This window comes from Coregonus lavaretus (assembly GCF_964263955.1).
Source record: "Coregonus lavaretus genome assembly, chromosome: 4".
Lineage (NCBI taxonomy): Eukaryota > Metazoa > Chordata > Actinopteri > Salmoniformes > Salmonidae > Coregonus > Coregonus lavaretus.
In genome coordinates this window covers 8759727-8871912 of record NC_139991.1, presented here as the reverse complement: position 1 = coordinate 8871912, position 112186 = coordinate 8759727, and the positions used below count along the sequence as shown (strand labels likewise).

Here is a 112186-nt window from a genome sequence, read left to right as displayed (position 1 = left end):
GGGACATAGGCTAGGAAGGACTATTCTGAATAAATAGGCCTAGTGTGACCCAGCTACAGTATGGCCCTTATTTAGGCAGGGGTATTTCAGGCCACATAGTGACTGTGCTGTTTTGTCCAGGCTGGCAGTGTCAGTACAGTACAGTTGAGACGCTGCAGTGGAGAGGGGAAATAGAACAGCATTCCTCCACTCTGGGGGGGTTCAGACTCTCCTGCTCCCATTTAAATCACAGCAAACAGGCTGGCTCCAAGCAGGTCAACACAAATATCCCCCCTCTCAGAACACAGCCAGCGGAAAATAGAGATGCAATAACCCCGAAAGAGCAGATTACACGATTTACAATGAGATGCCTCCCAGAGCCCGACCCACCACCACAAACACCAACAAAAGGATGTGGAGAGGGGAAGAGTGCGCGCGTGTGTGTGTGTGTGTGTGTGTGTGTGTGTGTGTGTGTGTGTGTGTGTGTGTGTGTGTGTGTGTGTGTGTGTGCGTATGTGCGTGCGTGCGTGCGTCAATAAGAACAGAGCGCGAACCCATGAGAGAGCTGGATGAAGATGGAATAAAATGTTGACATCATCACAACAGCATGAGCGGCTCCACAGAGCCCATTGTCCCGTCCAGAGATGGAGAGGGAAGAGATAGGGAGAGAGGAAGTGAAAGAAAGAAGGGAAGAAGACCTGGAGCGCTGAGGGCCCCATTGTGTGTGAGCTTAGATAACAGCCTGAGAGGGTGGGCATCGATCAAAGACTTTGGAGGGGGGGGGGGGGGATATGTAGATACGGCAGGGCCCATTAAGGCAGCTCTCAATCACATCAACACCAAGTAAAAGGGACACGTGAAACAAAGCAGCCAGGATTGATCAGCCAAAGTGATTGCTGCTTAAGACCGCCCATCCGCTTTACAGTGCTTCATTAGCCTGGAAATTAAGGTTAAGAATTCTCCAACGCTGCGGCCTTAGAATTCAATAGAGGTCTGAGAAATGGTTTAAGCCTGAGAGTTTGACACTGATAAAATCAGATAATGGGTTGTGGTTGAAGTCTTGACGGTTCGTGCCAAACCTCACTGCTCTAGGCGAGAGTTGGAAGAGTGTGGAATGTTTTGGAAGCCAAGCGCACAGCAGCACGCCATCAAGTAAACATTAACTCAAAACATGACCATGGAATCAATTAAGGGTTTTAGGCTTCTGCCATGCGTAGTGTCTGACCGACTGCTGCCGTATGCTATGGCCGGTCTGTGATTACCCTCAAACACCATTTATCACGCCACACAGTCCTAGAGGACTACATCACAGAGCTACTGACGCAGTGGAATGTTACTGCCCTTTCCAGATCATCCACCATTCAGAAAGACCCCAGCTCCCTCCACCGCTACATCAGAAGTGAGTTCACTGAAGGGAGAAAGGACGATCGGCCTTAACAATACAACTTCTTCACTGCAGAGCTTAAAAACTGCAATGACAATGTCCTTCTAATTCTATAACACTCACCGCTGACTTTAGTTGGGATGTGAGAAATGTACGGTCATTGTATACAAAGGTGAATTCATGAATGGTTCTCAAAAGATGTTTCCGCTCTTCACTCCACCAGGACTAGGCAAAGGGTGTGGGTGGACTGTCCTTGGCATTTGAAGTGTTACTGCAGAGATGGTTGAATGGGTAGAGGGGCTGTGGCATTGATGCTCTACTGCTCTCAGGCCTGGCTGGCATGGAACACGGCTGGAGGCTGACATTTGAAAGCAGTGCGACCCCAGAATGTCATGACCAGAGCGAGGTGAACCCAATTAGCTCAAAGACGACCCCTGACCCTTCAGTAGGAGGTCAGAGAGGACTCCGCTCTCGGAGAGAGACCTGACTGCCAAGCAGAGCAAACGCACATACAAATCAAGAACACACATACACTCTTGGAAAGACGCGCAAACTTACGAACGGATGGACTCAGACACACAAACACACTCTCTCACAAACATAAACCCATTCCACCACGGCTAAAAGCCTAGCCCCCTGGCTTATTTTAGCCCTGTGTATGCATTTGTGAACCAAACATAAGAGCCTTATTGTCATCCATCTAATGTGTCGTCCATGTTCCCACGGTAAACTTTAACTAGTCAGTGTGGGGGAAACAGGCAATTTACTTGAGTTGCACACCAAAGAAGTTTAGATAAGGAAGGAAAATGTGGAAAACAGCCGGCTCAGACGCCATTACCAATGTGAGAAGCAGCGAGCCACCGATAAAACAGAATGGGACTTCTGGCACTCCTCCTCTCAGCCCATTAATGGAATGGAACGCTAATCCATCAGCCTCATTGGGATGCAGAGCAACAGGCTCCGAAATAACTGCATGTTTGCTTGTTTGTTTGTTCTACTCGAGCCCTGCCAAGTTTACCTTGTGGGAATGCACTTATCACAAGGTGTGGCATCTTCACAGACTGTAGGCACAATTAGGTGTTACAAAAATGTCTGGAGACAAATTGGAGAGGCGGGCATAATGGGAACAAAGTGAAGTGAAAGGCTTTATGAGCTCTGAAAGGGAATACCTCTGGTGGTTAGAGCTGCTCCAATGGCTATAGAGCTGCTGATGTGGAATGAGTAAAGACGGGTATGGATCTGGAACAATGTGTTTGACTCAACACGTCTAAAGTGATTCACACACTCCATTTTTTACATTAATTTCCCAAGTGAAGCACAATTGAATCACTCGATGAGTACCGAGGTCAGCCAATGGCCATTATTTCTAGAAACCACCAAGATTTAAGATGATAAAAAATATATATATAAAAAATATATAAAAATAAATAAATAATTTTTTTTATAAAAAATTATATAAATGAATAAAACAAAAAAAATACTAACAAAAATTTAAAAAAGATATCAGATGTTATTAAAATAAACTTAAAATAACACTGAAATACATACTTACTTACTTACGTAAAAAAAAAACACACACATCTCCCAGAAATGATTTCCCACCTTATTTACATTCTGCGCTGGAATATAAACACCTCCTCCAGGTTTAGAGAATGCCTTGGGAGCCGCACCCTGTCTCAGCTGCTGCTCTGAGGGCCGGGGCTGAGGGAGGTGGTGGAGGGGGCAGCGAGAGAGAGCCAGGCCACGCTGCACTGGGCTGGCAGCTGGCGCTAACGGGCAGTTTCCCTTAATAATGGTCAGGCGGGCTGGGCCAAGCCACAGCAGATGGGTCTGTTCTGCCATTCAGAATAATACACCTCCTCCTCCTCCTCCTCCTCCTCCTCGTTGGTTCCTCTTTTCCATCATCATCATCTCTTTCCGGAGCCATCTCTCTCTCCCATCCTCCAATCTTCCACCATCCGCACGTCTTTCCTTCTTACGCTCTCCTTCCAGTCTGCTCAAGAGGGTTGTTAATGTGGGTCTGTCTTTGGTTCCGGATTAGAGCACTCCAAACTCCAGATTATACGCCTCTCAGATTAACACAAACAACCAAATCTAACCAGATTAAACGTATTCCATATTATACAAATAAATACCTACCTCCCTCCATTCACCATGGCCCAGACAGGCAAACTTTAATTTAGATGAGCATGTCAGTCAAAACACTACTGTATTACCGGAGATAACGCTAGCAATAAATAAAATAATGGTTTGGAAGCCATACACAGTGAGCGGATATGCATTCTGTTCTTCTTACAACTTTGACAGATCTTCTCCTTCACTCCAGCAGCACCTGGAGAGAGGCCAGGCAGCACCAAACTACTGCAGCCGCCCGCCTGCCAGATAAACTATGTGTTTATGAAACCTTGTATGGCCCTCTACAGCACACTCATTTATCCACATACCAGCCCATTCTGGACAAGATCCCAAACTCCTCTCTCTGCACTGTCTGACAGAGCTTATCACTCTCAGCACAGTAAACTGCCTGCCTGTATTGTTCTGAAAACTGTTTACAGTAATGGATTTAATAGCGCTGACAAGAACAACTGATTTAGATAAGACTCGGGTGATAAATGTTGGCATTTTAATGACAATAACGGCAGCAACGAAACAAAAACTGAACTCTGGCCAAAGCATTTAGAAACTGTTGTGGGTATGGTTAGGGTAAACCATAAGTGTTCCGATGTGTTGCGATTAGTGGTGGTCAATGGTTTGGCGATGAGGGTGGGAGCCCACTGGCAGCTACACCACACTTACGGTAAAGAAGGCACACACACACACAGGCACACACACAACCTGTATGCATGCCGTGTGGCCAAACCCGTGGGGTTTATTTCAGTTGAAGCGGAGGACAGGACATCCCGTTGCCCCCAGCAGCAGGAGCAGCAGCACCAGGGTAGTTTACGGAGTGGATCGGTGGGTAGAAAGTTTACAGTGTTGTAGCACAACTGCTGCAGGGGCTGTCAGTCTCTGGTGTTGATGAGGAGTGTCCTTGGAGGCATAACTTGGCGTGCTGCCGAGGTATTTCAGCTGACGGTGATGCATGGTGCTGGGAGAGAGCAGGGAGATAAGCACAGGGACAGCGTGCATATGCAATTACAGGGCCCTGCAAAAGCCTAGCCACAGTTTAACAGAAGCCTTATCTTCAGACTATCATAATCAATTACAGCCAGATCAATATGGCTGAGCATCTGACAGCTCAGCAGATGGTACTCCTCTACATCACCAGTGTTGTGCTTTGGAACACTGTGGCCAGTCAAGTGATAAGTTGCCTTTATGTATAGTTTCCCCTCGGCTCAACACACGTTTTAAATCACTGACACTGACCCAATACATCCTCCTCCAGTGTTGAAGTGCATAGTGTTTTCAGGGGCATTACAGGTAGGGGGTGAGTAAAGGACAGAGGTTAAAGTTGATTGGTCCATTGACAGAGGGCTCAAACAGCTGGCCTCGCACAAACACTGAACAAACAGTCCAAGACCATTAAGAACTGTGTGAGATTACTCGAAATTCTATAGAGGTGACAGTTGTAATGCAAGGGAAATATTTACCCATTTTGGATTGTAAATTAAAGTTTAAACAAGACCGTGTTTAGAATATTCCATGACCAAGCAACGCATCACAGATTAATGTGACCATCTGTACTTTAGGAGAGAAGGTCCAGTCTATTTCAAAGAGCTAAGTACTCTAATCAACACTTCCTTTCAGCAGGCTTCATGGTGAATAGGTCTGTAACAAAACTTGTGTTTAAATTTGCTGATGTTGTACATCAATATATTGATATACAGCCTGCATACCCTAATGGGGAATTGGTAGAAGACACACTAAATATTTCCATTTAATGTAAGGCCAGTATAGTGAGTTAAACACACCTGTGTATCCAACAAAAGTTGTCTCGACCAGATTTAACCAGTTGACTGTTGTATCGAGCATTAACAATTCCGTGCGAGTCTGAAATGTAATGGTATTGAGAATAATTGCTGGTCTATTGAGATGTTTTGGCACACTGAAGCACTGTCCTTGGAGGTTCATGCTACACCTTCAACAAATAATCCACTGGATAAATAGCCAGATGGAGTGAAAGAGATTGATTTTAAAGGTGAATCACAGAGGATGTAAGACCGTTTTATAAAGCCACACATCATCAATGGCCTCAATCAAAAACTTAATTAAATCTAAAAAACATTGTGTGCCTTTAAAAAAGGCACACAATGTCCTCTTTCCATCTTATTGACAGTTGAAATGGTTAGACGGAGGTCACAATTCAATGGAGCTTGCACAAAACGTGCTAAAGTCCCTGTTAACCACTTCAAATCACAGTGGAGAAAAGCTGGTGGAGTGTAGCGCAGTAGCCACAGGACAAACTAATCCTAGTGCTCACTAGGAGGGAATATCATTTAAGCTTTTAATTAAGTCACACTCCCCAGGACCCATTTAAGCAAGACAAACGTTATAGAAACGCCGGACCATCGTTTGCCTTGGGAACAGAGGCAGCGTGCCGCAGAGATTGGAAAGTTATTGCTGTTCAAAATTAACATGCAATTTCAGCCGTCGAGTCCTGAGGTGCAATGTTTAAATAATAGACTGCAAATGTACGTATGTGTGTGTACACTTGTGTGCATGTGTGAAGGGGTTGAGAGATGAAATAATTAAAGAAAAAAATGAAATTCCACCGCACTTTTTCAGCTTCAGAGCCAGACGGACAGAAAAGACAGACATATATGGCTCCATGCTGCTACTATGAATTCAATCTTTCCTCCAAGTAAATAACTAGGAAACATGGCTTGGTTTCCCTTCCTTTGTTTTTAAATGTGCTTGTTGATAAGAAAAAGAATAGAATCACTATTCCTACAGCTCCAAAATCAAATCATGACTTTCATGTCACAGCTTGACGGCGAACCATCTTTGCAACATCTGAAAAATAAACATTCAGTGCACTGGCTTTTCAAGCATGAAAACTAATTACACTCCTCTTGCAACTGGAGCCTGCACCTGAGGTTCTGTTATCTGAGGTTCTGTTATCTGATGTTCTGTTATCTGATGTTCTGTTATCTGATGTTCTGTTATCTGAGGTTCTGTTATTTGATGTTCTGTTATCTGATGTTCTGTTATCTGAGGTTCTGTTATCTGAGGTTCTGTTATCTGATGTTCTGTTATCTGAGGTTCTGTTATCTGATGTTCTGTTATCTGATGTTCTGTTATCTGATGTTCTGTTATCTGATGTTCTGTTATCTGATGTTCTGTTATCTGAGGTTCTGTTATCTGAGGTTCTGTTATCTGAGGTTCTGTTATCTGAGGTTCTGTTATCTGATGTTCTGTTATCTGAGGTTCTGTTATCTGAGGTTCTGTTATCTGATGTTCTGTTATCTGAGGTTCTGTTATCTGATGTTCTGTTATCTGATGTTCTGTTATCTGATGTTCTGTTATCTGAGGTTCTGTTATCTGAGGTTCTGTTATCTGAGGTTCTGTTATCTGATGTTCTGTTATCTGAGGTTCTGTTATCTGAGGTTCTGTTATCTGAGGTTCTGTTATCTGAGGTTCTGAACTTTATGAATTCCATGCAGTAGTGAGAAGCTCTAAGAAGAATACACACTAAAAAAGACTTTCTCCAAATAGGGAACATAAAATACCTTTCTCAAGATGGGAGTGTGTGTGTCTGTGTGTGGTGCATTCTAATAACATAATCAAACAGGACAGATGTTATGCTCCAACCAGCTTGTGAACCCAATGAGGATAAAGTGTTTCAGACAGGAGAAGAGACATGAAGATGGAGCATGGTGGCCAGAGGAAGGCTAATATTCACTCTAGGCAGTAGGAAAAGAGGTCACTTCTGCCGAGACGCCCCTTTAACTGGGACTGTGCAACAGCGGGTTAACATGCTGCGGTAAAGGACACCACTGCCCTCTGTGCACACGCACACCATTAACCCCACTCAATCCAAAACACTACCACCCAACTGATCAGACTCAATCAGTAAACAAACATTACCACCCACGCAAACACCTACACATGGGGCCAAAGGAGACATAACACCAACTAAACCAGCTCCATTGAGAAGTGCTGGACCACTATACACACACAACCAGCTCACCACGCCACACTACCACACCAGCACTAATCTCGGTTACCCAGATGTCAGATTATATCGTGAAAGTTTGTCATTTCCTGTTTTACTTCTGGGGGGGGAATACCGTTAACAATTGTGATTACCTTTGTGCAAAGGAAGGCAGCGAAGTCTCCTCCCTCGCAAACGGAAACTCTCTGCCAAAACCCTCCCTTCCACTAATTTCATCTGTGTTTATAATGGCCAAAAATCAAATAGTTGTTTTGATGAGTTTTTGACTTTGTGGCTGTGGAATCTAGTGGAAACCGTTTATCATCCGAACACAGGCTTGAAAATCAACGCACCAGTTTAAGCACCGCCTTCACCCAATCCTGATTCGTCCAAATAATCAACAATGAAAACCCTCTGTCCATGAGAATCTGTCCACGAGAGATTACACCAGCACCACCACCACTCCACCACCACCATTCCACACAACCACCACACACAAACACACCAGCACACCTGGCAGACAGATCCCAGCACACAGCTCCTTCAATGGGGATCAGCTCTACCCAGGCCAGCGGTGGTGACTGAAACAATGGGAAGGTAATATAATAAGAGCCTGTACGGAATGTTCATATGTGGACTAGACTTAGTCACTAACAACCCCTTCTGAGTTTCAGATGGAGATGGGAGGGGGGCAGGGTTCATTTCATGTGGCCTCACAGGCTCAGAATGGGTCTGCTAAACAGCTCTACTTTGCCCAGCGCAACCTGAGTGACTACAGTTTACAAAATGTATACGAAATTATCTCAATAGAATCTAAATCCTACACAGACTACCTACCCTCCGCTGGCCTACAGTACAAATATACCATAATCTTACCCTACAAAGACTACCACCCACCATTACACAAACACTCCCCACCACGCCATTGGCCTACTTTACGAGAGACTGGAGCTTCTGCAGTATCTGAAGGGGAGCAGACTTTTATCTTGCTCTTTCTGTCTGAGATTTGCACATGTTTTTCATTAAAATCAAAAAAGAGGAAAGGAATGCCTGAAGTAAGGACTTTCAAAGGGCCTTCGACATAACAAGCATGGTGCATAAAATCTAAAAGGAGTCGGTCCGAAGAGTCCTTTATATAAACACAGCCACACATCTAACGCAAAAAAACTCCCTCACTCAGTCGCAACCATATCAAGTCAAGTCACCCACCACTAGTAATGGGGGGAAAATCCATACAGTTACATATTGCAATATTATTTTGGACGATATTACATCGATACTTTAACTCGGTAGGTAGGTAGCATTAGCTAGCGCTGGTCGGCTGTACCGGCGCCAAAACTACAGTATTTTTAATCCTATAGCTTATTCTCCATCTTTTTAAATAGTGAGCCAACATGTTTTCAGCACTTTTATTTTCATGACTAATCAAAACAAATTTTCTCATGCTCTCTCATCTAAATTTTCTCATGCTCTCTCGTCTCTCTGCAGCAGACATATAGTGAGCAATATGTTTGGAACATCAAATCGCAATAACATCGAACCGCAATATATATTAATCAAGAAAATCACAATATATATCGTATCGGCACTTACAGTAAGTCCAAGAGGCTTCTAAACAGCTTCTACCCCCAAGCCATAAGACTCCTGAACATCTAATCAAATGGCTACCCAGACTATTTGCATTGCCCCCCCCACCCCTCTTTTACGCTGCTGCTACTCTCTGTTTATTATCTATGCATAGTCACTTTAATAACGCTACCTATATGTACAGTACATATTACCCCCAATTACCTCGACTAACCGGTGCCCCCGCACATTGACTCTGTACCAGTACCCCCTGTATATAGCCTCGCTATTGTTATTTTACTCCTGCTCTTTAATTATTTATTACTTTTATTTTGCATTATTTTATATTGTATTTTTTTGTGATTTCTTTTGGTATTCTTTCTTAAAACTGCATTGTTGATTAAGGGCTTGTAGTAAGCATTTCACTGTAAGGTCTACACCTGTTGTATTCGGCGCATGTGACAAATACAGTTTGATTTGAGTAAGTATCGTGATAATATTGTACCGTGAGGCAATTCCCAGACCTACCCACCACTCTGGCTGCCTTACAAATCTGTCTTTTGCAAGTCAGTCTAGCTCTGCAACACTTGCGCATTCTTGTGGACATTTAAGGTCACCCTCATTGCCATCATATCCACCCTGTGCAGAGATAATCTATTCAAATGTGTATGTTCTCATGCAGCCTGGTGGACAAGCTCGAACTTTGACAGGTCTGGCATTCTATTACATTAAACCTGAGCCAGTCACACATTACCCTGCTCAGAGAGAGTGGGAGAAAGAGAGATAGAGAGAGAGAGGTAGAGAGAGGACATCAGGCTCTGACACCAGGGAGCTGGCCCTATCAGTGGCAGGGCAGGCTGGATGATTGCTCAGGTCTCTGTGAGGGAGCGCTAAATCTAATCTGAGATGAGGCTGAGGCTCCTCTCCCTCTCTGCATTACCATGGAGCAGCCCGCCACGTCCCACAGCAACAGTGAAATTATAGCGCTGGTACAAATGGCATTGTGTGTGTAGACATGCATGAAGAGAGTACCGCCCGGGACTGCGCGCGCACACACACACAGCGTAACGCTATACATGCTTCTGGGTTCAACAGAATGAATGTGTGTTGATGAATAAACATGAGGGATAATATTAATGCAGGAGTGAGTCACAGCAATGCCAGCGGAACCAGAGTCTGTTTTAAAATACACTAACAGTGTCACAGTTTGATCACTTGTCATTTGTCATTGTGGCCTGGAGCATTCAACATAAAAAAACATTTTAAAAGGTTAAAGTTATTGCACACAAGAGGGCAATGTCCTGGGCTAGACATGCCACATTTATTTTTCTTTTTTTAGACTATTTTTTACTGAGTGAGTCTGATGCTTTGAAGAAAAGGCAACAATGCTGACAGTGGTACCGGCAAGTAAGGCCACTACAGTGAGTTCTGCACTGTGTGTGGATAGAAGGAGTGGAAGGGTTCTGGTCACTATGTCCATGGCGACTGTACTGTCCCTCTCAGACCAGAAGCCATTAAAGCCATCCTGATGAACTCGTTCATTATTCATAGATCCCATTCCTTCCCCGGCGGTGCACTTAATTTCCTCTCCTATCACACGACACAGAGCCGAGCGGGCCAACTCTCAGGTGGGTTCAGTCATCATGATAGGCCGGGGAGACCAGAGGCTAATGAGATCAACTCCTGGATCTATTTATAGCTCTCTGCTCTCCCTTCCCTCACCTCTCCACTCCACTACTAGGCACTTTGTAAGAGTAGAGCAGGAGGATATACAGAACAGGACCAGAACAGCAACATGGAAGCACCACTGGGCCCTCTGAGGGGGGAAGAGACTTAACAGCCTCTAACAGTTCTCTCTAAAGTAGTGGTCCCGTCACCATCCCCTCAGAGGGGTAGGTTACCTCTGTCACTGCTCCTACTCTGGGGAGCTAAAACTGGTCCCCCTGTCCTGGACCAGCTATAATAGACTTTCCAGAGCACTTTCCAGAAGTGTCACACCCACTCTGGGAATTAATAGCAGTTTAAAAGCAGCTTTGTCCTGAGTGAGAAACAGAGTTAGACCAGGCCAAGTCTCACAGGCTCTCTACCTCTCTCCTCCAGCGAGTCTCTAATGAGCTCAAACTACAGTTGTATGAAAAAGTTTGGGCACCCCTGACAATTTCCATGATTTCCATTTATAAATAATTGGGTGTTTGGATCAGCAATTTCATTTTGATCTATCAAATAACTGATGGACACAGTCATATTTCAGTAGTGAAATTAGGTTTATTGGATTAACAGAAAATGTGCAATATGCATCAAAACGAAATTAGACAGGTGCATAAATTTGGCCACACCAACAGAAAAATCACATCAATATTTAGTAGAGCCTCCTTTTGCTAAAATAACAGCCTCTAGACGCTTCCTATAGCCTCTAATGAGTGTCTGGATTCTGGATGAAGGTATTTTGGACCATTCCTCCTTACAAAACATCTCCACTTCAGTTAGGTTTGATGGTTGCCGAGCATGGACAGCCCGCTTCAAATCATCCCACAGATTCTCAATGATATTCAGGTCTGGGGACTGGGATGGCCATTCCAGAACATTGTATTTGTTCCTCTGCATAAATGCCCGGGTAGATTTTGAGCAGTGTTTTGGGTCGTTGTCTTGTTGAAATATCCAGCCCCGCCGTAACTTCAACTTTGTGACTGATTCTTCAACATTATTCCCAAGAATCTGCTGATATTGAGTGGAATCCATGCGACCCTCAGCTTTAACAAGATTCCCAGTACCGGCACTGGCCACACAGCCCCACAGCATGATGGAACCCCCACCAAATTTTACTGTGGGTAGCAAGTGTTTTTCTTGGAATGCTGTGTTCTTTTGCCGCCATGCATAATGCCCCTTGTTATGACCAAATAACTCAATCTTTTCATCAGTCCACAGCACCTTATTCCAAAATGAAGCTGGCTTGTCCAAATGTGCGTTTGCATACCTCAAGCGACTCTGTTTGTGGCGTGTGTGCAGAAAAGGCTTCTTCCGCATCACTCTCCTGTACAGCTTCTCCTTGTGCAAAGTGCGCTGAATTGTTGAACGATGCACAGTGACACCATCTGCAGCAAGATGATGTTGTAGGTCTTTGGAGGTGGTCTGTGGGCTGTTTTTGACCATTCTCACCATCCTTCGCCTTTGCCTCTCTGATATTTTACTTGGCCTGCCACTTCTGGCCTTAACAAGATCTGTGCCTGTGGTCTTCCATTTCCTCACTATGTTCCTCACAGTGGACACTGACAGCTTACATCTCTGCGATAGCTTTTTGTAGCCTTCCCCTAAACCATAATGTTGAACAATCTTTGTTTTCAGGTCATTTGAGAGTTGTTTTGAGGCCCCCATGTTGCCACTCTTCAGAGGAGAGTCAAAGAGAACAACAACTTGCAATTGGCCAACTTAAATACCTTTTCTCATGATTGGATGCACTTGTCTATGAAGTTCAAGGCTTAATGAGCTCACTAAACCAATTGTGTGTTCCAATTAAGCAGTGCTAAGTAGTTACAGGTATTCAAATCAACAGAATGACAAGGGTGCCCAAATTTTTGCATAGCCTATTTTTCACATCTGATTTAAATTCATACAACTTAATATTGCTACACTAAAAATCTTTGTCTGGACAATACCCCAGTACTCAGCTTTTATTAGAAAATGAATGGCATGCCACTGTGATCATTGTCTGTGAGGACAGAGTAAATTATTATGCAGCCTCAGGGGGGTGCCCAAACCTTTTCATACGACTGTAAGTGATGGATGCCAATGCAGACCCAGACTGAATGTGACCCTATATGTGTATAGTGTACATGCTGAGAGATGATATGATGGGTGGTGATGGGTGGTCCTCTGTAGCTCAGCTGGTAGAGCACGGCGCTTGTAACGCCAAGGTAGTGGGTTCGATCCCCGGGACCACCCATACACAAAAATGTATGCACGCATGACTGTAAGTCGCTTTGGATAAAAGCGTCTGCTAAATGGCATATTAATGATACACTGATGCTTCATTGAGCAACGCCGATTGTTAACGGGCCCAATGCATATACAGGTATGCAGTGTCTTACATAATCTGTCCTTTCCTCAGTCTCTCTCATCAGCACCCTTCCTTTTCTCCATCTCTCCACATCTTCATTAGTCTTTCTACAGTCTCAGTTACAGGTGGCCCTCTGACTGCAGGTGAACAGAGTCAACATGAAATGGAGCACCAACCAGCAACCCCCCGTCCACTCCAGTGCTGCCAAGGCACGCGGCTACGCCCACATTACAATGTGTGATCCTCCCTCGCCAAGAGCCTCTCACTTCATTGTGTTCCCTCTGCCTGCACTGTAAATAAAAACGGGCTGAAGGAAGAAAAGTTGGACAAAAGAAAGTCGCCCACACTGCCCCGTTACGCAACAGATGGGAGAAGGGCCTCTCCAAGACTGTTTGTTACTCCCGTTCCCATGGAGACAAATATGCAACGATAAAATCAGTTTAGGATTAAATCTTGAATGGTGTGGTCTCTGGTAAGCAGGGCAGGGTGGGGTAGAATAGTTGCTAGACTTAAAACATTATTATGATTGTTTATGTACAACAATATTGGATGTTTGGAGTGTCCAAATCAAAAGTAAAACATTTCTAAATCAGAACTTTCCTGCCACAGACAGTGAGGAAATTGAAAAGGCTTATTATTATTAACATCAGACCATCTGTTGTTCCTACAAGTTCCAGCCACCAGATGGATTGTAGGAGACTTATCTCTACAAGTACAAAACACGTAGTAGCTTACTCATCTGCCACACTGCATGTGATGTTTGTGTCTGGTCTTCAAAACAAGTTATGTCAAAACTAATCCAACTCAGCATTAAAGCCACTCATACGCAATCTCTGAGTGAGCCAAAACACACTCCAACAAACAGAGACGCTGATAGAAACACATTGCTCTATTTGGATGATTCACTGTATTACCCCTCCATCTACAGAGAGACAGGGACAGACACCATTACAGTAATAGTCCAGTGAGAGCTGATGGGCCTTGGGGTAATTTGATGACCACCTGGCGGAGACAGAAGCAGGAAATGATGATGGGCAACTTGTAATAGAGTGGAGGTGTAAGTGACAGGCTGTTTTCTCAAACCGGATGGCATTGTTGGCCCATCATTCGCCCGTCCCTCCCCAAAGTCAAAACTGTAATATATATATATCGAATGGGGTGGCATTAAATCACACGTCGTTGGCACAAAAAGTTCCAGGAAATAGTGTTTCTATGGACGAGCGAGGGTCATTTTCTGGAAGCACTTTCTGGAGATTATCTGTAGGAGGAAAATAAAAGCACATCTTGTAAGTACAGGATCATGTCCCTGGGTACCAGAGGGTGTGGTGGGAACTCCGTCTCTCAGCCCGGGCACAATAAGGGCTGGATCTGATAGACACTGCATGGGGAAGCTCTTAGTGGAACACCTGCCTGAAAGACAGTCACAGTAGGCATAACACAATCGCTCCCACAGTGTAAGATAACTAATATAACTAACATTTGCTCCTGTTCTGTCTCACGTTCATGCCACATTTGGAGGCCAAATGTCAAACAGGTCTGAGATTGGTTAATACCATTAGGCTCTTAACCCCTGACAGAGAGCAGAGAGGGCAGGAGGGCCAAGTGATGGGGAGGGGTTAGTTGGGAGTGTAGGCCTATAGACTGAGCTGCAGGAGAAACTAGACCAACCTGCCAGACTGCTCTACTCCTCTTATATATGGGCACTGGGCAACCACGACGCATAGCAGAGTGTCCATATCGGTTGATCATTAGTCTAACAATGCTGTACTGTGTAAACACAAGGGATGTTTTTAGAGCCATGCAATGGTTAGGAAGCTCCTCTAATGGGTTGCTTGCTGGTTCACAAGCCAGGTAGGAGGAGTGCAATAACTGTTCATCAAACTAAAATGAAAGAAGCATCATCCAACCGTTAGAGTGACGGGCGATAATGGTACAGGACTTGACCTTGCTATTGCTATTGCCGAGATAATCAACACATTTCTCATCTCGGGGTGAAAAAAACATTTGCATTTCCAGCCCATTTGGGTCAATTTTGTTTTGATTTCTACCCACAGAGTTTCCCTCTCGGCAGCCGGAATGAATAAATAAAATCATCCAACCAAATAATTCAGGCAACGGGAGCTGTGTGGGGAGGAGAGGAGAGGGACACAATATTATTCATACAGACAGCGGCGGCACAGCAGAGGACAATCCCAGTCTCATCATTTACACTGAGTGTCTATGAGGAGCCCAACGAACACTAATAACATGGGTTTATTTCAGATCGCTGTCACCGACTTTGGAATTGGGCCCAACGTCAAATAAACCAATCAGACACACTGTTTCCGGGACGGAAGGCAGACCTAGGCGCTAACCAGGACCTGAGCACACATAAATGAGATGCACAGCCCAGCTAAAGTGAGCAGGCACTGTACTGAATCACTGAAACAATACAGGAGTTGACCTCATGTTCCTTTTGTCTCTGTAAAATCACAGAGGTGTGGAGATTGGATAGGGCTGTGTGTGCATACTGTTAACTCAGTCAAGCCAAATGCTCTACTGTCTCTCAGTAGTACTGGAATCAGGTGTCTTCCCAGCAGTAGTCTAAATTTAAAACCTGCCTCTCTGGCAGTGGGGTATGGAGCCTGGAGCAGGGTGGCAGGGCAGTGCCTTCCCTAGCAGTGACAGGATGTGTTCAAGGTCCTCTGAGCACACAAAGACACCTGGCAGCCTCTCCTCTTCTCTTTCAGACAGCAGCCAAACACTGAGCCTCCTCACCGGACACACCTCATCAGCAGACAACGTCCAAGAACAGAAAACAAGAGACAGTCACAGTAGCAGACCATAGACAAATAAACTCCAGTACTCACTTGAAAAAGAGACGTCAATATCGATGTGAATTTCCTGGTTAAATAAAGGTTTATTTATTGACTTTTTTAAAACCTTCAAATGGCAGTGATTGTAGTGTGTTTTGTTCGGTGTTGGAAGTGTGTTCTGTGAGGTTGTGGTGTTCGGACTTGGAGTGTGCTGTACAGACATGTCAGGTCAGTCACCCCACAGGGGGGCACATTCCATTCTGTCCCCAAGCGTCCACCCCCACTCTGAGCCATGTGGCCAGCCAGCCGGTCACCATGACAACCACTTCAGGGTCACAGGTCGCTGTTGGCCCCCAGCCACCCTGCTGCTCAGCAGTGAGAGATGACAGGAGGGCCAACCAAAACTTAAGGGTTTGACACCACTCAGAGACTATTGTATTCAGTAATAGAATAAAGCAGGGCTTGCCCATTCAAAAGCTCCAACACCTACCTTAATTTACAAATGTGGCTAAAAAACAATAACGAATTAAGGGATGGTGTTGGAGCATTTGAATGTGCAGGCCCAGCACCCCCATTAAAAGACAGCATTGATTGCACATTTACACTGTTTTCTCAGTCAGCAGAGGAGTTCACACTCATCCTCCAACATCAAGCCAACATGAAAGACACTTCACCATCCTCCTCCGAGGCTGAGCTTGAACATGCAAACAGAAAAATACTGCTTATGTAACCGGTGTGAAATAATAATAATAATAATTTGGTGGGTTCTTATATTTGTCCTATTTCACACATGTACAAGGGTGCATTAATATGCATGTGTGATGGCTAGCTAAATGGCTAGTTAGTTAGCAGTGCGCACTAGTAGCGTTCCAAATCGGTGACGTCACTGAGACCTTTAAGTAGTTGTTTCCCTTGCTCTGCAAGAGCTGGTGCTTTTGTGGAGTGATAGGTGGGTGACTGTTGTCGATGTGGTCAGAGGGTCTCTGGTTAGGCCCAGGTTGGGGCAAGGAGAGGGACAGAACCAAGACTGTTACACTTACTGTACCCTGATGATTCATCAGCCTAACTTATTGCTCAACCTACAGACGAAGTTTGACTTCCAAAGAAGCAGTGGTTATAAAATAGGAAAACAAGCCAACCTGATGCCAAATATACAGATAATGAGAGGTTTCTCTGGCCTCAGCTGAGCCGCTCACAGTCAGGTTTTGCGGCCGAGAGGAGGAATTCTTGTCCCAGACAGTGTTATGGGCCTGCAGAGCAGCGGGAGGCTGACTGACTGGGCTGTGTGGAGAGAGGATTGAACCCACCGGTTGGGAAAGCTCCTTCGCAGGCGGACGCATAGCTCAGCTATTTCACATGCACCGTAATTGCAGGCCTTGTGGTCTACTTCGTGTACAAGCAAGTCCAGGAATGGAAGGGAGCTGAACTTCCAGAGAAACAGGCTGCATTCTAAGTCTCTCATTACACCACAGCACAGTGGACTGAGCCAGGTCTGGAACTCAGCCCAAAAAGGGAGGGAAGGAGGGAGGGAAAGAGGAGAGAGATGAGGGAAGAGAGTGAGAGGATGGAGGGAAAGAGAGATGAGGGAAGAGAGTGAGAGGATGGAGGGAAAGAGAGATGAGGGAAGAGAGTGAGAGGATGGAGGGAAAGAGAGATGAGGGAAGAGAGTGAGAGGATGGAGGGAAAGAGAGATGAGGGAAGAGAGTGAGAGGATGGAGGGAAAGAGAGATGAGGGAAGAGAGTGAGAGGATGGAGGGAAAGAGAGATGAGGGAAGAGAGTGAGAGTGAGAAATCAAGGGAGATAAACATTTAGGAAGAGAACTGAGGCTTACCAATTATAACCTCGCTAGCTTTCGGTTCTAGTCTGTGGTGTTGCCCTCTCAGCCAAACCAGCCTCCAGCTACAGACACAGATAGGGCTGGCACAATTACCGTATAACCGACGATTATGGATGAAGACCATCATGAAATAAAATAACCGTCATAACCGCTAAAAGAAATATTAGTGTTGTCACAATACCAGAATTTTCACTTCGATACTGAAACGATACTCGATACCAAAACAATACCACGACAGAAATAAATATGCGTATAAGCTAAAGTCACCGAATAACCACAGGGCTTTCTTTTTTGAAATATTGTTGATAACATACAGTGAATTCAGAAAGTATTCAGCCCTCTTTCCACATTTTGTTACGTTACAGCCTTATTCTAAAATGCATTCAATAAAAAAAAAATCTCAAACTACACACAATAACCCATAATGACAAAGCGAAAACAGGTTTGGACATTTTTGCAAATGTGTTAAAAATAAAAAACAGAAATACCTTACTTACATAAATATTCAGACCCTTTGCTATGAGACTCAAAATTGAGCTCAGGTGCATCCTGTTTCCATTGATCATCCTTGAGATGTTTCTACAACTTCATTGGAGTCCACCTGTGGTAAATTCAATTGATTGGACATGATTTGGAAAGGTACACACCTGTCTATATAAGGTCCCACAGTTGACAGTGCATGTCAGAGCAAAAACCAAGCCATGAGGTCGAAGGAATTGTCTGTAGAGCTCCGAGACAGGATTGTGTCAAGGCACAGATCTGGGAAAGGGTACCAAAACACTTCTGCACCATTGAAGGTCCCCAAGAACACAGGGGCCTCCATCATTCTTAAATGGAAGAAGTTTGGAACCACCAAGACTCTTCCTAGAGCTGGCCGCCCGGCCAAACTGAGAAATCGGGGTAGAAGGACCTTGGTCAGGGAGGTGACCAAGAACCCGATGGTCACTCTGACAGAGCTCCAGAGTTCCTCTGTGGAAATGGGAGAACCTTCCAGAAGGACAACCATCTCCGCAGCACTCCACCAATCAGGCCTTTAGGGTAGAGTGGCCAGACGGAAGCCACTCCTCAGTAAAAGGCACATGACAGCCCGCTTGGAGTTTGCCAAAAGGCGCCTAACGGACTCTCAGACCATGAGAAACAAGATTCGCTGGTCTGATGAAACCAAGATTGAACTCTTTGGCCTGAATGCCAAGCGTCACGTCGGGAGGAAACCTGGCACCATCCCTACGGTGAAGCATGGTGGTGGCAGCATCATGCTGTGGGGATGTTTTTCAGCGGCAGAGACTGGGAGACTAGTCAGGATCGAGGGAAAGATGAACGGAGCAAAGTACAGAGAGATCCTTGATGAAAACCTGCTCCAGACCGCTCAGGACCTCAGACGGGGGCGAAGGTTCACCTTCCAACAGGACAATGACCCTAAGCACACAGCCAAGACAACGCAGGAGTGGCTTCGGGACAAGTCTCTGAATGTTCTTGAGTGGCCCAACCAGAGCCCGGACTTGAACCCGATCAAACATCTCTGGAGAGACCTGAAAATAGCTGTGCAGCAACGCTCCCCATCCAACCTGACAGAGACTGAGAGGATCTGCAGAGAAGAATGGGAGAAACTCCCCAAATACAGGTGTGCCAAGCTTGTAGAGTCATACCAAAGAAGACTCAAGGCTGTAATCGCTGCCAAAGGTGCTTCAACAAAGTACTGAGTAAAGGGTCTGAATACTTATGTAAATGTAATATTTCAGCTGTTGTTTTATTTATACATTTACAAAAAAATTGTTTTCATTATGGGATATTGTGTATTGATGAGGGAAAAAAACTACTTCATTCATTTTAGAATAAGGCTGTAACGTAACAAAATGTGGAAAAAGTCAAGGGGTCTGAATACTTTCCGAATGCACTGTATGTTGATAACTGGTAGAACAACTAAAATAACAAATATAATATATTCTATTCAACTTCTTAAAAAATAAATAAAACACCATATTAAATAACAGAAGAATATCTTAAGGTTTCCTTGTGCAAAACCATATCTGAGACTCATACAAAAATAATTGTACAATTACATCTGTTTTAAAATGTAATTTGATATATATATATATATATATATATATATATATATATATATATATATATATATATATATATATATATATATATATATATATATATATATATATATATATATATATATATATATATCAGGGTTCATTTGCTCATCTATCGCCATAATATTTGGTCAAATGACATTCATTAGACCTACAATTAATTATTTGCTACATCTAAATAATTTATTGTATTAAATGAATAGTTTAGTTCCAAAACAAACAAAACAATGAAGCTAATTTCTGAAGCTTCTTTATTGCAATAGTCTACACACCATAGAAATACACAGCATACTACGATTCCCAGAGTGCATTTCAACTCCCAGGGTGCAATTCTCCGCCCAGGGCTGCTGGCTGGCTCTTGGCTACTGTTAGCATGCCCAGACAAAGTAGTCTAAATATATTGCTGTCATAGCGAAGTTATGAGTGTATTTCACAAATAAAAATCAAACAGGGAACATGAGCCCAGTCTTTAAAGCAATTCGATCATGTGGAGTGGAGAGTCAACTTTCATTTTTGGTTGCTTTGCTGTGGTCCCTTCTCTGATAAAATATTCATGAGCAGTCAAATACATCATTGCAACTGATACTGTTCAGTAAAAAGAGTAAGCAACATACACACACACACACACACACACACACACCCCCACCCACACAGGCACGCTCGCACGTTACCCCACAGCAAATGAATAGATATACAGCCTCCTAGATCATACAAGCTTTTTTTACTGGTATGTTTAGTAACTGGGTTCGTATCTTTCTTGTGAGTCACTGTGCTGTCAAGATCAAAACCATTTCAAAGCTTTCCAGTGAAACGTAATGAGAATTCAGACGAACAGAACCAAGTCATATCCTGACAAGGCTGCCAGCTTAATAAGGCAGTCTGATGAATGCACAACACGGCACTAAGACAACAAACACTTAAAAAATGAAACGCTTAATAAAATAAACTACTGTGCAGTTGGTGTACTCAGGAGCAAATGTCCAAAAAAATTATGATTTCTGTGGAGTTGGCACGATGCCAAGACATTATTGGAACCATTGAAAAACAAATCAAAGTCTAGTGGGTGTACTTTGACGTGTGGAGGTAATGGCGTGAAGTGTGTGACGTGAATAGGAGTCGGAGGGAGGTGAGATGATGAACAAATAGAGAGAAGGGAAGATGATAGGGGACAAGAGGGGGAAGAGTAAGGAAAGGGGCGTGGAGAAGAGTGAAGTTGAGAATAGAGTAGAGACGAGGAGGGTGAGTCTTGTCGGTGTTAGGGAGATGGGGAGAAAACAGTACTGTTGATAGGGAGGAGAAGGGGAGAGCGGAGTAGAGGACCGTGACAGACAGAAGGCCAGTAGAGGTGGAGAGCAGGAGAGAGAGGTAAGGGGAGAGAGGTGGAGAGTGGGGGAAGAGATAGGGAGACAGTGTGACATGTAGGGGGGCCTGTATCAGTGTGGCTACAGCAGCCTTATCTGGGGTGTTGGCAGTGGGTAGGATGAGACCAGAGGCCCACAGCATGGCATCACTAATACAGCAGCCCTCCTCACAACACAGGCCTGTGTGTGCATGTGTATGTGTGGTGTAAGTTCATTTATCTCCTTCAATGCAATGTATGAGCCGGTGATTAATTAATGATGTTACAATAAAGCAGCAGCACGTCCATAACACAATAAGCCCAGCAGAAAATGATACCCAGGTTAAATTTCAGAACACTGTCCTATAGGCCTAGCTCTCTGTGGTAATGACGACAGGAGAGCTGAAATGTGAGCCCAGCTACTCTGCTAAAGCGTTACAGAGCGGGGCTGAGCAGACAGCTCAAATCTACACTATGATCTGACACCCAGACACACACACGCACCACGGCTCCTATTACAAGGAAACACAATTTATGACCAGCAGTCAAACTCCACCCAAACCCTGCATTCCTCCTACACCACCACAACTATTACACTGGTTAAAAGGCTTTTAAAGGTGGACTTCATTGTTTTCATTGTAAAAGGCTTATCTGATCTAAGCGTTAACCTTTTGAAAACACACCAAGCGGTCGCTCCACCTCCGACAGTCAGTGTGTGTGTGTGTGTGTGTGTTTGTGTACCTGGCTCGTCAGTGTAAAGTGAGAGTGGGTCATCCAGGGGATGGCTGACAGGCAGGGTTTCAAGTGGACCTGGTTGAGGGGAGCGGTTCCTGTCCCGGGTAGACGGTCCGTGACATTAGATCCAGCCACATGCACCGGCACCAGCAACCTACAGGAGTTATTCAATCTGCTGAACGCCAGCCAACACCATTCCCCTGATCGCTTGCACAACAGTGAACAATGAACCCAGCTCCAGCTGCCAGAAACAAAAAGACACTAACTTTCCCCTCCCGCACGCTGTATCCTTTACAACCAAATATTTATTGAGGAATATCCTTTTAAAGTGTTTCAAAGCGTGATTGATCGTTTTTAATTTCAACAGCTCAGAGTATTAAAAACAAGCTTCGGCAACAGTCTCACGTCTCCTTGGCCCTCTGTAGCATGGGAACTTTTCTGAGAGTAATATCTGACTGACATGCACTACATGGCCAAAAGTATGTGGACACCCCTTCAAATGAGTGGATTCGGCTATTTCAGCCACACCCATTGCTAACAGGTGTATAAAATCGAGCACACCGCCATGCAATCTCCATAGACAAACATTGGCAGTAGAATGGCCAGTACTGAAGAGCTCAGTGACTTTCAACGTGGCACCGTCATAGGATGCCACCAAGTCAGTTCGTCACATTTCTGCCCTGCAAGAGCTTCCCCGGTCAACTGTACGTGCGGTTGTTGTGAAGTGGAAATGTCTAGGAGCAATAACTGCTCAGCCGCGAAGTGGTAAAAGCTCACAGAACGGGACTGCCAAATGCTGAAGTGCGTAAAAATCATCTGTCCTCGGTCGCAACACTCACTACCGAGTTCCAAACTCCCTCTGGAAGCAACGTCAGCACAATAACTGTTCGTCAGGAGCTTCATGAAATGGGTTTTCATGGTCGAGCAGCCGCACACAAGCCTAAGATCATCATGCGCAATGCCAAGCGTCGGCCGGAATGGTGTAAAGCTATCCGCCATTGGACTCTGAAGAAGTGGAAACACGTTCTCTGAGTGATGAATCACGCTTCACCATCTGGCAGACCGACGGACGAATATGGATTTGGCGGATGTTCGACGAGCAGGTGTCCACATACACTACATGGCCAAAAGTATCTACTAAGAGGTTTGGGTGATTCATTTAAGCTTTATTGTAACCTTGCCTCCATCTAATATCTTAAGGAAGTAGTAGGCCTACATGTGTAGTACACACCCATCGGGCTGTGACGGTCTTGGAAAGTGAGGATACGGTAAATTGTCTGTTGGCTTTTTTGCATTTAGCTTTTGTTTTTAATACAGATCCTATTTCGACGCACAAAATAATTAAAACAAAGTATTTTCCCGAAATATTCGCGTCACAAACCCTGCTGCTGCGGTCATTTGATTGCAGTGGCATTGGCATATGTACTTCAAAGAGAGGAAGCCGTAATGACAGATAATGTAGCCTAAGCTACTGAAAATAGGTCTTTTACAAGATTAAATCATGACAGGAGCGTTTGATTCTTATTAAAGAGATGGAGTCCAGACAGGTTATTTCAGGACACTTTCTGAATGGACATACACTGAGTATACCAAACATTAGGAACACCTTCCTAATATTGAGTTGCACCCCCCTTTGCCCTCGTAACAGCCTCAATTAGTCGGGGTATGGACTCTACAAGGTGTCGAAAGCATTCCACAGGGATGCTGGCCCATGTTGACTCCAATGCTTCCCACAGTTATGTCAAGTTGGCTGGATGTTCTTTGGGTGGTGGACCATTCATGATACACACAAGAAGCAGAGAGGAAGAGGCAAAGTGAGAAGGCTCACTCTCGCCAAAATCTGTCCAGAATAAGCCCAATGCGTTTCTATGGGCATAATATGCAGACCTGCTATAACAGCAGGAGGGACAACGACGCCCATTGTCAGGGCGGAGACATGAGCATCTCGTCATTATATACAGATCTCTGGTTTCAGCCTCTTGCGAATTGGAAAGGGTGCTGGCTTCCCCTGAAGTAAATTTATGTTTTGGCCAAATTATATAATTACTCCTGTCTAAATAAAAACATTCAAAATACTTCACCAGAGAGCATAACTTAGCCACAGAGGATAATTAGCTTTTTTTTTTTTAAACAGCTGTGGATTGTTTCAAATCACAAGTGCATAGGCCTATGCCTATTTGGGAAGTCCCGCAATTTGGGCAGCGCATGTTGCAATACGTCTAGCTGATTGTGTTGCGGCTGTCAGTGAAAAGCACCTAAAATATGTGTGAAGATAATGTATCTTGAGTACAATTTAAAATGTTGTATCAAGAAGAAGGGGAAGGATGTGTGGCGAAGATATGGCGTGTCTCTCTCCAGAATGCATGCACTCAGCACTCCAGAATGCACTCAGCTGTTTCACACCAATTCTTGCGCATTCATTGTTTCATTCTGTGAATTGATTGCCCTTTGATTGTAATTTTTTTTTGCAATTCCAGCAATCCCCCGTCATTTGGTTACAACCATTTCTGTTAATGCATGTATTAATTACAGTCATTTACCTGGCCTGCTGCGTGCAAATGTAGAAGTGCCCATTTGGCAATGACTGACCACGTCCACCACTAATAACCTGAGCTTCTCAGTCATTTTTTCTTCACCTCACACAATGTTAATTAAGTCAGTTTTTTTCACATCTATTGCGAATGATAGTTCCTCAGTATTTGAAAAATCTTTCCAACACTGCCGGGCCTCTATAATCACCAAGCCTCGGTGTGAAAAAGCAAAATATCATGATCTGATGATTCCATATATCCAGTGGAAACGTCATAAAAGAAACAGCTGTCTGTCCTGAGCTCACTGGCGCGGAAAACTCGGAAGGCCCTGAATAGGCTAGTTGATACAATGTTTCAAGTTCGCTAGCACCAGCTTCTGGCCAGACCCAGTTGATGATTTGCTGTTGCACTTCACTAGCAATAGCTCAAGTTAAAGGGAGGCAGGGAGGTGGAGTAGAGAGATGAATGTGATTGAAAGAACTAGAATTTAACAGGATATTTTCTACTGTTTTTATTTGTTGGCTTTAGGTCTATGTATTTTACTTACTTGACGATGGATGTTATAGGCCTACTGCTGCATTGGCCTATATGCTATCTCTGAGTTCTATGCGTTCATTTCTTTAGCCGCCAATAGACCACAGTGTATCAATGTGTCCACATGGCAGAGGCTGGTGCGCTCGCCTTAGTTGAATTTGAACTTTTAGATTTTTACTTCTGAATTTTATGATTAACCACCTGACAATGATTTTGAGAAATGAAAACGTTATTGAAATTAAACTGTTTCACAAAAATTCGCATATTAAAATAATCATAACTGTCACGCAGATCGGTAGAAATTGTTGGATAAATTGTAAGCCTCCCCAAACTTTCCCTGAAAATAATCCACGTCAATCAAAGCCACCAGAGCAAATATTTCTCCTTTCCTTAAAACGTATTAAAAAAACCTAGCCACACACCTTAGGCTTTCCGAAAGTAGGCTATAAGATAATGAATTGACAAGGAAAGTATAAAAGGTGACAGCTATGCTATAGTATGAAGATGAAATTGACAACAATTAAAATGGAAACAAATACATGCAACATGTCCATAGCCTATTTATCAGTGACGTTGATTATCGAGGGAGAGTGTGTTGGAAGGATTTTTCAAATACTGTGAGGAAATATAACAATTTGGATGTAAAAATAAAAATAAAAAGAATACGGACTTCGTTTACTTACTGTGTGAGGTGAAGACAAAATGACTGAGAAGGCCAACTTTTCAGTGGTGGCGAATTAAGACAATCAGAAATCAGACATCCCCAAATGGTCACTTTCCTACATTTGACATTTGTGAGAAGCAGGCCAGGTACTTCTATGCATGCTCAGGCGCGCATGCTCCGTCAACATTAACGAGACGGAGAAACCAGACACATGCTCATTGCTCACATGGAGCGCGTAAATGATGGTATGAAATAAACCAAAACATGTTTCTCACAATTGTAGTAAACAACGTTTCAACTACGAGAATGGTAAATAACTGTAATTAATACATGCATTCAGAAATTAATGTAACCAAATGACAGGGATTAACAGTAATTTGCCTGTTTTTTTAACGGTAGGCTACCACATGGGCATTCATAAAAGTGCATTGCGGGCCAACACTGTATAGCCTAGGCTACTATTCTACTTGGCAGGGATAGGAGGGCGGCAATATTTTCTTTATCTCGCCTAGGAAGGCATATCGGCCAGGACCGGGCCTGATCAGCATTGATTAGTCTATAAATTAAGAAACGATTCAGTATCCAATTATACCATGCCAGGTTGGAGAGGATTGACGCATTGTCCATTTGACACAACATTAGTGCATTATAGGCCTCAGAGCCAGAACAACCTTGTTGACTGCTGTTGAATAATTAATGAAGTCAGACACATCCAACATTATTTTTTATTTTCATTTTTTTAAGACCAATTTATTTATTTACTAGCAAGCAATGAAAACATGCATTGTATAAAAGAATGTCCACACACATTTTTTCTCTTTCTGAAGTGCCATTGCCTATAGCACTCTACACACCTGGTCTAAGGCACTGCATCGCAGTGCTAACTGTGCCACTAGAGATCCTGGTTCGAATCCAGGCTCTGTTGCAGCCGGCCGCGACCGGGAGACTCATGGGTGGCGCACAATTGGCCCAGCGTCGTCCAGGGTAGGGGAGGGAATGGCCGGCAGGGATGTAGCTCAGTTGATAGAGCATGGCGTTTGCAACGCCAGGGTTGTGGGTTCGCTTCCCACGGGGGGCCAGTATAAAAAAATATGTATTCACTAACTGTAAGTCGCTCTGGATAAGAGCGTCTGCTAAATGACAAAAAAAAAAAAAAAAAAAAAAAAAAAATCTAGCAGATTAGCTACTCGACCATCAAAGGACAGTTGGAAAGAGGAGGAGATGTAGAAAGTTTAATAGACAGACTAAATTAGTAAAACAATTGCTTAAATCATTAGCAAACACTCCCGCTATTAGGTCAACTTTATCTACATGAAAATAAAGTTAATAAAAATAAAATAAATCATAAAATGAATGTAGGCCTATTTAAACAGTTCTGAAGGTTATTTTATTGTCATGAAGGTCTTTATCCATAACCATCAGTTACACGATTATTCAATTACCGTCACAGCCCTCCACACCCATCCCTGTCAGATGTGAGGAGAGGTGACCCAGACTGTTTAGTGTGTTTGTGAGTGTGTGCGGTTGTCAGTGTATATCTGTGTCCCCTCAGCACATCTGGCTCTGGTTACAGCCCATGTGACCTGTGAGTGGTTCACCTCAGTCCTTCAGCCCTGACCAGGGGGAGAGCAGGGGAATAACAGACACTGGAGTTCCCCTGGCCCCTATAGCCCCTCTGTGGTCCCTGGCGATCTGGGTGTCCACTCCTCTGCTGTAGGCTCCAGACGGCCGCCTGCTGACCTGCTGGCTTTTACTACGAGTCCGTTTTAGGAGAAAACGTTTTTGTTTGGGAGTCGGGGTGCGGCCATCCCAGCCCGGCTCTGTCCAGAGGTTTACGTCATACTCAGGTCATGTCAGCGCCAAACAAGAGCTGCTTTTGCAATGCAACGCATTTCCCTCGACTACTGACTGTTATCACGGGCCAAGTTGAGGATGGTTTTGCAGATAATGAAAGGTAATTTACCTCTTAAATAATGCTTCGTCTTATGGCTCATCACCGAAAAGTTTACGAAAAGTTATATGTGTTCCAAAACCATCAAAATGTCTCATGCCTCAACTCCAACTCTGGAGCAAAACAGAGTTGATCTCACCATTTGCAAGATGCCAGAGACACTTTGATGAATACCTTTACAGCGTTATGCATGTCTGGGGGCGCAGCAGGGAGGGGGATGGAAGAATGGGGGGAGGGGGAGGAAAAGGAAAAGGAAGGAAGCGCTTGTCTATAGGGAGCAACAAAAGGCCAAAGACAATGCAGAGGTATACTGTTAACCACTTAAGAGGTGGGAGGAGAAAGTCGCATTTCTCTACACTACGAGACCGTCCGCCGTCCATCCCAAAGGGCCAACTCCCATGGTTAAGTTTAAGAGCCACAGTCGCAGTGATATCATTACGGCACTTCAAAGCTGCGGAGTCTCTAAGAGACATCCTGCACTGGCCGTATAGAAGCCGCATGCTCCGTTAGACCCGTCAGCTCTCATTGGCTAAAGTAGGCCACAGCCGAGTCCACAGCACAGTCACAGGCCTGTTAAAGATTGACACAGCGATTGCACAAGTATGCCATGTTACAAAACACTGCAAAGCCATTATGCAATATTTACCACAGCAGATCTATAGCCAAAGTGTTTGCAATACAGTCTCTCCAACCAAGGGAGTGGTAACTCGTAAGCTAACAAGGTCATTCCACCTCACCACACCCCAATGGGCGCTAACAGTTTCTCCAAGAAACCATATTATGAGAGAGTCCTTGTGTTCAGGCTGTGAGAGGAAAGGGGGAGTATGGGTTGAAGAGGAGTTTGTGTTTGAGAGAGGTTGTATGAAGAGGGGTGAGGGAGCATGATAGGGGTGTGATCGGTTATGTTTAGGACCTGACCTGGTGCTGTGCACAGGAGGAAGCACCTTTGTGGAGCAGAGCTGAATTCTGCCTAGTGGTGCCTCAAAGCCCATCAGCACGCCATTTTCTCCCCGTCGCCCCTCGCCCAATAAATTCATCCAGCAAATCACTTCAACCCATTGCCTCCCAGCCAATAGCCTGGGCTCCCCAGGGACCAATTATGGGCTATGTGAGTCCAGCCTCTCCTATTCGAGCCTGAGGTTCTGTTTCACATTAGCCATAGCTACATTTTAGGGGGCTAGAGAAAGCATCAAGAGTAAAACAAAAGGGTCACAGATGATTTATGGCTGGTGGAGTGGCTCAGGTCCAGCAGCTAGTAGAGAGACTTGAAGAGTTGGAAACACTCACAGTTCCCATGAACACTGGATTATATTTATATCGTTCAAGATTCCACTCTGTCCGATTTGAGACATGGCAAAGCCATTTATCAAAACCAACTTCGGTCAACATAGTAAAGAGTGTGTGTGTGTGTGTAGTGTGTGTGTGTGTATAGTGTGTTTGTGGCTGCTTACATTGTGTTTTTCTGCAGCAGCAAGCGTTCATCCGTCCTCACTCGCACCAGGCCTGGTGAGTTACAGTGGGTGCAGGGAGTTCTGGCACTGAGCTACAATATGCCCATGGACATTTGGAACCAACAGTAATTTGGCACCGCTACAATGCGCACTTACAATCTCCTAGTCCTCATTGTCCATCTCTATGCCAGAGATCAACTGCTAAAGAGATGAGCATCCGGATGCTTTGTGCATTACTTTGCATGAAAAGTATCTTGTCGTTTCGCACAACAACAAGGTCAAAACTAATGTAAAAGCACTGGGAAGGAGACAGAGCAGAGAGACTTCTGACAACAGAACAGAGAAGTCTACAGCAAAAACAAGAACTATACAGATGGGGAATCTAACAGATAACACTCCGGATGCCTGTGGTGCACAGATAGGCCTCCAGTACTGCTACATGTAGAAGCCTTAGCTTGCCATAGTTAGCCCTGCCTTTAGGAAATTGATGTCAATCTTTCCCAGGGCAATTCCACAATAATGGAATTATGCTTTGACTAAGATATTTCACTTTAAAATGTATGCCAAAGAAAAACCATTGATTTCAAAGTTTAACAAACCATACAACTCTATGCACAAAGACTACTTTGAACAATTTACACAGAACATTTCACAAAAATATATTTACTGGAAGAACTGTGCAGATGCAAAGTTTGGTAACAGAATTACAGAAAAATAAAGTTTTCCAAAAACTAAAATATATCTGCTATGACATGACACCTTGTAACCAAAATGTATGAACTACAGTAAAGTAGGTGAAGTGGATTTACATCCGGTAACAGAATCATTGGTCCCTGAGCTGTACTATACAGAAATTCATTATTATGGATATGAATATCATTCGCTTCATGGTAATGTAGCCTGAAATTGGTACACAAAGGTAGAAATTTGGGAGAAATATTTAGAATATGTAGAAATATTTGGGTATTAATCTACACACTGGCTATTATTGTAATGAGCTCCGCCCCCAAACAAGACCACATTTGGTTGGTCTGGACCAGACCAATTCTGAACCAATCCTATACATCTGTGATTCACAAGTTTGGACATCACAGAGTAGAGTACACTAGATATGTTCAGCATAGTACATTATACTGTACTCTACTCCAGTGTGCACTACTGTACTGTGCTGTCCAAACTTCAGCCAGGGTGGATTGACCAAATTTCAACTAATTTTCAACGTCCATGGACGTCCGGTGTCAGTCGGTGCTCAGTGGGTGAGGATTCTTGTTACAGTAAATGGAAAGAGGGTATTTAGTAGGTGTCATGGTAGGTGTCAGTAAGAGCCGGGAGAGGTGACATTGGTCAGTCTTGCTTTGATCACCAGACGACAGAAAGACTTTTAAAAAGTTGAGCTGAACATAACAATATGCCAGTGGAAGGGAGCACAGTAGCAGATGAGCCAACTGTGGTTTGTGACTACTATGATTTCCCCATTGTAGCCAATTCAATTGCAGTAATTCCGTTACTGCAGTAATTCCGTTACTGATAAGCCTTTGCTTATTGAAAAATATATACACTGCTCAAAAAAATAAAGGGAACACTAAAATAACACATCCTAGATCTGAATGAATGAAATAATCGTATTAAATACTTTTTTCTTTACATAGTTGAATGTGCTGACAACAAAATCACAGAAAAATTATCAATGGAAATCAAATGTATCAACCCATGGCAGTCTGGATTTGGAGTCACCCTCAAAATTAAAGTGGAAAACCACACTACAGGCTGATCCAACTTTGATGTAATGTCCTTAAAACAAGTCAAAATGAGGGTCAGTAGTGTGTGTGGCCTCCACGTGCCTGTATGACCTCCCTACAACGCCTGATGAGGTGGCGGATGGTCTCCTGAGGGATCTCCTCCCAGACCTGGACTAAAGCATCCGCCAACTCCTGGACAGTCTGTGGTGCAACGTGGCGTTGGTGGATGGAGCGAGACATGATGTCCCAGATGTGCTCAATTGGATTCAGGTCTGGGGAACGGGCGGGCCAGTCCATAGCATCAATGCCTTCCTCTTGCAGGAACTGCTGACACACTCCAGCCACATGAGGTCTAGCATTGTCTTGCATTAGGAGGAACCCAGGGCCAACCGCACCAGCATATGGTCTCACAAGGGGTCTGTGGATCTCATCTCGGTACCTAATGGCAGTCAGGCTACCTCTGGCGAGCACATGGAGGGCTGTGCGGCCCCCCAAAGAAATGCCACCCCACACCATGACTGACCCACCGCCAAACCGGTCATGCTGGAGGATGTTGCAGGCAGCAGAACGTTCTCCACGGCGTCTCCAGACTGTGTCACGTCTGTCACATGTGCTCAGTGTGAACCTGCTTTCATCTGTGAAGAGCACAGGGCGCCAGTGGCGAATTTGCCAATCTTGGTGTTCTCTGGCAAATGCCAAACGTCCTGCACGGTGTTGGGCTGTAAGCACAACCCCCACCTGTGGACGTCGGGCCCTCATACCACCCTCATGGAGTCTGTTTCTGACCGTTTGAGCAGACACATGCACATTTGTGGCCTGCTGGAGGTCATTTTGCAGGGCTCTGGCAGTGCTCCTCCTGCTCCTCCTTGCACAAAGGCGGAGGTAGCAGTCCTGCTGCTGGGTTGTTGCCCTCCTACGGCCTCCTCCACGTCTCCTGATGTACTGGCCTGTCTCCTGGTAGCGCCTCCATGCTCTGGACACTACGCTGACAGACACAGCAAACCTTCTTGCCACAGCTCGCATTGATGTGCCATCCTGGATGAGCTGCACTACCTGAGCCACTTGTGTGGGTTGTAGACTCCGTCTCATGCTACCACTAGAGTGAAAGCACCGCCAGCATTCAAAAGTGACCAAAACATCAGCCAGGAAGCATAGGAACTGAGAAGTGGTCTGTGGTCACCACCTGCAAAACCAGTCCTTTATTGGGGGTGTCTTGCTAATTGCCTATAATTTCGACCTGTTGTCTATTCCATTTGCACAACAGCATGTGAAATGTATTGTCAATCAGTGTTGCTTCCTAAGTGGACAGTTTGATTTCACAGAAGTGTGATTGACTTGGAGTTACATTGTGTTGTTTAAGTGTTCCCTTTATTTTTTTTAGCAGTGTATATATACACACCTTAAATTGCTCAAAAGGATAGACTCTTAGCATTCATTTGAAATGCGCCTATGAACTTCACATGTTGATGCTCATGGGTCCTTTTAGATGGAAATGCCCCCCAGTAACGCTAGTCATGCCAAGTCATGGGGCTGGTCTGTACCAGCGCTGATTAGAATCAGCCTGTCTCATGATGGCAGAGATAGACCATCCTTCCCCATTAGATCATGTATGGGTTTAATGCTAGGCCTTGTGCGTTGTGGTTCCACATAGTACAGAAGGAACAGAGTACTCTTAACACAATACAGACACAGAGTTGGAGGTTGAATCAGTGGAATGAACTGGATGCTCCTGTTCTTATTATCATAAAGATGAAGAGATTTGACCTTCTGTAATAAGGGTACCCCCCGGCACTTCCTCATCCTAGCTCACCCCCTGAACACAGGAAGCGTTCACGTCAGCCATTAGTGACAGAAACCACAGCGCTTGTTGAGAAAAAGGAAACGGCAGGGTTCTGAGAAACGCTGGATTCCACCTTGATGAGCGTGTGAAGGAAACGATGAGGCATTTATTTATTGATCAGCTTCCTTCCCACATCTGTCTATAAATAATCAAAAGAAGTTGGCATTAGTTAAAATAGGACAGGAAAGGCAGATTTTGTTAAAAATCTGTACATCAGTAGCAAGGCATTTGCATCATTTCTCGAAAAGGAAAACAGCACAAACCTGTTCTAAATTCCTGGGAACTATGAAAGTAGGTGGAGAAAAGAGAGACATCCATCATGCAAACACCGCTTTTCAAAAAGCTCTCAACTTCATATACAAGTGTGTGTAACTTCTGCTATTCGACTTACCCCAACCCAATGACAGTGCCAAAAGGTCAACCATGTTATAAAAGCTAGGGTGAATCACTCTATAACGACAGTAATTGACTGTGGATATATGTCTTTAATCAGGAGTAGGTAGAAAGAGGACCAGAGATATGAGACCATTAAGCCAGGCAGGGGCAGTAAACCACAGGAGACAAGGTATGCCCAAGAAATAGCACACTATTCCAGCAGAGGGACAGGTTTAATACCAGGACTCCGAGCCTCATCAACAACATCGCAGGCTTTATGAGCTTCAGCCATGATGGAGTAGAGACTTCTCAGGCAGGTCAGACACAGGGCTTAGGCAAAACACCCAAGGTTGAGAAACACCAACTACTGCAGTACACCTGCATTCTCGGAGAGCTCTAGAAAAACGCAACAAGAAAAATTATATATTCTCAGGCCATTTGGCCACCTATCTAATCCACTTTTAACAGCTGGCCAACGTTAACAGTGAAATTAGAAAAAGGTGGTTGTGTTTTTAACAGAGACATCGGTGGCTCATTGCCGTAATAACCAGCCAGGGGCCAGAGCTGCTGAGTCCCAGGGGTGGAATGGATGGGAACTCTACAGGGACAATCAGGGGGTCATAAAACCCCCTCAGCTACAGCCTGTGATCCCCCTGCCCTCCCTCCACTTCAATACAACACCTGCACACACCAGCCCCACACCACAGCTGGGGCATGCCATTCCTCACCAGGCCCTGCTCAGGCAACTGGAACCCTTGTATCCTTCACCATCAGTCCAGGGAAGACAGAATAACTGCTTTGATCAGAGCTCTACTACAATTGCTTTTGCACAATGACTGGCGATGGATTCCTCATTGCATCAGGAAGATCATTAAGTATGATTGTACTATTTCAACAGAGAATCTCTCTGCATGATGGTATTATCGCATTTCTGCATGACCGTTTTATCTCCTTTCATGTTATTTCAAAGTTAATGCATATTAATGCAGGTGCGATGAACAAATACTCCACATAAATGATGTACTGTTGGCTGAACAGATGTGACTGTTCCATGTAGTAAGGTGTAGTCATGGTTCTGTATGGCCTCTGTCCATGCAGCTGTGGGCTCTATCCATGGCCTTCTATACAGCTAGATAAAGCAGATGAACACATACTCACACTGATCCACATGGTACTGAGATGAGGAGTCTGGAAGGCCTTCAAAATACAGAGGGATGGAGCACCCCCAGACTAACCTTACCACACACACACCACCCAGGGCGAGTTCAGCCCCCCCCCCCCCCCCACCTGCGCTACCCCCCCAGCCCCCCCTCGTAAATGTAAAGTGCTGCTCCCCTCTTTACCATACTCCAAATCATCTCACACTTCATTCAGCCGAGCAGGCCGTACAGAGCGCCTCGCTCCCCCCAGTTGGCCCCCTCACATTGCATCAACGGCCCATCAGGTCATCAACCTTGCCTGATGCCGTTTGTGGCCTTGCCTTGTCCACAAAACAAACACAGCTGTAGTCAGTGCTGCTCTAGGTGCGATGTTCAATGTTCCAGGGACACTTGGCTGGGAATTTCTACGTTTGCAGGTTTCATGTCACGTCACCCTGTGAATGGCCTTTTCCTACCGGCAGGTTTTTGGTTTGGGTCTGAGAGAGTTAAGGTCACGCAGTACGTCACCAAGCCAAAAACAGACAGAGAGGATGAGGCATATAGAAACTACCAGTGAGCTGGCTGATCTGGATGTCAAGATAATGTGGTTGCAATAGCCTATGCAAGATGTCAAAACACTGTGGTTTTCCTGTAGCCACATTGGAGGTGTTAGCATTATAATATCACACGCACAGTGACTGAGTACTCACTTGCAGTGTGAACGCTAACAGCATGACAGGTTCAACTCTGTCCTCTAACTGGAGACCATTGCAATTGAGCAAACCAAACTCGAGGAATAAGGCCAACCATGAAGGCAAATATATACCATTAGAGTGGGTACAAACAGCACAGAAGTGCCATGCTTATATTGAGGAAGTTGGCTGCCTTATTCCTCAAGAAGAGACCCAAGGGCAATGGAAGAGCAATCTAAATGTCTGAGAAGACTCAAATACCACACTGCTGCGGAGAGAAAACTAACTACATTTCAGACTCAATTTCCAGACTCTGCCAACTCTAAAGTGGAGGACAAGAGCTTATAAAAGCTGAAGTGTTGTCATTACAGCATGTCCCTTCCCGCTGTAGGTCTGGGGCTGGGCCAGGTATAACCATGTAGAGAAAATATTGTGTTTTTTGCCAGAGCAAAAGGTCAGAGTAAAGCACATTAGCCGAGTAGAGTTACTGATCTGACCAATGAGGCTTGGCTAAACTTGGCTCTGGTCAACCGAGTGAGGCCCTAAACTTATTTCACCATTTTGGCTCAAAACAGCTTTTTAAGTCTCCATCATGTTCAGATCCCTTTATGGTGATGGGACAAATCTACTCAGCAGTCATACAGACAGAGAGGCCCACACACAGCTCACTCCAGTTTCCTGGACACAGTCTGAGTAAGTGTCTCTAATGGTCATGTCTGGAGTCCTTACTCCCTTATGGCCAACACATAGTTAATGGCTTACCAGTAATCACAGTAAAAACAAAGCCAATGGACATTTCACAGTGAGATTACTGATTAGTCTGCACTCGGTGTCTTGCAGCATAAACAACATTCCTGATGATCGGTAAGAAATGCTGTCGGTTGGAATACAGGCCCCTAATCAAAAATGGATGCCCTGTGAAGAGTGGTGGGGTCTAGTCTATAGAAAGGAGAGGCCTAACATCTGTCAACAGAGAGAAGAGAGACCCACAGGCCAAGACTGCTCCAGGGCAGGAAGCCTGGCTTCATGTCCGACCAAGCTCTTTAATTACTGTCACTATCACACAGGGGAAACAGGGGTCAGTTGGTGTGGAAGAAGGAGCTACAATATCTTACCGGGCCCTCCAGATATCCACTATTGTCCCTGGTTGGCTGACTGCTACAGAGGTAACCTAACTACCACGTGAGGGCCGGTCACCGGTCACACTGGCAGGGCAGGCTGATTAAACTCTCCTTAGATTCCCTCAGAAGGAAGAATTACTGGGTCCACCTTTCCATTAGAACCAATCAGTCACCCACACGTCAGCCTACAGGCCCACACCACTACCAATTACTGACATTATACACCCACTAAACACAAACTAGGAGTCAGTGGGAGGGAAGGTTTATCGTCTGACCTTTCCATAGCCCACAATAGAATCTGTTGATGGACGCCATGTAAACATATTATAAATAAATCAACTAAAAAGAGAATATTTTCTTGCAACCATTTTGTGTGTTTCCTTGCTAGCTAGTGATTTCACAATCCTCCCCAGTTATTTCCACAACATATTTTCCTCAAAGGGATTAAGCAATCTTATTTTATCTCTCTCGGGTGAGTTTTCAGACACCATTGATATTTTCTTTTTTTCATTTGCAACCTTTATTGAGTCTGTCTGAGCTCTAAAAAGGTCTAAACTGATGTTTACTATGTGATTCAGATCATTTTTTGATAAATCAACATTATTGCCCATGGCATTAGTATAAAATAAACCTTTAGGCAAAAGGGCCTTTTAAAGGAAATTGACTCACAGCCACTACAGTTCCACAGTAGGCAACATCCAAAACAGAGAGACATGTCAGAATGATAAAACACCCAACTAAAGGTATCACTTTATAATGTCACCGGAACAATAATTATCTTACACACAGAGATCTATCTCATGACCAGATGCATCATGAATGACTTCTAACTGGAAGAAGTTAGAACTAGTTGACTAGCAGGATACAGGCTAACCAGGAAGGAAGCTATAAAAGTTAAATGTGAAATGGATGCAGAAATGACAGAGACTAAAAAAGTAATTCTACTCATCATACTTCCATTGAAGTCTTCTGATGGAGCAACCAGAGAATATAATGGCCCACTTACAAACAGGAAATGTTAAATTTCTTTTACACCCCCCCCCCCCCCCCCCAACAAAAGGAGAGCTTAATTATTCATAGATTGTCCTCAAAACGGAAGGAAGGAGAGGAACAGTGAAAACCTAAACCCTGGTGGTGCTGCTCATAGGATCAGAGTCCCATTCCTGCCACTGCCTGTTTGTCTTCCATTATCCACACTGTGCAATTCCCAGTTCAAAGTCCCATCTCACCCACGCTCTGATTGCGCATTCCGGTCAGGAAGCTCCTGTAGGATCATCTGTTCCTGACACAAACACACAGCTCCACTATGCAAACAATGCCACAACACAGCGCATTGAGGAGACTAGAGGGAAGAGTCTGATGGCTAGTTCAAAAAGTTATGTTAACACCACATGAAATGTACCATGACTTGCCTCTCATCTGCGACAAAGGAAGACCACCACAGAAAAAGGGTTGTGGGATGTTTCATTGAACAGAAAAGCATGGAAGACTGTGGTAGTGTTGAGAATGCTAACATGTCAGAGAGGAAAGGGAGGCCATATTCTGATGATCTCATTTACATGAAACAAAACAGCAGGCTGAGCATATGGTGGACTTTGAAGGCCTCCTTCCCTTAAGCAATGAGATGAAAAGCTGTGTGAAAAGCAGAGTGATGAGTGACGCTTTCAGGACAATACAGAGATCTCCACAGACACACACAGGTGTGTGATTCGTATTGAGGTTGTGGTCAGCCACTCTCAGTAAGAGAGTAACAGAAGAGACATCTTACCCAGAAAGGCAATGCTGCAGTCATTCAGGTAAATGTGTTTAGTCTGTTTGGGTGAGTCATTTCTCTGGAATGGATTAACTGAAATTAAACAGTCATCAAGGGGTTTCTATAAGGACCACTGCCTCTGGTACACTAATATTTAGCCTAAATATCCAGCAGAAGCACTGCATTTTACAAGTTATGTAGGACATAAATACCACACAACATTCTCAATATTACTCCCATAAATAATATTTTTTTAAAGAAAATTATTTTTTCTGCTCTAGTAAAGTGATAACGTAATTCAATTTGTTCCAAGTGCCTCAGAGGCTGGCAACTTCCAAGTCTAATAAATATTTAAGCCAATTTGGGGTCAGGTAATTTGGCACTAACAGGCAATGTGGGAAAAGCGATCTAGATCAGCACTTTCTGTAGTAGATATTCCCTAATCATTCACTTAGACAAAACACAGAGACACAAACAAAAGAGGGTGAAGAATACCCAACAACTCACATTGCCATGGTTGACGAAGCCGTGTTTACCGGCAATGCGGTCAGCCTCGTCTGGTCCTCCAGCGATATGGACAGCCCATGTGTTGGTGTAAACCCTCTGACCAAGGGCCATGCCCAGCCCAGACACCAGCAGGACCAGCAGGGGCCCCAGCATTAGCCGCTCAGCCAGCCAGGACCAGGGGCCCATGGAGGAGGATGTAGGGCCCAGAGCCATGGGGTCCTACAGCAGCGCAGTCCCTGAGCTCAGTGTCTCTATGACAGGCCGGGGGTGGCCGGGGGACATACAGGGGCGCAGAGAGACGGCACAGGACAGTCACTGCACCGGGATCACCTAAGAAGAAAGAGAGCGTTACAAACGTGTAGCAGAGCTCAGCACAATGAGAAAAACAACTCTTACAGCTGCTATTCAGAGCGCTGTAATAGTGAGCGGAAGCAGCATGTATTGTCAGAGGGAAGTCAATCCTGCCAAAGCTGGCTGACTTGTTACATCGCAACCATGACAACAGCATTACAAAAGGAGAGCGGAGTGACGTGAAGATGTCAACATTTACAGGGGAACAATACCAGATTAACAATGGACTTGACTGACTTTTTAGTTAAAGGAGTCCAAGGTCCTTACTTCTCCCTTTCAGTGAAGCTATGACAATTAAACACATATTGTATTTGGAATTACAAAAGGCACTTTGAAAGAAAATAGCAATCATTAGTTGAAGGAAACAGAGTCCGTGCCAATTTCTATAGCATGAAAATGTTGATTGCAAATGCAGACTGTGTGTCTGACAGACTTTTCAACAGCCAGTTCACCTGACAAACTAACAACAAATCCATGACGGTTTAAATATTATTTTCCTCCTAACTTTGCTTCCTGGCTTTTCTCAGCACTGGAGGTGGTGGATGTCTCTTACCATGTATTATGCAAAGCTTATGGATCACACATTTCCTACTCTACTTCCCCTCTCACTCTCCTTCTGTAAGCCAAGATAGAAGACTTCAGTTTCGCCCAGCAATGACTAGAAGTCACCCAGCAATAACTAGTCTAACCGGAATCATGAAAACACTGTCCAACCCCATAGAGATCCCTAACCACTAGTATGAGAGGTGTTCAGAGTGAAACCAATTAAGAAATGCAGCCCAGCTGACTTCAGAGAATGTGGTTGAGGCTGCTTTGAGACGTCCGTTCTTCCATTACTTTCCCAAACAGCTACAAAGAACACTGGCCCTATCCGTTCCTCAACCTTCAAATAATATTTTTTATAGAACATAACATTTACATTTCCAGCTCGGTCTTTCAAAAGGAAATCGGATGATGATGATGAGTCATGGAGTGTCAGAGAGAGAGAGAGTGATGGGGAGATTTCAGCTGGTCGTCCCTATTAGGATGAGTGTTACCCATTGGCAGTCGGTCAGTCAGTCAGTTATGAGACCTCCGCTGGGATGGGGCTCTGTCTGAGGAACCTTGGAGGCTCAAGCTCCACACAGGAAATTTGAAAGAAGAAAATATGAAAAAACATGCAAGGCTCGGCTCCCCTTTGAAGCACTTTTGGCAATTGAAACCCAATAAATGCAAATTACAGTGCGTCTGGAAAAAAGACAATGTCTTGAAATGCAGAAACAAAGCAGAGAGATAGTGTTGCATGGCATGAATATGCTAAATGAGAAGCTGGGTGAAAAATCCTGGAGGATTCAACTAATTAAAGCTTAAAATAGCAGGCAGAGGTACAAAGTAGCATGGCATAGTTAAAATCTCTTCAATACTGATCTAGCTATAGGCCTACTGGCCGTTAGTTACAAATAACTATTCTCCAAATAAAACTACTTCTGACTGCGCCTTTCAGACAATTTATAGGGATGAGGAAAAATCCCTACTGACTCATACACTTACTCATTACTAAAGGTTTGTACTGTAGTATCCTAATTCCATCACAAATAACATTACATAATGCATAAAATAACCATTTATTCAGGCACACCAAAGCTTCTTCGTGCCCAAAGATTTATGATACACTTAGAGAATTCTTTGCAATGCTAAAGAAACAATGTAGAGGTCCAGATTAAGCATTGGCTTAAAATCTGCTAAACCACATGGTCAGAGTGATAATTAGCTTCTGGCAAAACAACTTGTTTATCGAGCTCAACAGAGACCAAAACATTCTACAAACAAGACAAAATACTTATTTGAATAAACATTTGATGCATTCCAGGTTATTTAATTCAATGAGAACATTTCAAAGACCAAGTTAAAATTCTACTAGTCACTAGGCTTTGTGAAATCCATTGGCAGAGTGGCTGTCAAATCCCTGTGTTCTACAGTTACAGCTGTTCTAATAGACCTGACAAAACATACCCGCCTAACAAGCAGCAACATTTACACTTTATGTAATGCCTAGTTCTGCTGTTGTACTGGCCGGCAACATATATATTGTTTATTATAGAGGGGGTGATGAATCTTTTCATCACTAAACAGTTCAAAAACAGCTCTACAAAAAGTAGCAGTATGAAAATACTCAGGTGGAACAACTTCAGCTTTCAGAACTGATGTACTATTCTGACAGAACACTTGGCCAAAGCCACCAAATACAATGCAATTGTAACTATAAAATGACTAAAAGTACCACACTGTGTTACAATAGCAGGAATATGCCAGGATTGACAGCTCAAGAAACTGACATTCCTATTATTCCACAATGATGACTGACATTCCTAGTTTCACAGAAAAGGTTCTGAGAAGAAAATGCCTGGCAAAGAAATGAAAAAGCCTTAGCTCAGAAATGAGAAACATTTAAGCAACATGAAAGCCATTATATCACGCTCAGACACACTATTCTGCCCATTGTTCCCTAAACCTCAGTGCATGTGGAACCCTGCAGGGCAGAAGAGCTGCGGTGCCTCCACACAACTATGAGAAGAGAGGAGTTTGCTCTGCAACTGCAGCCAGTGCTATCAGAGCAGCAAACACAAAACTAGACAGTCTGTATAGTCAGATCGTTCCTCTGAGATGGGCACAAATCAGTCCGATTCTCCACGGTTCATTTATTTATTCGGGCACACCAAAGCTTCTTCATGCCCAAATATTTATGATACACTTAGAGAATTCTTTGCAATGCTAAAGACACAATGTAGAGGTCCAGATTAAGCATTGGCTTAAAACCTGCTAAACCACATGGTCAGAGTGATAACTAGCTTCTGGCAAAACAACTTGTTTGTCGAGCTCAGAGACCAAAACATTCCAGTTTAAGAGGCTACAAACAAGACAAAATACTTATCTGAATAAAAATTTAATTATACTCTTAAATATAAACAGGCACTGGTTTTCTCTGAATGCCCTAAAGAAAACTACAGTCTTAACAGCATAACACTTTCAAGGGAAAAACAGCTGTAAGATATGCAGCTCACCTTTGTGCTTCAGACTACTGTTGTTGTTATGATTCTGATGCAGTCCGATCTGATGCAGAGGCAGCACACACACAGACAGAGGAGTGCACCTTCCCCAAGCCTCCCTTTAACGTTCACAGACACGCATGGCTCAAAGTACACCCGCCCCTAGTGACCTCATCTGGGCACTCAACCATTCAGCCAGAGTTTAACGTCAGTATAAAAACCATACACCATGGAATAACAAAAGCTCAACTACTTTACTGCTCGCAGGAGAAAGTGGGAAACCAGCCATCTTGCTGCCAGTGCACATAAGTGTTAGCAGAGTAAATTATACCATACGTCAAAGTTTGGCAGCAACTATTATAAAGCTGCACAAGCGATAACAGATAGATGTGAATCAAAATCAGTAAAAAAGTAGTCATACATTTCATAACTCCGCTTGAAATTATCAAAAAGGGTCACCAAAGGCCAAATAGAAAACACATTACATCCTAGGGTGATAATTTCACCAGGTGTAGGTCCAACTGCAGATGGAGGTGGTGATGCTGCTCTTGCCCTTGACAGGAGATAACAGACCAGTGGCCAAGGTTAGAACCCTTCAGCATTTTCCCCTGCCAGAGGTGTTAGGTCTCCCTACTAGCAATCAAAACATGGCCACTGGCTCAGGAGTTGAGGAATGGCTAGAAAGTCAACATATCTCACAAACAGGAACAAACTTTCTCAGAGCCCAGTTGTTATTTGCACAATTTGCATTTTCCCAATTGGCATTTTTCCAAAGGCAAATTGGAACTCAGGGAGAGGACAGCCAGGCTCTGACACACACACTAACATGGAAACATGATAAGGGCACTTAAAGGTGATAATCACTTGAATATGTGATTAGACAATACATTCGTATCACAATCCACAGAGTATCCAGGTCCTAAGGTTTTTAATTTACAGCACACTACAATATCCTGTCTTGGTCTCCTCTAACACCCCACTGTATGCTGCTTGCAGACAATTCATATGCTCTACCATAAGGAAAGTGTTAAATTACCATGAAAAAAGCTTAATCATATACAGTAGCAAGGCTACAGTATTAGCGTTTTCTCCAATGAATAGACCCTTCTTCAAATCATAAGCAGCCTAACTACAATTCCAATCGAATCAAAAAATCTTTCAGGAGGTCTTTCTTAAAGTTGGGCGCAAAACATTGAATATCTCCTCTTTTGACAGTCATACCAGTGAGTCAACATGCCCAGTTCGGCTATAAAGAAAACTTCTGCTCGTAGCTCACAAAGTTATCCAACGTTTCACTAAACCATTCAAGTTTAATCGAATTTTATGACAACAATTGTGGTTCATAGCAGAAATTGCTTATTATTGCTAAGAAAACCGACAACTTACCACAAATGTCCTTGACAACTGCATACGGCTGGGCGATAAACTTCGAATACAAGACGTTCCTGAATCGTCTCCCGCTGGTATTTCAGTAAAGTAACACTGTATCGCGTAATCAGCAACAACTACTTGATACAATGTAGCCTACTGCGTTTCTGCGGCGCTCAGAGCACGCGCTCTTTCACCCAATTTCTCTCCTGTGTCTAATTCCAGCCTTCTGTTTCTCTGATCGTTCCGATTTGGACGGTAATCTGAATATAATTTCAAACAAACTCACTCCACAGACAGTGGCGGTTTTACACGGAGGCCGGGGGAGGCCCGTGCCTCCCTGGAAATGTCCCTGGCCACCCCTGTGGCCCCCCCGTGCTGACCAAATAAAAAATTATGAATTTATAACTATTTTACACGCGAGCGCCAAAAGCGGAACTAATGCAACGCTCTACACGGCAACGTTCTACACGGGTAAATTAGAGTGGCGCACCCGAAGGTCGAAGGTAAGCAAAACGATTTAATATCATAAGTGACTTGTTGTTCTTGCACATAGCCTACATGTTCCTTTTGTTCCTCACACATAAATCAAATCAAGTTTTTAAATGTCTGGTCTCGATTTGTTTAGAAATGTAATCATATCTAAGCAAACTCATCGAAGCAGAAGCAAATATCCAAATGTTAGTAGGCTATCCTTGCTAGGTCTACACAATGTTGTGATGTTAACCACGTAACTTCATCCGTCTTGGCTGTTGCATCGCGATAACAAATACATTTTTAGTAAAGTAATCAACAGGTTATCTGCCAGTGTTAAGTAGGGAGGGATGGTTAGGTAACAAAATGTAATGCATGCCCCTACGTTTTTTCTTCTTCTAATAGTTATCATGAAACGAGGAAGGGACATAAAGTCATTTTTTGCCCCAGCAAACAAAAAAGTTAGATAGAGTTTATGATTTTATTCTTTTGAATTATCTCTGCCAAACATCTATCTACTACAAATCTTCAAGCTCCACAGATGTTTTATGGCATCCACTAAACCTCTTTAGATATTTGTAAATTATACAGTGTGATACCTTTCAACGAAAGTTTATTTTATTTTTTACCAACTATGATTTTTCCTTTTGAAAACAAGCAAAGCAAGAAAAAAAAGAAACAAAATCACTCCAATCATTGCACACTTGTGTCGTTCAGACTTTGCAGGTCCAGCTTTGACATGATGATCTAACTAACACTAATATTGTAACTAATATTGTAACTGAAATATGTATGATCCTATGATGAGCGATTGCTTACTTCCCTTTCACTCTTAAAAAATTACTGGAAAAAAATGTGTATAAAAAGGTATATGTAGTATATGTTTGTTTAGTGAGCATTCATGCTGTCATTTTTTCCTAATGTGAACTATGGTGGAAATGTGCTGTCCTAAATGGACTTGCCCATATATGTTGTAAAGCCTTTTTTTGTACACCTGCTCATCAACTGACAGTGAAGTACACAAAGACACAGACACACACACACACACACACAGACACCTGTAATATTCTTGTTTTCATGTTGTTGCTGATATCCATCAGTGTTGTTCATATTGCTACATTGTGTTGACATGATTGTTGCTTTTAAACGAATGTTAACTTAATGTTTATTGTCTGCATCCTATTGGACTACTGGATGTTAATGTGTAACACGTTTCCCTGTTTATGTGCTTTAGCAATACTGTATGTCAATATGGTCATGCTAGTAAAGCCTCTTTGAATTGAATTTCTTTTCTGATTTGGTTTATTTTACCTAAATGGATACAGGGTAGTGTGTTTTGTTTATAAATCACTCAGAAAGTTCTCTTTCTTAAAACAAAATGTGGAATCAACTGTCCACAGTAGTGGGGCTTCCATAAATAGGAAATGGCACATTGTTGTACCCTTTGTTGTATCCTGGAGTTTTGTTCACATTGAATATGAACCCTGTATTTGTACCCTGTACTTTTTTTTTTTTTTTTTTTCATTTTTATGGCACTATCTCTCTTGCATCTGCACTCTTGTACAAAATACGTGTTACAATAAATGTCATATGATTTTAAAGTAAAATAAAGTTTATAATCTTTGAATATCATGTGTTGCCAGTTTTTTTATGTGTGCCCCCCTGATTAAACACTGGCCCCTCCTTGGCCCCCCTAGTAAAATGTGTCTAGAACCGCCACTGTCCACAGAACAACAACAACCGGGATCAACGTCGACGGCGTCATGTTTCAGCTAACGTTACAGCCAGGCTCGTGATGCCCTTCTAGCGGACACAGTTACAGCCTGAGTGTCTCCGTAGATAGGGACGAGGCAATACCGATGACAGGCAAAGCACACTCCACGCACTAACCAACTAGTCTGGCCTCTTCCAGGAACGAAGGCACACCAGTACAAAACTCCTCATGAGCGCCTCAATAATCGGGAAACTTTCCAATGCCTTAGGAGGGTTTATTCTATATGTTTACCAGTTCCCGTTTACATTATGCATTGATCCCCTGGCTTCTTCGATATACTAATTAATCGAATATACTCTTACAACTACCATACTACATTGTTAATGGTTACAAAGTAAAATAAATAAACATGATTGTATGAACCCTCTCAAAACAGCTGAGGGGTCCACGTCACAAAGCCCCAGGAAATACGTCATGGCAAACGAGGCCATTGGTAAAATGCACAGGATTTGGACACACCTACTGCTCAAGAGTAATATACACAGTAGCTCCATCTGCTGGAATAATCTATAACAAATATTGTCTGTACAGGAAATCTTATTTTTTCATTTTTTTTTTTTTTCACCTTTATTTAACCAGGTAAACCAGATGAGAACAAGTTCTCATTTACAACTGCGACCTGGCCAAGATAAAGCAAAGCAGTGCGATAAAAACAACAACACAGAGTTACATATGGGGTAAAACAAACATAAAGTCAAAAATACAACAGAAAATATATATGTGGTCCTCTGTAGCTCAGCTGGTAGAGCACGGCACTTGTAACGCCAAGGTAGTGGGTTCGATCCCCGGGACCACCCATACACAAAAATGTATGCACGCATGACTGTAAGTCGCTTTGGATAAAAGCGTCTGCTAAATGGCTTATTATTATTATTATATACAGTGTGTGCAAATGTTGCAAGTTATGGAGGTAAGGCAATAAATAGGCCATAGTGCAAAATAATTACAATTAGTATTAACACTGGAATGATAGATGTGCAAGAGATGATGTGCAAATAGAAATACTGGGGTGCAAATGAGCAAAATAAATAACAATATGGGGATGAGGTAGTTGTGTGGGCTAATTTCAGATGGGCTGTGTACAGGTGCAGTGATCGGTAAGGTGGTCTGACAACTGATGCTTAAAGTTAGTGAGGGAGATAAGAGTCTCCAGCTTCAGAGATTCCTTACAAATGTGTTGTACAGATAAAACCTAGATGAAAGGGGATCAACTGCAGTTTGCAGTTCTGCTTTGCAGTTCCGCGACCGGGAGACCCATGGGGCGGCGCGCAATTGGCCCAGCATCGTCCAGGGTAGGGGAGGGAATGGCCGGCAGGGATGTAGCTCAGTTGATAGAGCATGGCGTTTGCAACGCCAGGGTTGTGGGTTCGATTCCCACAGGGGGTATGAAAAAATAATGTATGCACTAACTGTAAGTCGCTCTGGATAAGAGCGTCTGCTAAATGACTAAAATGTAAAATGTAATGAAGGCAAGTGCTCTGCAGACTCTTAATAGCAGAGTCTCCCAATATTCCACCTCTTTGTGTGTAGAGAGGAGAAGTATTGAAAGGAAAGAATAACACAGAAGCCCTTGCTTTGTGATCGCTGTTGGTTACTAAAGTTGCATTTATTTTAATCCATCAAGCCAATCCTTTTATACACAATCTCTCTCTCTCTCGCTCTCTCTTTCTTTCGCTCTCTTTCTCTTCCTTCGTCATTTAGAGTTGTTGCTTTACTCACTGTGTCTTCTGTTGTGGTTCATGTTTTCCTATATCAGGTGTTTTCTGAGCTATTGGACCCAATGATCAAAGAGAGACACAATGGTTATGACCCGAGGATAATGATACACCCCACAGACCTGGATGCAAGCAAGGTACAGAATGATGGGAATGTCAATGGACATAAGTATAGAAATGTCATTGCATCAACCACCCAGTTGACTAGGTATCAGACCTTCTACATATCTACATTCTAAACTGTTCAAGTGAGCCAGTACTTACCACAGTCTCTTGTCAGATCCGGGCAGGTCAGTTTGATGAGCGCTACGTGTCATTGTCACGGGCCTGAGCATCCGAGGGCTGAGCCTGTGGACAGTACAGATGACTGACCAGGAGCAGCAGCTGCCCATTGATGTGAGGAAAACACAGTCTGCACCACACACTGCTTTGGAGAATTGTTTTTATTTGTTTCATTTCCTTATTCTAGCACTGAGATGCATAACACTTGTTTTTGGAGTTCACAGGATCACTTCCTGTTCGATATACCAGTGTCCCCCCTGGTAAGTATAATGGTTTGATAAAAGCACAACTCTAAAACCAAACAATAGAAAGCATTTTAGAAGCGCTGAAACCTATCGATAACCCATTGGTCTGGAAAGGCACAACAACCAGAATAACTTCCTTGTGTGGATCAACGAGGAGGACCACACCCGGGTCATCTAGATGGAGAAGGGCAGCAACATGAAGAGGGTGTTTGAGAGGTTCTACAGAGGACTCAAGGAGGTGAGCCCAGCAGAATCAATGATTGGATTCATTGCCTACACACACACGTTAACTGTGTCTTAAATGACACTTAAACGTTTCATGCTTTGTTGTCATCACCACCAGGTGGCGTGACTGATCATGGAGAAAGGCTGGGAGTTCATGTGGAGTGAGAGGCTGGGTTACATCCTCACCTGCCCCTCCAACCTGGGCACTGGACTCAGGGCAGGGGTCCACGTCAACCTGCCTCATCTCAGCAAGGTCTGGCTTTTACCACCTCACTCACCTATGGGTTGACACACGAACAGCCATATGAAGAAACTGTGCTAAGGGGATCCCTGTGCTGAGCTGTCCTTCTCAAATTCCAGGATCCTAATTTCTCTGTTTGTTTTTCTGTTGTTTTTTACTAGGTCCATCGTTCTGCAGAAGCGAGGTATGGGCGGCGTGGACTCAGCAGCTGTGGGCACAACCTTTGACATCTCTAACCTGGCCAGACTGGGTGAGTCAGAGATAAGACACTGCATCACTACACCACAGAATAGATACGCAACCGACAGTGACAATCATAATATTCAGCTTTAATAGGCAGTTGTAGAGAGCGTAGAAAGAGTAGGTTATGTGTGTTTGTGTGTTGCATGTAGGTCCAGCTGGTTCAGAATGTGATTGATGCTGTTAACTGCCTGATTGAGTGTGAGACAAGACTGGAGAGAGATCAGGATATCCCCAGCTGTTGCTGCTTTACATTCACAAACAATATACTTAAATAAAGCAAACGAATCCAAATCATTAACTGTGGTCCTCCAAATACTTTACCTGAATAGCAGATATAAACTCTTCAGCTATATATCAATACATTCAAATTAAACTTGGGGATCGACCAGTAATTGTTGTGTACTATACAAAATGAGGTCATTATGGGTGCTTGTTGTCACCATATTGCATCTAATCCTCTGAATTGTGTCCTACTGCCCTATTTTCCGAGAGGCGCTTTTATACTTGAATCGAATTTAATGAGTGCCCTCTACACTGTAACCATAGTAACAGAGTAGCATAATCCCAAACACACAGACACATCAGAATGATGCATGTAGAGCAGGGTTATTCAATTCCGGTCCTGGAGGGCCGAAACACTTCTGTTTTTTATTTCTACCTGGTAGTTAATTGCACTCACCTGGTGTCCCAGGTCTGAATTAGCCCCTGATTAGAAGGAGAGGATGAAAAACAGAGGTGTTTCGGCCCTCCAGGACCGGAATTGAAGAACCCTGAAGTAGAGTATGTCAGGCATTAGAATAGCATGAGGTGGACAGTTCATTCCAGGATACAAATGGAACACAGTTCAAAATGTTAGGTTTATTTTTAAGTACAAATGTTACAATTCGATAAAAGAAGGTCAAAGAACAAATAAATACAAATGGGTTACTGTGTGTTTTACAATAGTTGCCATAACATACAGCATAGAGACAATAAGCACACAGTGAGGCTGTCAGCTGACCGTGCTGCCGGGGCCACATTCCTCCCTGTGGACGCAGACAAAACATAGTTACTGTTAAACATGACATTATGATGATATTGGTATGAATTTACATACTAAAAACATAAATCATTGAACAAAACCCATCAATAAGACCAACTGGTTCTTTCCCTCTTTCTCATGAAATGATCCCAACCCCCTTATCTTTACCCATGTCCCTGAGTCCTTACCCTTTGAATCATTACCCCTGTAAATCATTACCCCTGTAAATCCTTACCTCTGTGCTCTAGCAGGACGTCCCCCTCGTACTGCGCCAGGCCCAGGGCATGTCTCTGCCCACTGTTCAGCTCTGCCCACTGCTTTTCTGTGACCACCCACGCCTGCTCCACATTCAGCCAAGACAGCTGGACCGCACTGAATACCACCTGACAGACACACACACATATCGTGCATCAACTAACAAAATGGGATGTGGTTTGGAGAGCATTATGTAAACAGCATTATCCAAACCAGCTCTTAAGTATCCTGAGGTGAAACAGAGAGAGACTCACAGCCATCTTCGTGGGGGGAATCAGGGCGATAGCTTCGGGGATGAGCCCCTCCACCTGCTCCTGTACCAGAGAAGACAGAACCATGTCCTCCAGACCCGCTGGACAGAATGAGGGAGGGAGAGACAGACAGGGAGGGAGGACTCAGGTAATGAGTGTGAGTGGATTCACCGCTCACTACCAACTCTAACTATTCCTTAGATTTAAGGATAAAATATTCTGAATATACAACAATACATCTTTCAGAGTTTAAACCCCTGCCCCATTTGAATAGCTGTACCTGCTAGTGTGCCGATCTCAGTGAAGACCTCGGGGCCCCAGGTACTGACGGGGCCAAAGGCCTGAGGACTGGAGAGACGGGCTGTCAGAGCCTCCATCTGCTGCTCTGAACACGGCAGGGCCAGCTCCCTCAGGAACATAGCAGCCATGCTGTCAGTCAAAGAGCAGGAGACCTCATTAGGATTGGGTTGATGGAAGCATTATCACAAAGTGGAATAAGACAGCAAAAAATGACATATTTTTGCCTTTTTGCACTATAGGCTGAGCTTTATTCACAAGGAATGTAATCTAACATTTATGTGGTGAAAATAAAGGGTGTATTTCTAATACTTGACTGACCTGAGGTTGTAGGGGTCCAGTCGGTTGATCTCTGACAGTGTTAAACCACAGAGCAGGTGTCCTAAAGAAGCCACTTCTACAGCTCCGAGCTGCTCCACCTTCAACTTCCGCTTCCGCATCACACCAACAACTGCTGCTCTCATCTGAAACAAGACACAGGGATGAAGAGTTAAACAACCTACGCCAGGAGTGGGCAATCCCTCCGGTCTACAAATATCACACATGAGATAGGAATATGGGAGCCTAGTCACCTTTTTTGGGCCCCAGTTGGTCAGAGCCCCCAGGTGGGCCAGGACACCCAGGTCAGTCAGGTTAGTATCCTGGAGCTCTCTCTCCCCCAGCTCAGTGACCACACAGCCCAGCCCCAGGACCTGCTCTGGCCTCAGGCCTCTAACTGGACTGTAGTCCTGGAGGAGGGTGAAGGATAGTGCACAAGATACACAACACATTTCCACTGTCAATCTTTAGCAGGCAGTGATGAAAACCAAAACGTCTCTGATGTTCTGAAACTAACCTGCCTGAGCTTTACCCACAGTGCTCGGCGCTGCTCAGGGCTCAGTGAAGCGTCCTGACCTATGACCTCCACGCACTGCCCCAACTCCTCCCCCGCCATCCGGCTCAGCTGATTGGCTGTCCATGCTGAGGGGAAGGTGCCTCTTATGTCACCACAGCTTGGGACAGGCACTGGATAGAAGACATGGGGCCGCAATGAGTTTAGAACCACAACACATTATCATCAAGCTTTTCCCTTCAGAGCTAGTGGGTATGATACATTTGTGATATAGAGGATCAATAGATGACCTTTTCTCCTCCTGCTCTGTGCTCTGACGACCCCCCGTATGAGGCTGTGGATCCTCTCTCGCTGGCCCTGCTGGTCCACACACCGGGACACACAGGCCTGACCCACATCACTGTTCTCCCAGCGCCACTGACCTGCTAGAACCTCCTCCACCGTCTCTGCACTCAGCACCACCTGATAAATGGTAGTAAAACACACACTTAGCACATCCTGCTAAAAGTACACGCATGCAATCACATACAGTACTGCAGGGCTTTATTTTTCATCACCCAATGATAAAGTAATGTCATTATAAAGGCACTTGATGTTTAGCCCATTGGAGCCCTCACCAGTGGGATGGAGTTGATCTGTTTTGGAGAGAGAGTGAACACCAGTCTGCCAACAAGCTCCACATCACCAACCGTCCACACCGATGACTCTCTACAATAAACACACACACACACCAGCTTTCTGTTATAAATGCATACATGACAGATACCCACAAGCCCAGTGCTGCCATAATCAGCTTACACCCACCCCAGGCCTCCCACTCCCACTACCATCTCCTGAAAGACAGACCCAGCTGTCTCTCACCCCAGCAGGTCTCTCCCAGTGAGCAGAGCAGCCATGTCCCTCAGGGTGTCCCAAGGCAGGCAGTATCCCCTCAGCTCATCCAGCCGCAGCCCCAGGGCCCCTCTGTCCACCAGCCCCAGGGTGTCCCTGTCCAGGAAGGGCAACAGGGGCCCCAGGAGGTCCACAGAGGCCCCCCTGAGCTCCCCCTCAGCCAGGCCCTGAGAGGTGCCCTGGATGGACACACCAGAACATAGTTACTACAGTATAATTACTGCAGGTACTACAGTATAATGACTCTACAGCTGACAACAAAGCACAATCCGTTTAGCTGATTATTAAGTATTGTAATGTCATGCATTCCACCCCTGTATCATTATGTTTGGGTGAATTGATCAATGTGTATGTTTTATTAATCAGGATTTCTTGCAAATAATATTATAGTCTCTCCTCACCAGCACAGTGATGGCCTTTTCTGCTAAGGCCATCTGCTTATGACGGGGCAGCTTGAGGAAGTCCACAAAGTGCTGCTGAATGTGAGCCAGGATGGCTGTCAGTGACGTATTAGATAGGTTCTCAATCAGGTTCACCCTGGGACAGCAGGAATAACCAGATTCATCTTGTATAGAGAAAGATTAAATGTTGGACCATTTATACAATATATTTTGGAGTGAATGATATCTTACGGTAATTTTGCAGCAAACCAGGGGCTTATACCGTCCAGGTCTTCCTCTGGTCTTTGCCGCAGCTCCTCTACAACGCATTTCCTCTGGTAACAAAACACAAAACATCTGAACAAACTAGTATGAAACAGGAAGCTCTGAAGAATTCCATGAATACTTTTCTTTACATTTGATATGCTAGATATAATACTATAGATAAAGAGATGTACCTAAATATAGATAAAGAAAAGGAATGGGTGAGAGAGAAAGAGGAGGGGCGGGGGACACGAGGGATACCATGTGGGTTGCTTGTGGTTCCTCACCAGAGCTGGTCTCACCCCTCCTGGCAACTCACTGACAAACTGAAGCAACTCTGAAAAGTCGGTTTCATTGGTCCAAAGCCTTAGCCAATCACAGCTCATTCCACCAGCAATATGACCCAAGTCCCTAAAGACCAAATAGATGATTGGATGAATAAATTGTATCTGGAAGACTGTATTGCATTTGTAATCCAGGTGAGGGAAACTGAATGAAACTGGGTACTGACTGAGTCTCCAGTTTTTTCATGTAATGACTTGCATGAATATCACATGATTATTCAATAACACAGCACATACCCATAACACCTAATAACATTTGACTTACTCTACAGTTTCTCTGGTAATGATTTCAGATTGATGGGTCCTCTTGAAAAGGAGCTGAGCCTATATAATTCAGAAAGACAAGAGTGTGTGTGAGAGAGAGAACATGTGAATCTAATACACCCTTGGCTGTGACAAAATCTCTTTAAGGTAGGCATTACTAATTGATATTCCCCCTCCAGACTATTGTACTACATCCAAACCAATTTGCTTGATGACGGCTGACGCATTTGGAGTATTAATATCCTAAATGGCTCATCTGAAGCATATCCAATGATTTGCAGATTAATGGGATCCCAGGCCCACACTGGCAGTTTGGCTTTCGCTCCACAGCAACAACAGTAATGATGCTATACCATAGCCAGAGGAGTGGGTGTTTATGTAGTGTTGTAGGCTCAGACAGAGCATAGTGGGGCTGGATGTGCACCTGTTGCGGGGACCAGGGCAGGTCTCTGTACAGGCTCATATTTCTCAGGAATGTCTCTCCATCCAGAACTTCTATCAGCTCCCTCAGGGGAACGAATGGCAGGAGACATTGGAGCTGCTCTGTCAAGTTCCTTGAGTTGATGGCTAAAGCCTTTAGAAAAAAAAAAGCTAAACATAAACAATGGAATTCGAATATGTGCCTGAAGAATAGTAATTGGCAATAGGTTAAGTACTGTACTTATGGAATTACTTCCAGGTAAATTCAATTGACTAGCCGTTTAGTCATATAAGGTAGTTGATGATTGACAGCATAATTGGTTTGTTAGTATTTAAATTCCACCATCTCTTTACTGTGTCATCATCTGCTCTCAGTGTGGTAAGAAAGACAATGCAGAGCCACTGGAAATGATGAATAAAGAACAGTTTGACAGAGAGGAGAAAGTGATCTTCCCACAGAGAAACAAGAGCACCTTACTTACCTCCTGCAGTGCCCTGTGGAGCATGGCTCTATGGGCAGGCTTCAGGTCAGTCAGTAGAGTGCTCCAGCACTGGCAGTGAGCGGTTCCACTGATCTCAGACCAGTGTATGCCACTGAGCACAGCAGGGGATAGGCCAGGCAGTAAGGGCTTCAGCCTGCACAGTGTATCCATGGTGAGCTGGCAAGGAGAGGATCACCATGGAAATATGGCCTCGTTAGAATGCACAACAAGCTGTGTAGATTAAAACAGAACTGAAGAGGTCACTAATAAGCCTTTACTTACATTAGTGTCTTGTGAAATTTTTGATAATATCTGGAACGCCTGGGGGAAGTTAAAAACAACGTGTAATGTTCGCTCAGCATAAAACAACATACCGTTAGATTCAGTGTGTAGGCATAGCCCATGCAGTGCTGACCTGTGCTGGGGAGAAGCTGGGCAGGCCTGGTTGTGTTAGCAGGTCCAAGAGCTGTAGTGAGGGCAGTGACTGCAGGAAGGAAGCCCCTAGCTGGGGCAGTAGGCCCCTGAGGGTGGCCAGTGCTGGAGGAGGCAGAGTGCCGGCATTCAGAGGCTGCACCGCCTGGACCAGCCAGAGGGACAGCTGGACACAGGGCAAGAGCAGGATCAACAGGGTCAGAGCCCCTCACATATGATATGGACTGTATACATATACAAATGTCAATACTGATATTTTGCAGATATCCTAACAGGAGTGTTGTAGGAAAAATATTGTCATACAGCCACAAAATGAACTTGGAACTTTTGGAGTGCATCCCAATTTTTTTACATGCAATTCTCTCTCACCCTGCCTGAAGCACTGATGTGTCCCTCAGACACACAGAGAGCTAGCTGCTGCCAAAGAGCAGAGGACACAGGGGAAGCCAGCAGAAACGGACGCAGTTCCTCTGGGTTCAGGTAACAAACCAGAACTCCCAGCCTGTTGAGATATAATGCCCTGGTATCTCTGGTCTAATACTCCGGTAACTGCACAAAGGGACACTGTGGCTCTGATCAGAAGTAGAGCACTATATACGGAATAGGTTACAACTTGAGACAAAAGACCCTACCTCGATATGTTATCACTGGTGAAGTTCATTTTTTTAATGAATAGAGTCCGTAGAACATGACGCCCTCTTGTTCCATCCAGACTGGTGTTTCCCAGCAACTCCACCAGGGGACTCAGCTGAAGGAGAGACATGATGACAGAGTAATGCCAATACAGTACACAATACTTCATGAACATTTCTGTAGGGTAGATAAGGAATGAGATGTCTAACCTGATCTGATGTCAGCTGCTGAAATTGGCTGACTGGGAGGTGTGGGAGCAGTGGGAGGATGGAGCTGAGGAAGTACGGTGGCCAAGAAGGGACATCTCCCACCACACTGGACTGCAGAAGCCTCTTCACAAATGCCTGTTTCTGTGGAGACTTCATCTCTGTGCTGTGGTCACGGATGGCCATCAACCTATGATACAACACAGAACCAGTCAACACGATTACCTTTGACCTTTGGCTTAAAATGGCAGCTCAGGCCTAGTCACTCACACACTGGTGTTGACCATCAGGGAGGCAGGGAAGCTCATGATGTCAGAGACGGACATGAAAGGGATGAACTGTGATAGGTCGACAAAGAGGTCAGGGGTCACACGAGGGAACTTGTGGATGAAGGCGGACGTCATGGTCTCCATGGCCTGCAGTTCTCTCTGAGAGGCCTGGGGAGACAGTGGTCTTTATTGACAGTAGTAGTAACTAAGTAACATCCCTACTTTCCAGCATCCATTACTAAACTGAGAGTGTTTGAGGACAAACCTGAGCGGTCTCTACGTGCAGCTGGTCCCAGCTCTGGTGCATGTGAGTTAGAAACCTCTTCACCGCATCTTTCTCTGCTGACATCACCAGTGTGCGGATACTCTCCCTGGGCATTTGGAGGTACTCCTGGAGAGAAAACAATGTGCACCATAATACAAGTGACAAGTAAATCTGCATCCAGGATCCCAACTACCCGTTTTATAAAGCTGTACACTACCTGCATTAGGACTCTGAGGGCAGAGGAGTTGTCCTCTCTCTGAATGAGGTCCCATAATACAGGCTGTCAGGACAGAGGAGGCATTCACATTACCTTCATGTGTCTATGTTTGTGTGTATGTGTTCTGTGTATCAGGCATGTGGCTTACACTGAAGCAGCTGAGCAGGTCCTCTTTGAGAGCTGCGCTCTGCTCCCTGCGCAGGAACAAGCCCACGGTTTGGAGCACGCTCAGTGAGGCGTCGGGACGCAGAGTGGCCCAGAATGAGGCATTGTCAAGGAGACTGGAGAGGAGGATAGCCTGACCCAGGCCCTGCCTCACCTCCCCCTCCCCCTCATCCAGCCCCGCCGAGAGCCCCACCACAAAGTCCAGTACCCTCAGCATGTACCCCACAGCCCCCACCCAGCCCCCGCGCTCACCCCCATCCACCTCACACACACTCAGCCTGTGCAGCGCCTCCACTAGCAGCGGAGCAGGACTCACACACAGCTGTGATGTGTCAAAGTCGTACGGCGCCGGGAGCATGTCAAAGAACCACTGGAGGAAGCACTTCCTGTCCTCCTGTTCTACATCCAGGTCAACACAAAGGTCAGAGAGCTGAGGATAGGCTGGGAGTAGCCGGCGGTACAGGGTGGTGTTGCTACAAACATAATCCCTCAGCCCCTCTGTACTTCCACAGAGCTCCAGCAGGGTGGCGTTTGTGAAATGCTGCAGGCTCCACTTCCTGTAGTCACATGTGTCTTCTGTGGATTCAGGGTGGGAGGAGTTGTGGAGTCTGGAGCAGTACTCTGCAGCCCAGCTGCCCTCCGGAAGGGATGGGTGGGAGGGGTGGGCCTCAGGGGACTCGCTGCCACACAGGGCTGAGACCAGAGCAGAAGTGTTGGGCAGGAAGCAGCGTCTGAACTCCTGGGCGCTGAGGGACCTGGTGCCCAGCTGGGCCAGGCAGGCTTCGTCAGGCTCTTGGCTGCCCCCGCCCTCCACCACCTCCACTGACAGCTGCACACACAGGTCATCTATACTGGACTGGTTGAAGTAGTGGTAGTCCTTTGTCTCTGCAGCCTGCAAACATCACAGGCAGTATGTAGTTAGACATTGTGGAGAAGTTAAAAAAGAGAGTTGAGAACGCAACTCTTTTGCATTCAGAAGTGGGGTTTGATTATGGACTGTACCTGGTGTGCTCTTTGCAGCCAAAAGGAGGAGTTGGCACACACAGTTTTGTTGAACTGGTGGGCGTAGAACTCGCTGCAGATGTGGACCCACAGGAAGTCATCCTCGGCTGCAGACAGGTACCAGGCGGCGTCGGAACACGTGGCATGTAGGTCGGGTCCCATCTGACCGACCTCCGGGTCCACAGACCCATCGTCCCCGTCAAACAGGTTACAGTAGAGGAACACAGTGAAGTTGGACACCCCTGTAAGGCCTGGGATAGAGGCGTTACACGCTGCTTCCAGGATCTCTGCTGAGGCAAAGTACCCCATCTCTCTCAGGTGGCTGTGGCCAACTTCTACTGCCTCAGACTGGGGCTTGAGGAGACGGGAATGACGGGGTACTGGAGTTGGGCTGGGTGGTTGTTTCTGTTTGGGCACCCTGCGGGGTGACAGGGCTGGTTTAGGGCGAGAGTGGCGTGGTGGGGGTCTGGGGTCCCCTCTCTCACCCTCTGTGGAGGGGCAGGAGAGGAAGGGAGGGGTGCTGGGAGGACCCTGTGAGCTGAAGCCCAGAGCCTGAGCATTCCACGTGACATTATGTCTGATCCCCCTACAAGTCACAGACAAGGGGAGAGAGTATGATAAACTATGGTACTACAGACAACATATATTTTCTATTAACCTCATATTCTTTGTGAGGGAAGGTTATGAAATGAAACCATCATGATGTATGATATGTTTGTCCATACTGTAGTTTATATTATAAGCTTAGTTTTTTCTCTATTACTTACCATAAGATTAGCTGTCTCAGGTCACCTTTGAAAAGATAGATAAAAGGGACTTTAATGGAAAATCACAGACTGTGGAATAGAGCTAGTGAATAGTATGGTAGATGAATGGTGGAAAAAGTGACTTGCACCATACAATCGGGCCTGATGTAACAGCATAGCTGGGCTCTCAATGCTCAGGAGATAGTGTTACTGGCATCAATGAGAGGGCAAAGAGATTAGCCAGGGCATGGGATGCAGGGTAACACCGATCCTCTCAATGACTAACATGGCCATTATGATTTTAAAGCAGTGTCAGTCCAAACAAACACTCTCATGTGTCATGTGTTTCAGTCTAAATCATTCATGACTAATGAGTAAGAGCTGTTTGAGACATATTATCAGCTTAGTATGAAGGGAAATGAAATTCAAGAGACTTTGATCAACATGTATGACCTGTCTCTGACATGTGTTTTAAAAGAGCAGCATGTATACTGAACAAACATTTATGTCTGTAAAAAGCCCTTTTGTGGGGTAAAACTCATTCTGATTGGCTGGGATGGGCCTGGCTCCCCCCACCGATGGCTGCGCCCCTGCCCAGTCATGTGAAATCCATAGATTAGGGCCTAATGAATTTATTTCAATTGACTGATTTCCTTCTATGAAGTGGAACTCAGTAAAATCTTTGAAATTGTTGCATGTTGAGTTTATATTTTTGTTCAGTATAGCTAGCCACCAGGGTTGAGGCTCAATTCTAGTTGAATTCAGTCAAATTACGAGATGAGAATCCTTGAGTAAAAAAATCCTCAAGGAAAGAAATTGGAAGTATTCCATTCATACATTGAATTTCAGCTCATCCACTGAATTGACTAAATTGAAATGGAACTGACCTCAACCTTCCGGTGAATGGGGAGCATCATGGACTCACCTACGGAGCATCTGCCCTTATGTTTGGGCTGTGGCACGTCCACCACGCTGCTGACATCATCAAGCAGTGCCATGATAACGCGGGACACCTTTCTCCTCAGGTTGAGATACACTGAGCTGCCCACCCTGTGCAAGAATCCCCTTCTCAGGCCGTCCAATCCCTGCAGCAGGGCAGGGTTTTGCTCTGCCAGCTGCCCTGCCCTCTGCCCCCCATCAGAGCGCAATAAAGCCTGCAGGAGCAGTGTCTGAATGGAGTCCAGGTCTCCCCCCATGTCCCTTCTGTCCTCAACGTCCCCTTGAGTGGCATTCCCAGACAACCCCTCCTCTCTCATGGCCTTGGGGGGCATGCTGAATGGTTTCAGGCGCCCAAAAGCAGCCGAGCCCCCTCTCTGGTCGGCCCCCATCCCTGCAGGGTGCAGGTTCACCACGGGCTTCCAGTTGCGCGTCTCCATGAAGCGGAGGAACTGTGTTAGCCAGCTGACGCTGAAGGCACATTCACTGCGGCCCCTCAGGGCACAGATGAAGCCCTGCACCCCGGCACTGGCCTGGCCATAGGTCCCGCTGACCAGCGCCTGCAGGGCCGCCTCCAGCAGGGCACTCACTGTCCTCCAGTTCTGGGATAGGAAGTCCAGCAGGGGCCTGTGGGGCTGCCGCTCTGACAGGGACATGAGGCTCTGCAGCAGCCCCAGCAGCCCATCCCAGTGGGGGCTGCCTCTCAGGGACAGGAACCAGTCCTGGAGTCTGACGCTGGGCCTGGGGGGCACCCGGCTGTCCCACTGGTTCAGCGCAGCACCCCCCTCTGACTGGATAAAGGACTGCAGGACCTTCTCCCACAGTTGTTCCTCGTCAGAGACAAGCTGTCGCTCCTCCAGCTCAGCACCCATCTCCTGGAGGTACATGGAGATATTGTAGAGGAAGCCTGACAGACGGCGCCTGTCCACAGGCTTCTGGAGGGAGGGGAGGCCCATGCTCCTACTGGGCAGCAGGCCCAGGGTCTTCAGACCTCCCATTATGCTCCTCACCACGCTGTGGATCTGCTGGTCTTGGGTTCTCTCCAGGGAGGCAGGCTCTTTGCTGGGATACCACCCCCCTCCTTTACGCCATATTGATACCAACTCCTTGAAAATGGGCTCTCTTTGATCCTCTATTTTATTTGCTGAAAATGATATTGAAAAGCCATATTTTGAGCATGATAGAGCAAACATGATTAATATCAAGGCATCATCACACCATTACACTACATCATAACAAGAAATGGTAAGCTATAGTCTCCTCACCTGAACTCTTGGTGGATGTATGGCCCAGTAAAACAACCAACAGTGTGATGCGCATGGCTCTAAACACCGCCATCTTCTCTACCACCTCCAAGCCAGTGCTGATGATGTCACAGTGATGTCACATCTGTCTCTGTGTCTGTGGCCTGTGTGAGTGATGTCATATCCCTGTATTTGGACTGCATCCCCTGTTACAGCCTTCCTCTGGCAATGGGTTGGGGTCAGTGGGGTGGACACGGGGAGTAGAGTGTCTCACTGTAGAGTGGACATTAAACCTTAATGACAGGCCACCGTCACCTGACCACCTTCCCTCTCACAATATAGGTGTATTACCATGGATTTCAATCAACTGAGGTATATTCTTTAGCCTTTCTATGAACTTGAAGCAGTTTTTAGTGAGACTTTGAAATATGAAATGCACAGAAGGAATACAAATACTGGTACTAAATAAGTTGTTTATCTATCCATGTTAAGAAATATTCAAATATCCAAATATAGAAATGATGAGAGTATGAAGATAGGTTAACATTTGCCACCTATGCATCTCTATCCATATTTGTTTGACGTCCCAAAAAATGCTAAACTGCAGTTATCTGCAATATCAAAAGGAGTATAAAGAGAATTAGAATGTATGGTACTCACCAATGATGCTCCATTCAATTCCTCAAATCCTTGATAATTTGTTTATTAGGCTTTGTGAATATCTCCACAACTTCCAGGTATAAATGTGCACTAAAACAACATTATATGACCTCTTTTCTCTCTGTCTGTCCCTCTCACTTTCAACTTCTCTCCCTCTCTCTGTTTCCCTGTCAGCCCCTCCCACCCCTACTCTCCCTCTCTGTTTTGTGCACTTGCTAACCCAGACCCTGAGACCCAGTTGGATGCATTAGGACCATAGCTTAGCCTCATATTTCAGTGGTATCCCCCTATCTTGTGCCAGCAGACTGTTTTCTAAGATGAGTTTAATGCAATGGAGGACAGCAGCCATGGAATGGACAGGACAATATATAAAGTGTTGTCTGTACGGCGCTAAGGTTGCATGTGTATAAAATAAAATCAACTTGATCAAACCTCTATGACCATGTCATAGTGTAGAGGTGGTCCCTTCTATCAGGGCATTTACTATACCAGGTTTACATTTTCCCATGATATGTGAAACAACCCACTTTTGGAAATAATTAAAAAAACGTATTTTGCTATATTTCAATAGTTCTTTGCACCTAATATGTTTATTTCAATGTTGTTTTGAAACAATACCAAGGTCAGGACTGTCAGCTTGCTGCACAAGCAGGGTGAAAATCTGAATGGTATTAATCACACCCAGACTATCTCTCCCATTCTCTAGCTGTCCCATGTCTCCCACTGACTAATTCTGTATTGAGCTGTCTCTCAGCCAGGGCTCATCCTGTGTGACTCTGGGTCTATGGAGGTATAAGTTTACCCAAAGGGCCAAGCCAGCGCCTCTCTGTGGGCTGTCATAGAGCAGACACATCCATCCTCCGGTCACTGCAGCCACACAATCAGGCCCTGTACTGGGCCACAGCGGCAGGCTCCCTGGTGTCAGACCGCTGTCTGCAGGCCCCGTAACCTGAGTGGGGCAAGTGAAAGGACCCCTCCCTGCCCCCCTGGCCCTTTAACTCTGTGTCACTGTGGCCTGTGGTGGAACAATAACTTCCTTTTGTATTATTGATGCCGTAGGGAACAGCAGTCAGTCAGCACTGTGGGGTTCAGTTGGCTAAAGGAATATATAATGAGACACAGGATAGGCCCAGCCTCTCTATCTGTGTCCCTGCAGAACACACAGTGCACAGGGGAGGCCTTCAAAACAGAGGGCGCTGGAGAGACAAGGGACCTGTTTGAATACTTGAAGAGGGCATTCTTCCCATTGAGATAGATTCTGTATCTATCTCTATGATCCTTCCATCCGCCCCTCTTGAAATAATCACTGGTTGGATGGGTGAAGACAAGGGTTCTTCCAAATAGCTTTCACCAATCTAGTCATGTCAGATCAGGGATTATTTCAAGGTAGGGATGATTTAAGGATGCATTTTCAAAGTGAACAAGTGGTACAGCCGTACCTTCTCCGCTATGCAATCCGGTTTCCGAGCTGGTCATGGGTGCACCTCAGCCACACTCAAGGTCCTAAACGATATTATAACCGCGATCAATAATAGACAGTCTTCATCGACCTGGCCAAGGCTTTCGACTCTGTCAACCACCGCATTCTTATTGGCAGACTAAATAGCCTTGGTTTCTCAAATGACTGCCTCGCCTGGTTCACCAACTACTTCTCAGATAGAGTTCAATGTGTCAAATCGGAGGGCCTGTTGTCTGGACCTATGGCAGTCTCTATGGGGGTGCCACAGGGTTCAATTCTTGGGCCGACTCTTTTCTCCGTGTATATCAATGATGTCGCTCTTGCTGCTGGTGACTCTCAGATCCACCTCTACGCAGACGACACCATTTTGTATACATCTGGCCCTTCATTGGACACTATGTTAACAAACCTCCAAACGAGCTTCAATGCCATACAACACTCCTTCCGTAGCCTCCAACTGCTCTTAAACACTAGTAAAACTAAATGCATGCTCTTCAATCGAACGCTGCTGGCACCCACCCACCCGACTAGAATCATTACTCTCGACGGGTCTGACCTAGAGTGTGTGGACAACTATAAATACCTAGGTGTCTGGTTAGACTGTAAACTCTCCTTCCAGACTCACATTAAGCATCTCCAATCCAAAGTTAAATCTAGATTCGGCTTCCTTTTTCGCAACAAAGCCTCCTTCACTCATGCTGCCAAACATGCCCTCGTAAAACTGACTATCCTACCGATCCTTGACTTCAGCGATGTCATTTACAAAATAGCCCAACACTCTACTCAGCAAATTGGATGTAGTCTATCACAGTGCCATCCGTTTTGTCACCAAAGCCCCATATATTACCCACCACTATGACCTGTACACTCTTGTTGGCTGGTCCTCACTACATATTCGTCGCCAAACCCACTGGCTCCAGGCCATTTATAAATCACTGCTAGGCAAATCTCGCCTTATCTTAGCTCATTGGTCACCATAGCAACACCCACCCGTAGTATGCGCTCCAGCAGGTATATCTCACTGGTCATCCCCAAAGCCAAAACCTCCTTTGGCCGCCATTCCTTCCAGTTCTCTGCTGCCAATGACTGGAACGAACTGCAAAAATCTCTGAAGCTGGAGACTCTTATCTCCCTCACTAACTTTAAGCATCAGTTGTCAGAGCACCTTACCAATCACTGCACCTGTACACAGCCCTTCTGAAATTAGCCCACTCAACTACCTCATCCCCATATTATTTATTTTGCTCATTTGCACCCCAGTATCTCTATTTGCACATCATCTCTTGCACATCTATAATTCCAGTGTTAATACTAATTGTAATTATTTTGCACTATGGCCTATTTATTGCCTTACCTCCATAACTTGCTACATTTGCACACACTGTATATATATTTTATGTGGTATTTTTGACTTTATGTTAACTCTGTGTTGTTGTTTTTATCGCACTGCTTTGCTTTATCTTGGCCAGGTCGCAGTTGTAAATGAGAACTTGTTCTCAACTGGCTTACCTGGTTAAAGAAAGGTGAAATAAAATAAATAAATACAATTTTAAAGGATAGGATTAGGGGAAGGGTTAGCTAACATGCTAAGTAGTTGGCAAGTTTCTAATTAGCTAAAATGTTGTCCGTGATGAGATTCGAACCGACAACCTTTAGGGTTATACGCCCACCGATCCATTTCATATTAATTTGAATGTCCTGGATTTACATTTACTATGTTATGTCTATTCTATGAGACCATGCTGGACCCTCTTACACCTATGTTATAACAGCTTTATTTTCCAAAGCATCTGTAGGCCAATTCCTGGCGATTTTATGAATCATTATATTACCCTTATTGTGTCAACAATGTTCTTGGACCACATTAAGAAACTGTTAGAGACTAAATTCAAATGTACTGAGCTCTCTAATTTTACTAATAGGACCTACAAAGACAATGTGGGTACAGTCTGAGCTTCTCCTTGTGACCTTGACAGGTTACGTGATGTTTACCTGTTGAGGAGCTTAATTTGTTTAGCAGGAAAAGAGGTCATTTGACTTCAGCTATCCTTCACATGTCACAAAAGAGAGCTTCCTTGTTGGTGGGCTGAACAGGCACAGGTACTGAGAGACATCTCTGATTGATGGGCTGTACGGGCACAGGCACTGAGCCAACCGTTTGGTGGGTGTGTACAGGTACTTGATGTCAGGTACATAATAGATCAAGAGCAGCAAAGGGCTGAGATTCACTCCACCGGGATTGAGCACTGGGGCATCATGCAGAGGAAGATCAGCTTCACTGGGCTCCTCATTACTGCTCTGTTTGCAGTGGTTTCCAGTCTGGAGAAGGAGTACATCTATGTGGAACAAGAAATGACCTGGCAGCAGGCTCAGAAGTACTGCAAAGAGCACTACACTGACCTGGCCTCCTTCAAAAAGCTGTTGACAGAATGCCAAGAGTGTGCAAAGCTGTCATCAAGGCAAAGGGTGGCTATTTGAAGAATATCAAATATAAAATATATTTAGATTTGTTTAACACTTTTTTGGTTGCTACATGATTCCATATGTGTTATTTCATAGTTTTGATGTCTTCACTATTATTCTACAATGTAGAAAATAGTAAAAATAAAGAAAAACCCTTGAATGAGTAGGTGTGTCCAAACTTTTGACTGGTACTGCATATACAAATAGACCATTGTCATATATGGATATGTACCATTTACTTTGAAATGGACTGTGTTTACAGCATGAGCGGTCATGAGTAGATGTGCTTGTTTTGAGATCAAAGCGAGAGCTGCAGGTAGCCAAGTGTGCACATTTTGCTCATATTCTTTGCTAGTTAGTGAGTTATTAGCCCAGTTATAGATAATTTGTAGTCAGCAATAGGGGAGTGATTGCTTCCTACATTTCTAGACATCTTTGAAAAGCAAGTCAGGTAAAGAGATTTTTTTTTCTTAAAGGGCAGTGTTGTATTTTGGGACAGGCTTGAATAAACTAAGTAGCTAATAGGCAGAGGGTAGCATCATTTGTCTGTTTCTCTGTAATAATGGTATGGGAATAATAATGCATTTTATTTTGTAAAACATTGATGATGGCTTGTAACTTTGTACGTTTCTTGGTAACTTAGGTAGTGTAAAACGATTGGATAACTTGGTAGTGTAAAACGATTGGATAACTTGGTAGTGTAAAACGATTGGAGAACTTGGTAGTGTAAAACGATTGGAGAACTTGGTAGTGTAAAATGATTGGAGAACTTGGTAGTGTAAAATGATTGGAGAACTTGATAATATAAAACGATTGGATAAATCTCAGTTATACACAAGTATTGTCTTATGTATGTTAAGGTCGAATGGCATTAAGATGGCCAGATTGGAGCAGTTAAAAAAATATTTTAAAGACCTTGTTAACAAGGTGAAAGACTTAAAGAAGTGTCCGTTCATCTCTTGCCCTCTTCCTCCGCTGGGTCATAGAAGTGGCAGATTCAGTAGATCCGCAGGCATTACTTTTATCGACAATTTTGATACCTTTTGGAAACAGAAAATACTTTTCAGGGATGATGGAATTCACCCAAATCACCTTGTTGCATGGACACTATCTAATCACTACAAGGCAGCTCTGAGAAATTGACTATTATGCTCTTTTACTAGCCCTGCTATGGCTAGAAAGGAGGGTATTGCCATTAGCACTTTTACTAATTTGTATTGTAAAGTGAAGCCGCTGCTGTCTCAGGTAATCCCTTCTATTATTACGTCTCAATGCCCCCAGCAAACAATTTTATTTTATCAGAAACATGGTTATCTGGGAAGATTGTGGATTCTGAGGTTACTATTGATGGTTTTAAAGTTTTCAGGGCTGATAGAATGGGCAAAGGTGGTGGTTTTGATGCTACAGTGCCTTGCAAAGGTATTAATCCCCCTTGGCGTTTTTCCTATTTTGTTGCATTACAACCTGTAATTTAAATTGATTTTATTTGGATTTCATGTAATGGACATACACAAAATAGTCAAAATTGGTGAAGTGGAATGAAAAAAAATAACTTGTTTCAAAAAAGTATAAAAAATAAATAACGGAAAAGTGGTGCGTGCATATGTATTCACCCCCTTTGCTATGAAGCCCCTAAATAAGATCTGGTGCAACCAATTACCTTGTCACATAATTAGTTAAATAAAGTCCACCTGTGTGCAATCTAAGTGTCACATGACCTGTCACATGATCTCAGTATATACAGTGAGGGAAAAAAGTATTTGATCCCCTTCTGATTTTGTACATTTGCCCACTGACAAAGAAATTATCAGTCTATAATTTTAATGGTAGGTTTATTTGAACAGTGAGAGACAGAATAACAACAAAAACATCCAGAAAAACTCATGTCAAAAATGTTATAAATTGATTAGCATTAATGAGGGAAATAAGTATTTGACCCCCTCTCAATCAGAAAGATTTCTGGCTCCCAGGTATCTTTTATACAGGTAACGAGCTGAGATTAGGAGCACACTCTTAAAGGGAGTGCTCCTAATCTCAGTTTGTTACCTGTATAAAAGACACCTGTCCACAGAAGCAATCAATCAATCAGATTCCAAACTCTCCACCATGGCCAAGACTAAAGAGCTCTCCAAGGATGTCAGGGACAAGATTGTAGACCTACACAAGGCTGGAATGGGCTACAAGAACATCGGCAAGCAGCTTGGTGAGAAGGTGACAACAGTTGGTGTGATTATTCGCAAATGGAAGAAACACAAAATAACTGTCAATCTCCCTCGGCCTGGGGCTCCATGCAAGATCTCACCTCGTGGAGTTGCAATGATCATGAGAACGGTGAGGAATCAGCCCAGAACTACACGGGAGGATCTTGTCAATGATCTCAAGGCAGCTGGGACCATAGTCACCAAGAAAACAATTGGTAACACACTACGCCATGAAGGAATGAAATCCTGCAGCGCCCGCAAGGTCCCCCTGCTCAAGAAAGCACATACAGTGGGGAGAACAAGTATTTGATACACTGCCGATTTTGCAGGTTTTCCTACTTACAAAGCATGTAGAGGTCTGTAATTGGTATCATAGGTACACTTCAACTGTGAGAGACGGAATCTAAAACAAAAATCCAGAAAATCACTTTGTATGATTTTTAAGTAATTAATTTTCATTTTATTGCATGACATAAGTATTTGATCACCTACCAACCAGTAAGAATTCCGGCTCTCACAGACCTGTACGTTTTTCTTTAAGAAGCCCTCCTGTTCGCCACTCATTACCTGTATTAACTGCACCTGTTTTAACTCGTTACCTTTATAAAAGACACCTGTCCACACACTCAATCAAACAGACTCCAACCTCTCCACAATGGCCAAGACCAGAGAGCTGTGTAAGGACATCAGGGATAAAATTGTAGACCTGCACAAGGCTGGGATGGGCTACAGGACAATAGGCAAGCAGCTTGGTGAGAAGGCAACAACTGTTGGCGCAATTATTAGAAAATGGAAGAAGTTCAAGATGACGGTCAATCACCCTCGGTCTGGGGCTCCATGCAAGATCTCACCTCGTGGGGCATCAATGATCATGAGGAAGGTGAGGGATCAGCCCAGAACTACACAGCAGGACCTGGTCAATGACCTGAAGAGAGCTGGGACCACAGTCTCAAAGAAAACCATTAGTAACACACTACGCCGTCATGGATTAAAATCCTGCAGCGCACGCAAGGTCCCCCTGCTCAAGCCAGCGCATGTCCAGGCCCGTCTGAAGTTTGCCAATGACCATCTGGATGATCCAGAGGAGGAATGGGAGAAGGTCATGTGGTCTGATGAGACAAAAATAGAGCTTTTTGGTCTAAACTCCACTCGCCATGTTTGGAGGAAGAAGAAGGATGATTACAACCCCAAGAACACCATCCCAACCGTGAAGCATGGAGGTGGAAACATCATTCTTTGGGGATGCTTTTCTGCAAAGGGGACAGGACGACTGCACCGTATTGAGGGGAGGATGGATGGGGCCATGTATCGCGAGATCTTGGCCAACAACCTCCTTCCCTCAGTAAGAGCATTGAAGATGGGTCGTGGCTGGGTCTTCCAGCATGACAACGACCCGAAACACACAGCCAGGGAAACTAAGGAGTGGCTCCGTAAGAAGCATCTCAAGGTCCTGGAGTGGCCTAGCCAGTCTCCAGACCTGAACCCAATAGAAAATCTTTGGAGGGAGCTGAAGGTCCGTATTGCCCAGTGACAGCCCCGAAACCTGAAGGATCTGGAGAAGGTCTGTATGGAGGAGTGGGCCAAAATCCATGCTGCAGTGTGTGCAAACCTGGTCAAGACCTACAGGAAACGTATGATCTCTGTAATTGCAAACAAAGGTTTCTGTACCAAATATTAAGTTCTGCTTTTCTGATGCATCAAATACTTATGTCATGCAATAAAATGCAAATTAATTACTTAAAAATCATACAATGTGATTTTCTGGATTTTTGTTTTAGATTCCGTCTCTCACAGTTGAAGTGTACCTATGATAAAAATTACAGACCTCTACATGCTTTGTAAGTAGGAAAACCTGCAAAATCGGCAGTGTATCAAATACTTGTTCTCCCCACTGTATATAGGCCCGTCTGAAGTTTGCCAATGAACATCTGAATGATTCAGAGGAGAACTGGGTGAAAGTGTTGTGGTCAGATGAGACCAAAATGGAGCTCTTTGGCATCAACTCAACTCGCCATGTTTGGAGGAGGAGGAATGCTGCCTATGACCCCAAGAACACCATCCCCACCGTCAAACATGGAGGTGGAAACATTATGCTTTGGGGGTGTTTTTCTGCCAAGGGGACAGGACAACTTCACAGCATCAAAGGGACGATGGACGGGGCCATGTACCGTCAAATCTTGGGTGAGAACCTCCTTCCCTCAGCCAGGGCATTGAAAATGGGTCGTGGATGGGTATTCCAGCATGACAATGACCCAAAACACACGGCCAAGGCAACAAACGTCAGCCTCGAAACCTTAATGACTTGGAGAAGATCTGCAAAGAGGAGTGGGACAAAATCCCTCCTGAGATGTGTGCAAACCTGGTGGCCAACTACAAGAAATGTCTGACCTCTGTGATTGCCAACAAGGGTTTTGCCACCAAGTACTAAGTCATGTTTTGCAAAGGAGTCAAATACTTATTTCCCTAATTAAAATGCAAATCAATTTATAACATATTTGACATGCGTTCTTCTGGATTTTTTTGTTGTTATTCTGTCTCTCACTGTTCAAATAAACCTACCATTAAAATTATAGACTGATCATTTCTTTGTCAGTGGGCAAACGTACAAAATCAGCAGGGGATCAAATACTTTTTTCCCTCACTGTAGATACCTGTTCTGAAATGCCCCAGAGTCTGCAACACCACTAAGCAAGGGGCACCACCAATCAAGTGGCACCATGAAGACCAAGGAGCTCTCCACACAGTTCAGGGACAAAGTTGTGGAGAAGTACAGATCAGGGTTGGGTTATAAAAAAATATCAGAAACTTTGAACATCCCACGGAGCTCCATTAAATCCATTCTTTAAAAATTGAAAGAATATGGCACAACAACAAACCTGCCAAGAGAGCGCCGCCCACCAAAACTCACAGACCAGGCAAGGAGAGCATTAATCAGAGAGGCAACAAAGACACCAAAGATGACCCTGAAGGAGCTGCAAAGCTCCACAGCGGAGATTGGAGTATCTGTCCATAGGACCACTTTAAGCCGTACACTCCACAGAGCTGGGCTTTACGGAAGAGTGACCAGAAAAAAAGCCATTGCTTAAAGAAGAAAATAAGCAAACACCTTTCGGTGTTCTCCAAAAGGCATGTGGGAGACTCCTCAAACATATGGAAGAAGGTACTCTGGTCAGATGAGACAAAAATTGAGCTTTTTGGCCATCAAGGAAAATGTCTGGCGCAAACCCAACACCTCGCATCACCCCGAGAACACCATGTTTTTCATCGGTAGGGACTGGGAAACTGGTCAGAATTGAAGGAATGATGGATGGCGCTAAATACAGGGAAATTCTTGAGGGAAACCTGTTTCAGTCTTCCAGAGATTTGAGACTGGGATGGAGGTTCACCTTCCAGCAGGATAATGACCCTAAGCATACTGCTAAAGCAACACTTGAGTGGTTTAAGGGGAAACATTAAAATGTCTTGGAATGGCCTAGTCAAAGCCCAGACCTCAATCCAATTGAGAATCTGTGGTATGACTTAAAGATTGCTGTACACCAGTGGAACCCATCCAACTTGAAGGAGCTGGAGCAGTTTTGCCTTGAAGAATGGGCAAACATCCCAGTGGCTAGATGTGCAAAGCTTATAGAGACATACCCCAAGAGACTTGCAGCTGTAATTGCTGCAAAAGGTGGCTCTACAAAGTATTGACTTTGGAGGGGTGAATAGTTATGCATGCTCAATTTTCCTGTTTTTTCCTGAAATCATTAAAGGGTTGTACTTCCTCTACTCTTCCCTTACAAATTAATGTGATATAATGAATTTAAACAACATTTTATTTCTGCAGATTCTCTCTTTGATAGTATTCAAAAACCTACTCACTTTGACAATGTACTGGATGTTAATTGGGGAATTTTACTGAATAATTTTGAAATCGTCGGTCAGGGTTTTTCGTTTCGGCAATTCACAGACAATGAAGTCCTTGATGTGTTGTTAGCGTTAGACATTAAGACATCTACAGGGGCCGAACATTTGGATCCAGCTCTACTCAAGTGTGCAGCATCCCTCATTGTTGGTGTAATAACCCACATCTTTAATTTAACTGTGTTATCAGGAAATATTCCTTATGTGCTGCCACTACACAAGGGAGGTGATTGTTGTAATCTTGACAACTATCGTCCCATATCAAGGCTTTCTTGTCTAGCTAAGATTCTTGAATCATTGGTGAATGAGCAACTTCGTTCTTTTTTATCTGTATTTTGAATCTACATCAATCAAGGTTTAGACCAGGGCACGGTACTATTACTGCAACCACATCAGTTGTAAATGATCTTGTCAATCCTTTGGATGCTAAGATGAATTGTGCTGCCATATTTATAGATTTGTCAAAAGCTTTTGATACAGTTGATCATTCTATCTTATTGAGTAAATTGTCTGTGTTAGGCCTTGGCACTGATGCCTGTTTGTGGTTTCAGAATTATCTTAGTGACAGAACTCATGCTATTATGATAGACAGGGTTAAATCCACATTTCTTGAAGTACTTAAAGGGGTACCCCAGGGTTCGATTTTGGGGCCATTGTTGCTCACATTGTATATAAATGACATTGGAAATACTGTTAACACCTGTAACATTAAGCTCTACACAGATGACAGTTATTTATTCCTGTGCCTCTTCAGTGCAGCAGGCCATTCGTGACCTTCAGCATGATTTTGACTCAATCCCATACTGATCTTAAATTAGTATTAAATGCAAATAAAACCACATTTATGCTGTTCTCTAGGTCTCGTAATGTTGACCCTGAGGACTTGCGTATTTGCACTCCAAATGGAGCCCAAATTGAGCAAGTTACTCACTATAAGTACTTGGGTATCTGGATTGATGACAAGTTGTCTTTTGAAACACACATTGAAAACTTAACAAAGAAGCTGAGATCTACAATTGTTTTTTTATATAGAAATAAATCCTGCCTCAGTTTTGAAAATAGAAGGAAGATTGTTCAAACAACGCTTCTTCCTGTAATAGACTATGGTGACATTAACGGTGACATTATTTATATGCACGCGGCAGCCTCTGTTTTGAAACCATTGGACTCAGTATTCCATTCAGCAATTTTATCACTGGGGAATGTTTTATGACTCATCATTGTATTCTTTACAAACATGTGGGATGGACCTCTCTGTCTTTTATTTATTTACAAAGCAGTCTTGCAGAAACTTCCTCTGTACATTACTTCATTGATTAATTTTAGAGGTATAAATGACCAAACTCGTTCTCAGGTATGGATAACTCTGGAGATCCCTTTGGTCTCCACAGAATTGGTCAAATCTGCTTGTAGTTTTTTTTGGCTCTTATGTGTGGAACAATACACAGAATTCCTTTCAGGCATTGAAAATTATTGATTGGAGACTTTTATGTTACAGAATGCGATTGCTTTTCTTAAATATATTTAATGTTGTGTATTATGTGTTTTATTATAATGTGTTTTGTAGGGCTGTTGTGTTTTATTTATGTATTGGGTTTTATTTGTAAACGTATACAGGGCTCTCTTGTAAAATAGTTTTATCTCAATGTGACTCCCTGTTTAAATAAAGGTTAATAATAATATAACAAATAAAAGGTGAGTAGCTACTGTACTTAAAGATTACTTTTACACACCTTTGTATAGACTGTTTCTACAGTCAACAAGCTTTCTGTATGTTCAGAGGGCTTTGTGTATTTTCTTTTAAAATAAATAAAGAAATACAAATACTTAGACGGTTGTTTTGTTTGAGTGTTGTTTTTAGGACTTTTACATTTCGTTCTATTTATAGTTTCATTAGAAATGTTTGCATTGCATCTGTGTCTGTGTATGTTTGCTGTGTCTCTGTATGGAATGTGGTTGAAGGGTCATAGGTAGGAGGAAATAAAACACAAAAAATCACTATCCCATTTATTTCTGGACTGGCTGCAGAATATTACATAATTCTACATGTTACATGATGTTTACCTGTTGAGGAGGTTCATTTGTTTCACATGAAAAGAGGTCATTTTATTTAGTCTGTACTTCACAGGTCACAAAATGTGTTTAGCAAAAACTATAAGGCACTCAATGGAGGGTACAGCATTGTTTAATGTGCTGCTTTAGTGATATTGACCCTAAGTGAAAACTGTGTGTAGTTCACCATCACTGGCTGCTCAGGCGCACTCCCAGGCGGTAGGGTTTTTGCGCCTGTGCTATGCCAAAAATCTGGCGGAAGTCAGGCGCACCTTCTTGTTCAGGCCAGACAAATTGGAAACGTCGAAGCAAGGTCACCAGTATCAGAAAGAGCTCCATGCGCGCTAACCCTTCTCCCAGGCATACACGAGAGCCTGAGGAACACAAACACACAAACACACACACACAGTTATTTATGTTGACAACACCCTCATACATATGCTGTAATAAACATGGTGGACAAGCCTTTTCTACATACAGTGCATTCGGAAAGTTTTCAGACCCCTTTACTTTTTCCACATTTTGCTACATTACAGCCTTATTCTAAAATTGATTAAATTGTTTTTTTCCTCATCAATCTACACACAATACCCCAGAATGACAAAGCAAAAACAGGTGTTTAGAAATTATACAGAAATACCTTAATTACATAAGTATTCAGACCCTTTGCTATGAGACTCGAAATTGAGCTCTGGTGCATCCTGTTTCCTTGGGGACCTTCAATGCTGCATACATTTTTTGGTACCCTTCCCCAGATCTGTGCCTCGATACAATCCTGTCTCTGAGCTCTACGGACAATTCCTTCGACCTCATGGCTTAGTTTTTGCTCTGACATGCACTGTCAACTGTGGGACCTTATATAGACAGGTGTGTGCCTTTCCAAATCATGTCCAATCAATTGAATTTACCACAGGTGGACTCCAATCAAGTTGTAGAAACATCTCAAGGATGATCAATGGAAACAGGATGCACCTGAGCTCAATTTCGAGGCTCATAGCAAAGGGTCTGAATACTTACGTAATTAAGGTATTTATCTTTTTTATTTTTAATAAATGTGCTAAAATTTATAAAAACCTGTTTTTGCTTTGTCATTCTGGGGTATTGAATGTAGATTGATCAGGAAAAAAATATTTAATACATTTTAGAATAAGGCTGAAACGTAACAAAATGTCAAAGGTCAAGGGGTCTGAATACTTTCCGAATGCACTGTATAAACACTCTTATATATCTTATATCAACACGAACTCTCTTGTTCAGTCTCTATGCATCCTCTCTCTCTTTCTCTCTCTCGCTCTCGCTCTACCTCTCTCTCTGTACCTGCTGAGAATGGCAGAAAGGCCTCTGGTTTCACAAACTCGCCATCCTCGTTGAGGAAGTTGTCAGGGTTGAACTCCTGAGGGAACTTCCACTGGCCCTCTTCATGGAGCACAGAGGACAGGTTAGGAATCACCATCGTGCCCTGGAACCGAAGAGGAAAGTGTAGTTAGGGTGAGAACTAGAGAAGGAGATGTACTCAAATGACTGAGAAATGGGGAGGTTACACAGATGATATCTCAGGTATAGCCTACATTCTTTACCCATCATGACATCACTCACTCTAGCCCAGGACACTTACCAAAATACATGTCCAAAAATAAAGAGGTTAACTAAAACAAAACAAAGACTAGCAGGCCGAGAAGCTCCATAGCCACCTCTCTCACGGATTAACTATGCCCTTGAATGCCTGCACTGTTGTGCTTATCAAGGACCCGGTTGCTGCAGTGCCCTAGGGATGAGGTGTGGAAGTGGTAGTGTGAACTGTCTATGTGCTACCACTAAACCACTCCCCATATCATAACAATATGCTGCCACTGGTGACCTTAGAACCCTTTTTGCATATACAGTACCAGTCAAAAGTTTGGACATACCTACTCATTCAAGGGTTTTTCTATTTTTGCTATTTTCTACTTTGTAGAATAATAGTGAAGACATCAAAACTATGAAATAACACATATGGAATCATTTAGAAACCAAAAAAGTGTTAAACAAATATAATTTATATTTGAGATTCTTCAAATAGCCACCCTTTGCCTTGATGACAGCTTTGCACACTCTTGGCATTCTCTCAACCAGCTTCACCTGGAATGCTTTTCCAAGAGTCGTGAAGGAGTTCCCACACATGCTGAGCACTTGTTGGCTGCTTTTCCTTCACTCTGCCGTCCGACTCATCCCAAACCATCTTAATTGGGTTGTCGGGGGATTGTGGAGGCCAGGTCATCTGATGCAGTGCTCCATCACTCTCCTTCTTGGTAAAATAGCCCTTACACAGGCTGGAGGTGAGTTGGGTCATTGTCCTGTTGAAAAACAAATGATAGTCCCACTAAGCCCAAACCAGATGGGATGGCGTATCGCTGCAGAATGCTGTGGTAGCCATGCTGGTTAAGTGTGCCTTGAATTCTAAATAAATCACAGAGAGTGTCACCAGCAAAGCACCCCCACATCATAACACCTCCTCCTCCATGCTTTACGGTGGGAACTACACATGTGGAGATCATCCGTTCCCCCACACCGCGTCACAAAGACACAGCGGTTGGAACCAAAAATCTCCAATTTGGACTCCAGACCAAAGGACAAATTTTCACCGGTCTAATGTCCATTGCTCATGATTCTTGGCCCAAGCAGGTCTCTTCTTCTTCTTGGTGTCCTTTAGCAGGGGTTTCTTTGCAGCAATTTGACCATGAAGGCCTGATTCACACAGTCCCTTCTGAACAGTTGATGATGAGATGTTTGTGACTTTAACTCTGTGAAGCATTTATTTGGGCTGCAATTTCTGAGGCTGGTAACTCTAATGAACTTATTCTCTGCAGCAGAGGTAACTCTAGGTCTTCCATTCCTGTGGCGGTCCTCATGAGAGCCAGTTTCATCATAGCGCTTGAATATTTTTGCGACTGCACTTGAAGAAACGTTCAAAGTTCTTGAAATGTTCTATATTGACTGACCTTCATATCTTTAAGTAATGATGGACTGTCATTTCTCTTTGCTTATTTGAACTTTTCTTGCCATAATATGGACTTGGTCTTTTACCAAATAGGGCTATCTTCTGTATACCACCCCTACCTTGTCACAACACAACTGATTGGCTCAAACGCATTAAGAAGGAAATAAATTCCACACATTAACTTTAAAGAAGTGTCCTTTAGTACTGGTTTCTTTGCAGCAATTCGACCATGAAGGCCTGATTCACGCAGTCTCCTCTGAGCAGTTGATGTTGAGATGTGTCTGTTACTTGAACTCTGTGAAGCATTTATTTGGGCTGCAATTTCTGAGGCTGGTAACTCTAATGAACGTATCCTCTGCAGCAGAGGTAACTCTGGGTCTTCCTTTCCTGTGGCGGTCCTCATGAGAGCCAGTTTCATCATAGCACTTAATGGTTTTTGCGACTGCACTTTAAGAAACTTTCAAAGTTCTTGAAATGTTCCGTATTGACTGACCTTCATGTCTTAAAGTAATGATGGACTGTTGTTTCTCTTTCCTTATTTGAGCTGTTCTTGCCATAACATGGACTTGGTCCATAGGGCTATGTTCTGTATACCACCCTTACCTTGTCACAACACAACTGATTGGCTCAAACACATGAAGAAGGAAACAAATTCCACAAATTAACTTTTAAGAAGGCACACCTGTTAATTGAAATGCATTCCAGGTGACTACCTCATGAAGCTGGTTGAGCGAATGCCAAGAGTGTGCAAAGCTGTCATCAAGGCAAAGGGTGGCTATTTGAAGAATCTCAAATATAAAATATATTTTGATTTGTTTAACACTTTTTTGGTTACTACATGATTCCATATGTGTTATTTCATAGTTTTGATGTCTTCACTATTATTCTACAAAGTAAAAAATAGTAAATATAAAGAAAAACCCTTGAATGAGTAGGTGTGTCCAAACTTTTGACTGGTAGTGTGTATGTATTTTGGTCACCACTTTGAACAACAACTGATAATCCGCTTGGGCTGGCAGACTCAAGAGGTCAAGACGGAGCTGGCCCTGAACTCGGAACTTGGCTGTCTCCTGGGGCACATGCATTCAACACCTGGTCCGGATACGTTTACTTCTCACATTAACGCACACATTAAATTAGGTTACAGACCATTTAGCTAGGCCTAGGACACCTAGACATAACGAGTGTAGCAAAATCAGTAGGCTAGTTAATCGGTTACGTAACAGTATCAGTTGTCATGTCAATGCTCACCTGGGGCAGCTGGTAGCCGTGTAGTTGCGTGTTGCAGGAGGTCATATGGAACACGCTAAGAGGAACAGTGTCAGCCATCCGCTGTGACTCGTGGATCACGGCTTGAACATACGGCATGGCGTGTCGGTCCTCAAACGAGGCATATGAACGTCCCTCAATAACGTCCTCAATTTCCCAGTGACAGCGTTCTGGAACACACACAGTCTTTGTGTACCATACACAAAATGTGTACCAGTATGTGTGTTGTATGTGTATTTACTCACCCTGTATGTGTTGGTTGGTCATCAGGTGTAGAATGGCACAGCGGAGGGTGTTGGAAGTGGTGTCTGTCCCAGCAATGAAAAGATCAATTAGTAGAAACACCATCTGAACATCATTAAATGTGGAGCCTCCATCACCAATCTGAGACATACACAAACACAGACACAGACACATTCCTAGGACTGAGCACCCAATTTTTGGTTAGAGCGCCAGCACAACACAACTACTAAGTTTGACTTTGAAAAATGTCTGTCTGTTTACTGAACTTGCATAGTTCTATTTCTCTCCTGATTAGTTACCTTGTCAATCTGGTCAAGGTAGCAGTCAATGAGGTCCCTGGGTTCTCCTGTGACCCTTGAACTTTTGTGGCGGGTCACAGCCTTCTGTGCATGTTCTTTGATTTCATCATAGATGTGGAAGGCTTTCTTGAAGGGCAAGGGTAGGGCCCTCAGGGCAGGTATGAGTTCATATAACTACAAGAGATAGATCAGCAGATCAAAGTGACAGAGCAATATAGCTATATATGTGTGGTTTAGCTAAATAAATTAGCTTCTTGAAGCCTTCTTCTGATCTCAGGCTGATTACAACTAAAGGCACTATGTGTCATTCAACAAATAGTGTCTTTTGGATAGTGTAATTTTGCCAAAAATAAATATCTATTTCACCTGATTTTAACATTCTGTCATAAAGAACATATGTTCAACTTCATAATAAACATGTTTTCCCATCTCAAGGTACTATTAAGAAAAATGACAATAAAAGTGACTATTAAAGAGAAAGTAAATCAGCCATAACTCCCCTTGTTACTGCGGAAATTGAAGCTTGTTGTGTGCAATAGGGAGGGGCAATTGAATACAAGTCTACCAAAACATTTGAACTTGTTAGAACGTGTTATGCTCGACATGCTCAGTTTTCCACCACAAAACACCAGAAAATTGCCAAATAGAGTAGAACCAACTCATTTGCTTTTACACTATGATTTGACTATTAGATGTTCAATGTTTCTTTTAAAATGATATAATTGAACGAGGAACAGTTTTACCATATTCAAACAAGAGTTCAGTTGATGTTACAGGTTTGAACTGAGGGACTGATGTACACTGAGTATACCAAACATTAGGAACATTTTCGGAGATTCTACAAGGTTTCGAAAGCGTTCCACAGGGATGCTGGCCCATGTTGACTCCAATGCTTCCCACAGTTATGTCAAGTTGTCTGGTGGGCCATTCTTGATACACACGGGAAACTGTTGAGCTTGAAAAACCCAGCAGTGTTGCAGTTCTTGACACAAACTGGTGCACCTGGCACCTACTACCATACTCCGTTCAAAGGCACTTAAATATTTTGTCTTGCCGATTCATCCTCTAAATGGCACACATACACAATCCATGTCTCAATTGTCTGTAGACCTCATCTCCACTGATTGAAGTGGATTTAACAAGTGACATCAATAAGGGATCATAGCTTTCACCTGGATTCACCTGGTCAGTCTATGTCATGGAAAGAGCAGGTGTTCTTAATGTTAATGTTTTGTATACTCAGTGTATACGTATATTCACAAAATCACTAATCACAGTAAATAAGTAGGAATCTTTAGATATTACTTTCCCAAAGCAACAAAATAACTAGGGCTTTACAATTACGTTTTATCAACACATATAGCGCCTTCCAACAGCCTCCTCTGGTGAAGTTATTACAGTTTTTTCCGACTGCTTACACACAAAATCTTTTCATGTCACACGATTTTTGAAACCTCTCACTCAAAGTGCAAAACTACACACCAAATCTCCAAAACCATAAGCTATTTCTCAGCCTTTGACTCAGTTGTCAATTGCATAAAACACTTTTTTCAAAACACTACACACAATTCTCTACCTAAAACACAAAAATCGAACAGGAAGTGACTTGCTTTCCTTTTCCAAACACAACCATTCAAAATGCTACACTTATTCACCAGGTCACACACACACTCTTCACATGTGCAAACACTAATTGCTTAACTGATCACTAACCAATCACTGCTTTACTGTAGTATAGGCCTATAAATAGGTCAATGGTCAGATTACCTCTTTTGAACAATGGATGCCAACAATGGACAGAGAGCAAGAGGAGTAGGAGGGAGAGGCAGGGGACAACAACGAGGACAAATTCAAAGACGAAGTGTTGGAAGAGGAGGAGGAGGAGGAAGAGGAAAATGAAGAGGAAGAGGAAGAGGAAGAGGAAGAAGAGGACGAGGGCAAAGAAGAGAAGGAAGGAGATTTATTTATGTGGATGAGGTTGGCTTCAACCTCACCAAAACCAGGCGCCGCTGAAGAAATGTAAAAGGACAGAGGGCAATTACCAATGTCCCTGGACAGCGTGGGGGTAATATAACTATGTGTGCTGCCATCACTCAAAACGGGGTCCTCCATCACAATGCCACACTGGGTCCGTACAAGACCGGCCATAGGCTCACTTTTCTGGATGCAATTTACACAATGCTTGTCCCTGATCCAGATCAGGAGCCTGCTGGATTTGTGGTTATATGGGACAATGTTAGTTTTCACCGGGCTGTTCTGGTCCAAAACTGGTTTGCCACCCATCCACAATTTGTAGTTTTGTACCTACCCTCATATTCACCTTTTCTAAATCCCATAGAGGAATTCTTCTCAGCCTGGCGCTGGAAAGTGTATGATTGCCAACCCTATGCCCGCATGCCGCTTCTCCAGGCAATGGAGGACGCATGTGGGGACATAGAGGTTGCCTCTGTCCAAGGTTGGATACGCCATGCTAGGAGATACTTCCCTCGATGTTTGGCAAGAGAAAACGTATCTTGTGATGTGGACAAAGTATTGTGGCCAGACCCAGCCCGGAGAAGAGATGAAGCGTAGCTTAGCACTGGTGACTGCCCACCCCCCTACCAATTCCTGGACTGCCCCCCGGGACCCCACACACACAATTGTGTTCTTTACTGTATTCTAAAGAATATACTTTTGGTTTACATATGTTTATGGTTTTGTTGTGTGCTACTGTATACAACAGTAATGTTTGGCCTAATAAATATTTTCTGTTTCTACATTGCATTGGTGTTTACAGTGTACTTGTTACCCCTCTCAGCAGATTACTTTCACTGTAGAACATTGTATTGAAATGTAGATATAAGCCTATGAAAGACCAAAGAGCTTTAGATTTAGAACAACAGTGTTTACATGGTATATCCAAAAATGTACTATTATGAAAGAAGTGTTTGCCATTTGATGCAAATGCTTCATTCTGACATGTGTTTACGGCATTTTGAATGCAGTGTTACATTTTGAAGGAGATGTGAGGCATTTTTGCATTTTGTGTGTGCAGTTTTGGGAATTGTGTGTAGAGTTTTGAAAAAAGGAGACATAGTTTTGAAAACGTGTGTAAGCAGTTGGAAAAAACTGTAATTACACTTTGGATGGCGTATCAATACACCCAGTCATTACAAAGACACAGGCGTCCTTCCTAACTCAGATCCCGGAGAGGAAGGAAACCGCTCAGGAATTTCACCATGAGGCCAATGGTGACTTTAAAATCAAATCAAATCTAATCTAATTTTATTTGTCACATGTGCCGAAGACAACAAGTGTAGACCTAGTGTAGAACATTTTGAGGATCTGAGGACCCATACCAAATATTTTCAGTCTCCTGAGGGGGAATTGGCGTTGTCATGCCCTCTTCACGACTGTCTTGGTGTGTTTGGACCATGATAGTTCGTTAGTGATCTGGACGCCAAGGAACTTGAAGCTCTCGACCTCCTCTACAGCCCCATCGATGTGAATGAGGGTGTGCTCGGCCCCCCCTTTTCCTGTAGTCCACGATCAACTATTTTGTCTTGCTCACGTTGAGGGAGAGGTTGTTGTCCTGGCACCACACTGCCAGGTCTCTGACCTCCTCCCTGTAGGCTGTCTCATTGTTATCGGTGTTCAGTCCTACCACCGTTGTTTTGTCTGCAAACTTAATGATGGTGTTGGAGTCGTGCGTGGCCACGCAGTCGTGGGTGAACAGGTAGTACAGGAGGGGACTAAGCACGCACCCCTGAGGGGCCCCCATTTTGAGGGTCAGCATGGCAGATGTGTTGTTGCCTACCCTTACCACCTGGGGGCGGCCCATCAGGAAGTCCAGGATCCAGTTGCAAAGGGAGGTGTTTAGTCCAAGGGGCCTTAGCTTAATGATTAGCTTTGAGGGCACTATGGTGTTGAACACTGAGCTGTAGTCAACGAACAGCATTCTCACATAGCTGTTCCTTTCTTCCAGGTGGGTAAGTACAGTGGGGAGTGCAATGGAGATTGCGTCTTCTGTGGATCTGTTGGGGTGGTATGCGAATTGTAGTGGGTCTAGGTTTTCTGGGATGATGGTGTTGATGTGAGCCATGACCAGCCTTTCAAGGCACTTCATGGCTACAGATGTGAGTGCTACAGGGCGGTAGTCATTTAGACAGGTTACCTTGGCATTCTTGGCCACAGGGACTATGATGGTCTGCTTGAAACATGTAGGTATTACAGACTCGGTCAGGGAGAGGTTGAAAATGTCAGTGAAGACACTTTCCAGTTGGTCAGGGCATGCGCTGAGTATGCGTCCTGGTAATCCGTCTGGCCCTGCTGCCTTGTGAATGTTGACCTGTTTAAAGGTCTTACTCACATCGACTACGGCGAGCGTGATCACACAGTCGTCCGGAACAGCTGGTTCTCTCAAGCATGATTCAGTGTTGCTTGCCTCGAAGCGAGCATAGAAGGCATTTAGCTCGTCTGGTAGACTTGTTTTATTTATTTATTTATTTAACCTTTATTTAACCAGGTAAGCCAGTTGAGAACAAGTTCTCATTTACAACTGCGACCTGGCCAAGATAAAGCGAAGCAGTGCGATAAAAACAACAAAACAGAGTTACATATGAGGTAAAACAAAACATAAAGTCAAAAAATACAACATAAAATATATATATACAGTGTGTGCAAATGTAGCAAGTTATGGAGGTAAGGCAATAAATAGGCTATAGTGCAAAATAATTACAATTAGTATTAACACTGGAATGATAGATGTGCAAGAGATTATGTGCAAATAGAGATACTGGGGTGCAAATGAGCAAAATAAATAACAATATAGGGATGAGGTAGTTGGGTGGGCTAATTTCAGATGGGCTGTGTACAGGTGTCACGCCCTGGCTCTGGGGACTCTTATATGTTGAGCCAGGGTGTGGATTTTCTATGTGTCATTTTCTATGTTTTGTTCTAGTTCATGTATTTCTATGTTGGCCAGGGTGGTTCCCAATCAGAGGCAGCTGTTGCTTGTTGTCTCTGATTGGGGACTATACTTAGGCAGCCTGTTTGGCACTGTTTATTGTGGGATCTTGTTCCGTAAGGTTTGTTTTGGTGTATTAACCTAGGACTTCACGTATCGTTTGTTGTTTTATTTTGATCGTGTGTTAAGTACGTAATAAAAGTATGTACGCTTACCACGCTGCGCCTTGGTCCGCTTCATCTTATAACGATCGTGACAACAGGTGCAGTGATCGGTAAGGTGCTCTGACAACTGATGCTTAAAGTTAGTGAGGGAGATAAGAGTCTCCAGCTTCAGAGGTTTTTGCAATTCGTTCCAGTCATTGGCAGCAGAGAACTGGAAGGAATTGCGGCCAAAGGAGGTGTTGGCTTTGGGGATGACCAGTGAGATATACTTCAGAGCCGGTGTAGTAGGATTCAATCTTAGTCCTGCTTTGCCTTTTTGATGGTTCGTCGGAGGGCATGGCGGATTTCTTATAAGCATCCGGATTAGTGTCCCGCTCCTTGAAAGCTACGAAAAATATATATGCAAATATGGTAAATAGTGTGTTGTACAGCTTATAATGAGGTACTCTACCTCAGGCGAGCAAAACCTCGAGACGTCCTTAATATTAGAGATTGTGCACCAGCTGTCGTTGACAAATAGACACAGACCATCACCTCTCATCTTAGCGAAGGTTGCTGTTCTGTCTTGCCGATGCACGGAAAACCCAGCCAACTGTATATTATCCATGTCCTCGTTCAGCCACGACTCCGTAAAACATAAGATATTACAGTTTTTAATGTACAGAATGGAGCAAAATCCTAGACGAAAACCTGGTTCAGTATGCTTTCCACCAGAAACTGGGAGATGATTTCACCTTTCAGCAGGACAATAAGATCCTGTTAAGGCAAGGGCTGATTTCAAGGTTTTACTGTTAACCTATAAAGCGTTACATGGGCTTGCTCCTACCTATCTTTCCGAGTTGGTCCTGCCGTACATACCAATACGTACGCTACGGTCACAAGACGCAGGCCTCCTAATTGTCCCTAGAATTTCTAAGCAAACAGCGGGAGGCAGGGCTTTCTCCTATAGATCTCCATTTTTATGGAACAGTCTGCCTACCCATGTGAGAGACGCAGACTCGGTCTCAACCTTTAAGTCTTTACTGAAGACTTATCTCTTCAGTAGGTCATATGATTGAGTGTAGTCTGGCCCAGGAGTGTGAAGGTGAACGGAAAGGCTCTGGAGCAACGAACAGCCCTTGCTGTCTCTGCCAGGCCGGTTCCCCTCTCCACTGGGGTTCTCTGCCTCTAACCCTGTTGCAGGGGCTGAGTCACTGGCTTGCTGGTGCTCTTTCATGCCGTCCCTGGGAGGGGTGCGTCACTTGAGTGGGTTGAGTTACTGACGTGATCTTCCTGTCTGGGTTGGCGCCCCCCCTTGGTTTGTGCTGTGGTGGAGACCTCTGTGGGCTATACTCGGCCTTGTCTCAGGATTGTAAGTTGGTGGTTGAGGATATCCCTCTAGTGGTGCGGGGGCTGTGCTTTGGCAGAGTGGGTGGGGTTATATCCTTCCTGTTTGGCCCTGTCCGGGGGTTTCTTCGGATGGGGCCACAGTGTCTCCGGACCGCTCCTGTCTCAGCCTCCAGTATTTATGCTGCAGTAGTTTATGTGTCGGGGGGCTGGGGTTAGTTGGTTATACCTGGAGTACTTCTCCTGTCTTATCCAGTGTCCTGTGTGAATTTAAGTATGCTCTCTCTAATTCTCTCGTTCTCTCTTTCTCTCTGAGAACCTGAGCCCTAGGACCATACGTCAGGACTACCGGGCATGATGACACCTTGCTGTCCCCAGTCCGCCTGGCCTTGCTGCTATTCCAGTTTCAACTGTTCTGCCTGCGGTTACGAAACCCCTACCTGTCCCAGACCTGCTGTTTTCAACTCTTAATGATCGGCTATGAAAAGCCAACTGAGAGACCTGAGCCCTAGGACCATACGTCGGGACTACCGGCCGTGGTGACTCCTTGCTGTCCCCAGTCCGCCTGGCCTTGCTGCTATTCCAGTTTCAACTGTTCTGCCTGCGGTTATGGAACCCCTACCTGTCCCAGACCTGCTGTTTTCAACTCTTAATGATCGGCTATGAAAAGCCAACTGAGATTTATTCCTGATTATTATTTGACCATGCTTGTCACTTATGAACATTTTTGAACATCTTGGCATGGTTCTGTTATAATCTTCACCCGGCACAGCCAGAAGAGGACTGGCCACCCCTCATAGCCTGGTTCCTCTCTAGGTTTCTTCCTAGGTTTTCGCCTTTCTAGGGAGTTTTTCCTAGCCACCGTGCTTCTACACCTGCATTACTAGCTGTTTGGGGTTTTAGGCTGGGTTTCTGTACAGCACTTCGAGATATTAGCTGATGTAAGAAGGGCTATATAAAATAAAATTGATTGATTGATTGATTGATTGATAAAACACAAGGCCAAATCTACACTGGAGTTGCTTACCAAGAAGACAGTGAATGTTCCTCAGTGGCCGAGTTACAGTTTTGACTTAAATCTACTTGAAGTCTATGGCAAGACCTGAAAATGGTTGTCTAGCAATGATCAACAACCAATTTGATAGAGCTTGAAGAATTTTGAAATAAAAAATGGTCATGGTCGAATTGCTGCAAAGAAACCACTACTAACGGACACCAATAAGAAGAAGAGACCTGCTTGGGCAAACATGAGCAATGGACATTAGACCGGTGGAAATGTGTCCTTTGGTCTGGAGTCCAAATTGGAGATTTTTTGGTTCAAACCGCCGTGTCTTTGTGAGACGCGGTGTGGGTGAACGGATGATCTCCGCATGTGTAGTTCCCACTGTAAAGCATGGAGGAGGAGGTGTTTTGGTGTGGGGGTGCTTTGCTGGTTACACTGTCTGTGCTTTATTTAGAATTCAAGGCACACTTAACCAGCATGACTACCACAGCATTCTGCAGCGATATGCCATCCCATCTGGATTGGGCTTAGTGGGACTATAATTTGTTTTTCAACAGGACAATGACCCAACACACCTCCAGGCTGTGTAAGGGCTATTTGACCAAGAAGGAGAGTGATGGAGTGCTGCATCAGATGACCTGGCCTCCACAATCCCCCGACCTCAACCCAATTGAGATGGTTTGGGATGAGTCAGACGGCAGAGTGAAGGAAAAGCAGCCAACAAGTGCTCAGCATATGTGGGAACTCCTTCAAGACTCTCGGAAAAGCATTCCAGGTGAAGCTGGTTGAGAGAATGCCAAGAGTGTGCAAAGCTGTCATCAAGGCAAAGGGTGGCTATTTGAAGAATCTCAAATATAAAATATATTTTGATTTGTTTAACACTTTTTGGGTTACTATATGATTCCATATGTGTTATTTCATAGTTTTGATGTCTTCACTATTATTCTACAAGGTAAAAATAGTAAAAATAAAGAAAAACCCTTGAATGAGTAGGTGTGTCCAAACCTTTGACTGGTACTGTATGTAAATATGATCTTTACATTTTCTATTTGTTATACATTTGCAAAAATGTCTAAAAACCAGTTTTTGATTTGTCATTATGAGGTTATGTGTGTAGATTGTTGAGGGAAAAAAACAATTTAATCCATTTTAGAATAAGGCTGTAACATAACAAAATGTGGAAAAAGTCAAGGGGTCTGAATACTTTCAGAATGCACTGTATATGTATATGTGTATATATGGTACCTATTGTATTTTGTACTATTTTTGTTATGATGTTTGATTTCAAAATGCCCCGTCTGATATACAGTCTGTGTGCAAGCGAGTAAACACCAATTAACTGGCTGGGAATTTCTTTAAGAACACAACGCAAGAGAGTTACGATGTATGATCACATCTGTTAGATACACACACACACACACATACATACATACCAGTGGAGGCTGCTGAGGGGAGGACGGCTCATAATAATGTCTGGAATGGAGTCAATGGAATGGCATCAAAGACGTTGTTTCCCTGTGTTTGATACCATTCCATTGACTCCATTCCAGCCATTACTATGAGCCGTCCTCCCCTCAGCAGCCTCCACTGATACATACGCAGTTCACACAGTACCGACAAGGCGGTGTGTGTTTGTGCTCTGCATCATCTAAACTGATTTAAGGCCACCTCTACCTACACCAATATTATATCACAAATTATAAAACTGACCCAGGACCAGCCTAGGGGACACTAGGGATCAAGAACCCAATACCTTTGCCTTCTGTGATGTCGCTGATCATGAGATGGTTTGGTCGTCCTGAAAATTCCGCTGTGCGTGTCACCAGTGCCTCACGAACCGCCTCAAGGCCATTCAGAACTACGACAGGCCGTGATCCGATGTACAGACTGAACACGTTACCATAGCGCCTCTTCAGCTGAAACACAGAGGTAGAGAGAGGGAGAGAATGTTCCCAAGCCGAACAGTAAGTTGTGTGACAAGTCAGACACATCTGAAGATGAGACTAAACCATAGCAACCAACTACTGACAGTTCCAGCGGAGGCTGCTGAGGGGAGGACGGCTCATAATAATGGATGGAACGGAGCGAATGGAATGATGAATTTGATACCATTCCACCTATTCCGAGCCCGTCCTCCCAAATTAAGGTGCCACCAACCTCCTGTGAAAAGTTATTGTATTGTATCATTGACACTCTTCTCTCTATCTGGGTTAAATTAATATCGATGAACCAACTTCTGTAATAAAACAAATCCCCATCAATAACCTTTTGAGGGTTGTCAATGAATGATACTGTATCTCTAAACACATTGTAGTGAACTAAGTGGACTTTGTTTCAAAAGTCACAGTGCATGTTGATTTAGGCCTGATGGAACCTGTCGGAATCTGACCTATTCTAGGATCAATCACAGTTTAGTGGCTGTTGCTGTTCTGACATGAATCACAATAGCATTTTAGTTAGTATCTAAGCTGCTTTAGTTGAAAGTCTTGTAAAAAAATATATGTTGTTTGTTCAAGCTAAAAGGTCTGTGAGGACGCTACAAAAACATATCTTGCTTCACACAGTTTGGGCAACTTCAAACAAAACCAAATTACTGTTAACTATTCAATCACTGACAACATACAGTATATGACACACAAATCAACCGAGTGTAAACCAAACTTTTCCAGGTTTGTGGATTTTTTGTCAAGTTTTCTTACCCTTTCCAGGTCTTTGAGGGGGTTGACAGGGTCCAGCTGTAGCAGATTGCCGAGGATGGGCAGGGGACGGGGTCCTGGGGGGAAGTTTTTAGGTCGGCGGACCCTGATGAAGAAGAACAGAAGGAGGAAAAAGAGCAACAACATCACAGACCCTATCATGGTGACTGGGCAGCAGGAAATGTGTCCTTCACCATTTAAAGATACCAACCACACCACCCAGGGATATTTGCTGACTCTTAGACCCCACCCATACACATTGGACTGCTTTGAACACTAGCAGTCAGACAGTGTTTATGAGAAGGGATATTTGCTTACTCTGAGTTTACAGTCTTGATATTGACTAGCCTATTTAGCCTATTAGGGGATTACGAACCTATGGTTGAACACAGTGTTCACCACTAAAAAATGCATTCAAATGGAGTTCATTCAACTTTTTGAGTAGAGTTGTTCACTATTTAAAGAGAAGCCACCTACACACAGTCTGCTTATGCTGCCTTTCCATTTCATTATGTATTAGCATCTTTCTAATATTATCATAATATTTCCATTTTAATATGCATTATTATATGACCTAGATCAGGTCGTAAACCACAGCACTTTAAACAAAGTTATAGTTGGATTTTTCTTTGGTATCTACAGTGAGGGAAAAAAGTATTTGATCCCCTGCTGATTTTGTACGTTTGCCCACTGACAAAGAAATGATCAGTCTATAATTTTAATGGTAGGTTTATTTGAACAGTGAGAGACAGAATAACAACAAAAAAATCCAGAAAAACGCATGTCAAATATGTTATAAATTGATTTGCATTTTAATTAGGGAAATAAGTATTTGACTCCTTTGCAAAACATGACTTAGTACTTGGTGGCAAAACCCTTGTTGGCAATCACAGAGGTCAGACGTTTCTTGTAGTTGGCCACCAGGTTTGCACACATCTCAGGAGGGATTTTGTCCCACTCCTCTTTGCAGATCTTCTCCAAGTCATTAAGGTTTCGAGTCTGACGTTTGGCAACTCGAACATTCAGCTCCCTCCACACATTTTCTATGGGATTAAGGTCTGGAGACTGGCTAGGCCACTCCAGGACCTTAATGTTCTTCTTCTTGAGCAACTCCTTTGTTGCCTTGGCCGTGTGTTTTGGGTCATTGTCATGCTGGAATACCCATTCACGACCCATTTTCAATGCCCTGGCTGAGGGAAGGAGGTTCTCACCCAAGATTTGACGGTACATGGCCCCGTCCATCGTCCCTTTGATGCGGTGAAGTTGTCCTGTCCCCTTAGCAGAAAAACACCCCCAAAGCATAATGTTTCCACCTCCATGTTTGACAGTGGGGATGGTGTTCTTGGGGTCATAGGCAGCATTCCTCCTCCTCCAAACACGGCGAGTTGAGTTGATGCCAAAGAGCTCCATTTTGGTCTCATCTGACCACAACACTTTCACCCAGTTCTCCTCTGAATCATTCAGATGTTCATTGGCAAACTTCAGACGGGCATGTATATGTGCTTTCTTGAGCAGGGGGACCTTGCGGGCGCTGCAGGATTTCAGTCCTTCACGGCGTAGTGTGTTACCAATTGTTTTCTTGGTGACTATGGTCCCAGCTGCCTTGAGATCATTGACAATATCCTCCCGTGTAGTTCTGGGCTGATTCCTCACCATTCTCATGATCATTGCAACTCCAAGAGGTGAGATCTTGCATGGAGCCCCAGGCCGAGGGAGATTGACAGTTATTTTGTGTTTCTTCCATTTGCAAATAATCGCACCAACTGTTGTCACCTTCTCACCAAGCTGCTTGGCGATGGTCTTGTAGCCCATTCCAGCCTTGTGTAGGTCTACAATCTTGTCCCTGATATCCTTGGAGAGCTCTTTGGTCTTGGCCATGGTGGAGAGTTTGGAATCTGATTGATTGATTGCTTCTGTGGACAGGTGTCTTTTATACAGGTAACAAGCTGAGATTAGGAGCACTCCCTTTAAGAGTGTGCTCCTAATCTCAGCTCGTTACCTGTATAAAAGACACCTGGGAGCCAGAAATCTTTCTGATTGAGAGGGGGTCAAATACTTATTTCCCTCATTAAAATGCAAATCAATTTATAACATTTTTGACATGCATTTTTCTGGATTTTTTGTTGTTGTTATTCTGTCTCTCACTGTTCAAATAAACCTACCATTAAAATTATAGACTGATCATTTCTTTGTCAGTGGGCAAACGTACAAAATCAGCAGGGGATCAAATACTTTTTTCCCTCACTGTATATCAGTTTGAAGTGAAACAATTGAAGACTGTGGGGGCCCACGCCTGACTCCTACTGTTCAACTCACTAAAGGGAGGAATCTGTAACATGCAGTAACACAGATAGGACAGCAGTATGCGCCATTACTTGACTGGCCAGCACCCATTTAAAGTCGTCAGCCAGCACTCAGAACACCTAATTTCAACTGTTAACATTGATTAAATAAAAAACATAAATATATGTCAGCTACTTCAATAAAATAATTTCTGCATCAGTCATACAATTAGATATGAGTTCAGGCAATGTTTTTTTTATATGGATTAGGCTTTAAAACTGTTAAAAACATTTCATATGGGCTAAGTTTTTTTTATTGTCTCAAAAAATAACTATCAGTCAACATAAAGTCTGTGTCTGTGACATTTGAGATCTAAGAGACAGAAATTACTAACATAAACGTAGAAGTTCTAGTAAGTTGTTCATATTGACTTCATAAAGGCTAGGTGATATGTAGCATTTTTATTAAATATATGGACACTTTTATGAACAATAGCCTATAGGCTACAGCTATTGAGACCGCAGTTTCTATTATATTAAACAAAAAAGAACCACAAACAAGTAGAGAGGAGATCCGATCAGGGAGAGTTGAGTTTTGAGAGTAACCATCTCTCCAGCTCAACCTATTTGTGGAGCCAATTGAATAGTACGCAGAGTGACTCTTATCGTTCATACCGCCGCTACATCATGTTTGACAGGCTGCCAAAAACACTTTGGTTTCATTTCTTCAATTGTGAAACTCCTCAGCTACTTCAGTTACACTGCTTCAACAAAGTTTAAATGTCAGTCTATCACCTTCAGTCAGATAGCCTTAAAAAACTTAGCAAACAGTCACATCTCTAAGAATTGAAAATAAAAAAGACCCACAAACAAGTAAAGAGGGGTTCCGATCAGGGAAAGTTGAGTTGGGGTTCCGATCTGGGAATGTTGAGTTGCGTTTAACAATTTCTCCAGCTCAACCTACTTGTAGAGCGGAATTGAACAGCGTGCAGAGTGACTCTTATCTTTCATATAAATCAAATAAAATTGTATTTGTCACATGCGCCGAATACAACAGGTGTAGACTTTACCGTGAAACCCTTTCCCAACAATGCAGTAAAAAAATCTGTTAAATAAAAAAAAGTTAATAGTAACGCAATAAAATAACAATAACGAGGCTATATACTGTGCAAGGAGTACCGGTACCGAGTCAATGTGCAGGGGTACGAGGTAATTTATGTAATATGTACATGTAGGTAGGGCTAAAAGTGTCTAGGCAATCAGGACAGATAATAAACAGAGTAGCAGCAGCATATGTGAAAAGTGTGAATGTGTGAGTCTGTGTGAGGAGTCAATATGCATGTTTGTGAGCATATATAGTGTGTGTGTGTTGGAGTGTCAGTATGGTATGTGTGAGTGTGTGGGTAGAGTCTGAGTGTGCATAGAGTCAGTGAAAGAGAGTCAGTGCAAAAAACAGGGGGTCAATGCAAATAGTCCAGGTAGCCATTTGATTAACTGTTCAGCAGTCTTATGGCTTGGGGGTAGAAGCTGTCCAGGAGCCTTTTGGTCTCAGACTTTGCGATCCGGTACCGCTTGCCATGCGGTAGCAGAGAGAACAGTCTATGACTTGGGTGGCTGGAGTCTTTGACAATTTTTAGGGCCTTCCTCTGACACTGTCTGGTATAGAGGTCCTGGATGGCAGGGAGCTCTGTCCCAGTGATGTACTGGGCCGTACGCACTACCCTCTTCTTCAATTGTGAAACTGCTCTGCTACTTTAGGTACACTGCTTCAACCAAGCTCAAATGTCGGTCTATTTCACATTCAGTCAGATAGCCCTAAATAATGTAGCAAGCAGGTAGGGATGACCAGGATATTCTCTTGATAAGTGCGTGAATTTGACAATTTTTCTGTCCTGCTAAGCATTCAAAATGTAACGAGTACTTTTGGGTGTCAGAGAAAATGTATGGACCAAAAGTACATTATTTTCTTTAGGAATGTAGTGAAATAAAAGTTGTCCCAAAAAACTACTTAAGTTGTACTTTAAATAATTTTTACTTAAGTACTTTACACCACTGAACTCCAAGGTATCCTTGACTCAATCTACATTTCCTCAGCCTGTTTGAAGATACTGGCCACTTGCCAGCCACATGCCATGCCAGCCACTTAACATAATATTATGCTCCTCATGGTGTCAACTAAGTAGACAAAGGTGTGCCTGTTGTGTGATGCAATAAAAGAAAGACAAAATTCAAAAAGGTTTTAATATAATCTTTTAAATTCATACCGGTAATCAGGAGTGACCGCCCATTTCTAAAACGAATATTCTCTGAGCCTCACTTAGCGTATAAAAACATAGGCAGGTTTACTCAGTGGATTTGTGGCTGCATGCTGAGGTTGTTTGCACATTGGATAACAAAGACTGGTGCATGTGTGTCAATCTGCAACTTATACACTGTAGAATTGGAGGAGATAGGGGTTACAATTAGTATATTCCTGATATAGAAAAATAAACACATTTATGTATACAACCAACATATCACCTGTAGAATAGTTCAGCCTTTCTATTTAACTTTTCCTCTCCCACAAAAAGCTACAAAACAGGAGCTTGATATAAGACGTGCACGCACGCACACACACACACACGTCCCATTTCACAGACTCTGACCAAAAATATACGTCCCCGAACAGATAGGCCGGGGTGACAAAAATTCGCAGACCGATTTCTGGTTCCAGTTCACCCCTGATGTGAACTCATGAAAACTTACTCATCAGAACATGAGCAGGTTACAAACAGAAATATGCAATACAACCAAACAATACAAATGAAACAGCAGATTTGACACTACATTTGAAAAATATTCACTACTGAACTTCCTGAACATACACATATCATCATAGTTGAATCTGGATACGGATGTCAAAACACAGAGACAGACAAAATATATATGTACTGTTCCTTGACAGTGTCAGTTCAGTATAAAAATACACCAAAATAATGAGCATTTTACAATAGAATTCAGAGTTGAGACTTGTGAAAATTACAAATAAAAAATCTCTCCACATGCTCACACACACACATACACTTTGAGGGAGAAACAGACAAGATATAAAATGCACCAGCAACTGAAGAGAACTGTAAGCCTCATCAATAGTATCAATAGATTAGGACTGGTAAAGGCTTTTAATGGATTTACATGTTGTTGTCAGTATATTGTGGTGTTGTGGCTGGTCTTGTGTGCCTGACTCATAGGAGACACTATGTTGCGGCAGGTGATGGAGCTGATCTTCTCTTCCTGCTGTGACTCTAGCACCACTATGTGGGCACTGGAGTAGCTGCACTCCTCACATGTACAGCTCATTGCAGCTCCTCACAGCACCTATCCCTCCCTACCCCTAGGACTACAATATGGTAATAGCTCTACCTATCCAACTGTTTCAGATGTACATAAGTGCCTAGGTGTAGTGGTTGATTTTGCCTTGAGCATCCCATTCATTTCCTTTCCTCAACCCAAGCCATCTTTACTCGCTCCAAATGTAGCACAACTCAACTTTTAAAAACACATCCACTGCCGCTTCAGTAGCACAGATCAAAAAATATATTCCACGACATCATTAAAGCTTATAAGCCAGTAAGGGAGGGCTGCTCTCCAGGATAAGTTGCATCACCTAAATTACTTCCTGTTCAGACATCAACGAAGGGGACGCGACAAAAATAAAGAGTATGAAAATTATCAAAAACTGTTTGTTCATCAATTCAGCTTCTACTACAAGACTCCAAAAATAGACCACTTCATCTGTTTGTTAGTCCTCAAAGAATTGTTTTAAAAAAGTGTTATTTTCTTTCTTTAAAAAGGCCTGTTCATGTGAGCCTGATTACCCATGGTTCATAGGTCAAAGGTTGAGGATGGGGATGTCGAAGAGGTCGCAGAGGCCCTCGCTCTCATCCAGGTTATAGATGTAGTCATGGTCCCCCGGGGGAGGAGAGAGGCGGAGGAGTGGAGAGAACACTGGCAGAGAGAGAGGGAGAGAGTGGGATAGAAACATGAATAACTGGAATCATCTAGTCAAAGTAAAGGTGGTTATAAGATAATCCGTTTTAGACTCACCTTCTGAAGCCATAAGTTCCTCTAGTAGATCTGCACTCACCATCTCTACACACAGAGAGAGAGAGAGAGAGAGAGAGAGAGAGAGAGAGAGAGAGAGAGAGAGAGAGAGAGAGAGAGAGAGAGAGAGAGAGAGAGAGAGAGAGAGAGAGAGAGAGAGAGAGAGAGAGAGAGAGAGAGAGAGAGAGAGAGAGAGGGGTGAGGTGAGAGAGTGTCTGCTGTACACATAAAGATACGGTTTATCATTAACTTACAGTGGGGAAAAAAAGTATTTAGTCAGCCACCAATTGTGCAAGTTCTCCCACTTAAAAAGATGAGACCTGTAATTTTCATCATAGGTACACGTCAACTATGACAGACAAATTGAGAGAAAAATAATCCAGAAAATCACATTGTAGGATTTGTAATGAATTTATTTGCAAATTATGGTGGAAAATAAGTATTTGGTCACCTACAAACAAGCAAGATTTCTGGCTCTCACAGACCTGTAACTTCTTCTTTAAGAGGCTCCTCTGTCCTCCACTCGTTACCTGTATTAATGGCACCTGTTTGAACTTGTTATCAGTATAAAAGACACCTGTCCACAACCTCAAACAGTCACACTCCAAACTCCACTATGGCCAAGACCAAAGAGCTGTCAAAGGACACCAGAAACAAAATTGTAGACCTGCACCAGGCTGGGAAGACTGAATCTGCAATAGGTAAGCAGCTTGGTTTGAAGAAATCAACTGTGGGAGTTAATTATTAGGAAATGGAAGACATACAAGACCACTGATAATCTCCCTCGATCTGGGGCTCAATGCAAGATCTCACCCCGTGGGGTCAAAATAATCACAAGAACGGTGAGCAAAAATCCCAGAACCACATGAGGGGACCTAGTGAATGACCTGCAGAGAGCTGGGACCAAAGTAACAAAGCCTACCATCAGTAACGCACTACGCCGCCAGGGACTCAAATCCTGCAGTGCCAGACATGTCCCCCTGCTTAAGCCAGTACATGTCTGAAGTTTGCTAGAGTGCATTTGGATGATCCAGAAGAGGATTGGGAGAATGTCAAATGGTCATATGAAACCAAAATATAACTTTTTGGTAAAAACTCAACTTGACGTGTTTGGAGGACAAAGAATGCTGAGTTGCATCCAAAGAACACCATACCTACTGTGAAGCATGGGGGTGGAAACATCATTCTTTGGGGCTGTTTTTCTGCAAAGGGACCAGGATGACTGATCCGTGTAAAGGAAAGAATGAATGGGGCCATGTATCGTGAGATTTTGAGTGAAAACCTCCTTCATCAGCAAGGGCATTGAAGATGAAACGTGGCTGGGTCTTTCAGCATGACAATGATCCCAAACACACCGCCCGGGCAACGAAAGAGTGGCTTCGTAAGAAGCATTTCAATGTCCTGGAGTGGCCTAGCCAGTCTCCAGATCTCAACCCCATAGAAAATATTTGGAGGGAGTTGAAAGTCTGTGTTGCCCAGCGACAGCCCCAAAACATCACTGCTCTAGAGGAGATCTGCATGGAGGAATGGGCCAAAATACCAGCAACAGTGTGTGAAAACCTTGTGAAGACTTACAGAAAACATTTGACCTGTGTCATTACCAACAAAGGGTATATAACAAAGTATTGAAAAACTTCTGTTATTGACCAAATACTTATTTTCCACCATAATTTGCAAATAAATTCATAAAAAATCCTACAATGTGGTTTTCTGGAAAAAATAATCTCAATTTGTCTGTCATAGTTGACGTGTACCTATGATGACAATTACAGGCCTCTCTCATCTTTTTAAGTGGGAGAACTTGCACAATTGGTGGCTGACTAAATACTTTTTTCCCCCACTGTAATTACCTGAAATACAATGCAAGGGTCTGTTTGGATACATTTAAATAAAGTTTAAGACACGATACACATGCACACACACATGCAGTCACAAACAGTACCTTTAGCGGGGTCAAACATGTCAGAAAAGTATTTGGGGAAATCCAGCACTGAAAAACACAAGGCACAATATGAACACCATACAAGCACACAAGAGGTTGTTTTTATATGGTAGAGCCCTTTCACACACCGTTTTCCTGTGTACATTTATTAAACAACCAAAAATAAAACAGCTTGCACACACACACATTTCTATATCAGGCAGGCATTGTACATCATTTGTTGCCACACAGGTGCTTCCTGTGTTACAGTGCATTGGGCATAGCCAGGGTTTTAATGTAAAAAAAAAAATGTGGTCGGAAGTGTGTGCTTACTAAACAGATAAACAATGTACGTTACGTGTGTGTTTGTGAGAGACCGTTGGAGTACTAGCCCAGTGCCAAGGTTTATCTCCCACTAATAATTTAATTATTTTATCAAAATAATTTAACATGCTTTTTTGCAATAATCACTGATCTGGCATTCAAATCAGTCTATGAAAATTGCCTTTTTGTTACAAATTTTACCAGAACCATGCATAATGCACATTCACTAATAATGACTAACTTCTTGTAGCAGGCATTATAGAACATTTACACAGGTCTCATAAACAAATTAGACAGCTAGCATAACAATCTTTGACTAAAATGCTGCTAGCGGTACATGGTACCGCAATGCGCGTGTGACAAACTGAGCAGAATGAAATGTTCATTGATACTCCTGTTTTAGTAGTGTCTGCTCTGCGCGCAATTTGAGGAGTTGAGACATAAATAGGGTACCGTTAGAAAGTAAAATAATTACAGTAAAATAATGTCTCAAGGTATTTCGGTGTCCATATGACCGATTCTGTTGGACCAAACCTCAAATGCAAATAGCGAGTTGAAACCCGCTTGTCAGAGAGGAAGAAGTGATCTCTCATCTTTGTTGTTGTGAGTGGCAGGGAGAGGGGCTTGGTGTGTATGTGTAAACAGAGAGGAAGAGGCGAAGTGAGAGGTTTGACAAATGTTGACAAATGTTTCACAAATGTTTCCCTCGCAAAAATCTGTCCAAAATAAACCCAATGCGTTTCTATGGGCTTATTTTGGACCTAAGCTTGTCACCTGCCTTCCCACCTTTGGGACAACGACTCCCATTGTTAGGGAAGAGACATTAGCATATTGTCATTATATATAGATCTCTGGTGTAAATGGGAAGAGGCACACAGCACAGAAGGAGCGAAGGAGACGGGACCAAAAAGACAACAAAAGGACATAAACACTATTCTGAGATACAGGCATTTGGAATATTGCGCAAAAACATAAATTAGAAATGCGATATATCGCCCTGCCCTAGTCTGTGTGCCAAAGCACAAGTGACAGTCAAGGATCCTTGCTGGCTGTACGTCCTGTGATGGGTTGTAAATCATCAAGGGCCGGCTGCAGAGCATGCAACTCTGCTGTCCTCAGAACTGGATAATTATTCAATGATTCACATTTGTACCTAACCTTCCTCTCTTATTAGGCCTAGGCTTCTATACGTTGTATAGGTAGGTTGTAGCCTGCATTGCTAATAATAGGCTATGGAAATAGGCCAACTCTACACATCGTTTCTTTCATAAGCTTTGTTCAGCTGTAAGGTTTGTTCAAACAACTCGTTGGATTTTTCTATCTTGCTTTTGTTTGTTCTACATCTCATTATTCAAAAAACAAGCTACAACTTTGAGATAGCCTAGAACGCCGTTAGATCATGAAGTAGCACTGCGGGAGAAAGCCAGCATGCATAAAAACGTAAGTCATATTCATATCAAATGGAGAGAAGAGACAACATTTGGCTTTTAAAATAATTACACACCTGAGTGTCCGCGATAAAAAATAAAATAGGCTTCGGCTATAGGGCCCAGATCATCCAACATTGAGAGGAAAAAACTAACATTTTCTGACTGGACATTTTGCGGCACTTTGGTGAAAATCTTAGCTCTGTCTAAATTGTTCTCTTGCATTCTGTAAATTGTTTGTAACATATTTATTGAAATAGGTTATGCGGTCAAGTTGAAATAGGCTATACATCATCTGTCGCATCACAATGTCGTCTCCGTCGACGCTGGCTGCCAATCATCTTCAATATCCGATACTATCGTAATATCGCCCAACCCTATTGCTGCTACCACACAACGCGCACACACAGATAAACTGAATTCTAACTCACAGTCAGATGAATCGGATTTGATTGGTTCAAAGACAGTCGAGTTGTTGTCCAATGAAGCAGAAGACTGGAGGGACCGGGTATCCAATGGTGGTTGCTGATCAGGGTTTTCAGTGCTGGGGGTGTCTGGTCAGGAGAGGGAGAGAGAGGGAGTGAGCGAGAGAGAGAGTTATATGGACACAGAGGTGGACATGGGACAATTCAACGATATTGTATTGAGAGTTTAGCAGACCATGAGAGATATAACAGTGAGGTCACCTGATGGCTTAGCTGCTGTATTTGCTTTAGGCTTGCCGGTGGCCAGACTCTGGGTGGTCTTGACATATGTGTGGGTGGGTGTGTTAGTGGCAGTGGTTGTGTCAGCAGAGGCTGCAGTAGACTTGGCGTTCTGCAGCATTTCCTCAGGGGGCGGGACTGGCAGCACCATGGGGGTGGAGTTAACTGGGTCCTTGTTGATAAGCAGTACATCAATGGGCCCAGAAGTGCTCTTCAGATGGATCTGATACCTCCTCTGACCGTTTTGCACCTAAAAGTGGAGACAAACACACACAGAAGACTGACACAGACTGACTAGGGGGAGGAGGAGGAGGAGGCAGAAACTAATCGAACTTACAGCTTCAGGTATGGGCACCTCCAGCTGCGTACCAGAGGGCGCACGCACCGCCAAGAGGGTATCATCTTTGAAGCAGCTGCAGATGTCCTCATGGTTAACATAGGCCAGAGTTGGTCAGAGTTAAGGTCAGACACGCACCTTTACACTTAACAGAGTATTATAACAGTGTTAACGCTGGCAAGTGTATCCTCTGCTATTGTACAGACAAGATGGAGCTGCAGCTCTTTTCTATACGTTTCTAATGGTGTGGACTGTGGACTGACATGGATACCTATGTAAGGTTAGGTTGAGGTAACAATTTAGATGTTGGTGTAGGTATGAGTATGTGGGTACATAGTAAGGATATGGACTATTGTGTGTGTCCTCGGTCACGTTCTTGATGCTTTGTTGGACCCACACCCTCTGCTGATCCAGCTCACTTTCCCTCATATCCAGATCTTCAAGCTCCGACTTCAGGTCAATCAGCCTGTCACCAATCTCCCTTGTGTTACAGCCTGGCCCAACTCCCCTTAGACAGAGAGTGTAGAGAAATGTAAGCACATACTGCATGCATACCTACACACATACAAGCGCGCGAACATACACACACTTACTCACTTCCACTGAATACTGTTCTTGGACTTCTTCTCGATCAGGCCGATGCCCTCCAGCACATTGGTGATGTCATAGATGCGCCTCTTCTGTCTGACGGCCAGGGTGTCTGCTGCCTACAAGAGCAGGAAAAACAACATTACTCACAACGCAACTGTCAAAGGTCACCCTCTCTCATCAGGAGCAAAATAACTTAATGAATTATTTTAAAACGCAAGCACCCAAATGTCCCTACCAAGGCTATTCTCCTTAGGGGGGGGGTGCATCATCCAGCGTGGGGTTAATAACAAATCACAAAGGTCAGAGCCTGTGAGACTGAGGCCTGTCAACCAATCACTGGATGGGTCATAGCCCTGGTAGCCAGTAATAGGAGAGGTCACAACCCTATGTGCCTATCAGAGGGGGGACTAAACAATGCGGACAATATTGACAGACCGTGACAAAGCCACCCGCTGAGCGATGAGACACGGCTTGTCTCTCTTTTACACACACTCTCTTTCAGTGTTTTACCCTCTCTTTTATTTCTCAAACTCCTTACTGACATTAACCTAGATAATGTAACCGTTTTACACTTAGTTTTATATTAGAGTTTAAGCTTCTATTTTATTTTAGAGTATAAATCATCACGATCGCAGTGCATGTGTAATTGCCGGCTTTTGGCCGATAAAAAAAATGAAATGCCGATAAATACAATTGTTGCTGGTCAAATTGACTGGGAGAAAAAGCAATCCCATTACAAAATAATACTTTTTATTCATTGATTGAAATATCAGTTGATGGAAATACATTTGACCGTCATGCTCATCGGTCTATAGGTTAAAGCTGCAATATGTCACTTTTTGGGCAACGCGACCAAATTCACATAGAAATGTGAGTTACAGATCTGTCATTCTCATTGAAAGCAAGTCTAAGAAGCGGTAGATCTGTTCTATGTGCGCTATTTCTATGCTTCCTGTTCTTAAGTTTCGTTTTTTCATCTTTTACTTTCAGTTTTGTACACCAGCTTCAAACTGCTGAAAATACAATATTTTTGGTTATGGAAAATATATATCACAGCGGTTTAGATGGTAGAATGATTCTCTACACTATACTTGCTTGTTTTGTCACATAAATTGAAATTAGGCGAACTATTACAATTTTTGCAACCAGGAAATGGTGGATCGATTTCTGTATCGTGTAGCTTTAATTTACCAAATTTAGTGGAATTAAATTGGGACGTGTGTATTTTCGTTAGTCGTCATGTATCTTATTACAGAGCCCATTTGGAGCGGAAGATCCCTTGTAAGACAGCGCTAGAGCTGCTGCTGCAGATCCTCAGCTCGTTGCTGCTGGAGTGTCATTGCGCAACAATTCTAAATGCAATCACGTGTTAAAAACTGTTTTGATGGCCATGATTAAAAATAGCAACTATTTTTTTATTTCTCAACTGGTAATTGAAGCATGCCTCCCATTCGCCATTTAAAGGGATACTTCAGGATTTTGGCAATGAGGCCCTTTATCTACTTCCCCAGAATCAGATGAACTTGTGGATACCATTTTAATGTCTCTGCGTGCAGTTTGAAGGAATTTGATAACTAGTGCTAGCACAATTGGTAACTAGCGTTAGCATAATGAGTGGAAGTCTATGGTATCTGCTAGCATGCTAGCAGATACCCATAGACTTCCAGTGATTGCGCTAACGCTAGTTAGTATTGGCTCGCGAAACTACCTCAAACGTCCTTCATACTGGACACAGAGACATAAAAATGGTATCCACGAGTTCATCTGATTCTGGGGAAGTAGATAATGGGCCTCATTGCCGAAATCACGAAGTATCCCTTTAAGCATTACACAGTTAGTCTACACCTGTTGTTTACGAGGCATGTCACAAATGTTTCTAACGGAAACGCTGGTGTTTGTGTCTATGTCATATTCCACAGACTGCATCTCCTCGGAGTTTGTTGCACATCTGTTACAACACTATGCAGCAATTTCAACCAAACCAGGCAGTCCTTAGACTTATATAGGTCATAAGATTGCAGACTTTGCGACGACACTAAAACATAAACAACCCATAGCTAATAATTCTCACACAGTCAAGACAGTCAAAAGAGATGAAGCCCATCATCACTCACTACTTTGAGATCGAGCACCCCGTCTTTCGCTTCCTGCAGCAAAGTAACGAACTTCGTGGTGAGCAGTCCGAGGCTCCTCTCGTGTCTCAGAGACTGGGGAGCATCGGGACCTTCCAGCTCGGTTCGGCTCACCTCCAGCTCCATAACCACTCTGAATTGTTTGGATGAGATAGTGAATGGGAGGTTTCCCTAAATGCTGTCGAGCACTGGGCCTATGCCCTCGACCGTCCTAGTCCTGTGCAACCGCAGGGAGAGTTGCAACCCTGGGAAAGCTGTGCCGACTACGGGGTCAGTGGTCGGTCCAGTTCGTCTCCCCGTGAGCCAGAACACAGTAAGCAGCCATCCAGCAATGAGGTCCTGTGCTGAGCCGTTGGAGGCGGGCTGAAAGCTGGGATGATTTGAAGCGGAGGGAGCGTCTGCAAAGAGAGGACACCACGGGAAAATGAAACGAAAAATACATAACTACTCACTGTACCATAACCTACTGTATGCATTGCACACGGATACGAAGCTACAGTAGAGTAGCTAGCTATATATATCTTACAGTTCCTACTCCAATTTGATTTGATCAGATTGTTTATGAGTGCAAAATACCTAGTTAGCAGTAAATGCAAGCCGGTTTCGATTAGACCTCCGCCACTGGATTGGCAACTTTGGCCAACCACCTAGTTACTTTAGCTAGCTACAGTAGTTAGAACAACAAGGTAACTAACTAGGTAGTTAACGTTAGGTATCTGATACCAGCTGAATGTTAACGTTAGCTAATGAATCAATAATGTACATTAGGTACATGCATATAACTATAACTAAAACAACGATGGCTAGTGGCTAACCGGCTTCCATCAACTAAACGTTAGGTGGCAAGAGATAACTACCGTTAGCTAGCTAGCTAACTCGCCCGATTAGCAGCAGACTAGCTAGCTACAGTACAGTACCTAAATTAGCTATCTCCTTTCACAAAAGTCGTGATGAATGGATGTGTACTTACCAATGAGTTAGTGAGGTATCATCAAGGCAATATTCCAACATTGGAATGCTGTTCAAATTGAGTTAGTTTCATCGATATATTGTATGAAGCAAGCAATATAACGTTAGCTAATCACTCAGGGCATTTATTTAACTAATATTCGAAAGGCTGTTTAGAAACTCGCTCCTACTGCATCTTTCATCCAACAGAATCAACCATTTTTCTTCCTGTTCACGAATGCCTCGCGTACAGCGAATTTGACAGCGAACGAAGCAAGAAGCAGCGGGTCAGATCTTCATCTTAGCCAATGAAATCACGTTAGCTCTAAGGGAGCGTCGCACATAAAGGAGTGTCATGATACTGTGCAAAATGAAACGATATTGTAGTGTACACTAAGTGTACAAAACATTAAGGACAGCTGCTCTTTCCATGACATAGACTGACCAGATGAATCCAGGTGAACGCTATAATCCCTTATTGATGTCACTCGTTAAATTCACTTAAATCAGTGTAGATGAAGGAGAGGAGACAGGTTAAAAAATTATTTTCAAGCCTTGAGACAATTGAAACATAGATTGTGTATGTGTGCCATTCAGAGCGTGAATGGTAGTAGGTGCCAGGCACACCGGTTTGTGTCAAGAACTGCAACGCTGCTGGGTTTTTCACGCTTAACTGTTTCCTGTGTGTATCAAGAATGGTCCACTACCCAAATAACATCCAGCCAACTTGACACAACTCTGGGAAGCATTGGAGTCAACATGGGCCAGCATCCCTGTGTAACGCTTTAGACACCTTGTAGAGTCCATGCCCCGACAAATTGAGGCTGTTCTGAGGGCAAAAGGGGGGGGCAGGGGGTACTCAATATTATATGTTTTGTACACTGTTTTGTTGACCCAGTGTCTTGGATAAAATACGGTATTAGAATGTCTTTCAGAACTATGTCAAGATGACATTCACATTTTTGGGACAATGTAGAGAATGACCAATAACCCATACATCCACAGACAAGATTAACAGTAGACATCATTTTTACAAGTCAAGGACTCTTTTCCATAACTTTGCAAAGCCCCTATCCTCTATAAGTCACTCATGTGTAAGGAGATTCCCTAAAAACATGCCACTTCGATACAGCTACAACTTTTTCGTAGCAGGTCACTAGAATTAACGTAGCAGGTTAGAATAATTAGGTTAAGGTTAGGAAAAGGGTTAGGGTTAGCGAAAATGCTCTCCTAACATTCTACAAAAAAGTCACTTGTATTGAAGTGGTGGGTTTTTAGGGAGTCCCCATGTGTAAGATTGAAATGACCAGAAATCATGGGTACCAGAAATCTCCCCCCCAAAAATATTTTATTTTATTTCACCTTTATTTAACCAGGTAAATTCCCCACAAGGATAGTAAAACAAGGAAAATTCTCCCTCGTGGGGACATCTCCCAGGTCCCCAAGAGAACAAAGCCTATTTTAGGCATAGGGGTTAGCTTTAGGATTGGGTTTATAATTAGGGTTAGGGTTGTGTGTCTGTGTATTTGTGTGTGTGTTTGTGTGTGTGTGTGTGTGTGTGTGTGTGTGTGTGTGTGGCAGTCTTGGCCTTGTACTTTAGACTGACAGTGTGGCCTTTGGATTGTAATGTAATTTGTGGATTCAAATGAAGTATTTAAAATGTGTGTGTTTTTGTGTCTGAATGTGTGTGTGAGTGTGCGCATGCATGTGTGTGCTATACCTCTGCATCCTACCACTGGATCAGAGGCTAGAGGTGTGATGGTCAAACACAAAATGACAGCCTGACCTATTTCTGTCTACCGTGGTTATAAACCCACAAAGAAGCCTTCCTAGGAGGCCCAGCTCATACAGAGAAGACTGGAGTGGGACAGCCAATTGGGGTAGCATCCCCCTCACCCCAATTCAGCATGGAGGCCAAAATGTGGCAATGCTTCAAGAGGCAGGGGCAGCACAATGAAATAATATGGTACTATTACCATGGTAGTATGGTATGGTACTATTTAGTTCACTTAACAGATTATTTTTATCCAAAGCAACATATATATAACAGAGTTCATAAAAAAAAATGGAACCCACGTTGTTGACATAATATGGAACAGTTATGGTCAGAATATTGGATCAAGCCAAGGTCGAAGTTATACCCTGGTCTGTGGGTCACATTGGAGAGACAACCCGTGATCCATTGGTTGTGTGTGTGGAAACGGGGTGCATTGGGGGTCAGGGACAGCCTTATGCTATGAATGCACAATGAACAACATGAAAGCCCAAGCCGCTGTGCTGTCCCTATCCAGTGTTGGGGGGGGGACGACATTGTTTGACAGACAAAAGGCTAACGGTGCCCAGGACACCCCACAGTGCATGTGGCCCCCCAAGGGACAGAGGATGAGGGACTAGGGGTGAATAAGGGTATCTGGTGAGTACACCCAACCAGATGCCCCCTCTTCTCCTTCCAAAACCAAAACTAGAATTTCCCACCTAACATCCCCATCCTAAAGAGACAACAGCACAATGAGAGGGCCTCTTCCTCGCAATAAAACAAGAATGAGCCGGAATATAAAGAAGGAGAAAAATTAGAGAGAGGGTATGAGGGAGGGGGTTGAAGGACTGAACGTGATTTCTATGATCTTGTAGGAGCTGATGATGGGTGACTAATATTCCAAGACAGAAGAACACAACACACCATTTGTCATACAAGACATGTCATACCTCCCCCCAATTCCATTTAGATTTTTCCCAAATTTAGTTTCTCTGTTTTATTTTTCCTGGTTTCGGATTCAGTTATTAACTCTCAAAATTCAAATTATTTATAGAGAAACATCAAACCTATATCTATATACAAACTCCAAGTAATTTATTGGGTAAACCAGCAATGTTTCAGCATCACCGTGCCTTCTTCAGGGTAGACTCAGTGAAATGACGTAGCCACGAGCTGCACCGGAAATATTTAAATGAGAGAGATGTCACACAGTCACACACAGTATCTGCGCATGTGCATGGGTTCGCTTTACACTGTGTACAGTATGGAAGCCAAGGGACCAAAACAGCGAAGAAGTTGAGCCTCACACTTCAACGCTCTTAGTTGTTGCTGAAATTGACCCACTATGCTGTTTACTTTCTGCATCTATGTCACATCGCTGAGTCTACCTTTAATAATGCTGCATTCACAACCTCCTTCTTCTTCAGTGGGGTTTTAGGGAGGTCTACATCCTGAAAAGCTGTATTGGGTTAGGGTTAGGGTTAGGCCTACTCAGGCCTACTCAGAAAACAAAAAGGGGGAAATCCAAAACGGAAATGGGAAAACAAAAATGTATAACGCCCTCTAACGTCCGAAAACAGTATACAAAACTAAAAATACTCAGAGCCCTACAAAGATCCGGGGACCTGAGAGGATGCCAATGCTCCTGCCAGTACTTCATGCAGCCGTTCACCCTTTACATCCCTCACTCCCAAGAATCGTTCAGCTGCAGCTACGATGATAGTAATCCTTCCGAGTTCTTAACCACTCCTGTAGTGCAGTTTATCACCATAACAATAAATGCCCAAAAGTCCATATTTTCATGATAAAGGTATCTGAATCCTGCACCTAGTTGCGTTCATAACCAAGTGGGAAGGTGGTTTTCGGCAGTTAAATGTAAGAGGCAATCTATTCATATGGTTTTTTAACACTTTAATTTGTTTACAAGCATGATAGCTGTACTTTTAGTTTATGGTTGATGCAGCTTTTTGGCCATTAGCCAATCGCCGTTTCTCAACGAGTTCAAAGGACGTGGATGCATCCAAATGGTATTCACGACTTCACAACTGGTAATTACCACCTTCCCACTTCGTTATGAACGCAGCATTAGGGACTTGAGCCAAGCCCCCCACACCTGAGAAGCATTGGGGTTAATGAGCTGCCCCTGCACAAAGGCAGCCCTGAGACAATGTTCTGCAGATTCAAGTCAGCAACAGGGGAAGACAGGTGCCACAGCCCCGCAGCATCCCAAGCCGCGTCCTCAGAGCATGTGCAGACCAGCTGGCTGGAGTGTTTATGGACATATTCAATCTCTCCCTATCCCAGTCTGTTGTCCCCACTTGCTTCAAGATATCCACCATTGTTCCTGTACCCAAAAAAGTGAAGGTAACTGAACTGAATGACTATCGCCCTTCTATCATCATGAAGTGCTTTGAGAGGCTAGTTAAGGATCATATCACCTCCACCTTACCCGACACCCTAGGCCCACTACAATTTGCATACCGTCCCAACAGATCCACAGACGACGCAATCGCCATTGCACTGCACACTGCCCTATCCCACCTGGACAAGAGGAATACCTATGTGAGAATGCTGTTCATCAACTACAGCTTAGCCTTCAACACCATAGTGCCCTCCAAGCTCATCACTAAGCTCAGGGCCCTGGCTCTGAACTCCTGCAACTGGGTCCTAGACTTCCTGACGGGCCGACCCCAGGTAGTGAAGGTAGGCAACAACACCTCCGCCACGCTGATCCTCAACACGGGGGCCCCACAGAGGTGCGTGCTCAGACCCCTCCTGTACTCCATGTTCACTCATGACTGCGTGGCTATGCACGTCTCCAACTCAATCATCAAGTTTGCTGACAACACAACAGTGGTAGGCCTGATTACCAACAACAACGGAGACAGCCTACAGGGAGGAAGTGAGAGCCCTGGTGGAGTGGTGCCAGGAAAATAACCTCTCCCTCAATGTCAACAAAATGAAGGAGCTGATCGTGGACTACAGTGGAGAGGGTCAAAAGCTTCAAATTCCTCAACATGCACATCACAGAGGACCTGAAATGGTCCCCGTACATCGACAGCGTGGTGAAGAAGGAGCAACAGCGCCTCTTCAAGCTCAGGAGGCTGAAGAAATGTGTCTTGGCCCCAGGTCCGTCATTATGGTCGGGCCTTAGGGGGCCTGGCCTGCCCTACCGTACCTCCTTGCCCGTCCAAATCAAATATTGAAATATAAGATTCACATATAAAAATGAAGTGAAACTTCAAGAACCTTTCAAATGAGGGCCAGGTTGTCAGGATGGGCAATGTACTGTATACACATTAATTACAAGTAAGTACCCCTCAAGATACACTTCATTTTAACTAGCAGAAACCTGTGAAACACCTAGTAATTACATGCAGATATTACATGTACTCTGTGTTGTACTAGCGTGTTTATCCTCCCACTTGGACCAGAAGCTTTAAAATTAGGCCAGGTTTATCAGGATGGATAGTGCATTTTATAAGTACACATTAATTACAAGTAAGTACCCCTCAAGATACACTTAATTTGAACTGGCTAAATCCTGTGTAACACCTACTAATTACATTGTATTTAGGGAAACATGATGTACTATGCTTGAAATAGTGTGTTTTTCCTCATCTGGGATGACCAAGTTAACCCAGATGGTACACTTTATTTTGGTGGCAAGTGCTAGCAATAACATTGAGTGGAGATTTATTTTCAACAGTGCACATTCATGGGTAAGTATACTGAACAAAAACATAAACGTAACATGCAACATATTAAAAGATTTTACTGAGTTACAGTTCATAGAAGGAAATCAGTCAATTGAAATAAATTCATTAGGCCCTAATCTATGGATTTCACATGACTGGGCAGGGGTGCAGCCACTTGGCAGCCAGGCCCACCCACTGGGGAGCCAGGCCCAGCCAATCAGAATGAGTTTTTCCCCACAATAGGGCTTTATTACAGACAGAAATACTCCTCACTACCACCCCCCTCAGACGAGGTGAAGAAGCCGGGTGTGGAGGTCCTGGGCTGGCGTGGTTACATGTGGTCTGCGGTTGTAAAACTGGTTGAACATACTGCCCAAGTCTCTAAAACGCAGTTGAAGGCAGCTTATGGTAGAGAAATGAACATTCAATTCTCTGGCAACAGCTCTGGTGGACATTTCTGCAGTCAGCATGCCAATCCCTAAAAACTTGAGACATCTGTGGCATTGTGTTGCGTGACAAAACTGCACATTTTAAAGTGTCCTTTATTGTCCCTAGCACAAGGTGCACCTGAGTAATGATCATGCTGTTTAATCAGCTTCTTGATATGCCACACCTGTCAGGTGGATGGATTATCTTGGCTAATGAGAAATTCTCACTAACAGGGATGTAAACAAATTTGTGCACAACATTTGAGAGAAATACGCTTTTTTGTGTGTATGGAACATTTCTGGATGATTTTTTTTCAGCTCATGAAACATGGGACCAACACTTTACATGTTGTGTTTATATATTTGTTCAGTGTAATTAGAGCCTATTGAACATAATCTCTCGGACACCCAGCGCATCCACGAGGGGTCACAACCTTTGTGACAGATGAAGCAGATGAAGCTGAGAAAAAACAAAACACTAAGTTTGTGAATTTAGTGGAAACCTGCCTATTTGTAACAAGCATTGTAACAAGCATTCATTGTTACACCTTTGAAATTACAGACCGCAATTACTACCAGTTGTTATTAAACTAACTATTGGTTGTTACAGTTAACTACAATACTTGTTACAGTGTAATTACACATGTAATTACACTGTAATAAGGACCCCTTAAAATGAAGTGTTACTGATTTAACCACAAAGACCAGGGAGGTTTTCCAATGGTTTGCAAAGAAGGGTACCTTTTCAGATTCAGATTCAGAAAACTTTAATGTCCTCAGAGAGGCAATTCATTTTGCAGCAGTCATAAAACACATCACATATTATTATTTGTTATAGTGAAGGACGTTTACAAGCAAGTATAGGCTGGGTAAGTGCAATTTCATAATAAAAATGTCAAAATGGGCTACATGTTAAAGTGCAAGTGCTAAAGTGCAATGAGTCCAACATTTTGTTAAAGTACAGAATTGCACTCGGAATAAAAGAGTACTTGGCACCAGTGGCGGCTCCTGAAAAAATTCTCAGGGGGGGCAATTTTTCTGATGATTTAGGTGACCTACACACATTTTAAAAAAGATATGTCCAGCAACAACATGAAGACAGGGGCAGCATATAAGTCAATACCAGAAGCATTTATTGACTGATCTCAAAAGTGTTGGCTTACCAGGGTTGGTGGAGCCCTCAGTTTCATCTTTGCCTCGCAAAGCTAACTCAAACACTCCGCAAAACTTCACACACTGGATTAGCCGGCTGAGGATGTGGCGGTTCTTGCTAATGTCGTAGTAAATATATTTGTTATAGTGAATATGGAATATGATATGTTGAGTAAAATGTTGTGCTAAGATCTATTTAGGTCAGGAGCTGGTTATAAGTTCTGTTCCTATCCAATAACAATGGACAAAAGGGTCCTATCTTGTCAGCCTTGTCAGTTTCAGTTCTCCAGTAAACTTGTGATTATCAACACTAACCTCATCGTTGTGGCGGCGGACAGCTAGCCTGTATCCCTCATCCAGTTGAGTGGGAATGTTCACTCTCCCCAAAGCAGACAATCTCAAACAGGTATCCATGTGGGTCTTTGACAGCTCATGTTTCTTAATCTTTCCTGAAAGATGGTGCATGTCCGTTACACACCAGTCGCTGTCCAAGCGGTGCTGTCTGCCGTGCCGCCTTCAGGGTGAAAGAGTAAGCAGGGGGTAGCAGAAGACTGCATTAGCTACATCGCAGCCTGCTAGCCAGGTTTTTCGTTCGTACCAATTTTTGGAAAATCCTCGGGTGTAGGACTTCCCCCCTTTAGTAGAAACCTGTTGAATTATTAAATTTGGTCTGGGAGGTCCTAATTGTTTCGTTGCCAATTTATCTTCATTTGTTCGCCGACAAAAAGGAACTTCTTTCAAAGACACAATCGAGTTGCACTGAAGCCTAGCCATTTTGACAGTAATAGTGAATTGATTGACGCTGCTACCCGCTCTTTTCTTAGTTACGTTCATGGTTATGTTACGTATGACGAAAGCGCGTAAGTGCAAGCCCTCAGAAACCCATAGAGATTGTATTGAAAGCTCTGATATTTGAAAAAAATTGATTTTACATGGGAGTCTATGACAGACTTCTGGGCGATTTTCAACCTGACTGAAATCGCCCCAAAAGGGGGGGGGGGCCATTTGAAGCACGACTTTAGCCTGATTGGACATTTAGTGGCACTGTGGCAGATCAGACGTCTAGATTACAACACTGATAACTACTGTTGCCGTGATATAATTGATTAGAAAAAAAATCCCTTCCTTTTCCCGTTTGGCAGTGCGTCGCCCATATCGCCCTATTGAACACACCGCCCCTGTTCTAGTCATGGCTCATCCTATATATCTACTGCTGTACACATATTTTCTATTCATATACTGTCCATATTGTCTATACAAACTATATATATATATATATATATATATATATATATATATATATATATATATATATATTCTGGACTGTGATATTGCTCTTTCTGATATTTCTTAATTTCTTGTTTTTATTATTACTTTTTTGGTTATTGTATTGTTTCTATATATTACTGCACTGTTGAAGCTAGAAACATTACCCTTTCGCTGCACCTGCGATAACATCTGCAAATCTATGTACACGACCAATAAACCTTTATTTGATTTTGCCTTCTATGGAGGTTCCTAGCCTGTTCTTCTGCATCTGTATTGCTTGCTCTGTGGGGTTTTAGGCTGGGTTTCTGTAAAGCAATTTGTGACAACTGTTGCTGTAAAAAAAAGTTGGTCTGAGGATGGAGTTGTCCCAGATTTCAGCCTCTTCTTTGGCAGGACAGTTTCAAAAGCCCTACCGCTTTGCAGTGCGCCTGACGAGCAGCGAGTGAGGGTGAACTACCCACAGTCTCCACATGGGAGCACTAGTTCTGCCAGAGCTAGGGAGATCTTACTCTGTTATTCATTCACCTTCAGCGGTTACTAGTTCATAAAAAATAAAACTAGAGCAGTAATTTAACAATGTTTTGCCCACCATTTAATGCCTTATCATCTGTGTTAGCTTCTGTAAGGATCAGATATGGGAATGATCATTCAACAAGTAGATGATTCAGTATGCTTTACCATGTATTTTGTAATACATTCCATTGTTAAAACCATTCGATTGGTGTTTCTATTACAGATAAATCATTCTATATTCTTTCAAAGTGTTTGTAAGGAAAATAACAATTGTTAAAAAAGTGATTTTGATTCAGATTTTTGACCATTGATTTTATTTCCTCCGATCCCCCTGCATCTATAACTCTTGTTTGAGGACAGGTGTCTCCGCCCCAGACAAAAAAAGTATATAAATCTCTATATGAGCTTACTCAAAAGTATTGCAGACTGACGTTCAGTGTAGAGATAGGGTGCACACGCAAAAGTTTGTTCTTTACATTTATTCAATTCAATATATTTCTGGCCTGTTTAACAAATAGAGACACATCAGACAGACACAGGTGGAATCGAAACATTTAAGAGAATGGAAAAAGGCAATTTAACAATAAACTCATAAACATCTCCACTCATAAAACGTTATATGTGTCCTTATCAGAGAAGAGTGACTTGTCCTCTGACATAAGCAGCAGTAATCATGTCTGGATCTTTTCTGGATTTCAGTCTTAGCCAGCAAGAAACGCTAGCCACATGGTGTAATGAAAGCTGGAGGAGGCCCTGTCTAAGCAGCTGGCTAGGAGGCCTCAGATGGCTTGTCCTCTTCTGACTGTGATGATTTTACTATTATTAAAGGGTGTGTAGAAAAGGACTGTGAAATCTTGGTGGCAAAGACACACCCCTTTACACCTTTTCATCAATGAGACACTGATTGGAGTCACCTGAGAGGGAAAAGAGAGAGACGCAGGGCACTATTCAGTTACATATAAGTACATGATCTGTGTTACTATTCTGTCAGATACTGATACATACACACATACTCAAA

The 112186-nt window shown here is 43.6% G+C and overlaps 3 protein-coding genes and 1 pseudogene across 4 annotated transcripts; 1 reads left to right on the top strand and 3 right to left on the bottom strand.

Moving 5' to 3' along the window:
• Positions 1 to 47254: 47254 nt before the first annotated feature.
• LOC311128566 (creatine kinase U-type, mitochondrial-like) lies at positions 47255 to 48402 on the top strand (annotated as a pseudogene). The gene is made up of 5 exons: positions 47255 to 47301; positions 47533 to 47656; positions 47762 to 47901; positions 48046 to 48145; positions 48277 to 48402. The product of its transcript is annotated as a creatine kinase U-type, mitochondrial-like (transcript).
• A 597-nt stretch (positions 48403 to 48999) lies between these two features.
• Positions 49000 to 59787, bottom strand: LOC311128565 (stereocilin-like). Its single transcript, XM_084160752.1, has 28 exons — positions 58689 to 59787; positions 57785 to 57809; positions 57018 to 57603; positions 55999 to 56907; positions 55851 to 55913; positions 55634 to 55759; positions 55370 to 55536; positions 55103 to 55289; positions 54893 to 55008; positions 54630 to 54762; positions 54244 to 54426; positions 54111 to 54149; positions 53829 to 54005; positions 53351 to 53500; positions 52928 to 52986; positions 52606 to 52729; positions 52307 to 52389; positions 52076 to 52211; positions 51645 to 51853; positions 51401 to 51491; positions 51074 to 51245; positions 50787 to 50956; positions 50524 to 50679; positions 50273 to 50415; positions 49935 to 50083; positions 49658 to 49755; positions 49384 to 49531; positions 49000 to 49152 (listed from the first exon to the last, which is right to left on the bottom strand). Exons 1-28 carry the CDS (start codon positions 59695 to 59697, stop codon positions 49064 to 49066), a joined length of 5697 nt encoding a protein of 1898 aa, XP_084016878.1. The 5' UTR covers positions 59698 to 59787; the 3' UTR covers positions 49000 to 49063.
• Positions 59788 to 72623: 12836 nt separating this feature from the next.
• On the bottom strand, positions 72624 to 87805 carry LOC311128564 (cytochrome P450 2D15-like). Its single transcript, XM_084160751.1, has 7 exons — positions 87607 to 87805; positions 86638 to 86823; positions 77470 to 77643; positions 77173 to 77311; positions 76910 to 77097; positions 73999 to 74140; positions 72624 to 73055 (listed from the first exon to the last, which is right to left on the bottom strand). The coding sequence occupies exons 1-7, from the start codon at positions 87763 to 87765 to the stop codon at positions 72871 to 72873; spliced, it is 1173 nt and encodes a 390-aa protein (XP_084016877.1). The 5' UTR covers positions 87766 to 87805; the 3' UTR covers positions 72624 to 72870.
• Positions 87806 to 92110: 4305 nt separating this feature from the next.
• Positions 92111 to 102599, bottom strand: LOC311127908 (transcription factor E2F4-like). The gene is made up of 10 exons (XM_084159807.1): positions 102375 to 102599; positions 101387 to 101802; positions 99279 to 99388; positions 99032 to 99189; positions 98682 to 98794; positions 98327 to 98594; positions 98072 to 98194; positions 95911 to 95958; positions 93972 to 94016; positions 92111 to 93872 (listed from the first exon to the last, which is right to left on the bottom strand). The coding sequence occupies exons 2-10, from the start codon at positions 101528 to 101530 to the stop codon at positions 93757 to 93759; spliced, it is 1125 nt and encodes a 374-aa protein (XP_084015933.1). The 5' UTR covers positions 101531 to 101802; positions 102375 to 102599; the 3' UTR covers positions 92111 to 93756.
• Between the last annotated feature and the right edge of the window lie 9587 nt (positions 102600 to 112186).

Bases quoted from the DNA above. Each gene is read 5' to 3' on its own strand.
- LOC311128565 (XM_084160752.1), bottom strand. From the start codon at position 59,697: ATGGGAGGTCTGAAGACCCTGGGCCTGCTGCCCAGTAGGAGCATGGGC. The intron at 55,760-55,850 runs GTAGTGTACAGC...TTTTCTCTCCAG, and splicing joins CCCTCAGAGTCCTAATGCAG to GAGTACCTCCAAATGCCCAG. The intron at 55,537-55,633 runs GTTTGTCCTCAA...CTGTCTCCCCAG, and splicing joins TGCACGTAGAGACCGCTCAG to GCCTCTCAGAGAGAACTGCA.
- LOC311127908 (XM_084159807.1), bottom strand. From the start codon at position 101,530: ATGGAGCTGGAGGTGAGCCGAACCGAGCTGGAAGGTCCCGATGCTCCC. The intron at 99,190-99,278 runs GTGAGTAAGTGT...TCTCTGTCTAAG, and splicing joins AAGAACAGTATTCAGTGGAA to GGGAGTTGGGCCAGGCTGTA. The intron at 95,959-98,071 runs GTGAGTTAGAAT...TGTGTTTTTCAG, and splicing joins CAAATCCGATTCATCTGACT to TGCTGGATTTCCCCAAATAC.
- LOC311128564 (XM_084160751.1), bottom strand. From the start codon at position 87,765: ATGATAGGGTCTGTGATGTTGTTGCTCTTTTTCCTCCTTCTGTTCTTC. The intron at 86,824-87,606 runs GTAAGAAAACTT...TCTGTGTTTCAG, and splicing joins CCCTCAAAGACCTGGAAAGG to CTGAAGAGGCGCTATGGTAA. The intron at 77,098-77,172 runs GTGAGTAAATAC...TGTGTGTTCCAG, and splicing joins GACCAACCAACACATACAGG to AACGCTGTCACTGGGAAATT.